The sequence below is a fragment of the Girardinichthys multiradiatus genome, chromosome 6 (assembly GCF_021462225.1).
Source record: "Girardinichthys multiradiatus isolate DD_20200921_A chromosome 6, DD_fGirMul_XY1, whole genome shotgun sequence".
In the NCBI taxonomy this organism is placed as follows: domain Eukaryota; kingdom Metazoa; phylum Chordata; class Actinopteri; order Cyprinodontiformes; family Goodeidae; genus Girardinichthys; species Girardinichthys multiradiatus.
Window position 1 is genome coordinate 43,097,493 of NC_061799.1, and position 142,999 is coordinate 43,240,491.

The 142,999-nt window shown below is 42.6% G+C and overlaps 9 protein-coding genes and 1 long non-coding RNA gene across 21 annotated transcripts in view; 4 read left to right on the forward strand and 6 right to left on the reverse strand.

Moving 5' to 3' along the window:
• LOC124869274 (tripartite motif-containing protein 16-like) overlaps positions 1–1,209 on the reverse strand; it is a 1,717-nt gene extending 508 nt beyond the window's left edge. Inside the window, exon 1 of the mRNA XM_047367040.1 lies at positions 1–1,209. This exon is cut by the window's left edge and continues 508 nt beyond it. Within this exon, the coding sequence (XP_047222996.1) occupies positions 1–1,188 (1,188 nt within the window). The 5' untranslated portion in view covers positions 1,189–1,209.
• Positions 1,210–26,108: 24,899 nt separating this feature from the next.
• On the reverse strand, positions 26,109–28,290 carry LOC124869554 (tripartite motif-containing protein 16-like). The gene has a single exon (XM_047367474.1). The coding sequence runs from the start codon at positions 28,273–28,275 to the stop codon at positions 26,605–26,607; it is 1,671 nt and encodes a 556-aa protein (XP_047223430.1). The 5' UTR covers positions 28,276–28,290; the 3' UTR covers positions 26,109–26,604.
• A 15,242-nt stretch (positions 28,291–43,532) lies between these two features.
• On the forward strand, positions 43,533–45,707 carry LOC124869563. Its single transcript, XR_007038614.1, has 3 exons — positions 43,533–44,192; positions 45,257–45,325; positions 45,570–45,707. It is a non-coding gene; the product is annotated as an uncharacterized LOC124869563 (long non-coding RNA).
• An 8,504-nt stretch (positions 45,708–54,211) lies between these two features.
• LOC124869555 (tripartite motif-containing protein 16-like) lies at positions 54,212–56,386 on the reverse strand. Its single transcript, XM_047367477.1, has one exon. The coding sequence runs from the start codon at positions 56,366–56,368 to the stop codon at positions 54,701–54,703; it is 1,668 nt and encodes a 555-aa protein (XP_047223433.1). The 5' UTR covers positions 56,369–56,386; the 3' UTR covers positions 54,212–54,700.
• Positions 56,387–61,552: 5,166 nt separating this feature from the next.
• On the forward strand, positions 61,553–66,577 carry ift57 (intraflagellar transport 57 homolog (Chlamydomonas)). 3 transcript variants are annotated; one of them, XM_047367492.1, is made up of 11 exons: positions 61,553–61,652; positions 62,569–62,743; positions 63,033–63,151; positions 63,309–63,399; positions 63,633–63,698; positions 63,852–63,974; positions 64,051–64,122; positions 65,686–65,817; positions 65,906–65,968; positions 66,040–66,106; positions 66,197–66,577. In XM_047367492.1, the coding sequence occupies exons 2-11, from the start codon at positions 62,624–62,626 to the stop codon at positions 66,376–66,378; spliced, it is 1,035 nt and encodes a 344-aa protein (XP_047223448.1). In that variant the 5' UTR covers positions 61,553–61,652; positions 62,569–62,623; the 3' UTR covers positions 66,379–66,577. The 3 variants fall into 3 exon arrangements, with proteins under 3 accessions (XP_047223448.1, XP_047223445.1, XP_047223447.1); XM_047367489.1 differs by lacking the exon at positions 61,553–61,652 and adding an exon at positions 61,659–62,065; XM_047367491.1 differs by lacking the exon at positions 61,553–61,652 and adding an exon at positions 61,937–62,075.
• Positions 66,578–67,212: 635 nt separating this feature from the next.
• Positions 67,213–80,663, forward strand: tmem71 (transmembrane protein 71). The gene is made up of 11 exons (XM_047367495.1): positions 67,213–67,414; positions 71,190–71,249; positions 71,564–71,622; positions 74,087–74,132; positions 74,464–74,673; positions 75,732–75,997; positions 76,081–76,272; positions 76,465–76,531; positions 76,632–76,693; positions 77,555–77,604; positions 77,682–80,663. The coding sequence occupies exons 3-11, from the start codon at positions 71,592–71,594 to the stop codon at positions 77,703–77,705; spliced, it is 948 nt and encodes a 315-aa protein (XP_047223451.1). The 5' UTR covers positions 67,213–67,414; positions 71,190–71,249; positions 71,564–71,591; the 3' UTR covers positions 77,706–80,663.
• Positions 80,664–81,942: 1,279 nt separating this feature from the next.
• Positions 81,943–85,045, reverse strand: LOC124869560 (zinc finger protein 184-like). The gene is made up of 4 exons (XM_047367493.1): positions 84,611–85,045; positions 83,575–83,675; positions 83,426–83,504; positions 81,943–83,353 (listed from the first exon to the last, which is right to left on the reverse strand). Exons 1-4 carry the CDS (start codon positions 84,903–84,905, stop codon positions 82,593–82,595), a joined length of 1,236 nt encoding a protein of 411 aa, XP_047223449.1. The 5' UTR covers positions 84,906–85,045; the 3' UTR covers positions 81,943–82,592.
• Positions 85,046–86,340: 1,295 nt separating this feature from the next.
• On the reverse strand, positions 86,341–93,514 carry LOC124869558 (sal-like protein 3). 3 transcript variants are annotated; one of them, XM_047367488.1, is made up of 4 exons: positions 93,417–93,514; positions 91,459–92,226; positions 89,281–89,341; positions 86,341–88,048 (listed from the first exon to the last, which is right to left on the reverse strand). In XM_047367488.1, the coding sequence occupies exons 2-4, from the start codon at positions 91,822–91,824 to the stop codon at positions 87,126–87,128; spliced, it is 1,350 nt and encodes a 449-aa protein (XP_047223444.1). In that variant the 5' UTR covers positions 91,825–92,226; positions 93,417–93,514; the 3' UTR covers positions 86,341–87,125. The 3 variants fall into 3 exon arrangements, with proteins under 3 accessions (XP_047223444.1, XP_047223443.1, XP_047223442.1); XM_047367487.1 differs by having other exon boundaries at positions 91,459–91,960; positions 92,066–93,465; XM_047367486.1 differs by having other exon boundaries at positions 91,459–93,465.
• An 88-nt stretch (positions 93,515–93,602) lies between these two features.
• On the reverse strand, positions 93,603–100,428 carry si:dkey-7l6.3 (zinc finger and SCAN domain-containing protein 21). The gene is made up of 4 exons (XM_047367494.1): positions 100,149–100,428; positions 95,033–95,127; positions 94,700–94,823; positions 93,603–94,590 (listed from the first exon to the last, which is right to left on the reverse strand). The coding sequence occupies exons 1-4, from the start codon at positions 100,426–100,428 to the stop codon at positions 93,890–93,892; spliced, it is 1,200 nt and encodes a 399-aa protein (XP_047223450.1). The 3' UTR covers positions 93,603–93,889.
• The window catches only part of dnaaf11 (dynein axonemal assembly factor 11), a 53,825-nt gene continuing 11,146 nt past the window's right edge, over positions 100,321–142,999 (forward strand). For 3 of the 8 annotated variants that reach the window (XM_047367481.1, XM_047367478.1, XM_047367485.1), the window contains exons 1-9: positions 101,975–102,113; positions 102,719–102,886; positions 104,003–104,080; positions 104,360–104,532; positions 104,768–104,970; positions 105,236–105,418; positions 135,479–135,556; positions 135,913–135,978; positions 137,764–137,833. In XM_047367481.1, the coding sequence (XP_047223437.1) occupies positions 102,047–102,113; positions 102,719–102,886; positions 104,003–104,080; positions 104,360–104,532; positions 104,768–104,970; positions 105,236–105,418; positions 135,479–135,556; positions 135,913–135,978; positions 137,764–137,833 (1,086 nt within the window). In that variant the 5' untranslated portion in view covers positions 101,975–102,046. Of the gene's footprint in view, positions 100,446–100,633; positions 100,671–101,974; positions 102,114–102,718; positions 102,887–104,002; positions 104,081–104,359; positions 104,533–104,767; positions 104,971–105,235; positions 105,419–135,478; positions 135,557–135,912; positions 135,979–137,763; positions 137,834–142,999 lie in introns of those variants that run through there. The other 5 variants (XM_047367480.1, XM_047367482.1, XM_047367479.1 and 2 more) reach the window with 5 other exon arrangements.

Sequence of the window (142,999 nt, forward strand, 5' to 3'; positions counted from 1 at the left end):
TTGTGTGTTTGTTGTGTTTGGATCCAGTGTGATTTCACATGAATATTTTAAGAATCCAGCTCTGCTCTTTGGTTCTGGTTCTGACAGTAAAACCTCCACCTCAGTGAGGGTCAGTGAGATGTTTGTCCATGTGTCTCTCAGGATGTCCTGTAGTTTATCTCTGAGCTCTGACACAGCTGCTGTCACATCCTCAAAGTATCTCAGAGGACGGATATTGATGCTGGATGAGTGTGTAGACTCACTGAGTGCTGACAGTGAGGGGTAGTTGTGGAGAAACTGGTTGTGATCCTCTGTGTTTGAGAGCTGCTTCAGCTCAGCGTCTTTCCTCTTCAGCTCAGTGATCTCCTGCTCCAGCTTCTCCTGAAGCTCTTTGACTCGACTCACTTCAGTTTCCTGCTGGGATCTGATCTGCTGCTTCACATCAGAGCTTCTTTTCTGGATGAGACGGATCAGCTCAGTGAAGATCTTCTCACTGTCCTCCACTGTTTTATCAGCAGAGTGATTGATGGCCTCCACCTCCTGTTGAAGCAGCTTCACATCTTTCTCTCTGTCCTGGATTCTCTGCTGGATTTCTTCTCGTCTCACCTCCAGCTCTCTCTGCCTCTCAGTCCTTTCTGCTGCAGCTGAGACTGTGTCGTGGCCTTTATGTTCATCCACAGAGCAGAGATAACAGATACACTTCTGATCAGTACGACAGAACATCTTCATCACCTCATCATGACGAGAACAGATGTTCTCCTGGAGGTTCTTGGAGGGCTCCACCAGCTTGTGTTTCTTTAATGGAGCCACATCATAATGAGGCTGAAGATGTTTCTCACAGTAAGAGGCCAGACAGAATAAACAGGACTTGATGGCTTTCAGTTTTCTTCCAGTGCAGAAATCACAGGCCACATCTTCAGGTCCAGCATAGCAGTGATCAGCAGGAGCAGCTTGGAGTCCAGTCTTCTTCAGCTGCTCCACTAAAGCTGCTAACATGGTGTTCTTCTCCAGGACAGGCCTCGGTATGAAATTTTTCCTGCACTGAGGACAGCTATGGATTCCTTTCTGATCCTCTTTATCCCAGTGTGTTTTAATACAATTCATACAGTAACTGTGTCCACAGGAGGTAGTCACTGGATCCTTCAGTAGATCCAGACAGATCGAACAGGAGAAGGTTTCTCTGTCCACCTGAACGGCCTGCTGCTCCATTTCTCCTCTTCATCTCAGTGACTGTGTGAGTTTCACTTCCTAAAAACAGAAATACGTTGGAGCTCTGATCTATGAATAACGTCTCAGCGCAGAGAGGCTGCAGGGAATCAGTTTTCACCTTCTGCAGATCTTGTTTCCATCCAACTTCAAGCAGGACTGGACTGGGACCACAAAATGGCCCTGGCATTTTTGGTCAGTAATATGATATGGAGACACATGACATACCGCGATAGACATAAATACAGTAGTCTACATGGAAGAGAGTGAGCATTTTAAAGAGGTCCTACTGTGATGGAAGACTCCATCAGTGGAGCTGCTGATGCACAGACCTATGTGCACTGTCAGGTGGTCAAGCACTCCAGTTAACAGAGTCAAATGCTGCACTTCACGACTGCAACCAGCCTTTCATGGACTACGTCTGAGACATACCTCTATATCACATAACGCTGATCTTTCCCTGTTATATCTTGAGTTGTGTCAAGCTGCATAGAAAACATCCCTGCTTTCTTAATGTCTGCAGATATGTTCTCTTCAATTAATTGATTGATAGCATTGATTACTGCATTCACAGTTGTTTCTGACGGGAGGTTGACAAGAGAGCCACCGCCTTGTTTGCCTGAAACATGGATCTTTTTGCTTTTTAAAGTTGCACTGCTGAGGTGCTCTTTTGAGCACACACGTTTTTTTCCCAACTAGTTCTAAAAATTGCCATGGTCAAGACTGCCAATGTCCAAGGTGTATGCAGCTTCAGTGTGTTCATTCCTGTAGCTTTAGGCTCTCTTTCCTAAGACCATCACAACCTCCACTACAAGTTCCAACACCCAATGTCTCTTCTTAACTCGTCTCATGCTGTCCTGTCAGCTGTCTTCCCTCAAGTTGGTGACCAATGCTTGCTCTGGAACAGTTTAAAAATATGCCTTATCACACTGTGTGCCATGCCTCTCTCATGCTTTGCTGCACATGCCTCCAGGCAATTGCTGTTTTCAATAAATTGCCTGCTAAAATTATTTTACCTTTTGCTCCATTTATTCTTTTAGCATTGTGAAGGTCTACTAAGAACCTTCTTGAAATCCAATAGTGCAAAATGCAATCTCCTGCGATTTTTTAACTGCTCTTAAGATTTTGATCGGGACTGTATATATTACCAGTTGCCTGAATTTGTTAGTTTTAAATCCTGTTATTCGTTGTATTTTATTTTATTTTTTATTTGGAAAACGACTGATCTTTAATTATTTATAAAAACAAAGAGCCTTAATTTATGATGGTGTCGTCAGGTCTTTTGTCTTGGACAGCTAAAAGGCTGACCTATCAACTGATCTTCTCTGGATGTGGACACCAGACAGAGGTGGAGCAACCAGGCAGGCTCTTTCAGTCCCACTTTTGGCTAGCGCTTTTCAAGCATTGTTGTTGTAGTAAGAATTATTTTAAAATAAAATGTTTGTCTCGTTTAAGAAGAGAAGTCAAAATATTTAATAAATATTTATTTCATTTCATCTTTATAAATAATTAAAACTGGTTCCAGAAAGTGTTCCAATATGTTTCACCCTGACTGGAAAACATGAAGATCTGCAGCATTTTAAAGCTGACTCTAAGGCTGGGGGTCACCGATAAACCTTGTTTCTGCTGGTCAGAGAGGTGAGTGAGTACGGTGGGCAGGAGGAAATGTGTAAACTTGAGCAGGTTGTGGAGGTGTTTTTCTGTTATGTTTGAGGGAATGTTTCCGGAAGGAGGTAAGTTATGCCACAGAGACGGGTTGACAAAGGAGGTAGTGGCTGAGTCTCTCTCTGGTTATTCTCCAGACAAAGGCGTGTGGAGTTGGAGGGTGGACAGGCAGAGGAACTTGAGGTAGGTAATCTGGAGAAGTGGTCAGTACTACCTTGGGCTTGCAGGTTCCAAGAAGCTGTAGGAGGCTCTCGATTGGGTTAGCACAGCAAAGTACTTCCAGCCAACCACAAACTTGGACTGGAAACATCAGAAGGGGAATCCAGGTCTGAGTCTTCGGAGTCTTTCTACTTTAAAGAAAGGAGCACAAACCTAGGTAAGAGGCTGACACCTCCTTCTTCTTTAGTTTTTAACGGCAGCTTTCATTTCATCTTTATAAATAATTAAAACTGGTTCCAGAAAGTGTTCCAATATGTTTCACCCTGACTGGAAAACATGAAGATCTGCAGCGTGTTAAAGCTAACTCTAAGGCTGGGGGTCACTGATAAACCTTGTTTCTGCTGGTCAGAGAGGTGAGTGAGTTCGGTGGGCAGGAGGAAATGTGTAAACTTGAGCAGGTTGTGGAGGTGTTTTTCTGTTATGTTTGAAGTAATATTTGCGGGAGGAGGTGAGTTATGCCACAGAGATGGGTTAACAAAGGAGGTAGTTGTGCAGTGGCTGAGTCTCTCTCTGGTTATTCTCCAGACGACGGCATGGGGAGTTGGAGGGTGGACAGGCAGAGGAAATTGAGGTAGGTAATTTGGAGAAGTGGTTAGTACTACCTTGGGCTTGCAGGTTCCAAGAAGCTGTAGGAGGCTCTCAATTGGGTTAGCACAGCGAAGTACTTCCAGCCAACCACAAACCTGGACTGGAAACATCAGAAGGGGAATCCAGGTCTGAGTCTTCGGAGTCTTTCCACTTTAAAGAAAGGAGCACAAACCTAGGTAAGAGGCTGGTCAAGTAAACAAGAGAAACAGAGTTCAGTCTGCTGGTCTGATTACCACTCAGGAGAGTTAATCTGACACCTCCTTCTTTAGTTTTTAACAGCAGCTTGCATCCAAATATGTTGCACTACTGCTATTTCTTGGATTTTACTTTAACCTCATTTTCTTTTCCTTAAATTCTCTTAACTATTCCAATATTTCTTAAACAACGAAAAATCCTTCCTTTCCCTACTTCATTACTTAACTGAGCAACTACATTTTCAAATTTCAGTTCCCCAGTACTACCCAGTTCAACCCTCAATAATCCTCTTTGATTCTCATACCTACTGCATATAATCAAAACATGTTATACCGTGTCTGTGGTATTACACCAATAACAAAAACCAGTAAGATGATTTCCCATCTTACAAAGAGTGCTGTTTAGGAGACAGTGACCAGATCTTATTCTATTTATGACCATCTCTTTCCTCATATTTTTCCTCTGTTTCTTGTAACCTCAACTGTGTTTGTCCCTTTAGTCTCATTATCATAATCATAGCACAGGACAGCTCTGCTGAAAGTCACTAATGATATTCTTATGGCCTCAGATAATGGACTTGTGTCTGTACAGGTTCTGTTAGATCTCAGTGCTGCATTTGATATAGTCGATCATAATATTCTCTTAGAAAGGCTGGAATATGCTATAGGGATCAGGGGAACAGTGCTAGGCTGGTTTAAATCTTATCTGTCTGACAGATTCCAGTTTGTTCATGTAAATGATAAATTATCTTTAAACTCCAGGGTTAATTGTGGAGTACCACGGGGTTCAGTACTTGGGCCAATTCTCTTTACTATATACAGGTGTTGGACAATGAAACTGAAACACCTGGTTTTAGACCACAATAATTTATTAGTATGGTGTAGGGCCTCCTTATGTGGCCAATAGAGCATCAATTCGTCTTGGGAATGACATATCCAAGTCCTGCTCAGTGGTCAGAGGGATTTTAAGCCATTCTTCTTGCAGGATAGTGGCCAGGTCACTACGTGATACTGGTGGAGGAAAATGTTTCCTGACTCGCTCCTCCAAAACACCCCAAAGTGGCTCAATAATATTTAGATCTGGTGACTGTGCAGGCCATGGGAGATGTTCAACTTCACTTTCATGTTCATCAAACCAATCTTTCACCAGTCTTGCTGTGTATATTGGTGCATTGTCATCCTTATACACCTTCAGGATACCACCTTCAGGATACAATGTTTGAACCATTGGATGCTCATGGTCCTCAAGAATGGTTCGGTAGTCCTTGGCAGTGACGCGCCCATCTAGCACAAGTATTGGGCCAAGGGAATGCCATGATATCGCAGCCCAAATCATCACTGATCCACCCCCATGCTTCACTCTGGGCATGCAACAGTCTGGGTGGTACGCTTTTTTGGGGCTTCTCCACACCGTAACTCTCCCGGATGTGAAAAAAACAGTAAAGGTGGACTCATCAGAGAACAATACATGTTTCACATTGTCCACAGCCCAAGATCTGCACTCCTTGCACCATTGAAACCGACGTTTGTCATTGGCAAGAGTGACCAAAGGTTTGGCTATAGCAGCCCAGTCGTGTATATTGACCCTGTGGAGCTCCCGATGGACAGTTCTGGTGGAAACAGGAGAGTTGAGGTGCACATTTAATTCTGCCGTGATTTGGGCAGCCGTGGTTTTATGTTTTTTGGATACAATCCGGGTTAGCACCCGGACATCCCTTTCAGACAGCTTCGTCTTGCGTCCACAGTTAATCCTGTTGGATGTGGTTTTTCCTTCTTGGTGGTATGCTGACATTACCCTGGATACCGTGGCTCTTGATACATCACAAAGACTGGCTGTCTTGGTCACAGATGCGCCACCAAGACGTGCACCAACAATTTGTCCTCTTTTGAACTCTGGTATGTCAATGTCACACATAATGTTGTGTACATTTCAATATTTTGAGCAAAACTGTGCTCTTATCCTGCTAATTGAACCTTCACACTCTGCTCTTACTGGTGCAATGTGCAATCAATGAAGACTGGCTACCAGGCTGGTCCAATTTAGCCATGAAACCTCCCACACTAAAATGACAGGTGTTTCAGTTTCATTGTCCAACCCCTGTACAAGAGTTCAAAGAGGACAAATTGTTGGTGCACGTCTTGCTGACGCATCTGTGACCAAGACAGCAAGTCTTTGTGATGTATCAAGAGCCACAGTATCCAGAGTAATGTCAGCATACAACCAAGAAGGACAAACCACATCCAACAGGATTAACTGTGGACGCAAGAGGAAGCTGTCTAAAGGGATGTTCGGGTGCTAACCCGGATTGTATCCAAAAAACATAAAACCATGGCTGCCCAAATCACGGCAGAATTAAATGTGCACCTCAACTCTCCAGTTTCCACCAGAACTGTCCGTCGGGAGCTCCACACGGTCAATATACACGGCCGGGCTGCTATTGCCAAACCTTTGGTCACTCATGCCAATGCCAAACGTCAGTTTCAATGGTGCAAGGAGCGCAAATCTTGGGCTGTGGACAATGTGAAACGTGTATTGTTCTCTGATGAGTCCACCTTTACTGTTTTCCCCACATCCGGGACAGTTACGGTGTGGAGAAGCCCCAAAGAAGCGTACCACCCAGACTGTTGTATGCCCAGAGTGAAGCATGGGGGTGGATCAGTGATGATTTGGGCTGCCATATCATGGCATTCCCGTGGCCCAATACTTGTGCTACATGGGCACGTCACTGCCAAGGACTACCGAACCATTCTTGAGGACCATGTGCATCCAATGGTTCAAACATTGTATCCTGAAGGCGGTGCCGTGTATCAGGATGACAATGCACCAATACACACAGCAAGACTGGTGAAAGATTGGTTTGATGAACATGAAAGTGAAGTTGAACATCTCCCATGGCCTGCACAGTCACCAGTTCTAAATATTATTGAGCCACTTTGAGGTGTTTTGGAGGAGCGATTCAGGAAACATTTTCCTCCACCAGTATCACGTAGTGACCTGGCCACTATCCTGCAAGAAGAATGGCTTAAAATCCCTCTGACCACTGTGCAGGACTTGTATATGTCATTCCCAAGACAAATTGACGCTGTATTGGCCGCAAAAGGAGACCCTACACCATAATAATAAATTATTGTGGTCTAAAACCAGGTGTTTCAGTTTCATTGTCCAACCCCTGTATGTCACCCATAATGTTGTGTGCATTTCAATATTCTGAGCAAAACTGTGCTCTTACCCTGCTAATTGAACCTTCACACTCTGCTCTTACTGGTGCAATGTGCAATCAATGAAGACTGGCTACCAGGCTGGTCCAGTTTAGCCATGAAACCTCCCACACTAAAATGACAGGTGTTTCAGTTTCATTGTCCAACCCCTGTAGCTCCATCATACATCAGAGATCTGATTGTTCCATACGTTCCTAACAGAGCACTTCATTCTCAGACTGCAGGTTTACCGGTGGTTCCTAGAGTCTCTATAAGTAGAATGGGAGGCAGATCCTTTAGTTATCAGGCTCCTCTCCTGTGAAACCAGCTCCCGGTTTTAGTCCGTGAGGCAGACACCCTGTCTACTTTTAAGGCTAGGCTTAATACTTTCCTTTTTGATAAAGCTTACAGTTAAAGTGGCTTAGTTTATCAGGGAGAGATCCTACCTCCCTCCCTGTTGGTTGGAGTAAGGTGGAGTCAGGTTTAGCCTAAACAGGCTCAGTTATGGTTGAGGTGCAAACACACCCTCCATTTCTGCTACCTGTATGACCCCTTCTCTTTTCCAATGGTTATAATCAGACTGACAGAAAGAGGTATCCCAATCCTTGTGGTTTTTAGTATAACAATGACCATCAGTGGGTCCCTTTGTGGGGTGCCTTGAGACGACATTGTTGTAAATAAGCGACGTTTAACTAAATAATCTGAACTGAAACTATCTGTGTAGTTATGCTGCTATAGGCTTAGGCTGCTGGAGGACATAATGACCACTTTCACCCTCTTCGCTAAATTCTCACACTACTCTCCAATTTTGCATTATTTGCTGTTATTTCAGCTTTTAACCTTGTTCTCTCTTTTTTCTTCCTAGAAGCTACATCTGGCCTGGCTCTGTGTCTACCTGTGACACCTTTCTGGAGAGGGGCATCGTCCAAGCTTCTGCTGGCAACAACTTAATGCTCACCCTCTACCGATGATCCACATAGCCCTGTCTTTTACTGTTTAACCCTTTCTCTCTCCTAGACATGGCGATTGACTGAGCTTTTACTGTAACTAATTATATGTGCTCTCTTTCAGACTCTAACCTTGAAAACTGGCTCAGAGTTTATATGTTCTTTCTTTCTAGGTGAAACGACTAAAGGAGCTACATCCATTAACATTTACTTTTCCTTCCCATAGAAAATACTCCAGGATCAGTGCTTCTTTGTTCTCTTTGTGTCTCTGCTCTGTTCTCTCAAACACCCAGTCGATCGTGGCAGATGGCCGCTCACACTGAGCCTGATTCTGCTGGAGGTTTCTTCCTGTTAAAAGGGAGTTTTTCCTCTCCACTGTCGCTACATGCATGCTCAGTATGAGGGATAGCTGTAAAGTCAACACCAGTGACTGTCCACTGTCTCTACATGCTCATCCAGGAGGAGGGAATGCTGCAAGTCACTGACTGGATGCAATCTGCTGGGTTTCCTTAGATAGAAAAACTTTTTATCCAATTTGAATAAATAACTGAATTTGACTGCACTGTTCAATGGTTAGGACTAATTGGAATGTAAGTAGATGACTTTTGTGAAGTGCCTTGAGACAACATGTGTTGTGAATTGGTGCTATATAAATAAAACTGAATTGAATTAAACGAACATCATTTAGATTATTTCACTCTAACTTAGTCTTCTCTGCCCAATCACTACCTCTAATGTGAACCATGCTGAGGAAAAGGTTAACTGGCGACGAGATAAGGGAAGCAAAGCTGTCCGGTAATCCACATGTGGACTGAAAGGGACTAGTGTTGCAGCTAAACTCAGTAGCTGTAAGGGCTCGGATTTTTAGCTGGCCCGAACAAACTGTACAATAAGGGCACGTTACGGCAACTTCAGTGGGGGTAGTATGGGGTAAGAACGCTGTCAAAAACAATGTGTATGTAAAGATGGAAATGTGTGCATATTAGTCAATAGTTGTGCATAAGTAAAATCCAAAAGAGGTATTGTATATTTTCTCTGTAACAATACAAAATAAAATGTTATAGCTTCAAGAAATTACAAACACAACGTTCAAGTTTACAGTTGTGGTTTATTCTATATGAATACAATATGCTACAACAGTTTATGAATACGATAAATTTTCTTTGAGAATACGAATTTACATCAGCGACTTGGTGTCACGTGATCTCAGGCTGGTTAGTGGAGCACAGAGTTAGTCGATTCGCGTTGTGCATGCGCTGTCACACTCTTCACTGTCAGGAAACGTAGTGCCTGAATGGGAGATAATTCAGTCTAAAAGGAATATTAGGAACAGAGTGGAGATAGGGGGGGAAATCAAGAGCATTATAAATAAAGCATTGTTCTTATTTTTATGAAATACAAAACGAAAACATAGAATATAGTGGGTGGAGTTATACAATGATGTACAGTAGGTGGCAGTATGCACCTCTGAATTTGTTGCGAACCGCCAGCCAGCAGAAGAAGAGAAGAAGAAGAAGCAGCAGCAGCACTAGCGCCAAAAGAACGGACCAAGAAACTACCGTACAAAGCCAGGTAATGTTAAAAAGTTTATATATGTCTTAATGTTGTTAAATATATGCTCTTGGTACATCATCTTGGCGCTAGTACTGCTGCTTCTTCTTCTCTTCTTCTGCTGGCGGTTCGCAACAAATTCAGAGGTGCATATTGCCACCTACTGTACATCATTGTATAACTCCACCCACTATATTCTATGTTTTAGTTTTGTATTTTATAAAAATAAGAACAATGCTTTATTTATAATGCTCTTGATTTCCCCCCCTATCTCCCCTCTGTCCCTAATATTCCTTTTAGACTGAATTACCTCCCATTCTGGCTCTACGTTTACTGGCGGTGAGGAGTGTGACAGCGCATGCGCAATGCGAATCGACTAACTCTGTGCTCCACTAACCAGCCTGAGATCACGTGACACCAAGTCGCTGATGTAAATTTGTATTCTCAAAGAACAGAAATTGTATTCACAAACTGTTGTAGCATATTGTATTCATAAAAAATAAACCACAACTGTAAACTTGAACGTTGTATTTGTAATTTCTTGAAGCTGTAACATTTTATTTTGTATTCTTACAGAGAAAATATACAATACCTCTTTTGGATTTTACTTATGCACAACTATTGACTAATATGCAGACATTTCCATCTTTACATACACATTGTTTTTGACAGCGTTCTTACCCCATAGAGTAGCTCTCGCTACCTGGACATGCACGCAGGAAGGCATGCTATGCTGCAGTCCCATTGCCTTCTTTTCTAGCCCACTGGGGAAATCCGCTTCAATTAGTGCTGCTTGGGGAGGCCTCAGAAGAGAAGTCAATATACGCTTGCCTTATTATACCCTTATTTATGAATGTATGCTGAATACACGAACAGGAAAATCATTACTTAACTTTGTTGTACACGATCGGCGTGATTGTAGTCATTTTTGGATCCAAGGATTCTTTGTAGCAGAAGCTTTACTCGCCCTCGAGTTTCAAGGATTTCAAGCCTACATGTGCTCTGGTCCCTATATTAGCCGCTGTCTGCAGCCGGAATGAGACCAAGCAGAGGGGGAAAGCTAGCTCTTACTCCTCATCTTCTTGGACAGTGTTAGGAATAGGTCAGAGTGATTTTGAAAAGTGCAGAGATTCATGCAGGCCTTCAATGATGTATATTTTAGAGTCCATCTTCATCCATGTTTGGGGTCCCAACAACGGACTATTAACAATACATACATATCAAGTATAAATCAATTATACACATAAAGCACTTAATTAAAAAATAAAAGAAAAACAGTATTACATAAAATATTTTACTGCCTTCAAATTAACAAAATCCTAAATATTCTGACAGTAAAGCAACTGTCAGTAATTTTCTTTATGCAGACAATGAGACAATGGGTCAAGTAAGATGAACAAAGAATAACTCCATCGTACTTAAAAGAAAACTGACAGAGTGATATTTTAAACAATGGTAGATGGAGATTCTTGGCCTGTCTTGTTAATTTATTATGAAGTGAAAATAATTACAATCTGTAAATCCAATATCAAATATCTCACTCTATATACTCAGAAACAGCTGCTAATCTAACGGCACTCCTCTGAAGCAGCAGAATATTATGCAGGTAAAATGGAAATGTCCAAGCACAAACAATAATGCAATATGTTAAATAAGGATTATTCTACGGTGGCCAGGAGGTGCAAACCAACACTGCAAAATCTGAGACACTTTTACAAAGCATGAGACAAAGTCATGTTTCAGAAAACAAATTAGCATTAGCATTTAAGAAACACACCCGAAACACATTAACAAATGACTAAATCAAACTGAAAGAGAATGTACCATCTACGAGGCTGAACCAGAAGTGATAATGGGAGCGCTCATGGTGTTTCAAGATGGAGAGCAATCCAGTGGCGTTTGCCCCGTTTTCTCATCTACCCTTTAAATTTTTTAGATACTGGACTGTTATAGGTGTGGCAGTTGCAGATAGTCAACCATAAAACATATTTCAAGTACGTCGCTGGGCTCAGCGGTTGCATCGGGGTTCTCTGCCTTATACTGAGGTGGGGTTTGCTTTGCTGGGTGGTTCCTGGTGGGTGTTGTGTGCTTGGGGTTGGTGGTCTTCACCGTGCCCCTACCAATGTATGGAAGGATGTGTGGTGTTGCTGTGGTGTTGGCTTGGGGGGAAGCACGGCACGGCACGGCTTGGCTTGGCTATGTTGTTTTTGCTTGGCTGGAATGAATGTTGGTGGTTCTGCGTCCCAGGGGGGAGTGCGGCCTCCTTGCTGTGCATGCTGTGGCTTCAGCCTTCTGGGCTGGCGTCTTGGCCCTTGGGCATGGTGGTGGGCGGGGTGGTGCATCGCGGTGTCTGCTTGACTGCCTGGCTGGTCCTGGGGGTTTCGGTTTGTTTGTCTATGGGGGGTGCATGTGCCAATGCTGGCCCGGAGCTTGCATTTGGGTGGGGCCCCCATTTTGAGTTGTGTGTTTCTTGTTGGCGGCCTCGGTGTTGGTGTGGGATGTGTTTTGTTGCCCCACTTGCCTGGTTGTGGCTGGAGTCCAGTGCCAGGCATCGGGAACTGGACAGTCTGTTGGCTCTGCCCCATGGGTTTGGGGGTGGTTGGGCATGTTGGTCATGTGCCCTCCTTTGTGTGGTGTATTCTGGCTGCGCTGGGCCGGCTGGTCTGCTCTTTTTTCTGTAGTAGGGCCACATTCTTGGTCATTGCTGCGCACGCTTCGGCTGGCTCCTTTTTGTTGGGAGTCGGTGGCTTCTTCGGGTGGGGGACTGGGTGTCGGGCTGGGGATCGGGGTTTGAAGGTTTTTGGTCCCGGTTTTCGGTCGGTTCTCAGGGCCCTGTCCCTGTCCCTAGCCTTTCGCCCTATGGATGTGCCTATCCTTTGTCGGAACTCGGTGAATGGGGTTCGCAGACCCTCTTCTCCACCTGTTTTTCTTTTTAAATGCACACTACAGCAACACACATCAACAACAAATTTGAGCGGGCGGAGGTAGGCTTGGGGTCTTTTCACATCTCCGTTTGCCGTTTGGAGTCGGAGGCCGGGTGAGGGAGTTGGCCTTCTGGTCGGGATCTTGGCGGGGCTAGAAGTTCGGGTGTTGGGGGTTGCTTCCATCTGTGGCTCTTGCCCCTGGCTGGGCGCCGGGCTACGGTTGGCGGTCGGGTGGGCTGGGGCTGCTGGCGCTGGCCGAATGGTTGGGCGGGCTTGGCGGTGTGTTGCTCTGCTGGCTGTTATGTCTGGGGGTCAAGGCGCAAGGCTAGAAGGTTGCGTTTGGTGGCTGCAGCGTGTGGGGTGGGGAGGTTGTGTCCTCTTCTTGGATGTGGGATCACCGGCATTTGGACCAGCTGAGCGGCGGTGGTGGAGCTTTCGTTGAAGTAGCAGCGGTGTGGTGATTCTGTGTGGTTGAGGGGGTGTGGTGGGGGACGCCGGCCCCTATTGCTTGCCGCTGGCCAGGGACCCTTTGCAGGGTCAGTTTGTCCCATGTTGGTGTGGGGTCAGGAGTTCCATTGTGGGCTCGGTGATGTCTGCCCTGTTGTACTTGAGGGCGGGGGCTGGGGTAGCATTGCGCACGGCCCTTGCCTTGCTGCGCGGTGCGCTGTGTGGTGGGGTGTGACGGCGTGGAGCTTGTGCTGTATGGGTGTTGCTTTGTCAGCTTTTCGGGGATGAAGCTCACCTGTGGGGGTGTGCCCAGGTGCTTTGGGAAAGGGATTTGTGGTGTTTGGGTTCAATGGCAGGTTTTTGATACATGTGTCCTGGTTGGGGGTGGCCCTGTCGAGAAATTCATGTTGGTGTTCATAGGGGGTGGGGGGCTCATGGGGTTAGGATCGGAATTCATTGGGGGGTTTGGGACTATTTTATTCTGTAGCAGCTCTGATTGGCGGGCTAGTTTGGACCGTGTAGGCCCCTCCTTTGTACATGGCCCCCTCTCCAGATGAGGATGGTGTTATGATTCTGGCACGTCTGCTCTACCCTGTCTCCCTGGCTGCAATCAACAGATTAGATGCACGTGGTGGCTGCTGCAGTGTAGTGCAATCTGTGGAATGCCAAGCACCTGTGTCTTCCCTGTTATATACTGACTCTGACAAGCAGACGGTGCCAGATTTTTGAAAGCCATCGTGTGAGTAGATATTCAGCGTTCCTTCCTGTCTGATCATTGTTCTTGACCTTGCCTTGCCTTTTTGGATTTATGCCTCTGCCTGCTCCCTGTCGGACTATTTGGATTTTGGTTGTCGACCTTGTTTCCTGCATCTGGTTTATGCCTCTGCCTGCCCCTTGCCTGACGCCTCTTGTTCTCTTCTAGAATTAGAATAAGAGCTATTTAATAGACTAACAATGAAAGAAAAAACAATACATGTAAACTCCACTCTAGGGACGTGGAATGTCACCTCGCTGGGCGGAAAGGAGCCTGAACTTGTGCAGGAGGTCGAGAGATGTCGACTAGAAATAGTCAGGCTTGCCTCCACGCACACCGTGGGCTCTGGAACCAAGCTCCTTGAGAGGGGTTGAACTCTCTTCTAATTTGGAGTGGCTCCCAGGAAGAGGCAGCAGGCTGAGTTGGGTTTGCTTGTTTCTCCCCGGCTCAGCTGCCTCATGTTGGGGTTTACCCGATCTTAATCAGAGTGGTGTTGCATTATTGGATTTCTGTGCTAGTCACAGATTGTCCGTAATGTACACCCTGTTCAAGCATAAGGGTATTTATCAGTGCACTTGGCACCAGGACACCCTAGACAGGAGGTCGATGATCGACTTTGTTGTCATGTCTTTGGACCTCCGGCTGCATGTCTTGGACACTCGGGTGAAGAGAGAGGCTGTGCTGTCTACTGCTCACCAACTGGTGGTAAGTTGGATCCGCTGGAAGAGCAGAAAGCCGGACAGACTTGGCAGGCCCAAGCGTAGAGTGAGGGTCTGCTGGGAACATCTGGCGACGCCCTCGGCCAGGAATGTATTCTAATCCCCCCTCCAGGAGAGCTTTGACCAGATTTCGGGGGAGGTTGGAGACATAGAGTGCAAGTGGACTATGTTCTCCATCTCCATTGTTGATACTGCCACCCGTAACTGTGGCCATAAGGTCTGCGGTGCTTGTCACAGTGGCAATCCCCAAAACCGGTGGTGGACACCAGCAGTAAGGGATGCTGTTAAGCTAAAGGAGTCCTATAGGCTGTGTTTGACTTGTGAGGCGGCTGACAGGTACCGTGAGGCCACCTCAGTGAGCATGCCATGGCCCGGGCTGTGGTAGGAGTTCGATGAGGCCATGGAGGACTACCAGTTGGCCTTGAAGCGATTCTGTCAAACAGTCCAGCACCTCAGGAAGGGAAAGCAGTGCCTCGCCAACACTGTGGGGTGGGGGAGCATGACTGGGGACATTATCGGGCAATGGAAGGAGTACTTCGAGGATCTCCTCAATCCTGCAGTCACGCCTTCCCTGGTGAAAGCAGAGACTACTGGGATTCAGGGTTAGTCTCTTTCATCACCCAGGCTGAAGGCACAGAGGTAGTTGATAAGCTCAACGGTGGCAGGGCTTTGGGGTTGGATGTGGTCCGCCCTGAGAACCTCAAGTCTCTGGATGTTGTGGGGCTGTCATGGTTGACACGCCTCTTCAACATTGCGTGGCAATCGGGGACAATGACTCTGGACTGGCAGACCAGAGTTTGGTCTGCATTGCAAGCACAAAGTCGGACATGCCTGGCAGGGCTGCTTTTTGTCACCAGTCGTGATAATAACTTTTATGGACAGTATTTCTAGGCGCAGCCAAGGGCCGGAGGGGGTCTGGCTTGGGAACCAGTGGATTTCGTCTTCCTGCTGGCCTCCTCTAGCCAGGACCTACAGTGTGTGCTGGGGTGATATACAGCCGAGTGTGAAGCAGCTCCTCCAAGGCCTAGAAGACAGCCAGGACACGCTGGAGGGACTATGTCTCTCTGCCTGCTTGGGAATGCCTTGTGCTCCCCCCGTAGGAGCTGGAGGAGGAGTCTGGGGAGAGGGAAGTCTGGGCGACTCTACTGAGTCTGCTTTCCCCGTGACCCAGTTCTGTATAAAGCGGAAAACGATTAGTAAGAGTACAACTAAGGATTGAAGGAAAAAAAGATCTAGACAACAGTCTGCTAAGCATAATAGTGAAAACATGCAGAATAGCACATCAATAATCCAGAAGAACAAAAACACAATGAAGGCAATGAAAGTGAATGACTATGAATTTCAACAACAGAGAGCAGTGAGGGAACCTTTATAGAAGAGGAGAGACCAGAGACTGTGGAAGTGTGCGGCTTTACTACTGAGCTAAAAGCAGTTAACACAAAACTCAGAGTCTTCTCTCTTCCCAGCCTTCACGGGGGGAACTTTTGTTTCTTACAACGCACAAAACATCTTCATCAAAAATTCCAGAAGTTCCTTACTTTCAGTTCTTACAGGGCATTTTTTTTATACAGATACAAAGCATTGGTGTGTATGTGGTCCTCTTGACCAATCGAATTTACCATCCTAATTTACGTAAAACTTTTGGCATTCACAACATTGATTCTCAATCACAGTTCCAGGAATACAAGACCAGCAAACTTTTGCAGGAAATCAAACTGGTCTACTTGAGAGTTATACCTTAACAATCTCATCACTCTGGTAAACTCCTCATTCCTGAGCTAAACTGGACTGCAGAACTAATGTCAAAGCCACCTGGCAGGATTCAAAATAATCATAATTCTTTCCGGCTCGACTGTTTCCATCCAGCCTACAAGTTCGCTTCTACAATAACAAGTCCATCAGTCTTTCCTCACACCAAGAAATATCCCTTATCTAACTTGTTCCCAGACAGGCCTTGCATGCTGCTCAGAGTGACTTTTCCTTTATGCCCAGAACATACAGAATTTATTTTTACATATGGTAAAAACAATACTAACACTTTTAATCTACCAAACAAAGCTTTAAGCTTCTACACATTTCCCCCTTAGATTTATTCTGTAAATCTCGCTATGGGCGAAAAAGATTTTATATTTTTATAATATATATTATGTGAACATATGTGATGTATTTAAGTGAGTAGAATGAATAAAAATGTCAATAATTATGGAGAGTAGTGAAATTACATTATGTACAAAAATTAAGCAACACTAAATGATTGCTCTTATTTAGGTCTGAAATTTCGGGTTCAACAAATTAATTAAAATCCTATTTAAAGTTCCTATGCACACATTATTTTAACTATGTTAGACTATGATAAACTAAACCTATTCATTAATTAGACCAAATCCGGATACTCTGTAGCTCTTCCCAATAGTCTCCTTCCTGATTATAATAAACATAGTTTATCCACTCAACAATTTGTTAATTGTGACCCAAGGTAAAATAGATTCAAATCCTGCTGTTACTTCATGTTGAGCTTTAAATTTGTCAGGAATTTCTCTTGGTTGGCCTATAAGATTCAAATATACACCTTCATTTAGTCCATAATCACCTAAGCTTCTATGAACCCTCGTTTTATTGTCTTCTATTCCCATCATACTTTTTACTCCTTCATACACCAAAGTTATAGGTAGTTTCATTCTAACGAGTGCACAAAGACCTACCCAGCGAAGGGGTAAGGTATTTACTAACACGTCTTCCCCACACATCCAATAGCTCTCTGCCACCGGGTGTGTTTGGTCTCCTAGGAAGAATAATATTGGAATGGACATGGTAATGTTTTCACAGTCCTGTTCTACAAATTCTGTGTTTTGATACCATATCGGAGTTTGAACAAATATTGGTGTCCTATTTGCATGTGTAAAGATAACACCCAAGTCACATTACATTTTACTGTCGTGTTACCTATATCAATCCCTTTGCTGTCTTCAAAACCTCCATTTGCAAAACACTCGTATTCTGCATCATAGTCTACCTCGTAATTTATTGGAGGACTACTTTGTGTAGTACTGAGGTTAAATTCAGCACACAGTGCTTCAAACCTGTAACCTTTCCACTTATCTAAATATTGGTGCGAATTTCGTGAGCCATACAGCAGTCTGCAACTTATACCGCACATTGGTAATTTGAAGAAGTATACCACGTCTACGCTGGTAGTAAACTCCCCATTTCTGCACCTCTGTTGTTGTACTAGTGAACATTCTTTGGATGTATACTTCTCTGGAATGAAAATTGGAGCTGCCCCAGGGGTAACAGTACAAATTAAACAATCATTTTCCATCAATTCTCTAGCTGTGTACCATGACCAGCTGTACCATGTGTTCTGGATGGCCCTTTGCCAAAGTGCTTTCCCTTTGGCCTCAATCCATGCCATTTAATGTCTTGTAATTTATTAATTGCCCTTGGGGTTGCTTTGTTGTCCCGACACTCCATATAGAATTTATTAAGGCTGCCTTGATGGTCATGACAGCCCTCCTTTTTGGAGCATCCATACTTAATTTGGTTAGGCTTTGGCAAATTTACAGAAAGATTCTGCATAAGTGTGGTTTTACCCGTGATCAGGACATAATCATTTAGATCCGATGCATGTGTTTCGTTTGGAGTGCCAGTCGTTCTTGGTAATGCAGTAACGTTTTCTGATTCTGGTAGCATGAATAATTCTGTAGTATTTACAAGTATAGTGTTTTTAGCATGTTCTATTGTTTTACCATACTTAGTGGTCTCCCCAATCTCACCGAAGTTAATTTATGCGACGTACATAATGCGGTTTTAGTGGGTGCCACTGAGGTATTGTATTGTGTGTAGTGTTTGCTATTGGCTTACTGTTGCAGTGGGTGCAATTAATTTTTGCGTGGTATTTACCATAGGTAGAATTATGTCATCTTGTTTGTCTTCTTCTGTCTCAATCATGGGAGTTTTACTGGTAACTGTAAACAGTGGATAACACTTGTTTTTAATTAATACGCTTTCTTTGTTTGGAACTTTCTAAAGCATAATTGACTTTACTATTCCACCATTCGTAGCTTCTTCTAACCTTAACTCCTATGTTTTATCTATTCTAAGAGGTATCACATCTACTTTTACAGTCCATCCACAGGTTGTTTTTAGGACTTGTACACCAATTCAATTCAGTTTTATTTATATAGCACCAATTCACAACACATGTTGTCTCAGGGCACTTCACAAAAGTCAGGTACATACATTCCAATTAGTCCTAACCATTGAACAGTGCAGTCAGAGTTAGTTATTTATTCAAATTGGATAAAAAGTTTTTATGTCTAAGGAAACCCAGCAGATTGCATCCAGTCAGTGACTTGCAGCATTCACTCCTCCTGGATGAGCATGTAGAGACAGTGGACAGTCATGGGCGTTGACTTTGCAGCCTCCCCTCATACTGAGCATGCATGTAGTGACAGTGGAGAGGAAACACTCCCTTTTAACAAGAAGAAACCTTCAGGAGAACCAGGCTCAGTGTTAGCGGCCATCTGCCATGACCGACTGGGGGTTAGAGAGAACAGAACAGAGACACAAAGAGAACAAAGAAGCACTGATCCAGGAGTACTTTCTATGGGAAGTAAAAGTAAATGTTAATGGATGTAGCTCCTTTAGTCGTTTCACCTAGAAAGAGAACAGATAAACTCTGAGCCAGTTTTCAAGGTTAGAGTATAAAAGAGAGCACATATAATTAGTTACAGTAAAAGCTCAGTCAATCACCATAAATAGGAGAGAGAAAGGGTTAAACACTAAAAGACATGGCCATGTGGATCATTGGTAGAGGGTAAGCATTAAGTTGTTGCCAGCAGAAACTCGGACGATGCCCCTCTCCAGAAAGGTGTCACAGGTAGACACAGAGTCAGGCCAGATGTAGCTTCTAGAAAGAGAAAAGAGAGGGAACAAAGTTAAAAGCTGAAATAACAGCAAATAATGCGAAATTGGAGAGTAGTGTGAGAATGTAGCGAAGAGGGTGAAAGTGGTCATTATGTCCTCCAGCAGCCTAAGCCTATAGCAGCATAACTACACAGATAGTTTTAGTTCAGATTATTTAATTAAATGGCGCCTATCTACAACAATGTCGTCCCAAGGCACCCCACAAAGGGTCCCACTGATGGTCATTGTTATACTAAAAACCACAAGGATTGGGATACCTCTCTCTGTCAGACTGATTATAACCATTGGAAAAGAGAAGGAGTCATACAGGTAGCAGAAATGGAGGGTGTGTTTGCACCTCAACCATAACTGAGCCTGTTTAGGATAAACCTGACTCCCCCTTACTCCAACCAACAGGGAGGGAAGAAGGCTCCCTCCCTGATAAACTAAGCCACTCTAACTATAAGCTTTATCAAAAAGAAAAGTTTTAAGCCTAGTCTTAAAAGTAGACAGGGTGTCCGCCTCATGGACCAAAACCGGGAGCTGGTTCCACAAGAGAGGAGCCTGATAACTAGGATCTTCCTCACATTCTACTTCTAAAGACTCTAGGAACCACCAGTAAACCTGCAGTCTGAGAACAAAGTGCTCAGTTAGGAACATATGGAACAATCAGATCTCTGATGTATGATGGAGCTAGATCATTAAGGGCTTTATAGGTGAGGAGGAGAATTTTAAATTATATTCTGGATTTAACAGGGAGCCAATGAAGGGAAGCTAAAATAGGAGAAATATGATCTCTCTTTTTAATTTTCATCAGAACTCTTGCTGCAGCATTTTGAATCAGCTGAAGGCTTTTAACTGCATTTTGTGGACATCCTGATAGTAAAGAATTACAATAGTCCAGCCTTGAAGTAACAAATGCATGGACTAGTTTTTCAGCATCACTCCTGGACAGGATATTTCTAATTTTGGCAATGTTCCAGAGGTGAAAGAAGGAAATCCTAGAAACCTGTTTAATATAGGATTTAAATGACATGTCCTGGTCAAAGTTAACACCAAGGTTTTTTACTTTATTACCGGAGGTCAATTTAATGCCATCCAGGTTAAGTGATTGACTAAGCAGTTTCTTTTTTAAAGACTCCGGTCCAAAGATGACAACTTCTGTCTTGTCTGAATTTAGAAGCAGAAAATTTAAAGTTATTCAAGTTTTTATATCTTCAAGACATGCTTGTAGTCTATCTAATTGGTTGGGTTCATCAGGATTTATGGATAAGTAAAGCTAAGTATCATCAGCGTAACAGTGAAAATTTATCCCATGCTGCCTGATAATTTGACCTATTGGAAGCATATATATAGTAAAGAGAATTGGCCCAAGTACTGAACCCTGTGGTACTCCACAATTAACCCTGGAGTTTAAAGATGATTTATCATTTACATGAACAAACTGGAATTTGTCAGACAAATAAGATTTAAACCAGCCTAGCGCTGTTCCCCTGATCCCTACAGCATATTCCAGCCTTTTTAAGAGAATATTGTGATCAACTTTATCAAATACAGCACTGAGATCTAACAGAACCAGTACAGACACAAGTCCATTATCTGAGGCCATAAGAATATCATTAGTGACTTTCAGCAGAGCTGTTTCATTGCTATGATGAGCTCTGAAACCTGATTGAAACTCTTCAAACAGGTCATTGCTGTATAAATGCACACACATTTGATTAGCAACTATTTTCTCAAGAATTTTAGATAAGAATGGAAGATTGGATATTGATCTGTATTTTTTCAAGTCATCTCGATCAAGAGAAGGTTTCTTAAGTAAATGTTATGATTCTGGCATGTCTGCTCTACCCTGTCTCCCTGGCTGCAATCAGCTGATGAGATGCACCTGGTGGCTGCTGCAGTGCTGTGCAATCTGTGGCATGCCAAGCACCTGTGTCTTCTCTGATATATACTGACTCTTACAAGCAGACGGTGCCAGATTTTTGAAAACCATTGTATGAGTAGATATCCAGCGTTCCTTCCTGTCTGATCATTGTTCTTGACCTTGCCTTGCCTTTTTGGATTTATGCCTCTGCCTGCTCCCTGTTGGATTATTTGGATTTTGGTTGTCGACCTTGTTTCCTGCATCTGGTTTATGCCTCTGCCTGCCCCTTGCCTGACGCCTCTTGTTCCAATCGTTGACCCTGTTTCTGTCCTTGGATTATTGAGCCAGCCTAGCCCTCAGATTATTCAGCCTGGAGTCACTTCTTACCTGTGTTGTGGAGATCACCGCCTGCCGCCCACTGAGGTTTCCCCTCTGGGTTTCAAGTTCCACTCAAGACAAAAGCAGGTTAGTGACTTTTCACATGCCTGCAAAATCTGGAGAGACTACAAGTCACTAATCCCTCTTTCTGCCTCAGTGATTCCTGGAAGCTGTGAGGAGTGTTACCTGTGTGACGTTTTCCTGTGGCTGAATAAACCTTTTAAACTTTCACTTCTGTGTCTGGCTGAATCTTGGGTCCGCCTTTTTCTGATTCATAGCAGTAAAGGTTTAATTACAGCTACCGTAAAAGCCTGTGGTACATATCCATTTACTAAAGATAGATTCATCATGTCTAAAATGGGGCTGGTAATCAGAGGGAACACTTCCTTAAATAATTTGGTTGGGATTGGGTCTAACATACAAGTTGAAGGTTTAGATGAAGCTAATATTTCTGATAACTCAGGAAGCTTCACAGGATCAAAACAGTCCAAACACATTTCATTGTTGACCATTTCAGGATCTTTGGTCCCAGATCCTTTGTGTTAACTCTTAATCTTACAGTCGTACCGAATGGAAATAAGTTGTATGGCATGGCAGGTAAATTAACCAGGGTTCTTGTTACTTTTCCTAGTAGAGATGGGTACTCATGTCCTAAGAACATGGTTTGGATGTGTGGAAATAGATCATATCTGTATCTGCCTGCTAATTGGTCTGGACTATGTTATCTAGCTCATTTACTACCTACAGTCACAACTTATAATTCAATCAGCCCATTATTAGAGAGGAAGGTTTCACTGTTCTGACCGAGGAGTAGCAAGCTCTTAGAACATGAGTTTGCAAAGTAGAATGGCTTTGGATTATCTGTTAGCTGAGAGGGGTGATGGTTTTGAAGAATTTGAAAACTGTTTCTGTGTCTGGACTTGACGGACTTTCAGTACCCTGGGATTGACTGGGAGACTGCAGGGCTCCAAGAAGGACACTCTGCAGTTGTGTTCCCCGAGGTTGAGTGCCCAAGAATGAGGACACCCTTGCAGAACCTCAGAGAATCGTCAATCCACCAGATCATTCTGGAGAACACGGCCATGACTTGTACATTGAAACTACACATGGTGCCAAAACCGCAACATTTCAACATGAACAAGCTGAACATGTGGACAGTTTCAGTAAGACTTGTTAGTTTCATCAGCGCTGGACTCTGAGCTGCCAATCTTCAGAACATCATCTACAAGGAAATAGTTCATTTCATGTCCTTCTGACTTTGAAAGGTTGCTGATGTTGGTTTCACTTCCACTGAGAGCGGCAGAATATTGTCTTGACAAAACACTAACAGAAATGAGGATTTCATTTCACGGAATTGGGCAGAATTTATTGTGAAACTTTAATGCAATGATTTTTTTTCTAGAATTTTAGCTCATATTGTGTTTCTCCATTAAAATGAAATTTTTCATTTTAATTTTATTTTGTAAGTGAGCAAAGTACCAAAATCTGAAGGGGAAAGAATAATTAGTCCCCCAGTGTGTACTGCTTTCAGAAAGGAATATTTATCTTAACCTCTGTGGAATCCACCACCATATCAAACTGCTTCAGTCATGAAGCTTCTAAACTCAGAATAAGTGGTCAGATGTTGCACTGGAAAAGTGACTGTACAAGAACAGTCTGCATCTGAGTCTGTGAAACCCATTATCAATCCCCTCGCTCCATCACAGTCAGATGGCAGAGACCTGTATCTACTAATGGTTCAATAAATTGAAAGTCAGGAAGCAATCTTCTGACTGGTTGCTTCCTGATTGCTGATACTGTGAAACGTTTGATTTACTTTTCAGATGTGACTTTTGTAAGGATTATGATTATTGATTAATTGATATTCATCAAGAATTATAATTTAAAATCATAATATGAAAAAAAATTATTTCTTAACCAAAAATCATTACTTACCAATAGAAATCAGAGATATCCTCTGGTGTTGTGATTATGGGCTCAAAGCTCTTTAATAATTACAAGTCATTAACCAAAACCACAAACTGTCACTGTTTATTCAACCATTTCACCGAAGGTGGGGGAACTTTGATCTTGTTTTGACAGATAAATCACTTAATCACTAAAACACAAACGCTTCTCTTAATTATATATATGAAGATTTATTGAAGCCAAATAATCCTGAAATACCATTATTCTGGTCCAAAAACCTTCACCTAACTAACAAGCACCGTTCTACACAAAGGGAATAACAATGACTACCTAACAATAATAATAAAATAAAAATATATATATGCATTTAGTGTCTATGAAGATCAAACCAGTAGTTTATGGACAAAATGTGTAATTTGGGTTAAATGGAAAGAAATTCTCCTGTCGTGTTGATGTCTCGATTGCAGCGATCAGCTGATAAAACAGTGGGGCCACGCCCCTTTAGCCACAACCAGCTGATCGCCCCAAATCTTGACAAAGGGTCATAAAACTCTGAGGCGGGAACTCAGAGGAAAATCTCCAGCAATAAAACTGGAACAAAGAGTGGTCGGGCGAGGCCAAGACCACAGCTGCCTTGAATGAAAAACTTTTAAAAGTCCAACTTCTAACTCCTGCCTGATTTGGGATCAGCCGGACAAACATTAACCACGCACAATTCAGCAGCAAATCAAAACACAGCTCAGCATAACATGATTCAATCAGTATTGCATGCAACAAGTTAATACCTTAGATTAACTACTGGTGATCCTACATCACCTTAACTGCCTCATCCTGCCCAGACCTCTAAATGCACCTATTACTTTGAAGTTGATTTCTTCTCTCCACCGGTTGAGGATGGATCAGGTCTGAAGAAAAGGAGGGGAGATGGGGATCACGCGTCAGTGATCGAATTAAAGAAAAAAAAAACAGTAACTTCTCATCCGTCCACGAGGGGAAAATATGAAAAACCTTTAGTCGACTGCATACACAAGGAGGAAACTCTTCTCCTTGGACATAGAACCTCTCTAGGTTTTCACCTGCGCCGGTTGTGGCGTGGTCTTCCATTGGCAAATAAATCCTCTGATCTTCTCGTATCAGACAGATTTCCAGCTTTAAAGCTCTTCCGGGAATGGCCTTGTGGAGTAAAAGTTCGCCTACGAGCTCTTGTCTCACCAGAAATGCGCCTCCCATGCGCTGTCCTGTGACAGGTGGGAAATGGCCCCGAAACTCTGCATCTCAGCTGGTTTATACTCCCAGTGACGTCAGAGCCGCGACGTCTGTTGAGCTGCGTGCGTCAAAATGTGCGACCAAGATGGATGGCTCCAACACTTTACAATGTTGCATAGTAAATACAATTCAAATTCTATTAGCAAATGTTGATATGTTGTGGGGATCAACAATGAAACTGATTTAAAATAAACATTTTAAATTGAGTAATCTCCAAACCTACTCCAACGGTAGCTTTGAAACCTGATGATGTTGATGTAAACCTTGGAACGTGTCGGTCCAAAATATTATCTGAAACATCATTAAAATTCCCACCAGATTCATAATATTTTGCTTTCAGAACGTCAAGTTTTAGGGAGAAATCGTAAAAATCGTTCTTTGTCTGAGTTGTATTATTTGGCCCATAAACAATAACAATAATAAATTGTTAATTATCTAACTTCATAACTAGCTTCATTTGACACTACAGACTCCAGAATATCTCCATCAAATCTGTTTAGCAACATTTCTATACCAGCAGAATAATCTGATCCGTGGGAGAAAATGTCGAATCTCCTCATTGTGATTTCTGAAACCTTTCATCATGTTTGGATGAATGAATCTCTTGCAGGAAAACAACTCCTGCAAAATAAAATGCTGCTTTTCTCTTTGCGTTGCCCCATAGACCTCTTACAGAGAAAATACATTTACTGCCTTAAAACCAAAACTTACCATATTTAACAATTTGCTGATGCCTACAAAACAACTTCACAAATATTAAAGAGAAAAAGAATTAGTACTAATAAACCTGTATCCTTTACTGTAAGTACCATGTCCTTAAATTGCATTTTAAACCTTTTTCATTTAATAACTTTAAACACAGTCACTGTCATCCATCGTTGCAGAGGTGCTACCCTACATCTTAATAAATCACTTTCTTCCCTTCAGTGTGTCCCCAGGTGCAGCAAAGAACCTTATTATCTGTACTCTGATGTTCTCCTGGGGTCTTTCCTTCTTTCCGTACAGCCGTAGGTTTCAGCACCTTCTATAGCACTCAGCCTCATCACTTGATTTTAATCATCTGGTCCGATACCTCATACATCTGCAAGTTAGTTTTTAAACATCTTTCTTCCTCATAAGTATGCTGAGCCATTTATGTATGGATAAAAATCACTAATTGAATTGATATTTGTTTGTATTGACAGGTGAACTGATCAGTTCCTGTAATAAATGCTTTCTTTCTGTAATCTCTCTGCAGCAGTGGTGGAAGCAGAGGATGTTCTTGATGAATGAAGGTGAAACCAAACATCTGATCTGATCCAGCATCACATGAGACACTCTGAAGGAAATGTTTCTGCTCTTTAGACGACAAAACTCACAATTTATTGTTAGAATGAAAAGAAAACTTTCCACATTTCTCTGGAATCAAGTTGTTTTATTGAAGAAATCCAAAGAGACAGAACAGCAGACATATATTTTTCTGATCTAAATCTAAAGGATTCAGAAGAAAACAGCATCAGTTCTAAGTTGATGTTAGTTTCAGTTTTCTTCTTTGGATCACAATAAAGAAACCAGAAGCAAGTTCAGTTCACTTCAATCTCAACTGATTTAAACAAGAACAACATTTGTTCTGCAGAACAGTGGAAGAGAAACCAGAAGATACAAATACATCAATACAAATATGAAACCAGAACCATTAGAGCCCAGAGAAGTTTAGATTTTCATGTGGAGAAATATTTCTGTGTCAAATAAGAATGAAAGAAAACATCAGCAGTGAAATCCTTTCTGGTTCCTGGAACACAGACACAGAGAACTACATTTAAACAAGAACAATGAAGAAGAACAGAACAGCAGAGCAGAGACATCAGAACCATGAACCCTGATCAACAATCAGAAACAAGACAGAACATCTATTTGGGTTTACACAACTCTGCAGAAGATTTCAACCCAACTCCAACTCCAGCATGTAGCGGCTGAGTGAATGTGGTCTGGACTCTGTGGAGGAGAGTCATGGTTTCAGAGACGCTGTAGAAGGACAGAAGACCTGCTCTGTGATCCAGGTACACTCCTACTCTGGAGGAACCAGGACCTGAGATGGAGGTCCAGATGTTGTTGTGAACAAATCTATAACTGTCTTGGGAACATCTTAATGCCCAAGATTTGTCATTACATCCAAATCTACATTCATTCCCACATCCTACTCTGCTGATGTTCTTGTATGCAACTGCTACAGAAATTAGTTCTCCTCTCCACTCCACCTCCCAGTAACAACGTCCAGTCAGACTCTCTCTACTCAGAACCTGAAGGCAATTTGTGAATCTGTCTGGATGTCGAGAATAAGACTGAAGTTGATCCATTCTCTTCACCTTCCTGTTCTCCTCTGATAGTAACAACCATGTGTTTGCTGTGTTTGGATCCAGTGTGATTTCACATGAATATTTTAAGAATCCAGCTCTGCTCTTTGGTTCTGGTTCTGACTGTAAAACCTCCACCTCAGTGAGGGTCAGTGAGATGTTTGTCCATGTGTCTCTCAGGATGTCCTGTAGTTTATCTCTGAGCTCTGACACAGCTGCTGTCACATCCTCAAAGTATCTCAGAGGACGGATATTGATGCTGGATGAGTGTGTAGACTCACTGAGTGCTGACAGTGAGGGGTAGTTGTGGAGAAACTGGTTGTGATCCTCTGTGTTTGAGAGCTGCTTCAGCTCAGCGTCTTTCCTCTTCAGCTCAGTGATCTCCTGCTCCAGCTTCTCCTGAAGCTCTTTGACTCGACTCACTTCAGTTTCCTGCTGGGATCTGATCTGCTGCTTCACATCAGAGCTTCTTTTCTGGATGAGACGGATCAGCTCAGTGAAGATCTTCTCACTGTCCTCCACTGTTTTATCAGCAGAGTGATTGATGGCCTCCACCTCCTGTTGAAGCAGCTTCACATCTTTCTCTCTGTCCTGGATTCTCTGCTGGATTTCTTCTCGTCTCACCTCCAGCTCTCTCTGCCTCTCAGTCCTTTCTGCTTCAGCTGAGACTTTGTCGTGGCCTTTATGTTCCTCCGCAGAGCAGAGACTACAGATACACTTCTGATCAGTACGGCAGAACATCTTCATCACCTCATCATGACGAGAGCAGATGTTCTCCTGGAGGTTCTTGGAGGGCTCCACCAGCTTGTGTTTGTGTAATGGAGCCACATCATAATGAGGCTGAAGGTGTTTCTCACAGTAAGAGGCCAGACAGAATAAACAGGACTTGATGGCTTTCAGTTTTCTTCCAGTGCAGAAATCACAGGCCACATCTTCAGGTCCAGCATAGCAGTGATCAGCAGGAGCAGCTTGGAGTCCAGTCTTCTTCAGCTGCTCCACTAAAGCTGCTAACATGGTGTTCTTCTCCAGGTCAGGCCTCGGTATGAAAGTTTTCCTGCACTGAGGACAGCTGTGGATTCCTTTCTGATCCTCTTGATTCCAGTGTGTTTTAATACAGTTCATACAGTAACTGTGTCCACAGGGAATAGTCACTGGATCCTTCAGTAGATCCAGACAGATCGAACAGGAGTAGGTTTCTAGGTCCACCTGAACTGCCTGCTGCTCCATTTCTCCTCTCAGTCTCAGTGACTGTGTTAGTTTCACTTCCTAAATACAAAAACAGTCTGGAGCTCTGATCTACGAATCACGTCTCAGTGCAGAGAGGCTGCAACCAATCAGTTTTCACCATCGGGCAGATCTTGTTTCCACCCAGCTTCAAGCAGAACTGGACTGGGACCAAACACGGCCCTGGCATTTTTGGTCATGGCCGCCCACCATCATTAGTAATATGATATGTGGAGACACATGACATACCGTAGGATATATGCAGACATTGTGTTGTGTTAAAAATAAAAAATAAAGCACAGTAGCCTACATTAAAGAGAGTAACCATGTTAAAAAGGTCCTACAGTGAGACAAAACATCCATGTTGAATAACAAGCTCCTCAAAGTGTCGCATTAAAGTATGAAAAAACAAAAAGAGAATGAAAGAAAAAGAGAAAGTAGAGCACATCTCCTCAGTTTTAAAGTCCATAAACTGACACCCTGTAGCTCAGAGAACAGACTTTAAAATAATCCTGCCTGTTTATAAATGACTGAATGGCAGATTTGCTGTCAGTGTATCAACCTCTCAGACTACTCAGGTGTTCTTGTTCAGGTCTTCTCTGCATCCCCAGAACCAGAACCACAAATAGAGAAGAATGTATAACTTGATCAAATGTACTTGACTTGATATCGATCTGTTTTATAAAGCCTTTCTTTCCAAAAAACACCAAATTTCAACATCTACTTTGTACATTGAATGTATTGTACGTGTTGGCAATCATCAGCATGCAAATGTTTGGTAGCAAACATTTGGTAGTAAACATACGGAGCATCATATCTAAGACTGAACAAATTGAGCATTTACTAATGGACTCAAATCTGGACTATCTTTGCCTCACAGAAACATGGCTACATCCCACAACTCCGTTATATGTGTTTACCGTTCCTGGATATAAAACATAGTTGTGATAGAAGGGGGGGGGTTGATATATGTGAAAGAGAATATCCAAAGTAATGAAATTGACATAAAAAACGATGTATTAGAATGTGTAGGAGCTAAAATTACACTTTCTCATGAAATGTCATTTGTTGTAATTGCCATCTATCGCCCCCCAAATGCCCCAAATACATTTTATTCAGAGTTATTTAAAATGCTTAAAATGTTTGAAGGAAAAGAGGTCTTACTTATGGGCGATTTTAACGTAAATTGGCTTTACAAAATGTGCAGAAAAATCTTGATGACATTATGAAATCACTACAAATGAGACAAATAATAAATAAACCATCAAGAATAACAAAAACTACTCAAACACTTATAGACCTTGTCTTTACAAACAAACCAGAAAGAATAGGGAAAACATATCATTTAGTAACAGGATTATCTGACCATAATTTCACACTAATTGCAAGAAAGTTAAATAAAAATAGATTTAGAGACCAAAATCAACCAAAAAAGAACCAAATTTATCTCAAAGAAGGATTTATCTCTATTGGAAAATTACATACAGCAAATTAACCAGAATAAAATAACAGAAAATCAATCATATGAACAACCCTGCAATGATCTAATATCAGTTTCAAGAAATATTGTATTAAAGTATTAAAAGACAAAATAATTCAAACGTATAAAACAGAGTTTACCATGGTTTAATGCTAAACTCTGGGAATTAATGAAGAAAAGAGATGCCTCACTAAATAAGTTTATCAAAACAAAAACAACCCAACATGGGCTGGCGGAGGAGGCCTCGCACAGAGGGCAAAATGCAGCACCAACGTCCAAAAAACTGACCCAATTGGGGACAAACCAGAGTCCAACACCAAAAAACAAACCAATGGGCAGAAACTAAAATCCAGGTCAAACAAAACAAGCCACAGGGGCTGATCACAATTTCCCTCCGGACCAGGTCCAGGACGCCAGCGAACGTGCAGGCTATCAGGAGGCCAGGGGCGAACGTGCAGGCATCTAGGAGGCCGGCGGCGAAGATGCCGGCGTCTAGGAGGCCGGCGGCGAGGCCAGAACAACCCACGAAGCGAGGGGTCCGCACATCTGCAACGTGGCCAGGAAAACCCACGAAGCGAGGTCCTTGGTGGTCTGCGGTGTGGCGAGAACCGCGGCGGAGACTTGGATCCAGGCAGGGCCCACAGAGGCTTGGACCTAGGCAGGGCCCGGAGAGGCTTGGGCCTGGCGTCCGGCTTGGACCCAGACAGAAGATCCGGATGTCGGCCAAGCAGGGTGGATGGCCCTCCAGGAACTGGGTCAGGGAGATGGCCTCGGAGGAACCCTGGAGTGTCTGGCTGAGGTGTGCCTGGCCTGGAGTCTGGCTGTAGTCTGTCAGGCTTGGAGTCTGGCTGTGGTGTGTCAGGCTTGGAGGCCTGGCCAGGCTGAGGTGTGTCATGCATAAGTTCAGTCAGCACCCCCTGAGAAAACCGAGAAGGTGCTCGGGACCTGGAAATGGAGGCAGCCTGCCCACGGGCTCCTCCGGAATCAGGCGAGGAAGTGGAGGCAGCCCGCCCAAGGGTTCCTCCGGAACATGGCGTGATGGTGGAGGCAGCCCGACCACGGGCTCACGGGCTCCAAGTACTCCTCCAAGTATGGCAACCCGGCGGCAGCCGGGTGTGGCCCTGTAGACCCAGCGGCGGCCGGTTGTGGCCCTGTAGACCCGGCGGCGGCAGGCTGTGGCTCTGTAGACCTGGCGGCAGCCTCGAGGAGGGGAGCGAACAGTCCTCTGGTGGAGAGTGGCACTGGGGCATCGAGCCAACCCCTTCCGAGGAACTCTGCCTCCACAATGAGGTGCACAAAGTCCAAGTCCTCAGGAAAGACCCTCAGGTACCCTGCAAAGTCCATCACCCGCAGCTTCATGAGCTCCTCCCGTGGAATCTCCGGTCCGGACTGGACCCACGCTGGAGAAAGCTGTCGCGAGGATGCCGTGGCAGGTGGACCCTCAGTGGAAGCATAGGAGCGCCCACCCAAACCTTCCCAGAGGCGGCTGCCCTTGTCGTCCTGGGCTCTTGCCCAGCCGGAAACTCTGCTGCGGCTGGAGGAGGCGGGGATGATTCGGCTGGAGCCGCTGCAAGCGTGAATGGCTCAGCAGGTGTTGCTGAGGACGAGGAGAGCTCGCCCGGAGTCGCTCCGGCCGAGAGCTGAGGCGAAGCTGCTGTGGGCGTGACGAGCTCCGCCAGGGCTGCTGCTGCTGGGGTGGAGCGCTTGCAGCGAGGGCAACATTGCTTGGAGGAGGAGTGTACTGGAGAGGTGCGGTTCTGACCCGGCTCGAAATCCAAAGCTGCCCAGTCAGTCTCACCGAAACACTCCTCCATCTCCTCCAACAACAAGGGCGAGGGAGAAAGTTCCACCTCCTTACCATACAAGGCCCGTAGGGTCTCCTCCTGTTGCTGCACCCACTTGTTCAGCTCTTCCACTTTGTGCGCTTGGTCCGTTTGGCTGGTTCCTGCTGTCATGGTGGGGTTTTGGGGTGGACCAAAGCACAGGCAAGAGCTTGGCAGCAGCATTACGAAATAATCATGAGCTTTATTCAAACGTAATAAACGTAACAAAAACACTGCAGGTACTGACCAGAGTCGAGATCCAAAACTTACAAAAGACACTACAGGAACACATGGCATGGATGAGGGTAGTGTCTAGAGTAGTGAACGAAGAAACCAGCAAAGGACAATGAAACAAAACCAACTAATATACAGGGCGAGAACAAAGGCAGGTAATAAAGGAACTAAGAACAGGTGTGACGAGGAGGCAGGAATGCATAGGGAAGAGGTGAAAACAATACATAGATTAAAACATGACGAAGGGACTAATAAACAATACCGAAACGAAGCTATAAACAAATAACCAAATGAAGCATGAGAGTAAAGAATAAACATGAACCGAAAAACTAGAGGGAACATAAGAAACACATAACCTAAGAACGAAAAATGAACCCATACAGCAAACCTAACACCACACAGCCTGAACTGACAGGAAGGGAAGCAGAGAACATGAGGACTAAGATGTAAACAAACAAAATGTAAACAATAAGTAAACACAACCTAACCAGAGGGACTGGAGAAATAAGATAAACAGAGTACAAATAATAATAATCATAATAATAATAATAGTAATAATGACAAAGAGAAAACCATACAAAGTCAAAACTAAGAAAGCAACCATAACCAAAGGAGCAATGAACGAGGAGGGTGACAACACTAGGGGGGAAATAAACAATCAGGAGTGAGAGGGAGTAACCAAATTTTAGGTTTATCTGAGGATCCCTTACCATTGAAGCATCACATATGTATTTAAATTCCATGATTTTTTCCCATATTCTGTATTGTGTGATTAGCTGGTCGCAGGTATGCAAAACAGTTTTAAAGCCTCTTGAATCAACCTTCAAACGTGCAATAAAAATTCATGACAAGAAATGTAGACAGTATCACAACTGTCATATTCTTTCAAAATAATTTTTTTTTAAATTTTAATAACCTTATTATGCATGCAAACATTTGCTTACTTTTTAAAATTCTTCATGGTATTACTGCTCCTCCTCTAAGAAGGTATGTCACACTGAGCTCAGAAAAAGCAACTAGAGTAACAAGGGCAACCTCTAGAGGAGAGTGCACCATCTGTTCTTCCTGAGACACAACCCTCCAGGATGTGTTTTAACCATTAAACTTCTGATAATGGCTTTACAACTTCCTTCTCTAACACAGATGTTCTGAGGAGTGAGGTAACCTAAAGGTCAAACACTTTGGAACATTTAATAAAAGAATTTCCATTACAACTTCTTTCTTCTGATTACAAGATAATCACAACTAAAGGAAAATTCTTCAAAACCATCACCCCTCTCAGCTAACAGATAATCCAAAGCCATTCTAGTTTGCAAACTCATCGTTCTAAGAGCTTGCTGCTCCTCGGTCAGAACAGTGAAACCTTCCTCTCTAATAATGGGCTGATTGAATCATAAGTCATGACTGTAGGTAGTAAATGAGCTAGATAACATAGTCCAGATACAGATATGATCTATTTCCACACATCCAAACCATGTTCTTAGGACATGAGTACCCATCTCTACTAGGAAAAGTAACAAGAACCCTGGTTAATTTACCTGCCATGCCATACAACTTATTTCCATTCGGTACGACTGTCAGATTAAGAGTTAACACAAAGGATCTGGGACCAAAGATCCTGAAATGGTCAACAATGAAATGTGTTTGGACTGTTTTGATCCTGTGAAGCTTCCTGAGTTATCAGAAATATTAGCTTCATCTAAACCTTCAACTTGTATGTTAGACCCAATCCCAACCAAATTATTTAAGGAAGTGTTCCCTCTGATTACCAGCCCCATTTTAGACATGATTAATCTATCTTTAGTAAATGGATATGTACTACAGGCTTTTACGGTAGCTGTAATTAAACCTTTACTGCTATGAATCAGAAAAAGGCGGACCCAAGATTTAGCCAGACACAAAAGTGAAAGTTTAAAAGATTTATTCAGCCACAGGAAAACGTCACACAGGTAACACTCCTCACAGCTTCCAGGAATCACTGAGGCAGAAAGAGGGATTAGTGACTTGTAGTCTCTCCAGATTTTGCAGGAATGTGAAAAGTCACTAACCTGCTTTTGTCTTGAGTGGAACTTGAAACCCAGAGGGGAAACCTCAGTGGGCGGCAGGCAGTGATCTCCACAACACAGGTAAGAAGTGACTCCAGGCTGAATAATCTGAGGGCTAGGCTGGCTCAATAATCCAAGGACAGAAACAGGGTCAACGATCGGAACAAGAGGCGTCAGGCAAGGGGCAGGCAGAGGCATAAACCAGATGCAGGAAACAAGGTCGACAACCAAAATCCAAATAATCCAACAGGGAGCAGGCAGAGGCATAAATCCAAAAAGGCAAGGCAAGGTCAAGAACAATGATCAGACAGGAAGGAACGCTGGATATCTACTCATACAATGGTTTTCAAAAATCTGGCACCGTCTGCTTGTAAGAGTCAGTATATATCAGGGCAGACACAGGTGTATGGCATGCCACAGATTGCACAGCACTGCAGCAGCCACCAGGTGCATCTCATCAGCTGATTGCAGCCAGGGAGACAGGGTAGAGCAGACATGCCAGAATCATAACATTTACTTAAGAAACCTTCTCTTGATTGAGATGACTTGAAAAAATACAGACCTATATCCAATCTTCCATTCTTATCTAGAATTCTTGAGAAAATAGTTGCTAATCAAATGTGTGAACATTTACACAGCAATGACTTGTTTGAAGAGTTTCAGTCAGGTTTCAGAGCTCATCATAGCAATGAAACAGCTCTGCTGAAAGTCACTAATGATATTCTTATGGCCTCAGATAATGGACTTGTGTCTGTACTGTTTCTGTTAGATCTCAGTGCTGTATTTGATAAGGTTGATCACAATATTCTCTTAAAAAGGCTGCTCCTCGGTCAGAACAGTGAAACCTTCCTCTCTAATAATGGGCTGATTGAATTATAAGTTGTGACTGTAGGTAGTAAGTGAGCTAGATAACATACTCCAGACCAATTAGCAGGCAGATACAGATATGATCTATTTCCACACATCCAAACCATGTTCTTAGGACATAAGTACCCATCTCTACTAGGAAAAGTAACAAGAACCCTGGTTAATTTACCTGCCATGCCATACAACTTACTTCAATCCGGTAAGGCTGTCAGATTAAGAGTTAACACAAAGGGATCTGGGACCAAAGATCCTGAAATGGTATAAGCAGCAGTTCCAATAGGATATGACTCAAATTTATGTCTGTCGATTAAAGCACATGAAACAGATATAATAGTTTTGCAACCTTCTGTCTTCCCAAGGAAATAAGGTATGTTTTCCTCCTGTGCGATACAAATATCTGGATCTCTTATTGATTCCTATTACCCCCAAATCTATAAAGAATTACTGTAGTAGCACATATTAAATTAGGCTCACTAGAAAATCTACTAACATTTCTGCTTTAACTTACAATATAATTCCTCACCCAAGGAAAAATAACCTCCACCAGCTGGTTATGTTGCCTATCTGGAAAGACAGTAGCTGGAATAGAAACAGAATCAATAGGAACAGGTACCAACAATGGTTGATCATTAGTAACACGTAGAATCAAACAACAAACACAAAAAAGTGATGAATCTCTCTTCGAATCAGCTGATTAGTATTATTGGCGTAATTAATCAGATTAGCCACAAATTATCTTTGCTATCTTTCCCCAAATGAATACAAGAGTAATAAAATACTTGCAATACCAATCATTAGCATCAGAACAGACCATCTTCCATATAGCTGCATCGTGACCTTGTAGTGGAATGTCCTTTCTTTTGGTACTGAAAGCAAAGTTATTTTTTTTTTTTTTTCAAAGAAAACAAATCATAAACAAAACTCAAAAATCCTGCTGCCTCTCCTGAGTGGCTTCAAGCTGCCCTGTTACCAAGCTGGTACAGGTGGGCAGTCGTAGGAAGCTCCTCTAGAAATATGTTTAGAAACAGGAACTCTACCCTGCTGGAAGTTAGGCTTCCATAGTCCAACTAAACAACGGTGGAAATGAACACATTTCAAATTTGTAATAATACCATAATGATAAATATCAAGCAATAAACATGAATGTTAGATAAAGCATCCGAGATTTCCTCCTCAGAGTCAGTTTCGCTGTCAAATGGGAGAAAAGAATTTGGCTGACCCTTGCTGTCCAGGCAAAGGAGCTCCTAGTAGCCACCAAATATTAAGAAATTAAGGAGAATAAGCATCATGGCGCATGTTTGACTGTCTCTCTGTTGCAGACGTCACCAGTCCATCATCCAGAGAAAGGTTATGTGCAAATGTGTAGAGGTCTTCCCTGTATGTTTCCTATGTGTCTCTCACTGTGGTGTGTGTGCAGTGAGGCAAATGACCTTATGATTTCTAACTTTCAGGCAATGCGATGGCCTTAAGTAGATTCTGAAATAACATTGCACTGCCCAAGGGATTATTGTGCCCTTGTAAGAACAGTGTTCTTCAACCTCCTCTTCAATCACTCGCCAGTGATCAGCTTACAGTTCTTTGTCTTGTGGTGGTCTGCTGTCCTCACACCTTTCAGGCCGCTGATGATCCAGTTGGAAGATGACTTGTGTCCTGGAAGCCAGATGAAGCTGGAGGAGCTGGAGATTTCCTGCAGTGTGATGCATGTAACCAGGCAACACGCTCTGCTACCTTGACAGCGGTGTGGATGACTAGAAGGATCCGAAATGCGCAGAGATGCGACCCTCTCATCCACTGGGGTAAACCCCAACATGAGACGGCTGAGCTGGGGGGCAATAAGCAAACCCACACCAGCCCGCCGCCTCTCCCCGCGGGGCATACCAGAGTAGAAGAGAGTCCAGCCTCTCTCAAGGAGATGGGTTCCAGAGCCCACGCTGTGCGTGGAGGCGAGCCCGACTATTTCTAGTCGATATCTCTCGACCTCCCGCACCAGCTCAGGCTCCTTCCCCCCCAGCGAGGTGACATTCCACGTCCCTAGAGCCAGCCTAAGCATCCGAGGATCGGGCCACCGAGGTCTCCACCTTCGTCCGCCGCCCAATCCTCTTTGCACCGGTCCCTAACGGTTCCCCCTGCAGGTGGTGGGCCCACTGGGGGATGGTCTCGCGTCTCTCATTCGGGCTTGGCCCGGCCGGATCCTGCGAGGAGCAACCCGGCCACCAGGCGCTCTCCGACGAGTCCCGACCCCAGGCCTGGCTCCAGGGTGGGACCCCGGCTCTGCCGTACCGGGCGACATCACGTGCCTCGATTCTGTAGTCATCATGAGGGAGTTTCGAACCGCTCTTTGTCTGACCCATCACCTAGAGCCTGTTTGCCATGGGAGACCCTACCAGGGGCATTTAAGCCCCAGACAACATAGCCTCTAGGATCATTCGAGCACTCAAACCCCTCCACCATGTTAAGGTGGCGGTTCAAGGAGGGGTATATATATATATATATTCCTCTGTAGGGTTGTCGGGCACTCCCTTAGAGATGGGGTGAGGAGGGGCTTGGAGCAGAGCCGCTGCTCCTCCACATCAAGAGGAGCCAGTGCAGGTGGCACGGATGTACTGGATGCCATAATATAAGGAAAACATGGGGAGACAGAAGAGAATGGTGTTATCTAATAATTAAAAACAATTGTTTTATTAATGGATATATCAAATTGCCCATTCTCCATTGGAGAGTAAAAAAGAGGTTTGGGTAAAACTAGAAATAATGCTCCAGGGAAAGATTAAATATGCTATATTATGTTAAAACATTTAAGTGAGAAAATGTAAAAGGTGGCAGTGATGTTCTTAGAAAGTCCACCATCATCTCTGAGGCCTTGAGTGGGTTAAGTAAAAACGAGAGAGCAAAGCTCTGAAGCTGCCATCAGCGGCCATCTTTTTGTTTTTTGTTTTTTAAGAAAAGAAATGCAACAGATATTTGTCGAACGTTTGATGATCAATTTGATAGTAGGTATAGATGACACAGAAAATCCTTGAAAGGCAATTAACTGTATGTCGTGCTGTTAGTAATGTTACTGTTGCACTTAAACTGCCCATCATGTTGATCACAAACATTCAGTGAAGTCAGATTGTCCTTAGCAGAGTGGTACTTGTCCTTGCCTGTTTTGTGGGACACTGAGGTTTGATCCCTGTCAAATACTGTAGTGTACTTCTGTTTTATGTTATTATCATCAGACACAAATAGTTTAGGTTTAGTTAAACTTTAATTTAAAACTGAGCTTTTATACAGAAACCGCCAGCACCCGGCGAAACCCCCCACCACTACTGTCTGATGGTAGATCTTTGTGACTGGGAAATTTATAAGAGCCTTTCAATCTGAAAAACTGTTGGAATCCTTGCTGTACAGTTTTGTGGTGTTCCCCAGTCACAGACCCACAGACTAATAAAAGAATGTCACAGAACTGTAGGTATCAGTGAAAGCTTAAACTGAGTCGATATCACATTTGGAGACTTCAAGCATTATCTAGTCATATATTTCTGGGTTTCCAGGCATCATTGGCAGCATACATGACAGTTACATTCACTGCTCCTTCACTAAATAAAGGAGATTATTTTTAGTTTGTGTTATGTCATTAAGGGCTTTATATGTGAGGAGGAGAATTTAAAATTCTATTCTGGATTTAACAGGGAGCCAATGAAGAGAAGCTAAAATAGGAGAAATATGATCTCTCTTTTTAATTTTCATCAGAACTCTTGCTGCAGCATTTTGAATCAGCTGAAGGCTTTTAACTGCATTTTGTGGACATCCAGATAGTAAAGAATTACAATAGTCCAGCCTTGAAGTAACAAATGCATGGACTCGTTTTTCAGCGTCACTTCTGGACAGGATATTTCTAATTTTGGCAATGTTCCAGAGATGAAAGAAGGAAATCCTAGAAACCTGTTTAATAAGGGATTTAAATGACATGTCCTGGTCAAAAATAACACCAAGGTTTTTTACTTTATTATCGGAGGTCAATTTAATGCCATCCAGGTTAAGTGATTGACTAAGCAGTTTCTTTTTTAAAGACTCCAGTCCAAAGATGACAACTTCTGTCTTGTCTGAATTTAGAAGCAGAAAATTAAAAGTCATCCAAGTTTTTATATCTTCAAGACATGCTTGTAGTCTATCTAACTGGTTGGGCTCATCATCATTTATGGATAAGTAAAGCTGAGTATCATCAGCGTAACAGTGAACATTTCTCTTTTGCTGCCTGATAATTTGACCTATTGGAAGCATATATATAGTAAAGAGAATTGGCCCAAGTACTGAACCCTGTGGTACTCCACAATTAACCCTGGAGTTTAAAGATGATTTATCATTTACATGAACAAACTGGAATCTGTCAGACAGATAAGATTTTAACCAGCCTAGCGCTGTTCCCCTGATCCCTACAGCATATTCCAGCCTTTTTAAGAGAATATTATGATCGACTGGATCAAATGCAGCACTGAGATCTAACAGAACCAGAACAGACACAAGTCCATTATCTGAGGCCATAAGAATATCATTAGTGACTTTCAGCAGAGCTGTTTTAGTGCTATGATGAGCTCTGAAGCCTGACTGAAACTCTTCAAACAGGTCATTGCTGTATAAATGCTCACACATTTGATTAGCAACTATTTGCTCAATAATTTTAGATAAGAATGGAAGATTGGATATAGGTCTGTAATTTATCAAATCATCTCGATCAAGAGAAGATTTCTTAAGGAAAGATTTAATTACAGCTACATTAAAAGCCTGTGGTACATATCCATTTACTAAAAATAGATTAATCATATCTAAAATGGGGCTGGTAATCAGAGGGAACACTTCCTTAAATAATTTTGTTGGGATTGGGTCTAGCATACAAGTTGAAGGTTTAGATATTGAGTTATCAATATTTCTGATAACTCAGGAAGCTCCACAGGATCAAAACAGTCCAAACACAAATCAGGTTCCACAGTTGTTTCCAATGTTGTCTCACTTGCTGAGGATGAAGTAATCACCAACACTCAATGCCATACGTCAGCACAAGGTCCAGAGAATGAAGACAAAGGCGGGTGGGTTTGTTAATGTTTTGAGTAAAGCCAATTGAGTGTAAGATAGCATTAAACGCTAAATTTAGGCTAGCACTTTCAGTGTCAACATGAATGTTAAAATCCCCCACTATAATAACTTTATCTGTATTTAACACTAAATCAGATAAAAGGTCTGAAAACTGATCTACAGAAGCTGCAGAGAGGAGTGTTAAACTACGACCCTGCTTCCTGGTCTGAACTCTGGTTTGTCAGAGTTTTGGAGAACGAATAAATTCGGACAGATCCCTAGAAAAAAGAGCTGTTCCATCCAAGTGGGATGGTTGCCGTCTCTCCGGATCAGACCAGGTTTTCCCCAAAATGTTCGTCAATTGTCAATGTAGCCCACATCGTTTTCTGGAGACCACCTAGACAGCCAGCGGCTGAATGACAGCATGCGGCAAAACATGTCGTCACTGTTCAGATTGGGGAGGGGACCAAAGAAAATTACATTGTTTTGGCAAACTTACACACCGAAGCAACACTAACTTTGGTGACATCCGATTCACGTAACCGGATGCCATTACCACCAGCGTGAATAACTATCTTACTTATTTACGCTTATCCTTAGCCAGCCGTTTCAGGTAGGATTTGATGTAGGATGTGAAAGTGACAATGAATTTTTTATTTTGTTGCAATTTCTGATAGGCTTTTTATTCCGTCATTTCTGCATGCCAGCACATAGAATATGGATCGTTCTAGTAATGGTTCAGAGAAAAATAACAAAAGGTCACAGCATATGTCATTTAATTTCCTTTATTTAACCAGATAAAAAACACCAAATAAAACTAAACTATAGTTAACATGAATAACAGTTATTTTTTAAAAAGTGTATGGGCCAACCATGAATCATTTTCTGTAGGCTAGCTGAGATGTGAGTGCCTTCTGCTGGTGGAGAAAATTACTGCAGACACAACTTGAATATCAAAACTGCATGTTGTTCTTCACTTGTTTCAGACAAAAGTATTATGGATTTTGTTTGCTTTAATGGACTTTAAAGACACCAAAATGAATAATGAGATGAGTATAGAAGTTGCCAAAAATACATCAAATTTCTTCGCAGCTCAGCTGATCTGTGATGAATTAGTGTGGTCTGCAGTTCTACTTCTCTTATTGGGTTGCTAGAGTTTAAATTAAGTGGATGAGAAAAGTATGGGGAGGGTCCTGCAGAATACAACAAAATGTTGTTTTAGACAGAGTGATAGATGTCATAAAGCGGTGAATAAAACGGTGTTTATTCAGGTCATTGAACATGTCACTGCTAAAAAGTGACGTTCAATGGCCCAAAAGTTCGGTTTTTCACAGTTTTTAGAATGTCTTAAAAGGCGTAAAAGAAACACACGTGGGCTTGCCATAGACTTTTGCTTCTGTTGTATGCCCTCTGTGCTCATGCTTTGGCCTGCGTATGTAAATTAACTGTATCTTTCTTTCAGAATGCAATCAGAATAAGCTTATTTCACCAACTATGTGCACAGAAACAAAGAATTTGAGTTTGGTTCTGGCTTTGCTCTCAAAAAATACTTTTAAAATTATGTAAAATAGTAAAAAGTGCACTCTCACAGCCATCAAACCAAAGACAAATGGCAGCTGTGTTGCTGGGCCGACCATGGGGCATGAAAGAGAAACCTTTGAGTCTCTTGAAGATGTGTTGTAAGAAACATTTCTCATTCAAACTATAGATAGTTTATTAGATTATAATGTAAATCTGTTTAGAATGTAACTGTATATTGTAGATTACCTGAAGTGTATATTTACCTAAAACAACTAACATAAGAACATGAAGTGTAATTGTACAGTACTTTAAACATTTTCTTGTTATTTATAATCACGTTTAAATCTTCTTTGAATTAATTAGATTTTAAAGTTTCCAGGTCATTGTATCATTTGTATTCACATTCAGGTAGCATTACTAGTGTGCCTTGTCTGTAAAAATTGTAAATATTGCTTAACTCTGCTTAAAATGTCTCTTAAATTGATATCTGTCTGGTCATGATCACCTTTTTTACAGAACACATTAATTTGCACAACAATGCTACCATCTAGTGGTTCTTTCTAGTTAGCTGCTATAGTTCTCTTTAGTTTGTTTTCCATAAAGACAACAGACTATGAAGATGATCTCATCAAGGTAATGCTGGTAGGAATCTTCTCGTCTTAGAAGACGTGAGTAAACCACTTCCATCCTCCTGACGTTGCCCTTGTTCTTGAGGAGAACATTCTGATTGGTCACCTATGTCATCTACCCAACACTTTTATGACCCTGATGGACTGATGTAGGTGCTGAACATCAACTATCCAAACGATCTAAAATACACTTTTGAAGTAATCCAGCATCTTCTCTTGGGAATCAGAATTGACTCATTCTCTGCTAGGGTCCATTGCCTGAAAAATACACTTTTGAAGTGAAGCGACTGTGTTTGACTTTATATGATCCAAACACTGCTACGATTTAGTCTATTGAAGAAAACAGGAAGAGTTAAAGTGAAGGCATAAATGTCAGCAGGGCAAGATGTTGTACAGTTTAGGAATAGTATTGTAACAGTTGTTTCTTGGGGTTTGCCACAAGGCATTATTGAAGGATCTGTTCCCTGACAACATTGAACTCTGATGCCCTGTTTATAGCGGATTGTCTGTTCGCATCAGCTGCAGTGTTATGGACTTGCTAAAAAACTACGATCAAACTAGTTTACTCAGGCATTCTCGTTACTAAACTGCACATGTTTAAATGTCAATGGAAAGTGTATTTGTGGTTCTTCAACCTTTTTAAAACAGATTTTAAACAGACCTTTAAAAATGTTTGACAGATTTTAAAGAGACCTTAACAGATTTTGTCTTTTAGAAAAACTTAAGAACAAAGTTGATTTTGCTTTTCATTTGTTAAAAGAGTTAATATAATTATATTTGTCTTCTTTCTTGTTAGGTTTGTCGATTTCTCTCAAATGAAGTATATTTAAAAGATGAATTTTCAAAAGGTAGAAAAGAATTTTGTTTCTGTTTTTAGTGTAAAATTGTGAAATTATGTTTTTGCAGGAATTCTGAAAATTTTCCAGACTTTACTTCCAGAAAAGTAGTTCGTAAAATATTGTTTCTTATGTAGACTCACTATTGTAACATCATTTGTAATAAAAGAATGAACATTTTTAAGTTGTAAAAAATTCATACACAGCAAAAAATAAACATTTTAGAATTGACTTTATTAACTTAGAAATATCTCCATTTCGACCCAACCAGCTGAGATATTATAAAAATTTAAATTTAATGTTAAGTCAACCTAATGTAACAATGTAAAAACTTTATAAAATAAGGGGCAACGATTTCTTCATTTCTCTTAACTGATCCTTTTTAGTTTAATATAATGGCTAAAAACAGTTAATTCAACTTAAAGTTGTAGCAATAGCTTTAAGTTTTATGAACTTGACAGTTACAGTTGATATAACTAAACTAAGTCAAAGCAACAAGTAAACTAGACTGAGTTGGTTTAGTCAGCAAATAATGTTTTACAGTGCAGACACTGTCCAACAGACATGACAACCAGAACATTTTCTCCACCCTAATAGTTCTGAACAGGCAGAGCATCCAGAGATGAATAACATGTGTAATAACAGGAGATATCAACTGTTAATTAAAGACATTTATCAGTTTTTGAATGAAAAAGTGACTTAATGTAAAGTTGAATAGCTGTAAAATATTTCTGCATTTTAAACACCCTGATTTCTTTTGTATAGGAATTACTTCTGGCGCAACTAATGAGACGTCTTCAGTCAGGAATAAATGAAGGAATAGGTCAACAGCATTTAGATTTAGATTATGTCCATTATGTTATGAATCAGGAGGTTTTCATTCTCACATCTGCATCAACTGTGCTTCCTATACCCATGGATGCTGTGAAGCATCTTTAAAGCCGTCAAGAAACAATCAGTGTTGCTGTTTCTCAAGAGGGACCCTGAGCTGTAATGACAAACGTTAGCAGTAGAAGAGGACAACCTAAACTACAAGTCTCTGAGGACCTGCTAACTCATCTTAGTGATAAGTTTCTACCGGTGTCATGTGCTGCTCATCTCCTGAGGGTCAGTGCATCTTCCATCTTTCGACGCATGAGAGAACTTGGGTTGTCAACAAGATCTTCCTGCAGCACCTTGTCTGACAGAACTGGACAGTGATGTGTTGTCAGTAAAAGACAGATGACCCAATGCAGGATCCAGAATGGTGAAAGGTTGCTTTCAAGCAGAAGGACACAGAGTTGAATGGGAATGTACTAAGGAATCAATGCACAGAGTTGAGGCTGCTGGAGCTTTGGGGAGATTGATGCATCTTGGTTGCATCATCAGAAGGACATACTGTGTACAACACCCTCTGTCTTTAGTACATGTGGACACAACCATAGGCTAATAAGGTAAATCAAATTCCTGAAGGTAAATGTTATAAGTTCCAATGGTCCCTTGAATGTGGGCTTCACTTTCCTCATCTTTTGATTAAACTGAAACTGTAACACTTTTTTATAGGTACAACATTATCATATTTGGAGGAATAGATGGGTTCTCCAGAAAGATGAGACATTGTTCCTTACTGAGAATAATGAAATAATAATTTTGTACAAAAATTGCAGATATTTTCAATTTGTGTTTGCAGATCAGGTACCTGGAACCAGCAACAAATAACAGATCAACCACTGCTCTTACTGTGTATTTGAAAAGCAGTGGAGAAGAAATGTATTTATATAGATAAACTAAACTGATTAGTGAAATACAGATTAGCTCGTTATTCCTTTTTAAACAGAAACAATTTGATCATGAGAAGAACTGTAATACATTAAGGGAAGAGATAGGAGAGCCAGGTGGAGCTTCAGGGTGTGAGGTAAGGTTTAAAAATCAGATTATTGATTATAAAATATCCAGAAAGGAGAACAGCTGAGGACTGATGTCAGCTTGATGTTTTAAAAATACATTTTCAATAATTATTTCCACAGTACTATAAGGGTTTGGTTCTGATTAGGTTATAAGCTGCACTAGAACACCACTAGTGTTCTGCACATTTCTATGGTGAAATGCTGCTCCATAGTGACCAATAAGTGGATTTAACCTGTTTAGTTTTAAAAGGGGCCACCTTTATGCTCAGGAGCTGCACCTTAGACGTTCATCTCTGAAGCCATTTTGTATATTTGGGGGCAGCAATGCAGCACGAAGTAGACAGGAGAAGGAGAGGATGGTACAGGGCTTGAAATGAGCTCTTAAAATAAATGAATGAAAACTTTTCCTGTCAGGGATAGGTTATGCTGTAAACAGAGTTGACATTGTATGAGCCTATTTACATCTGCAAATCAGCTGTTAAACATAATTCTGTATGATAAAAACCTTAACAGATACTTTTTTAGCTTTTGTGAGTCAGATGTTGATACTGTACATTACTATATGTAATGTAGTCTGTTGTAAATGTTTTCTTTCTGAAATCTCTCTGCAGCAGTGGTGGAAGCAGAGGATGTTCTTGAGTGGGGTTTCGAATCATATAATGTGATAAGATGTCAGACAGGTATTTGACATGAAAAATCTTGCTTTCAGTTTTCACTGATCATTGCACATTCAAGCTTTGCAGAAAGGGATCTATAATTGCAGTTTGTGTCTTGCTCTACATGAGCGCTAATGTTATACAAATGGAATGAGTACACATATACTGACTTCACTTTAGTAATTTACTGTTAGTTAAATGCTGTGCAGCCAGCCAAGGGTCCTTGGTTTGAGATGATGGGTCAAATATTGTAAACCCTTTTTTTCAGCTTACCCACTGTTGACTCTCAAAGTAGAGGCAAACTAAATACTTCAAACACGTCAGAAGATCCACCGTATAGTTACAGTGAAGTCAGGACAAAGAAACCCCCTCCACTGTTAGAAAAGAGGAGGACGGCACAGTATTTACTCAGGTAGAATAAATTCACAACTAGGAACAGCAGTAGACATTGTCTAATCCATGAATTATCAGTTGTGTTTTAGCATTTTAATTAGGATGCCTAATGTTATAATGTTGTATCTAACCTCTAGACTGGAGGTCTGAATCAGATGTTGACAAAGCTGCAGAGCTGTATGAGTCCAAGTACCATGTGAACATGAAAAAAGCCATACTTGCTTAAACTTGCAAGATTCAGTGGAAGACCAAGATCTTTATTCTTCTTCTACAAGTCTCCGAAGACTGAGTGGTGTAGCCCACTCAGCTGCAAATTAGGTCAGAGTGAGAATTAAAAAGTAATAATTTTCCATAACATCGACCTTCATTCCACAGGAGAAGCGGCTGTTGGCATCAACAGATTTTTCCTCTTAAAGCAATGAACCTCCTGCAGTTTGGATTTCACATGAATTTTGGTATGATGCAGCTGAACTGTAACTTTTGGTTTGGAAAAGCAATGATGGCCTATTTAAAAATGGTGCATACTTGTTCTTTTTAATTCTGAAACCATGATTCAATCTGTACAGGGAGCACCAACATCTCAAAACTATTTGAGGGAAAGGCAGATCATTTAACTTTGTCAACTCCACAGTTTCTTCTTGACAGTGACACATTCCTAGTGGCAGGTAGGAGAGCTACATTGTTGTTAGAACTGATAAATGTTCCTGTTTTTATGGTCTTTTATCTTGAAATGGCATTTCTCCTTTTAAAGACACACTTAAGTTAGATGTGCTTTACTCCATCACAGTAACAGTAGAAATAATATTTTAATTAATTTCCATTACAAATGACACTTTACAATCACATATTGGTGACATACTGCATAAAACTCAAATACAGAAGGATTTCTATATCATCAGAAAAATTCCTTAAAAATGTAAAAAGACTTCAAATGGAATAAAAAAGGTGTGCCTCATCTATCCAGTGTAGTAGAACAATTTCAGACAGATTTGGTGTCAGTGGGTCACATGACCTGGAAGCTATTGAAGAAAAATGCTAATTTCTGACCCAAAGAATTCCTAAAAAATATAAAAAGGCTTAAAATGGAATAGAAAAGGGTGTGCCTCATCTATCCAGTGCTGTAGAACAATTTCAGACAGATTTTGTGTCAGTGGGTCACATGACCTGGAAGCTATTGAAGAAAAACGGTGGATTTCTCAACAATCTTTCCGATACGTACACCCCAGGTAAGTTTTTTGTCAAATCAAATCCCTAAATATTTGAGGGACTCCACTACTTCGAATTGTTCATCATACATCTTAAGATTTATTTCTATTGGCTTTTATTTTATACAGCCACAGAGAACCTGAACCCCCATTTTAAGATTCATGTCTCTACCTCCATTATTGCCTCTTGCATTATTAACTATAAATTCACAATTCCTTTTCATACAACTCCATCATCTGCAAACAATCCTATTAACATCCTATTAACCATTTTTTATTTCAGCACAATGACGCAGTTTGTCTAATAGAATCACAATACTTCCTCCAATATTTCCTTTTAGCACACTTTACCACCTTCCTCACTATTCCCCTTTTTTTTATAACGAATTAAATTTTGAAGATTATGAGTTGATTCAAGAACTCTAAATGCTGGATTGACGCATTTCACTGCCTTGGTGCAGTCTTTTGTCCACCAAGGAACTAGGTTTTTCTTATGACTGCTATTGTTTTTAGGAATTGACTCACTTGCAGCTACCAGAATATTATTACTTAAATCTGTGGCAAATTCATGAATACTTTGTTCTGTTACTACTTCTTAATCTTTCTTTCAGCTAAAAAAACAAACTTAATCCAGTCAGCTCATTTAAATTTCCCCCTTGTTACCATCATCTTTTGTTCTTTATTTCTACCAAGCCTTTTATTTACAAAAATTGATCACTGTCAATGTAACTTTCTTTATAAACTCTCCATCCTATCTTACCTGCCAATTGCTGAGATATAATTGTGAGATAAAGTGCTGATTCTGATCGCTATGCTGTATTCAACCTCATGTCTGTCCCATCATTAAGACACACCAACTTATTTTCATCTAATATCTCCTCTAAAATATTGCCATATGCATCATTTCTTTGACCCCACAAAGTGCTGTATGCATTAAAATCCCCACACCAGGTAATGATTCTAACTTTTCTTTTTCTAGTCTCCTACCTGGATAATAGAAATTTATCAGCCCAACACCTTCTCTACCCATCCACACCTCAATGACCACCACCTCAAGTTCATTATCTGTTGTTAGCTGCTTATAATTTATTCCTTGCCTAACCAAGGGTGCCCAGCCTCCCCCATTACTATCATTTCTATCTTTCTATAAAGTTGTATCCTTTTATTATGAAGTCTAAATGAGGTTTAAACCGTGTTTCCTGGATGCACATGATATCACGTTTTTCTTCCAAACCTTCTAAATATCCTTTAAACTCTTGGCTATTTGCTACGAAACTTCTACAATTGCTCTGAAGCACTAGCATTACATGAGATTGTTGGAGGTTTGCTCAGAGGAACCCTCCTGACCGAGGTCTGCATGGATGTTTTCCCAAGAAATTTTTTGCATATTCAAATTTATTTCTGCTGCATTGACAACTAATTTAATCTTTTCAGTTTTACTCCTAACTTGGTCTGAACAGTTTATAACATTGGCAGAAAACAACAATAGCTTGTCAACAGGAACTCCATGACTACATGATGCATTTGGCCAGAAGGTGGCGCCACTGCACCTGCTACAGAAGACCTTTCCTGTAGGGAAATTACTGCTTACTTTTTTAAACTTTACTGCTTCAGCATAGGAAATTTTCTGCCCTGTTCTTATCTGTTGGATGCTTACGGCTTTTTTCCTCTCTGTACATCCTCCATATGCAGCCGTATCATCCCCTTTACAATTACAGCACTTTTTTGCAGCATTCGTACCACATTGACCATTGGCATGCTCTCCACCACATCTCCCACACCTGTTTGGATTACAGACATTGGTAGTGTGACCGTAGCGTTAAAACTTGTAGCATCAGGTGGGACGAGGAACACGCTCTCGTACATTAAAGCTCAAATATCCTATCATAACTTTATTGTAAGGACTTCTTCATTAAATGTCAACAGATACGCTGTCAACTTTTACTCCATCATCCAACCCAGCAGCCACAAAAAGGACGTGACAGCAAGTCAGTATGACATATAAAAATACAGTTAAATTTAGGCAAGGTCCAGTTATAAGCTATTGTTATATTTAATCTTTACCAACTGAATTACACAACATTCACTGGCTATATTTAACATGTGCGATTAATGATGTGTAAGAGGTTAAAGGTTGTGTAACTCCCTCGAAGCATCGGCAGACAAGTGGATTCCTTATACGAGTTTATTGACAGCTTTCAGTCCATCTTCAAGCATCAAGTCCACCGTGAAAACTAAATATAACAAATACAAATGAAACTGACAGAAACTGCATGGATGGCACAAAATTAAGGTTACAGAGGTCAATATAACAGAAAATGAATGAAATACCTCACTGGCTGCATGCTCCGAAAGAACAAACGCTGTAGGTCTCAATGTTTGCAGTTAATTGAACACCACCTTGTCACCAAATGCTCTTCCATGCCAAGATCAAATACAGCTCTTATAACTTCCTGGATGTAAGAGACCTTCAGAATAAAATTCCAACAAATTTGAATGTGCTGACAACAAAATTACACAAAAATTATTAATGGAAATCAAATTTATTAACCAATGGAGGCCTGGATTTGGAGTCACACACAAAATTATAGTGGAAAAACACACTAGAGGCTGATCCAACTTTGATGTAATGTCCTTAAAACAAGTCAAAATGAGGCTCAGTATTGTGTGTGGTCTCCACGTGCCTGAATGACCTCCCTACAACGCCTGGGCATGCTCCTGATGAGACGGTGGATGGTCTCCTGAGGGATCTCCTCCCAGACTTGGACTAAAGCATCCACCAACTCCTGGACAGTCTGTGGAGCAACGTGACGTTGGTGGATGCAGCGAGACATGATGTCCCAGATGTGCTCAATCAGATTCAGGTCTGGGGAACGGGCGGGCCAGTCCATAGCTTCAATGTCTTCATCTTGCAGGAACTGCTGACACACTCCAGCCACATGAGGTCTAGCATTGTCCTGCATTAGGAGGAACCCAGGGCCAACCGTACCAGCATATGGTCTCACAAGGGGTCTGAGGATCTCATCTCGGTACCTAATGGCAGTCAGACTACCTCTGGCGAGCACATGGAGGGCCATGCTGCCCTCCAAAGAAATGCTACCCCACACCATTACTGACCCACTGCCAAACCGGTCCTGCTGAAGGATGTTGCAGGCAGCAGATCGCTCTCCACGGTGTCTCCAGACTCTGTCACGTCTGTCACATGTGCTCAGTGTGAACCTGCTTTCATCTGTGAAGACCACAGGGCGCCAGTGGCGAATTTGCCAATCCTGATGTTCTCTGGCAAATGACAAGCATCCTGCACGGTGTTGGGCTGTGAGCACAACCCCCATTTGTGGACCTCGGGCCCTCATACCATCCTCATGGAGTCAGTTTCTAACCGTTTGTGCAGACACATGCACATTTGTAGCCTGCTGGAGGTCATTAGTAATCTGCTTAAATTCAGCGGGTAGTCTCGTCTGATCTGAGGTTGTAGTCGAATGAGGGGGAAAAACACCCCATGCCCGGAGGCGAGGGTAGTTCTTTTTTTGCAAGGCTCTGGCAGTGCTCCTCCTGTTCCTCCTTGCACAAAGGTGGAGGTAGCGGTCCTGCTGCTGGGTTGTTGCCCTCCTATGGCCTCCTCCACGTCTCCTGGTGTACTGGCCTTTCTCCTGGTAGAGCCTCCAGGTTCTGGACACTACGCTGACAGACACAGCAAACATTCTTGCCACAGCTCGCATTGATGTGCCATCCTGGATGAGCTGCACTACCTGAGCCACTCGTGTGGGTTGTAGAGTCCGTCTCATGCTACCACGAGTGTGAAAGCACCACCAACATTCAAAGGTGACCAAAACATCAGCCAGAAAGCATCGGTACTGAGAAGTGGTCTGTGGTCCCCACCTGCAGCTGTCTCACAACAACTGATAGGAGTGAGACAGCTGGAAATGATGGAGTTCTCCTCCAGAACAGATTTGCTCCACTACAGAATGAAAACCAGGAAAATGATACATCTTCTGAGAACAATAAAAGGTTTGAGAACAACCTTCAGTCTAAACAGTTTTCTCCTAAGCTGCCAGAGAAAAAGCGCCCCACCAGACCAAGAACCCTAATAGTGGGCAACACAGCTGTGGATGGGATTAAAAACTTCTGCAACAAGAAAAACACAAAAGTTCTGATTGGTACCAGTAACGTGGTCTCTGATATCTCAGAGAATATTCTTACAATCACAGAAAAGCGCCCGTCTCTAGAAAACCTTATTATACACTGTGGAGCCATGGATGACGTGGCTAAGAAAAAATCAGAAGGACTGAAGGAGGATTTCACTCGTCTTCTGAATATTGTTGGAGGTCTCAATATCAAGGTGTTACTCAGCGGACCCTTTGCACCGATTTTCTGTGGAGATGAGATTTTTTCCAGACTTCTGATGATTAATAAGTGGTTGAAAAAAACATGTGCCACCACACCTGTGAATCGACAACTTCAATATTTTTTGGGAAAAAAGACAACTCTTCAAGCAAGATGGTTTCAGTTTGAACAAGCCAGGAGTCAGACGTCTCACATCTAATCTCTTCTATTCAGTAAATAATCCGCCAGCAGCTACGACTTTCAGCAGAGAACATGGAGTATCAACAACAATGATAACGCTGCCTCTAACAGCTCCAGCAGAAACAATCAGCCAGTTGGCTGAGAAAGAGAGGTCATCACAAAAGGTCTCCCTGTCGAAATCCACAGGAGAGGTGGACCCCCCCCATTAAACTCCCATCCCCCCAGACCCAGACTAACACCCCCACCCCAGACCCCGACCCAGACCGCACAGAACTCTCCCATCTCCACACTGAGCCCGCTTTTTGCTTTACTGGATTCTGATAACATGAAAGGAGCTCTTAAAAGCAGGACCCAAATGGTTCCGAGGCCCCGCTACTAAACCAACATCTTCCAAATGCCGCAGACCTCCACCAACTCCTAATCTATCTCCTCCTAATCAGGACCTTCAAATCACTTCTCTGTGATACAGTCTGGGCCCCAGTGGTAACTCTATCAGAAATGAACATGTCCAGGAAAAACTTGGGCCCCTAATAGGAGATTGTTGTAAAATCTCTGTGCTTATATGTGACAGAAAGAACGAAGCTAAAAGGATAAGAGACAGAAATAAACAGTCAGTCAGTCAGTAATTTTCTACCGCTTATTCCATAGTGGGTCGCGGGGGAGCTGGTGCCTATCTCCAGCAGTCTATGGGCGAGAGGCAGGGTACACCCTGGACAGATCGCCAGTCCATCGCAGGGCAACACACAAACAACCACACACACACTCATTCACCTAAGGTCAATTTATAGTGACCAATTAACCTAACAGGCATGTCTTTGGACTGTGGGAGGAAGCCGGAATACCCGGTGAGAACCCACGCATGCACGGGGAGAACTTGCAAACTCCATGCAGAAAGACCCCAGGCTGGGAATTGAACCCAGGACCTTCTTGCTGCAAGGCAACAGTGCTACCAACTGCGCCACCGTGCAGCCCAGAAATAAACAATCAAACAAAAACCATAAACTGTCAGGTACAACCAGACACAGAGTTAATATCAGCAACTAAGTCATATAAACTGGCTTTATTGAACATTAGATCTCTGTCAGGAAAATCATTTTTAATCAATGACTTCATTACTGACCACGATCTTGATGTTATGTTTTTAACAGAAACATGGTTACATGAATTTAATTAAGCTCCCATTCTGATAGAGGCGACGCCTCCAAACTACAATTTTCTTTGTGAGAGCAGACAGCAAAGAAAAGGTGGAGGGGCCACTTTGTTTAAAGATTTATTAGAGTGTAAAAAAGTATTTCTGGGCATATCTGACTCTTTTGAATATTTGGCTCTCCGGGTAAAGAGCCCGGTCCGAACCATGTTCTTGAATATTTACAGGCCTCCTAAGTCCAAAACAAACTTTTTCAGTGACTTTAATGAGCTTTTATCTGTGATATGTGTTGATTATGACTGTTTAATTATTGTGGGAGACTTCAACATTCACATGGACAATCCTGAAGACAGAAGTCCAATAGATCTATGTGACACTCTTAGAAATGTTGGTTTGACTCAACATGTTAAACAGCAAACACACAAACAGGGACATATTTTGGACTTGATCATCACTAAGGGTCTAAACATTTCCAAGGTGTCTGTAACTGATGTTGCTCTATCTGACCACTTTTCTATTATTTTTGAAAGCATCATCTGCAATGACTCAGTTTGCCAAAGAGACATGATAAGAAAACACATCTTTAAGGACGGTGCTGCTGAAACATTTAACCAGATTTACTCTTCTACCTCCACTTTGCCCTGTAACACTGTAGATGAGCTGGTAGATAACTTTCATTCTAAAATCTCAGACATCATTGATTCAATTGCTCCAATTAAAGTGAAAGTCGTTTCTGGGAAGAAAATGTCTCCATGGAGAAGTGCTCCACCAGTCAGAAGGGAAAAACAGGAGTGTTGAAAAGCTGAACGCAGGTGGAGAAAGACTGGACTCCAGGTTCACTATATTATCTATAAAGAGAGACTATACAGATATAACCTACAACTGAAAAATGCTTATGCTCTACTAATCTGGAATAAACTCCCAGAAAACTGTAAAAGCGCTGAAACCCTAAATTGCTTTAAATCAAGATAAAAAACTTATTTGTTCAGAATGGCCTTTGACTGAGCCATCTAAACATTATTGGTTACGTTTTCAGTCCAATTTTCCTTTCATTTTCTTATCCATCATTCTATTCTCTTTATTTTATTTTTTTTTAATTACCTCTGTTGTTTGATTTTCTTTATCATTGTAGTGTTTTTCCTTGTGTACAGCGCCTTGAGGGCCTTGTTGGTGAGAAGTGCTATATAAATAAATTTGACTTGACTTGACTTGCAGAACCACTCCTTTATTGAGTGTCTTGCTAATCGCCAAAGATGTCCTGCTGTTGTCTATTCCATTTGCACAACAGGATGTGAAATTGATTGTCAATCAGTGTTTCTTCCTAAGTGGACAGTTTGATTTCACAGAAATTTGATTTACTTGGAGTTATATTGTGTTGTTTAAGTGCTCCCTTTATTTTTTGGGGCAGTGAATTATACATGCATTAATACAGGTGAACTGATCAGTTCCTGTAATAAATGCTTTCTTTCTGTAATCTCTCTGCAGCAGTGGTGGAAGCAGAGGATGTTCTTGATGAATGAAGGTGAAACCAAACATCTGATCTGATCCAGCATCACATGAGACACTCTGAAGGAAATGTTTCTGCTCTTTAGACGACAAAACTCACAATTTATTGTTAGAATGAAAAGAAAACTTTCCACATTTCTCTGGAATCAAGTTGTTTTATTGAAGAAATCCAAAGAGACAGAACAGCAGACATATATTTTTCTGATCTAAATCTAAAGGATTCAGAAGAAAACAGCATCAGTTCTAAGTTGATGTTAGTTTCAGTTTTCTTCTTTGGATCACAATAAAGAAACCAGAAGCAAGTTCAGTTCACTTCAATCTCAACTGATTTAAACAAGAACAACATTTGTTCTGCAGAACAGTGGAAGAGAAACCAGAAGATCCAAATACATCAATACAAATATGAAACCAGAACCATTAGAGCCCAGAGAAGTTTAGATTTTCATGTGGAGAAATATTTCTGTGTCAAATAAGAATGAAAGAAAACATCAGCAGTGAAATCCTTTCTGGTTCCTGGAACACAGACACAGAGAACTACATTTAAACAAGAACAATGAAGAAGAACAGAACAGCAGAGCAGAGACATCAGAACCATGAACCCTGATCAGAAACAAGACAGAACATCTATTTGGGTTTATACAACTCTGCAGAACCTCCAATGACCCAAACCCAAAATCCAGCATATAGCGGCTGAGTGAATGTGGTCTGGACTCTGTGGAGGAGAGTCATGGTTTCAGAGACGCTGTAGAAGGACAGAAGACCTGCTCTGTGATCCAGGTACACTCCTACTCTGGAGGAACCAGGACCTGAGATGGAGGTCCAGATGTTGTTGTGAACAAATCTATAACTGTCTTGGGAACAATTTAATGCCCAAGATTTGTCATTACATCCAAATCTACATTCATTTCCACTTCCTGTTCTGCTGATGTTCTTGTATGCAACTGCTACAGAAATTAGTTCTCCTCTCCACTCCACCTCCCAGTAACAACGTCCAGTCAGACTCTCTCTACTCAGAACCTGAAGGCAATTTGTGAATCTTTCTGGATGTCGAGAATAAGACTGATGTTGATCCATTCTTGTCACCTTCCTGTTCTCCTCTGATAGTAACAGTCGTCTGTTTGCTGTGTTTGGATCCAGTGTGATTTCACATGAATATTTTAAGAATCCAGCTCTGCTCTTTGGTTCTGGTTCTGACAGTAAAACCTCCACCTCAGTGAGGGTCAGTGAGATGTTTGTCCATGTGTCTCTCAGGATGTCCTGTAGTTTATCTCTGAGCTCTGACACAGCTGCTGTCACATCCTCAAAGTATCTCAGAGGACGGATATTGATGCTGGATGAGTGTGTAGACTCACTGAGTGCTGACAGTGAGGGGTAGTTGTGGAGAAACTGGTTGTGATCTTCTGTGTTTGAGAGCTGCTTCAGCTCAGCATCTTTCCTCTTCAGCTCAGTGATCTCCTGCTCCAGCTTCTCCTGAAGCTCTTTGACTCGACTCACTTCAGTTTCCTGCTGGGATCTGATCTGCTGCTTCACATCAGAGCTTCTTTTCTGGATGAGACGGATCAGCTCAGTGAAGATCTTCTCACTGTCCTCCACTGTTTTATCAGCAGAGTGATTGATGGCCTCCACCTCCTGTTGAAGCAGCTTCACATCTTTCTCTCTGTCCTGGATTCTCTGCTGGATTTCTTCTCGTCTCACCTCCAGCTCTCTCTGCCTCTCAGTCCTTTCTGCTGCAGCTGAGACTGTGTCGTGACCTTTATGTTCATCCACAGAGCAGAGATAACAGATACACTTCTGATCAGTACGGCAGAACATCTTCATCACCTCATCATGACGAGAGCAGATGTTCTCCTGGAGGTTCTTGGAGGGCTCCACCAGCTTGTGTTTCTGTAATGGAGCCACATCATAATGAGGCTGAAGATGTTTCTCACAGTAAGAGGCCAGACAGAATAAACAGGACTTGATGGCTTTCAGTTTTCTTCCAGTACAGAAATCACAGGCCACATCTTCAGGTCCAGCATAGCAGTGATCAGCAGGAGAAGGTTGGAGTCCAGTCTTCTTCAGCTGCTCCACTAAAGCTGCTAACATGGTGTTTTTCTGGAGGACAGGCCTCGGTATGAAAGTTTTCCTGCACTGAGGACAGCTGTGGATTCCTTTCTGATCCTCTTCATCCCAGTGTGTTTTAATACAGTTCATACAGTAACTGTGTCCACAGGGAATAGTCACTGGATCCTTCAGTAGATCCAGACAGATCGAACAGGAGAAGGTTTCTGGGTCCAGCTGATTCTGCTCCATTTCTCCTCTCAGTCTCAGTGACTATGTGAACTCCACTTACTGAAAACAAACTTTCAGCTCTGATCTACCAATCAAGTCTAACTGCAGAGAGGTTGCAGCCAATCAGCTTTCACCTTCAGCAGGTGTTGGTTCCACCCTGCTGCAAGCTGTTTTGTTTTTTTTGTTTTTTTTTTTCAAAATCTTTATTAGAATAATCTTTATACTAGAACATACAAAGACAATCACATAACAGGAACATCCTATAAAAACGATGCACTCGAGGTTTTGGTCATAATTACCTTACATTTATGAATATAAAATTTGGCCAACAACAAAATAAGATTACATAAAAAGAAATGGTCAAACAGTTGTTTCTTATAATTTGTGCTGACTAAGAATAGGAACAGGGACATTTTTCCCTAAAAAATCTTTTTTTTTTACCTCATGTGCTTTTATTGTGAAAGCGCAGCGCAGCGTGATGTCACTGGCTCCAACAAGGGCAACACCAAATCATACTCCTCTATTTATCAACATGTATGGCATTATATTAGACATTATGTCCAATAATGTCTCATCAGGAGAATGATGGTACATAGAGTAGTGAGGAAGTTGAAGCAATGAAAGGTGGAGAGCCTGAGGAAGCTCAGGTGAGGTCTTAAACTGATTAGTGGTTAAAAAAATAAAATTAGAGCCAGGAGGAGCTGCAGGGTGTAGGGTTTAAAGTTTAAAAATCTCATTATTGATAGAATAGATCCAGAAAGAAGAACAGGTGAGGACTGATGTCGGGTTGATTTTTTTAAGATAATTTTTTTGTCATTATTTTATTATTCCCACATTACTATAAAGGTTTGGGTTAGAATATGAGAATATAAATATGATCAGCTGCACTAGAACACCCCACAAATGTTCTGCACATTTTTTGTGGTGAAGTGCTGCTCCATAGTGACCAAGTGGTAGATTTTTTTCCCCCCATTTATTTTAAAAATGTGCCACCTTTATGTTCAGGAGTTGCATCTTAGACATGCATCTCTGAAGCCATTTTGTATGTTTAAGAGCAGCAGATGGTTCAGGGCTGGAGGTGAGGTCTTAAAATAATCAGTGAACACTTTAATGTCAGGGTTGGGGTTGCTATTAGCAGATTTGACAGACTGACAGAGTATGAGCCTAAACATATCTGCAAATCAGTTGTTAAAAATCTTTATGTACAAGAAAAGCCTCAGATGCCATATATTAGGCTACCATATTTCATAAATATTTTCCAAAATAAAACGGCAGATACTTGCCCTAGACGTCTGGGCACCATTTAGTAAAAACTCAAAGTAAGTTCTGGAGTAAGAAAGCCAGGTTACCCTGAATCAAGTTACCCCTGCAACTTACTCCCTGAACCAACCCTGCTCGGTTGCAGGGCTTATTGAACTAACCCTGGGTCTGTCCTACGTTTTTGCTGAGACCTGGAACAAGGAAAGTGTCAGAAATGGCGTGATCTTGTCTGGAGGAGCCTGGAGATGTTGGAATGCAACTACTCTGCAGAGATCAAACCGAGATTATCTCAATATTTATCTCAATAACAACCGCATTTCGTTTTATTCCAATGGCAGCTTTTTGTATAACATAACTGACACAGAAAATCTTTCAAAGCAACTGTCATACTGGCAAGAATGTTAATGTTGCGCTTGACCATGATGTCAATCACAAACATTCATTTAAGTCAGGTTGTCTTCTTTAGCAGAGTGGCCCATGTTGGCTACCTTTCACTCAGGATACTGCAGTTCGATCCCTAACAGACATTTTAGTTTAGTTCTGTTTTTTGATGTTATCATCAGGTACAAATAGCTTAGGTTTAGTTTTAATACATTTTAAAACAGAGGTTTTAGTCAGGAGCTGCCCCATCACCACCGTCTGATGGTAGATCTTTGTGACTGGGACATTTACAAGTAGCTTTCTATCTGAAAAAACTGTTGGCACACCTGCTGTGCAGTTTTGTGGTGTTCCTCACTCACAGACCCTCAGACTAATAATAGAGGAATGTCACAGAACTGCAGGTGTCAGTGAAAGCAATAATTTAATATCACGTTTTGATAATCAAGCATTATCTATTCATATATTTCTGGGTTTTCGCATCATTGGCTGCATACATGACAGTAACATTCACTGCTCCTTCACTAAAGAAAGGAGATTTTGTTTTATTTTCTTTATGTTTTATATTATATTCCACAGTTTGCACATTGATGCTGTCAATGTTACCTGACTACGCTGCACCTCTAATTTAATTAATCTGAGTATGTCTTGTTGATGACCACACAGTATGTTCAAAAATAAGGGTAATTTATTCTGGTTTTATTCTCCTTTACTATACAGCCTGAATGTTTTTCCTGACTGGTTCTTACAGCTTTTAATCTGTTATCTTCTTCTATGGTTCAGTGATGTAGGTACCTGGATCTTTCATTGCCTTTTGCTTTGTTGCTGACTCACCTGAATTTCCCCAAAATAAATAATTGTCTATTCTATTCTGTTCTGTATTAAATAAACTTAATCAAGATACATGTAGTTGACATAGCAGCTAATTGTAGTTTGTGAAGATCATACGTGATGCAGCCACATAATCAGCTGTCTGTCTGTCTGTCTGTCTGTCTGTCTATCTATCTATCTATCTATCTATCTATCTATCTATGATAGAATCTTGTTTTCTACCTCATTTATCTAAATATTATTATCCATTGTGTTGTAGCCATAAAACTTAATGGTTATGAAATGAATGCTATAAACATGAAGACCTTCACAAATATAATGACCATTCCTGTTGTTTTCTGTGTGTATCATTAGAAACAGTATTGGTCCCCTGAAAAAAAAACAAAAATCAGTTTTACATTGCTTGGTGAACAAAAATAGAGCTTTGTGTTTCAGATTATCTCTTAAACCCCTGGCGTTAAGTGAAACAACAGAATAAGACATAAAACGAACTGAAAGTGTCAGCTAGAAAGCTTTGACAGTGAGAACTGTGGTAAGTGATGCAAGAACAGCTTCATGATGAGAATTACGAGTGCACAGGTGGCTTATATAAAGCCAAAGAGGGTCCTGGGCACAGATGTCATCACTAACAGTGTATAGAGTAACAGTAAAAGACTCTCTTCATTATTCCACCTTAATCTGGAAGAGGAAGCCGCTGTTGTTATATTTTTATCTCAGAATAAGGAAAAGGTGGCAATCATGATTGGACTGCAATGGCTTGAAAAGGTCAGCACACAAGGAAGTAAAAGGAAATAAACACACCGATGAGCAAAAGGAAATAATACAAATCCCACTTGGAATAGATTAAGGTTTGAATTATTGCAGAAAAGGTTGAATGGAGTGCAAAAAGGAAGAGCATTTTATAAAATACAAGAAAAACCAAATAAGAAACACACATGACTGAATAGTGCAATGTTTATAAAAAGGAACAACTGTTTCATCCGTTGAGTATTAGAGAAGTAGATTTGAAAGAGAAAAGAGAAAGCAGTAAGGGAGTGGACTTTGATGGGGTTTCAAGAACAAGCCGGTAGGCAGAACCTGTAAAAACACCAGGAAATCTCTGTTTGTCATATACAGGTCCTTCTCAAAATATTAGCATATTGTGATAAAGTTCATTATTTTCCATAATGTCATGATGAAAATTTAACATTCATATATTTTAGATTCATTGCACACTAACTGAAATATTTCAGGTCTTTTATTGTCTTAATACGGATGATTTTGGCATACAGCTCATGAAAACCCAAAATTCCTATCTCACAAAATTAGCATATTTCATCTGACCAATAAAAGAAAAGTGTTTTTAATACAAAAAACGTCAACCTTCAAATAATCATGTACAGTTATGCACTCAATACTTGGTCGGGAATCCTTTTGCAGAAATGACTGCTTCAATGCGGCGTGGCATGGAGGCAATCAGCCTGTGGCACTGCTGAGGTCTTATGGAGGCCCAGGATGCTTCGATAGCGGCCTTTAGCTCATCCAGAGTGTTGGGTCTTGAGTCTCTCAACATTCTCTTCACAATATCCCACAGATTCTCTATGGGGTTCAGGTCAGGAGAGTTGGCAGGCCAATTGAGCACAGTGATACCATGGTCAGTAAACCATTTACCAGTGGTTTTGGCACTGTGAGCAGGTGCCAGGTCGTGCTGAAAAAGGAAATCTTCATCTCCATAAAGCTTTTCAGCAGATGGAAGCATGAAGTGCTCCAAAATCTCCTGATAGCTAGCTGCATTGACCCTGCCCTTGATAAAACACAGTGGACCAACACCAGCAGCTGACACGGCACCCCAGACCATCACTGACTGTGGGTACTTGACACTGGACTTCTGGCATTTTGGCATTTCCTTCTCCCCAGTCTTCCTCCAGACTCTGGCACCTTGATTTCCGAATGACATGCAGAATTTGCTTTCATCTGAAAAAAGTACTTTGGACCACTGAGCAACAGTCCAGTGCTGCTTCTCTGTAGCCCAGGTCTGGGGAATGCGGCACCTGTAGCCCATTTCCTGCACACGCCTGTGCACGGTGGCTCTGGATGTTTCTACTCCAGACTCAGTCCACTGCTTCCGCAGGTCCCCCAAGGTCTGGAATCGGCCCTTCTCCACAATCTTCCTCAGGGTCCGGTCACCTCTTCTCGTTGTGCAGCGTTTTCTGCCACACTTTTTCCTTCCCACAGACTTCCCACTGAGGTGCCTTGATACAGCACTCTGAGAACAGCCTATTCGTTCAGAAATTTCTTTCTGTGTCTTACCCTCTTACTTGAGGGTGTCAATAGTGGCCTTCTGGACAGCAGTCAGGTCGGCAGTCTTACCCATGATTGGGGTTTTGAGTGATGAACCAGGCTGGGAGTTTTAAAGGCCTCAGGAATCTTTTGCAGGTGTTTAGAGTTAACTCGTTGATTCAGATGATTAGGTTCATAGCTCGTTTAGAGACCCTTTTAATGATATGCTAATTTTGTGAGATAGGAATTTAGGGTTTTCATGAGCTGTATGCCAAAATCCTCCGTATAAAGACAATAAAAGACCTGAAATATTTCAGTTAGTGTGCAATGAATCTAAAATATATTAATGTTAAATTTTCATTATGACATTATGGAAAATAATTAACTTTATCACAATATGCTAATATTTTGAGAAGGACCTGTAACTGAACGAATTTAGTCAAAGATAATCGAGTGTTGTTGCACACTCAGTGCAGTAGGTGGCGGTGTGCATCTTGTTTGCAATCCGCCAGTAAACCGAGACGAGAAGAAGAAGACGACGAAGAAGACGGTGTAGCTTCACCGTTTGGTCAAATTGGTAACTTTAAACGGCAATAAGAGTTTATTATTATGAGGTCGTTTGTACCATTTAGACTTTAAAGCGCGAATCTCTTTTATATATATTTAAAGTTAGACTTAAAGATTATGCTAGCAGCTATCGTTAGCCACACAGCGTCTGTTAGCCCTTAGTTGCCCTGGCAACGGACAGGACGAGCATCAACGAGGCCGCGAACCGACTTCCCGCCGTCATTTAGCTGTTTTTAGTCATTGTTATTTTTTAACGGAAGTCTCCTGAATGGCCGCGGAGGGGAGACGCGGGGAGGAAGAGGACCATGGGCCCGGAGCGGCTCACCGCGGGTTCGTGGTGATGGAGAACCTTCTGGAGAAGCTGAAGCTGCTGAACTACGAGGAGGAAGTTCTGGTGAAACACAACATGAAGAGCCTGGCCAGGTACCGATAGGTCGGCAACAGCTAATGGAGACACACTATAAAAACTGTTTTTTTTTTTTTTTTTTTTATTCCAGAAATAAATTAGCAGAATTAAGCTACAGATGTAGGAAAACCTGGAGAACATCATTTGTTTTAACTGCTTAATACCAGTACGGGTTTTTTTTTTTTTTCAACGGTTCCGAGCCCGTCCCGATAGCATTCAGTACAAGAACTGTCCCATGATTCACCTCTGACTCCTTCCAGGTTTCCTCCAAAGGCTGGGAAAATCAGGAATGTGATTTAAGCCTTTCTTTCATTTCTGTGGATGTACTCTGGACATTTCACAATTTCCATTGTTATGCTTGAGTAGTCCAGCTCTGACGGACCTGAACTAAGCCAGACTGAGCTGAATCCATTCCAGATGAATACTGCTTCCGTTTTCTTTAGCTTAATAAAAACATCAGACCAGCCTCAGATTAAAATGTTTGATTAATCATTCTGCTCTTTTCCATCTCTCCTGCCAGACATTACTTTGTCTCCAGTCCGTACCTGGCATCCAACCCGGGCGAGCAGTTTTACATGTTCACCATCATCGCTGCCTGGCTCATCAACACGGCAGGAAGGCCTTTCGTAGAGCCTCAGGAGTACGACGAGCCCAACGCCACCGTGTCCAACATCCTGGCAGAACTCAGGGCTTTCGTAGGTCCATGCATGACACAGAACATCGCAGAACCTTGTCACAGCAGAGCAGATTCTAAGTGATTGGAGTTTATGTTTGTTTTTAACTGAAATATAAATCACCCGCCTTAGTTTTTATGCCTATTTGTGTTCCTGCTTTATTTAATATAATAGATCTTAAAAATGTCACAATTTTTTAAGGAAAACTTAAATAGATAAATAACTTGGTAAATGAATAAATTAAATAAATACAGATATTGAAATATAATAAAGAATTAGATTTAGGAATATTTCTGACTGTCTCTGTCAGGGTGTGAAGGTGGACTTTCCACCCTCCAAACTGAAGTCAGGCTCAGGCGAGTACGTCTGCTTCGTGTTGGATCATCTGGCTGAGGAGGCGTTGAAGAACAGAGGCTTCATCTTCAGAAGGTGCTACCACATCTCTTCTCTCCTTCGTGCCAAGATCCAGAAAAAGATCCTCGTAGCACAAAATCTGGACACTTCTACCTGTTCTACCCGGCAGGATGTTACTGGCTGGTGTCGGTAGGAGAGAGGTTTTTCATCCCTTCTGTTTTCTCTGTCTCAGACCAAACTATCCTGCAGAAAACCCGGAGGAAGAGTCTGTGATCGACGATGATGCCGAGCTCACGCTCAGCAAAGTAGAAGAAGAGATGGTTGTAGGTGTCTCCGTTTTATTAAACTGTTCTGATGAATCAAGGCCAAAACATGAAGGAATAGAACCTAACCAGAACCTCTTCTATATAAAGCCAGTACTGCAACACACACTTGCAGAGTTGCATTTATCGTTGCAGTTTTACAGTCTGATACAGCTGCTGTTAGAAGATTCTCAAGTAAACGGACCTGGATGGTGATCAGATGTGTTGATGGTTGTGTTTTTCTGTGACCTCAGGAAGAAGCTGACGATGAGGAGAACGTGATGGACCTGGAGGCTCTGAAGTTACGAAGTGCTCACACTGTGAGATCAGATGGCAATAAATTCCCGATTCTCCATTAAAATGTTAAATAATTTGAAGGTTTGGTTCGAGCTGATCAGAGAGAGTCGGACAAGTTTATTTCCAGTCAGAAACCCACCTTCCTTCACACTGAAACAGATTCTGGGTTCTGGCAGGAAGCAGAACCAACCTCCAAACCCGACGAGATTCTGGAGTCTACAGTGGACGCTGCAGAGTGGAGGCTGGAGGTGGAGAGAGTCCTGCCGCAGCTCAAAGTCACCATCAGAACCGACAACAAGGTAAGAGCTCAACTGAACTGCAGAACATTCTTCTGTGTTGATGTTTGCTCTAACTCTGCTCTGCTGGTTCCTCCAGGACTGGAGGGTCCATCTGGACCAGATGCATCAACACAGAGACGGGATCAAGTCTTCCCTCAAAGAGACCAAGGTGAGTTCACCTGAACACGGCCGTTATTACAGCAGGAATGATTCAGTCAGTTGATTCTGCGCAACCCAACCGGGTCACACTCATTCAGCTGCAGGATCACTCTCTGTTGTTCTGATTTGGACCGTGGGTTTATCTTTCACTCGTTTTCCATTCGGTACCAGATGATTTTCACTGAGTAACTCGATCCTCTGAACCATTCAGGATTAAAAAGGCTTCCTGAACTTCAGGGAGGAACCAGTGCTGTTTACCTGTAAGAGGAGCTTATCAATGACCCGGTTTCAGTTTGGACCTTTGTTCATTTCAAATGTCTTTCAAACTATTTTCCGCTTTTCTGTTTTAAAAGCTAAATTATCTGTTGAAAAGCAAATGATTACATCACTCCTCCGACCTTCATCCTTCTGCAGCAAATTCATCTGGAGGAACATGTTTCCTGACGTTTTCACAAAACTCTCTTGACCTGTTTGGTTTAAAAGAGATGAAGGTCACAGCTGCCTGTTTGCAGTGTGTGAAAAATATCTCCCAGTCTGGAAAGTCCCTCAAACTTCTTTCATATCTCCAACATCAACTTCATGTTTATTTTCCTTTCTTCTTCTTCTGAAGCAAACCGTTTTTATATATAGAAGGACAAAATCCAATTTATATATAAAACACATTTTAAAACAACGATAGCTGCCCAAAGTGCAAAATGACATCACACACATAAATAAGCCTGAGTTCAGTCCGGTTTAAACGGTCCAGCGAATAAAAATGTTTTTAAAATGTCCAGAAGTTTTAGACGACCCAGTTTGCTGGAGCAGTTTAACTCACAAATCCCTGCTCACCTTTGACCTCTGTGTTTTCACCTCAACCTGGGGTCGAGAAGCAGCTGTTAAGCGGACCTCAGTCATGGAGTCATAGTGAGTGTGTAGATAAAGGTAATGAGGTACCAGCCCAGTTAAAGATTTAGAAACAACCCAGAAATCTTAACGTGGATTCTGAAGCAGCCAGGAAGACACGGCTTATTAGTAGGCACCTCTCAGTCTTCCTGTTTTGGTCATCATCTGGAGGTTCTCTGCTCCTTCAAACACATCTGAAGAACCAAAACATCCAGATCATGCAGCTGGATCACAAACATTGCTCCATTACTTTGGTATCTTGATGTTTACAAAGGTTTGCAAAAACCCCAAAGTTTCCCCCATGAACTATGACAGGATTTTAGTGCAAGAAGAAAATAAATTCATCTCTCTGTTGGAGCTTCTCAACTCAGCCAGATGTACAGCAGGAAGTGGGTCAAAGTTGGACTTGGCTGATACTGGCTGAACCGGTATCTTTAAACCTTTTCCTGTTTGTTCTCCGTTTACAGTTCATGGTTGGGTTTTTCGTTCTGGAGATTTTACCCCAGAACGTTCATCTGAATGTTTGAAAGAAGTTACTTTCATCTCCACGTGTAAAACTTCTACATGAAGACGTGATCATTTGGTCCACTTCCACCACTTCTCCGACTGCTGTAGGACTTACCGTTTTTTAGCTTGGACGTCCTTTTTATGACATTCCACCAAGTCTATGTCCTCTTTGTCTCTGCAGAGCTACTTGGACAGGCTTCAGGAAGACATCGGGAAGACTCTGGAGAAGGTGGGCAGCAGAGAGAAGTACATCAACAACCAGCTGGAGCATCTGATCCAGGAGTACCGCAGTGCTCAGGCCAAACTCAGCGAGGTGAACCAAGATCACGCCTCCAACAAAAACCAGAAACATTCCATTTTATTATCTGTTGGAATACCGTTATGAACGTGTCCTCCTTTAGGCCACGGAGCGCTACAAGGAGGCAAGTGGAGGAGTGACGGAGAGAACCAGAGTCCTGGCTGAGGTCAGTGAACACATCACCATCACTTCAGCAGCTTCAGGAAACATTGACATCACTTCATCTATCTGTTTCAGATCAGCGAGGAGCTGGAGAAGGTGAAGCAGGAGATGGAGGACAAAGGCAGCAGCATGTCTGACGGAGGTGAAGCAGAAAGAAACTGTTAGAGGAGTCCTTGTTTTTCCCACCAACGTGTCTGACCTCCTTCTTCTCTGCGTTTCCTCTCCTCTCCAGCTCCGGTGGTGAAAATCAGACAGAGCCTCACCAAGCTGAAGCAGGAGATCGTTCAGATGGACGTGAGGATAGGCGTAGTGGAGCACACGCTGCTGCAGGCCAAACTCAAAGAGAAGTCCAACATGACGCGCGAGATGCACGCCACCAACATCCCCGAGCCTGCTGCCGGGCCCTTCGCTTAGCACCGCTGACAAGACGGGCCCCAGGGCCCAAAGAGAGGTTCTGTTCTTCCAAATGGAACTGGACGTTTTTCAGTCCTTAAAACCAAGTAGATAATCCATCAAAAATGTATTTTGTAGTATAAATACAACTATTTATTGATTCTTTTATATAATTGGTATTTTTGTTGTTTAAATAAACTGCAATTTTTTTTCTAAACTACTGAATTCTGTTGACATGTTATTATGCTAAATGTCCACTAGAGGTCACTACTGCTGCATCCAAATTTCCACCAGGAAAGCAGAAAGTTTCCACAATATTCCAGCTGGAATTTTCTGGGAAGTCTCCAAGTTCGACCGAAACTCCTCAAGACCAAATGTTTGTGCCAGAAGATGCTGAAACCCCAAAAATTAAAAGTCCTTGTCACTAAAGTATGCTGAGCAACTGAAACACGCAGTAGTTTTAAAAAAGACATTGACTTTATTTATTGCAACACATCAAGTAAATCAACTGAATAACATGTTTTAAATAAGTCCAAACATTTAATAGTTTAATTTATAATGTTTTACAGCCAAGGCCCTGACAAGGACATGGTCCTTCTCATCCATTGCATGATATCACCTGTTTCCTCTACAAGTCTGAGACCTGGACGTTTATCTTACATAACTTCAAGAAAATAAAGATTTTCCAAACACTTTCTATGCGACTGATTCACCAACAAGAACATCTCAAACTTCTGCACCACCAGTCTCCAATTTATCTCCAAACCAGCATTTTCTTTTCACGGTTTCAGTAAACATGGCGGCGCTCCTCTGTGCTTTTATTGTGAAGTGTCTTGCCGGAAGTTGTATTTGTTTCTGTCTAGACAGCATCTGCTGCTTCCGGTGAGGCGAGGCTGTCTGACCGTTAGACTTCTGTTGGGCTCAATAAAAGCGAAAAAAGGTTAAACATCATAAAAAGCAAAGGAACCGAGGAAGGAAACGAGGAGAAGGAGTTTTAACAGGAGAGAGAAGATTTATTTTAAACTTCCGGTGAGGAACTGAGCAGAAAAACAAGCCGGTGAGTTCCGTTATTTTCTCTTTGTCTCGGTTTCTGCCGCAAATTCAGCTTGAAAATTCAGAAAACATTAAAAAAAGCATGTTGTTATGTACTCTTTAATTTTTAATCTAACAGAAAAATTCTATATTAACTTTCAGTAGTTCAAGAATTATATATTTTCACAATTATTGGTTAAAATCAACCTCTTCCTTTATTTCCATTAAACCAAATTACAGATGTTTTTCGTAATCTTTCCTTTTTTTTACTTTTATTTGGAGTAATAAAGTTTAATTTGCAGAACAAACAGTGAAAGGCTTTCCACTCAGACTTTATCGTGGAAATACTGTCAGCTGCTGCTAAAAATAGCATCAAACCATAATATTTACACTGGCTGGGATGTAGAATGGATATAAATTATTATTAGGGCTGATGCAATGAAATGTAATAATGTCATTAGTGTGAAAATCTGAATAAAGCATCTAGAATTCAGTAGGAAGGTCTGAAATAATTAAACAAAGTGGAAAAAAATCATGGAAAACTAGCAGGAAACCCGTCCGTTATCAGCCTTGGTCACCTCAAAACTTCAGAGTTCGGCCCGTTAATGGACTCTGGTTCTGACGGATCAGCTGGTGGAAGCTGGAGTGGTTCGGTCCATCTTTGTGTTTCCTGGTACGCGTTTTCCTCCAACATCAGCAGCTCCAACAGACTGCTGCTGCTGCTGCAAGGCATGCTGGGAAGTTCCGGATGGGAAGAGTCCAATGGGAAACGGACGGGAGGAACAGAATTCAGAAAGGTTTAAACAGGGTGGAAATCTGCAGAAGATAAAAGTCTCTTCAGGTTTAGATTGAATGTGTATCAAATCTGCATGTTTGATCAAATAAAACCAAATCTGCATAAAGAATCCGGACTTTAATCCTGACTGTTCTGCAGCTTTGACTCGGTTCTGTTCGGTTTCTATTTCCTGAGCCTGCAGGAGCTTTCAAATGATCGTTTCCCATGTCGCTTAGACGCCAGCTTTACATTTAACCTGCGGTTTCTGAGTCATTTAAGCAGTTTGGGAAAACCTGGAAAGGTTTGGAATCAGATTGTAATGTTTCCTAAAAGCTGAATATGTGAACAATACAGATATGCTTCTGAAAGAAAATGACTCCACAGTTTTTCAGTTTTAATTTAAAGTAGAACAATAAACTCAATGATCTTTAAAAATGAAGTAAAACTTGGCTTCATCTGACGGAGATTTCTCTGGCTGTAGAACATCTGATCTTCAGCTTGAACCCTTTTATTTATCTCATCTTTTTCCCTTCTGTCTGCAGTTTTGAGGTTCTTATTATAATTACTTGTAGTCGTTGCTGTTAATAGATTTTAAACCTCAGAGGTGGTGTTTCTATGTCAATAAAGGTCTAAATTAAAGATGATAATGTCCCACTTTAACACATTTCATAATTAGTAGCTCCTAGGCATTAAAAGTCGGTTCAGTTCATCCGGACCGAGCTCTGCTGTTAATGTCCAGGTAAATCATGAATGTGTTGGCTTAAACCTTCCTGCGCTCCAACAGAACCTCTCCAGGACTGTCTCTGGTCCTCAGCGTGTCTCAGGCTCGGTTCTTGGGTTCCATCTGAAGACCCTGATGCTTGTCCTGGTTGGTCCCTGCTGCCTAAAGCTCTGCCCCTGTTCTGCAGCACATCTGTTCCGCTTTAGTTATTAGATTATAGGTTGTTAAAGGCCTGTTTACATCCGTCATTGATCCGGTTTCACACATTTAGATCTGAAGTCTAAAGGGCTTCTGGGAAACGTAAACCTGGATCATGGAAACTATTTTTTATAGTAAATATTTCACATTTTAAATGGACTGAACGCAGCCGTTTCTTGCTGTGTGTTTGCTGTAATCCGGACCTCGTTGTTCTGGTTTTGCTGCCATTTTTCATCTTAACATCTGGATGATGTCATAATATTAGCTTTAAAAAGCTTCTCAAACCAGTTTGCTTCATTAAAACAGCTTCTCTAATGTGACATCATGGCTTCTACCAACTTACTGTCCATGTTGGGTTGAATCTTTCTGTGGTTCTGGTCGGGCTTGGCAGAACGGATCAAAAGCATTAAAAACCGAGACTTTATAAAGATGCTGAAGCTGGCGTCTGATTTGAGGCTGCAAACCTAAAGTCCTCTTACAATGGAAACCGGGCTTTTTGTAGAATTTCTAACTTCATGGTAAACAGAACCACATGGATCCAGTCAATTTTGCTCTAAAGCAGATTTTGTTGAACCCAAATCTGGCTTTAGTTTGTGAACCTTGGCTAATTTCAGTTCTTATTGCTCAGAATCCTTTTTTTTAATTGAGCCCAAGAGAACTTGCTGGATTCTTTTAACAAACAGAACCTGCAAACCCGTTTAAAGCTTTGGATCTACAATGACTTACACATTCCATGAAAAACATCTGATCGCTTTAACTGTTTAATGCTTAGTTTATTGTTGAGCAGCTAAAAACATCACAGTAGAATCTTTTTGTGATTTGAGCTTTTAAAACATTTTGGGCCGCGTGATGAAAAGTTTGGACACCCTGGATTCAAAGTCTTTCAAGCCACATTTTATAATTAGTTCATCGTTTATTTTCTCAGTGAAAACATAAGAAACTTCAGTTTGAATGCATTTTGTTGTTGAAGTTAGCCTGCGATTTTCAGCAGTGAGTTAAAGGACCATTTCACTATTTTCTGAGGCATCTGGACTCCGTTTGAACATCTGCAGGTAAATGTTGAAACCAGTTAGATGATACTGGACTGAACTGTCTAATAAATCCGCCTCAGACTGAGTCCTGCTTGAAAAAACTGCAGGTACTGAGAGAAATCAGACCTAAAATGATTACAGCTTCTTCACATCGTTTCTTAAACATTTAATCTATGAATAAAACATAAACAGGCATTAAAAAACTAAAATAAAACGATTCAAATCCAGCCTGGTTTGGTTCTCCTGAACCCGATGCATCGTTTCTGCTCTAAAATAAAGATGAAATGGTGCTGACCCACTTTCATTTTTATTATACGTGTTAGTTTTTATCTACAGGGCCGTTAGTGGTGCTGGCAGCAGAGCCAGAACTACAGAACCACACAGCAGAACCACACGGTGGTACAGAGAGGAAACCGCTGCCGGTGAAAGGATGTAAATAAAGTTTCACGTCTTCTTCAGCAAACCTCTGAACACCTTTAACTTCTGCCTGTTTCTCTAGTCTTTTATTATGTTGCTCACATTTTTGTCTTATTGATGTAATTCTGTTAGTTTAAGAGAGAAATTATCCACTGGGAGAAATCTGGCACATTTATTGGATCTAACCTTGTAAATGAAATCATTTAAACAGTACATAAACGAAGACATTTATTAAATGTAAAAGATTTCAACTTCAAACGTTTCTACTTCCATATCTTATTTACATTCTTTATAGAAATATGCATCAAAAATCTGAAGATTGTAATTTCATGGATAATTAATATTTCCATGTGAAGGTTAACAATAAGCAGCCAGTTCAGATCTTTCTGAATCTTTCAAAGTTCAGAAAGATCAGAACGTTAACATTTAACCCACTTAACTTCTGCAGGAGGTTAAAATGGACAGAAATGATTAAAATATGAAACCAAATAAACTGGATTGAACAAACTTCAAAAGATTTTAGGATGAGTCGGAGAAACCCGACAGAGAAACGGGTCTCGGTCGGGTTTCTGAGTTCCTCCTCGGCTGATAAACGGTTAACAGGAAACATGAGCTCAGAGTCACGGATCTCTTCTGTCTTTCTGCTTGTTTTTTTCAGGCTGCAGGATGTGAGAAAACGGCAGCATTTAAACCCGTCCTTCTGAGCCTGAAGCTGAAGGTAAAAATAAACCCGATGCAGTCTTTAAAAAGGTCCTGCGTCGTGTTAGGAGGAGATTCTGTTAATCCCTGATTAGATCTGCACAGATTAACTCTTCTAAGAGTTCAGGTTCTGCTGGCAGCAGCTTCACATGCAGCAACAACTTACTGCTGATCTGGGCTTTCCCAACAACTTCTTTCCTGGTTATACGCAGAACCTGATCCTGTGAGGTTTATCAGTCAGACTTTCAGAACCTCCACCAAGCTGCTGTGTTTTGTGTCTGACTAGTTCTGGTCTCTCACCGCTGGGCGTCGGGTTTCTGGTGTCTTTCACAGATCGACAGACGAGACGCCGCAGACAATCATGGCCCTGTTCTTCTCTGGAGCCGTAACAAGTACGTCCCCCACAGAGTCCACGCTGACCCGACAAAAAGAGACGGGTCCCAACGGGCCGAGGAGAGGACCTGTTAGGTGTTCACATGAAATCCCAGATGCTGTCTTCTTCAGCTCAGATTTAGCTTCAGGCACGAGTGGATTGAGCTTTTTCAACAGAATATATCTGCCTCTGTGGCTGTGAAAAAGCCCCAATTCATGATGCTGCCACCACCGTGCTTTATAGGGAGCTTTTATTTGTGGTTAATTGACAGAAAATCACAGAATTAGTGATTAAATATGGAAGGAAATAAAACATCTAAACAACATTTTAGGCAGCTGTATTTATGTGGATTTAATATGAAACATAAACTTCCCTGCTGCAGGATGTTTCCTGTTCCCAGCGGGATGTTTCCTGTTCCCAGCAGGATGCTTCCTGTTCCCAGCAGGATGTTTCCTGTTCCCAGCTGGATGCTTCCTGTTCCCAGCAGGATGTTTCCTGTTCCCAGCAGGATGTTTCCTGTTCCCAGCAGGATGTTTCCTGTTCCCAGCAGGATGCTTCCTGTTCCCAGCAGGATGCTTCCTGTTCCCAGCAGGATGTTTCCTGTTCCCAGCAGGATGCTTCCTGTTCCCAGCAGGATGTTTCCTGTTCCCAGCAGGATGTTTCCTGTTCCCAGCAGGATGCTTCCTGTTCCCAGCAGGATGCTTCCTGTTCCCAGCAGGATGTTTCCTGTTCCCAGCAGGATGTTTTCTGTTCCCAGCAGGATGCTTCCTGTTCCCAGCAGGATGTACGTTTCCTGTTCCCAGCAGGATGTTTCCTGTTCCCAGCAGGATGTTTCCTTTTCCCAGCAGGATGCTTCTTGTTCCCAGCAGGATGTTTCCTGTTCCCAGCAGGATGTTTCCTGTTCCCAGCAGGATGTACGTTTCCTGTTCCCAGCAGGATGTTTCCTGTTCCCAGCAGGATGTTTCCTGTTCCCAGCAGGATGTACGTTTCCTGTTCCCAGCAGGATGCTTCCTGTTCCCAGCAGGATGCTTCCTGTTCCCAGCAGGATGCTTCCTGTTCCCAGCAGGATGCTTCCTGTTCCCAGCAGGATGTTTCCTGTTCCCAGCAGGATGTTTCCTGTTCCCAGCAGGATGCTTCCTGTTCCCAGCAGGATGTTTCCTGTTCCCAGCAGGATGTACGTTTCCTGTTCCCAGCAGGATGTACGTTTCCTGTTCCCAGCAGGATGTACGTTTCCTGTTCCCAGCAGGATGTTTCCTTTTCCCAGCAGGATGCTTCCTGTTCCCAGCAGGATGTTTCCTGTTCCCAGCAGGATGTTTCCTGTTCCCAGCAGGATGTACGTTTCCTGTTCCCAGCAGGATGTTTCCTTTTCCCAGCAGGATGCTTCCTGTTCCCAGCAGGATGTTTCCTGTTCCCAGCAGGATGTTTCCTGTTCCCAGCAGGATGTATGTTTCCTGTTCCCAGCAGGATGTTTCCTGTTCCCAGCAGGATGCTTCCTGTTCCCAGCAGGATGTTTCCTGTTCCCAGCAGGATGTACGTTTCCTGTTCCCAGCAGGATGTTTCCTGTTCCCAGCAGGATGTACGTTTCCTGTTCCCGGCAGGATGTTTCCTGTTCCCAGCAGGATGTTTCCTGTTCCCAGCAGGATGCTTCCTGTTCCCAGCAGAATGCTTCCTGTTCCCAGCAGGATGTTTCCTGTTCCCAGAAGGATGCTTCCTGTTCCCAGCAGGATGCTTCCTGTTCCCAGCAGGATGTTTCCTGTTCCCAGCAGGATGTTTCCTGTTCCCAGCAGGATGTTTCCTGTTCCCAGCAGGATGTTTCCTGTTCCCAGCAGGATGTTTCCTGTTCCCAGCAGGATGTTTCCTGTTCCCAGCAGGATGTTTCCTGTTCCCAGCAGGGATGCTCTAAAGTGGCCTATCGGAGGAACAGGACCCATGAATCCCAGTTAACGAAGCTCCTTAACTTGCTGCTGTGGTTGTAACGACATTAACTCGTGTTTTAGTTTTATTCCCAACAACATGCTTGATGAGAACATTGAGCTGATGGTTTGATTCTGCTGGTAGATTCTTCCTGGTCTAAAGGAATGTTTTTCTTCCCACCGACACCAAGTGCTTGATCAGAGGAAATTATTAGGAATTGACTCTAAATTAAAGGTAAATATAAGATTAAAAGATTTTTTGTCTCTGTGTTAAAATGTTGAGTGTCCCTGAAGGTAAATTTGGACTGAAACATCAGAACATTTTCTCTGGAAGCATCTCCAAGGCTCCAAAGGAGCTCCAAAAACCTAAAATTGAACCGTTTGTACTTTAATCTTTACCTCGTCGACAGAAGTCCCCACGATGTGATCGGCTTCTCCTTAATGAGACTGAAAACGTGGGTTCCAGCTCGGCCCTTATCGTCAGCTCCACTCAGAACTGGAATGTTCTGCTGATTAAAGCCCGTCTTTATTTAGAAACCTGAAAGTAACTGAACATCTTCTGTCCCTCAGGTTCCCCAATCAAACGAAGGCTTCGTGGGAATCACTCCTGTCAGAGGTACCTGCATGAGGAGATCAAACTTGTTCTCCAGATTATCTCGACTTGCTTTGATTTAGACCTGAACACAGAAATGTCTTCATGTCAGCATCAGACCAGCTTTTAGGGTCCAGAAGGAAACATTTCAGAGAAGAAAATGTTTCAAAGTCACAAACAGCTGCTTTTACATTTTATTACTTCAGTTTATCAAAGGGTCACATCAAGACCTCAGAGAATGACAGAAAATCCAGGAATTATTTTCCAACATCAGCTTTAAAGACGTTTTTTCTGCTTAAACTTCACAATATTTTCTTATTTGAGTCTGTTTCTGAACGTCTTCTCCGTCCTGCAGCCTGGACGTCTCCCTCCTCTCTCCAGACTCCTCGTACGTCTGTTACTCCTCGGCGGACGCGGGGACTCCCTGCTGCTGCCGCCGCTCCCCACGCCTCCTGACCAACGGCTACTACGACGTCACTGAGGACAGCTTCTGCTTGGACCAGGACGGCAACGTGTCCCTGACGGGCTGCAGGACCAACGTGTCCTACAAGGAGAACCTGGTCAGGTGAGATGAAACCTGCTGGGTTACTGGGACAGGTGGGGATTTTCCTTCCTCGGGGTTGAACAACATCTGCAGCTCATTTCCACACACCTCGTTCCAGGGCTGAGGTCATCCCCTGCAGCCAATCAGAGCCCGTCGCTCAGCACATGTCAGGCAGGTTCCAGAAAGCTGTAAATTCTTCATCAGTGACCTCAGCTGCTTTCAGGCGCCCTGCGGGGATGTCAGTGATCGCTGTTGCTAGGAGACCCTTTGTGTTATGGGATGTTTGAACATAAACATGTGACAGTTTCTGGGTGCTGGACCCAGAGTGACAAACAAAGCTTTAAATCTAATAAAAAACACGTTCAGCTGTTCCTGCAGAACCTGGTGTCTCTGCAGCTGCAGAAAATTCAACATATTTGGTTGTTTTTAAAGCCTCAGAGGCAGTTAGTGCCCCCTTGTGGTTGGTTTCCACAGTATCCTGCTAATCTGATGCATTTTCATAGTTGTTTCTTGGCTGTCTTTTCATTTAAAACCTTTTGTTTTGAGCAGTGTTTTGCTTTATTTTTTTCTTTATTGTTGTGGACCTATCTGGACCTCCAGGACGTCTCTTATTACTTTAAAAGTGTTCTGATGTCACTCTGACCCATATGTGGCAAAGCTATGAGCATTTTGCAGCAGTATATGTGAGATTACTGCTAACCTGACGACCATTTATGTTTAATCTGTGATCATTTTGCGTCGATATAAAGGTGATTTGTGTCACCAGGTTAGTTTAGGGTCAGTTTTTACCCATTTCATCCTGTTTGTATTTTCTCCTCACTACTGTGGACTTCACTGCCAACCTGTGGATATTTTTGGTCCCCTTAAGTTATTTTTAATATGTTTAATATGTTTGTTGAACTTTGCATGAAGACCTTCCTTTTCTTTTCTTTCTTGGCTGCTTCGCGTCCTTTTCTGCTGTTTCTCTCCTTTTTGTTCTGCTTTTAAAGTTGATTACGGTAACCTGATAATGAGACCTGCTGAACCCAGATGGAGATTAAAAACCTGAACCATGACGTCATCATCACTTCGTTCCTCAGGGTCTTCAGACGCAGACGGAGAACTCGCAGGTCTTTGGTTTCTCTGCTGAGCGACGTCACAGAGAGCTGCCACTCATGGCTGGACCAGAAAGTCTTCAGAGGGATGTTGGGAACCAGACGCAGAGAGAACCTGGACCTGATTGAGGACCAGGACCTGGACTGGGCCCAGATCAGCAAGGAGGGACCGTCTCCTTCTCCTCTGGACGAGTCTCTGTGGTTGGGACTGAACAGCACCGAGCTGGACGACAGCCGGAGCTTCACATACGGTGAGTCTAGACAACGCTCAGATTTAGTGTTTTCATCATCAACATATGATCAACAAGTCACATGACTGTTCTTCCTTGTCCAGATCCCACTGAAGCTCCGCCTCCTCCAGACAAAGAAGCTCCTCCTCTTCCAAAGCTCCTGATCCAGGAGGAGATCTGCTCGGAGATCTGTCAGTCCAAGGAGCGCTTCACCCAATCACTGGGCGGCCTCTCTGAAGTCCCGCCCCCTCCTGCTTTCTACAGCTGCTGCTGCCAGACGTCACCTGAGCCCACAGGTGAGCTGGATCACCTGTGGGCTCTTCACATTATGACAGGAAACCGGACAAGAACTTCCTTTTTCCATTTCCTTCACAGAGATCATGTGACCCACAGCGTCACAGCGCTCTAGACCCAAATGTTCTGGTTCTGTCTCACTGTGAGACGCTGAGATGTTTGAATATAAAAAGCTTTATTTGATTTTATTTCAGGGCTAACAATGAAGACTCTCCTGATCATCATCTTCACCATCTTCATCCTCAGTGCCCTCTACTCAGGGTGAGATTTTAAAGCTTGTTTTATTACGACGTTTCATGAAGTAACTTCAGACCTGAAGAGGAACCAAGATGTTGAGAGCGAACGTGTTTCCTTCCTGCAGGTGTTTATGGTGGAGCGCAGCTGTGACGTCCGCCATGTTTCTGACCATCTCAGCAGTGATGTGTGAGTATGTCTACGTTCTGGTCTGGATGAGGTCCACCAGAACAAACTGCATGGAAGGAAATGGGTTTATTGTTCAGACCGGATCCCTCAGATTTTCCGACCCTAAGGCGTGATGATTTCTTACTGCCCATAAAAAACAGGTTTAAAAACATAACTAAAGAAAAATAACATCATGTGAATATAAATAAAACTAATCTATAAGTTTAAATAAATTAATCTGTTTAAATAAAGTAAAATTAAATATTTAATCTGATTAACTGAAAAACAACCAAAATAAAAAATGACACAAACATTTAAACAAATAATGGCTGTAAATAAACAGCCAGTAAAACTAGAAATAAATAAATCACAAATTAATGGATTTAAATAAAATACAGAAAATTCCATAAAAAAATTAAACCATTTAAAAAAAAAATGTATTAATAAAAGAGAACCCAAATAAAAAAAGATTCAAATAATTAACTAAACAGCAATTAAATATAAACATAAGAAATAAATATTAAATATATATAGACATGAATAATCAAAATAAATACATTTTAATAATATAAACATTCAAATATTAGATAAATGTAGTAAGAAAAAAAAGAGGAAAAACAAAATAAAAGTTAATAAATATCTACAAAATAATTAGAATTTATATTTATATTTACTTGGTTTCCAATAAAATATTAGTTTTTGAAAAGAAAACTAAAACTAAAGAAAACAGTGAGAAAACATTCATTTTATGATATTTCTTGAATATAAAGTAAAATAATAAGGAATAAAAGGAATCAAATAAATCAGCCATAAAATAAAAGCCTTAATAAAACAATAAAAAAGCTTTTTTTAAATGTTTGCTGTTTTGTTTCCGTCTTTCAGTCGTAACAAAGTCGGGACCCATGGGGGAGTGGAGGAGAGCGAAGACGGAGGTGAGTCTCAAGATAAACTCCTTAAATCTTCTGGAACCTCCAGAGATAAAAACCAAACCTTCCTGCTTCTGTTTCAGGACATCACATCCAGAAACGAGTAGAACACGACCAGATGTTTCCCGTCCAGAGAGGAACATCTGACGGCACTCTGGAGAAACATGTTCTTTACTATTTCACTCAGTGTTTGCATGCAAGTTGGAGGTGGAACATCTTCTGAGCTCTGGAGGCATTTTAAAGCTAAGCGAGGTTCATTTTTATAGAAAAAGCCTAAAATGCATCAATCAGAAACAAGACATGGATGAAACGTCCTCGGACTCAGAAAGGTTTCAGTAATCAGGTTTTCTACCAGCATCATGTTTGGATTTTTCCTCAGGAGAAAAACTCTGTTGGTTTTAAGCTGCTGAAGGAGCTCAGAATCACGTCCGGTTAGTTTAGCAGCGTAGGAACAAATGTCCAGAAGCCGAAGCCCATCTGGACGAGTTGATAAATGAGGCTGTTCTGGGGAGTCCAAAGTGACCAAACACCAGACCTTTAAGGTCCAGAAATCAAGTTCAGGTTTGAAGGGAAAAATGTTTTTTTAATTTTTAACAATCACCTGGAATCCTGCAGGAGATAAAAACCATGATTATGAGATGAGAGGAGAGGATGTGGTACCGTCAGGTTGGGATTAATTGGTACCATTGATGTATTCCAAGGTTAAAGCTGCTCTTGTCTGATTTTACATTCTGTGGTAAAACCTTAAATCTCTTGTGCCTTTCCATCAGCCTGCAGCATCTGAAAGCTAATTATTAATCAGTTCTAGTTAAAAATGTTGCAGAAACAATAAACCGACCTGCTCTAAAATTCAGGGATTAAACTTAGTACAGAATAATTGATTTGAATTATTTACCCTGTTTCATTCAGAGGTTTTTATTTCCTGAAGGTTCTTAACAAAGTTTTATTTGCAAGGATTTTCTCCCTGAACAGACCCCAGAAATGCTTTTAATGATCTAATTCTGTGTACATAAATAAACTAATCACAACTTCAGGGGAGTTATATGAGAGCAATAAGCATTTTGTTTTTAATTTAATATACATGTAAATGCAGGGAACTGTCAAAACCTAAAATCCTGCAAAATATAAAAAGACCTGCTTCAAAATTCAGTAGTAAAAATGATTTCAAAACATAAATTTCAAAGGAATTCAGTTCTTTTAGAAATGACTTTTAATTCTGAGCAGATCAGGTCCTTGCTGCTTTTATTTTGAAAGGATTCACCTCTGCGTTTGGAGCCCAGTAGTGCTTTTAATTTTCTAATCCGCCGCTTTTGTGCTAAAAAATGTATAAATATACAAATAAATAAACACATTTTACCACTTGAGGGGCTGGAAGTGTTTAATGGATTAAAATTAAGGAATAACAAGTTAAAAGCACAGGATGCTGTATAAATATTTGCTCCAAACATTCAACTGTAAAATATGGTCAAAATTGGTGCAAAATGTAATTTTAAGGAAAATAGATTTATTTAAACTTTGACAAATATTTGATATTATTTGTAAAGGTTCCACTTTTTCCACAGGCTTTTAATTTGAAAAGTGTGTTTCTAAGTATAGATGGGTTGTTTTTATCCTGTATACACAGGATTATTAAACTAACTGTTTATCATAGCTTTAGTTGTTAAAAAATATGTCATCAAAAATGAATTACAAAGTGTTGAACTGATGAAGATGCAGTGAAGTGAGAAAGACTTCATGGCTGCAGAAACAATAAAGCAACCTGCTCCAAAATTCAGCTGTAAAAAATGAGAAAAATAATTTAATTCATGTATATTTAAATCCTTTTCACAAGCTTTTATTTTGAAAGGGATTTTAGTCTGAGTGGGGGCCCTGAAGTGCTTTTTGTTTTTTAATTCACACAACAACAAAAAAAATGTCACCACTTCAGGCAACTTCAGAGGCTCCATGTTAACAGAATCATACAAAATATAACACTATATTTATTTAATAATCGCCTTTCTGAGGAGAGGAAATGTAGCACAAAGCCTGAACCAATTCATGTAAAACAACTACATGTACTGTAAAACTTTATAATACTTGTTTTTTACACAAATCCAATCATGTTTGGATTTCTGATCCCACTGAGGATTAAAAGCAGGCAGAGATGAGCGGCAGGTCAGCTCAGGTCAGACCCTCAGCACAAACCCTTCCTGCAGGAAACATCAGGAAAATCACGGTGCGTTTAGGGCTCGGAAAACTCAGACCCTCTGAAATCAGCATCATTCTTCCTGGAGAGGGGACAGAAAAGTTTTCATCAAAGTGCCACATTTTTTTTATCCGAATATCAAATGAGGAAAAACCTCTGAGCTTATTTTTGATAGAGAGCTCTGCTTGACTTTGTTCTGAAAGCTGTGCTTACTAACTGTTGTATATTACTGATTAAATCATTCTGTGTAATGTTAAATATGTTGTAGTTTCAACTAACCAAGAGTTTCAACTCGGGTGTTTTTGTTAGAAATTGGAAATTCGTCTCTTTCAGACCAAACCTTTGCTGCCCTCTGGTGGCCAGTACCAGTCCCTGCAGTTTAAGAAGGTAAATTTAAAACTTCAAATCAAATTGAAGTAAAATCTCTGAAAGTTTTTTTTTTTTTTCACTTTTAAAGACTTAGATCTGTGTAAAGCACTTAACCTTATATTCCTCATGTTCTACTGTTTTTATGTGGACTGAATGCACTTGGACACTTGGCTCTGCTTGTGATACCACTTGGTTTTGTTGATGCAGTCTGACAGCTGGGCAGGAGGAGGAATTCAATCTAAGGTGAAACTAAAGAAAAACTTACTTTAAATTAAATTCATGTAAATCTGGAATAATCTGCCTTAAAAAATGACTTTTAGAGAAATTGTTTCTGTGGCATTTATGAATTTTGACCGCCTGGTGGCGCTGTGCTTTAAGATTAAATTTCTTGTCACCTACCTGTTGTCAGACTGCTTTTTATTATTAAGCTATTAAACTACAGTAAAGACAATCTGTTCTGTATTTTCTTCCTCATGTATGGCAATAAAAAAGGTCCAGTTTTTGTCTCAGACCTTCTTCTCAGGCAATCCTTTAACTCCATGACCCTTAAACTGGGCCCTGAAGGCAATCTGTCAGACAAGACCAGGTTTGGACCCTGCAGGCTTCTGTCCTTCAGAAATGGATCTAAGGTAAATAGTCTGGTGGTCCATTCAGGCAGAGACCCGAAGGAGACAGATCCTTCGCAAAAATCAGTTTTGGTACCGGTGTTGCCTGGACTACCAACTGTTTTAATCTGGTTGAAGGTTCTTTAAAACAAGTATTTATGGCTCTTATTATAAAAATAAATTAATTATTTGATTATAACACATAAACACACCCAGCTTCAAATGGGTCATCCACACCTGAAGAGAACCAGACACCATCAGGAACCTCTCAGGTCTTCAGCTGATGTTCTTTTCTTTAATTAGAATCAAAACTCAGGCACCAACCATGACAGCTATGAGTCCAGCTGAGGATGAAGAGCAAAGCACCAGGTGTGAGGAAGATTAAACCTCCAACATGGATGGTGCTGCTTTGTGTCCTCCAGAATCACAGTGCATGTAAACGTGATACTTCACGAGACGTTAAAGTGTCCCTTTATTTTCCTTCCAAGCAGCCAGACGTTCCTGTAATCTGTTACAGTGGTCCTCATCAACGGTTCTCCAAGCGTTCTGAAGGTCTTTCCGAGTTTTCCTTTAGCTGCGTTTTCGCTCAATCGGACCAGGTTGAACCCTGTGAGTTGTGGGTTCTATAATCACAGAGTCTGCTGTGGACCGGCCTGTCTGATATGAAAGGACAACGTTTGTGGTTTACTGAGGTACTATGATGTAAAATGGGTTCAAGGAGCAGGATGATCTGGGAGGATCTTAATGAATTGGACAGTTTTAGCATTTATCAGAAATCAGAAAAGCTTTATTGCCAAGTACGTTTTTGGACATACAAGGAATTTGTTTTGGCGTAGTCGGTGCAATACAATACAAATTAAACAATATGAACATATCTACAATATAATATAAATATATGTGCACAGTTTTAAGTGAAGTTGGTCCTGCCTGCTACTTCCAGACGTGTCCCTGTTCTTATAGCCCTTCGTCAGGGTTCTATCAGGTTCTGCAGAGGCCTTTCGAGGACCTTATTATTTGAATCCTGCAGGGAAGTGTTTGAACCATCGATCTTCTTTAAATGTTGTACAAGGACTTTACTTTCTGTCAGAAGGCCTGGAGAACTGCTGCTTAAATCCCTGTAGGACTATAGGAAGAACCACAGTTAGTGTTTTTCCACCATAGGAACTGAAACCGGTTCGGTTTGCGTGCCTTAAAACTTTGGTGTTTTATTGAGAACCAAGGATGCGTCATCGCCAGCGTGGGAGGAGCCTGGTAGCGAGCCAGCAGAACTCAATGAGCTGCTGTTCCTTCTAATACAGAAACAGCATCCATGAATTACAGTTAATACGGAACATGAGACACGGACTCGCAGCAAGAACAATGGTACGTACAATGTTTGCATATGTTCAGCAGAAACCAGTAGATATACAATGCATGTTTAGTGTGTTTTTACAAACATTATGTTTATACGGGACGTTCATCCTCTCCGCCGCTGTACTCGCTGCTTCTATTGTTTGACCCACCAACAGTGACGTTACGGTTCGCGCAGAAGAACCAAGTATTCTGCGTGGCCCGAGCTGGACCAGAGTTCGTGCTCTGGAACCTCTTCGTTGGTGGAGCCGCGGGTCACGGGTTTGAAATCACGTTCAGGAACCGGAACGGCTTCTGAACCGCGTTGGTGGAAAAGGGGTAACAGAAGAATGAGGGCTGGTTTAAAACTTCTGCACAGTCTCCAAACTGCTGAGGAAAGCAGCATCAGCTGAAGTTAGTTAGTTTCTGTCTGATCCACAGGTCCTCTCCTGCTCAAGCTTCCGTGCAGCTTTGTGAACACGTTGCCAGGGTAACGCAGCAGCCAATCATTTCTCTCCAGTGTGCGTGGCCACGTGTCTCCTTAGATGTCCTCCAGACGTGAAGGTTTTCCCGCAGAACGAGCACCGGAACTGGTTGCAGTCCATGTGCACGCTCATGTGGACCTTCAGCGAGCCGGACTGAGCGAAGCGTTTCCCGCAGTGCACACAGCCGTAGCGTTTCTCGCCGGTGTGAACGCTCTGATGTCGTTTCAGGTTGCTGGAGTCGGAGAAGCGTTTCCCGCAGAGGGAGCAGACGTATGGCTTCTCGCCCGTGTGGACCCTCATATGGGTCTTCAGGTTTTTCAAGCAGGCCAGAGTTTTCCCGCAGAAGTTACAGATGAACGTCCTCTCTCTGGAGTCGTCTCTGCCGACCCGGCTCTGTAACCGCCACCCATCCCTCCTGATGATGGAGCTCTGTCCCCCTGCAGCTTGTCTTTGTGGCGCCCCCTGCTGCTGGTGCCTCTCTGCTGCAGTCAGACAGCTGCTCCCTGAATCAGCTGGAACATTCCTGCTGGGAATAAAACCGGAGGAGCTGCCCTGTTCTGTTGCTGGAGGATTGTGGGAAGTGTGCTGCAGCACCAGGGAGTCGTAACTGCTGGTTTCTGGCCTCTGATTGGTGTTCAGGGCGCGTTGGGTGGAGGTGGAGCTCACTTCCCCGCTCGTCCACGAGACGCAGCCATCCTCTCTGTTGTCTGCAGCTTCCTGTTTGATCAGCGAGGACGAAGCTTCTGTCTCAGCTTGTTCCTCAGAGAGACCACAGAACCCCTCTGGAGACAATAAGAAAACCGTCAGGTTCTGCGTGTTCAGGACACAGACAGTTGAATGGGTAAAAGTCTTACTATGGGGCTCAGACGGAGACCAGGACTCGTCTTCATCATCCTCCACTTTGATCCCTGCGGTCGTCTCAGCTTCAGCACCCTGAAAACAACGCGGAGTTAAAAACGGTAGAACATGCAGCTAGAACTGCGATGCTGCAGCTGCTGCTCACCTTCTGTGCCGCAGCTTCCTGTCCTGATTCTGACGGGGGACGGGTCTCTCTGCACAGAGACGTCTGCTGACTGGACGTCAAGGACAGCTGGGCCCCAGCTTCTGTAAAAACCAGAATATTTAAGCTGTCGGGTCAGCAGACCGTTTCTGCACAGCTCTGCTAAGGTACTAAAGGATCAGATCAGGTCTGGACTTTGACTAGGCCATTGCAACACCTTGATTCTTTCTTTTCCAGCCACTCAGTTGTAGATTAGCTGCTGTGATTGGGATGATTGATGATGACCTGGAGCTGTTCATAGTTTTTGTGAAATGAGACATTAGGAAAGTATCATAACCTGAGTTGAGTTCAACATGTTTTCTACTTTTCTCCTTGCTCTTTATTTTCTGATTTATAACTTCCTTCAAGTTGCAGCATATTTACTGTTCAGTATCAACAACAGTTTAAGAAATAGGTCAGAATCCTTGGAAGCGGTTCAAGTTGTGTCATTTGGTGATTGTGAGCCGTCTGAAAACTCGACTTTATCGGTTTTCTATAAATTTGACTTTGTGAATTCTTATACTTACTAACTTAAGAGTTTCTGATCAATTTCTTTTATATTTATATTTACATTTTGTTGTTTAATTTATAAATAAAATAAGTTATTTAAGCTCAGCTTTCAATAAATTTGGATTTCTAATATTCAGCTTTCAGTAGTTTTAAAGTTTTGGCAGAATTTCAAATAAAAGTGGAATTCTGATGGCGTGCTTTCAATTAATTTAACGTTTTAATGTTTAATATAAATGTGGTCTGAGACTGAAGTTAGTATCTGATTCACACCAAACTAATGGGTTTTTCTGCTGAATTTAACTGATTGGCTGAAATACTCTGAATGATCAAACCTGGACAGAATTATTGTGCACCAGTGACGGATCCAGTGTGTTTGTTGATAAAGGTTTCACATTCAACAGACTGTTTATTAGTGTAGGATAATTCTGTCCAGGTATTTTAATAGTTGAACAACAGCAGACCTGATTTAACCTGAAGAAATAATGGTTACCTGTCGACGCCGCGTTCCTCCGCGCCTGGTTGACGCGCGGGCGGCCGCTCGCATACAGCAGCGCGGCGCCGCTGCCGCTTGCGGCGGCTCTGAGCGCGGCGGACCGAGCCGCTCGGAGCTCCTGGAGCCGCAGTTTCCTGCGCAGAACCTCGTTTTCTTTGCGGCTCTGGGAGATCTCGAGCTGCAGCACCGCGTAGCCGCTGTCCACCAGCTCGCAGATCTCCGCCACCGCCGTGTTGGCCAGAACCTCCATGATGGAGGCGAGCTGGGAGTGAAATGTGGCGACCGCAGACATTTTCCTGCTGATCCAACTGAATCAGAACCGCTGAAAGACAGCCAGAATAACCAGAACCCCAGGATAACCTCTGCTAACCCGATTGAGGCCTCCACACCAACCAGGAACTGAACCACTCCCGAGTGCGCATGCGTGAAGTCAGGTGTTTTTCCAGGGATAGAAAATCTGCGTCACTAACAGAAAAGTCGCTCTAAATAAAGTTAATTATGCAGAAAATAACGAGTAGGAGTTTAATAGTTTAAGAAAACATCATTTTAGAACTTTTAGAGAAAAATATTCAATTGTTTACAGATATTTAAGCCATAAACAATATTTTTTGTACCAATTTGTTTTTTTATGATTTACATTCATATCCTCTTGCAATCAGAACGGCGTTTTGCCTTACTATATTTTACATTTATTAAAATGAGTAAATATATGTGTGTAATTTATATCACACACACACAGCTATATATTTATATACATATATGTATGTGCATCAATTACAAAAACATAAGGACTTTTTTTAAATATTCATTTATTCTTTAATAGTTTTTTTTCTTTATTCATAAATTAAATAAATAAAACGTATATATATATATATATATATATTGGGAACACTGTGGAGAGGTAGTGATGGACCAAAGAAAAACTTTGCAGGACTTTCAGAAGTCGTGGGGAACTATTGATCAGAACCACTGAATCCATCTGACTGGTGAAAAATGTTGACCCACTAAAACAGTAAAACAACCAGTGATGGTTTAAAATAGGCGTTTTTTGCTCTCTGTAGGTTTGTTCTGCCATTTTGCTTTTGTTTGCGCTCTTTTTCTCCATCTTATTCTTTCCAGCTGCTTCTTAAATTGTCCTTGTTCCAGTAAGTTTGGGTTAATAACCCAGGAGTGGTTTTTTTTTTCTGCTTAACCCTCTTAGGTTTTGAGTTTTTCTTCTTTCTGCCGTGTTCAGATGAGATGAAGCCACCAGACCGCTCAGCTACAAGGCTGATAGAGTCCTTGTGGTTCTTTTAAGCCTGACAACATCAGGAGGAGACGGAAGCAGAGGTCCCACACCTGCTGCACAGACAGAGTTGGCAACGGACGAACTGAGGTACTGGACCATGAGAAGGTGAAACTGAAGGAGCAGTTTTTTTTAGTAAGGTGGATGAAATTATGGACGGTTCCAAATACAGGAACCAGAACATCTGTGGAGTCACCTGGAGAGAGGATTTTAGATAAAAATCTGATTCTTCAAATCTTTCGGGTTGTTCCAGGATGAGTAAAAAAGCTGCTTCAATAAATTATTAGTTTCAAGGAGTGAACACTTCTGCATCTTTACTTACTTTATTTTGGTAAATTATCCACACCAAACAAAGGAGAAAGAAATATATAACCTCATCTTTGTGTATATAATATGTCAGTATTTAAATTTGAATGAAAATAAATAAAAACAACAGCCAGAATGTTTCTATAGATGTGTTTTAGTATTTCAGGACCAAATCACTGGAAACATGTTTTATTCCAGTGGACTGCAGGGACACCATGCATCTCATCTCATTTAATTCAATTCATTTCATTTCAATTCAATTCTAAAAAACTTTATTCATCCCAAAGGGAAATTAAATGCTGTAGCTGATTTGATGCAGGTTCCTTCAAAGAGCCGTTGTAGATGCTGATGGCTGTGGGCAGGAAGGATCTCCTGTAGTGCTCCGTCTTACAGCAGATCCGAAGAAGCCTCTGACTGAAGATGCTCTGTTGTTGTACCACAGTCTCATGAAGAGGATGCTCAGGGTTCTCCTGAATGTTCTTCATTTCATTTCCATCAGAAGGATGATGAACTAGTTAGAACCATCTCTTTAAAACTTCTGCAACTATAGAATAAAATGGCAATAAAAGTTCCAGACGCAGCTGCTGTTCACTGATCACACATTTTCTCTTCAGGACCAGGCCTAAACACCTCTAATGTCTCAGGTAGCTTCATGAATTAAACAGCTATTTGTCATTTTCTCACATTTTTGTGTGACATGGATTATTTGAATTAGTTCATTTCCATTTCATTCAAATAGTAAAAACTGTAATATTTTTTAATTATTTATGAAACCGTTACACATCTTCATGAAACCCGAAATTCATGTTTAAAAGTCGGATTTCGCACAAAAATGCAGAAGGCAAAACATCTACAGTTTGTAATATTGTGTTGAAGAACAGTAAAAGCGTTGAAATAAATTCTGGAGTGACCCGTATGGGCTCAGTTATTCGGGTGGCACTTCTTCATGTGCAGCTTGAGGCTGTACTTGACGATGAAGCTCCTGGAGCAGAGCGTGCAGCCGTACGGACGCTCGCCCGTGTGCACGTTCAGGTGTGACCTCAGGTGAGCCGACTGGGTGAACTTTTTGCCACACTGGTCGCAGGCGAAAGGCCTCTCGCCGGTGTGGATCCGTGTGTGGACCTCCAGGTTCTGGGCCGTGGCGTACGTCTTGCTGCAGATGGAGCAGACGAAGCGCTTCCTCTGAGGGTCGTCGTCCGGATCCCCCATGGAGAGCTGGGACTGGCCCGACGGGTCACCGTACAGACCGAAGTTCAGCACGTTGGCGCCGTTTTCATAGTCGTAGGTGGAGCTCCTGCTGTCCGTGGAGGTGGAGCCAGAGATGCTGACCAGCTTCAGCCCAAATGTGTTGCTGTCCATGCTCTCATTTTGACAGAACTGAGCGAAACTCATGGAGCCTTTGGGCTGTTTGGTCCAACCCGGGTCTAGGTTCAGGTCCAGGTCGGCCCTGTTCGACGGGGACTGGGCCTCCATCAGAGCACTGCTACTGAAAAACACTTGCCTGCTGGGGCCTGGAGGAACCAGGGAGCAATCCTGAACCAGTTGGACATCTGGGTCCATCTGACCTGGGTAGGAACAAACTGGGTCACCGACCTTCATCTGGACGTCGTCCAGGAGCTGAGCCGAGCAGCTCGGTTCGCTGCGAGGGGAGTCCAGACTGTAGACGGGCACGTTCTTCTGCGACCCTGCAGCCAGTTTGGATGTTTTCAGCGCCAGCTGCTCAGAGGACGATGTCTCGGCATCTTCATACACCCGACTGCGGCGCCGCCTCCTCCGGACGATCGGAGTCGAGGGAACACCTTCGCTGATGGCTGCCGCTGCTCCTTCATGTTTCTTCCTGTCTCCTGAACACAGATACAATCTACAGAGTTTTATGGATCATCTGGAAAGAGTTTAAACAAGATTTCCAGCTGGATTTATTCACTGAGGGAAACTTTCCAACACAGGAACCTTTCCCAGAAACCCGAGTCCTTCTTTTGGACTGAGCTCGAAGCCAACCTGAAGGTTCAGGCTAGTCCTCCTCTCATCACTGGCAACTTTCCCACTAGATCGGGAGTATTTTCCCCCTGGATGTTCTATTTTACCCTGGTCTGGTTCAACACAAGGCTATGAGTTATATCTGCTGAAGCTGAGCAGGTCCTCCAACAACAGGAATGTTGACCCAAGTGCTCCTCAGTCACTGAGTGGGTTGGAGAAGCTCCTGCACCTTATAACCTACATAGAGTCGACTCAAACCTCCTGGTAAAAGCTGGAACTGTAAAAAACGGAACTAATTTCAACACCACAGATTTCTATCCTGTCTCGGTTTTAGAGTGAGAGGAAAGGATGGAGAGATCCGGTCGGGAATAACAACCCGATGTTCTGCAGACACAACTTGTGAAGCTGCAGTGTACCTTGTTCTTCTAAGTTTCAATTCAGTTAATGATACACAATCCTGTTGGATTGTGGGTGTTTTCATTTATGTCTTAGACATAAAACCTGGCCGTACGGCACCAAGGGACCAAGCCACCAAGGCCTTGAAGCAAGAAGGTCCTAGGTTTGATTCCCGGCCTAGGCTCTTTCTACGTGGAGTTTTCATGTTCTGCCTGTGCATGTGTCGGTTCTCCCCAGGTACTCCTGCTTTCTCCCACAGCCCAAAACATGACTGTAATGTTAATTGGTGTCTCGAAATTCCCCTTAGGTATGAGTGTTTGCACAGCTGTTTGTCCTGCGTGTCTCTGGGATGGACTGGGATGGACTGGGATGGACTGGGGACCTGTCCAGAGTGAATCCCACACCTGGAAACAATACGACCCAGCTCCTCCCTACCAGTGCATTTCTACCCTGGAAATCTGGTTCCTGCAGTGGAACAACGGGGACAAAAGAACGGTTCCTGGTTCCTTGAAGAGGTTCCTGCAGTTGGAATAATAAAAACAGCCAAGCCTCCGAACCTCCATCAGTACTTTACTGTGACTACTGCTCACAGACCTGGAGGTTTTTATACTTCATTTGGTTTACAGTCACAAGCAAACAGCAGCACAGCTGTCATTTACAAGCAGTCAGAACAAAATCATAGCTTTAAAAGCTCACAGCTCACCATCCTCTATGCTGTCGTAACCGTCTGAGTCTTCATCTTTAATCAGGACCACATCTGGAACCTGGAGACGTCACAAAATTCATCATTTTACCGTCTGATAAAGGATAAGGTTTTAAAATAAGCGCACTTACATCAGTTCATACATCCAGTTTACTCACTTATAGGTCCAAGGACTAAGTCTTGCTTTGACATATTTAGCACTTTCAAAGCTAATTTCGGCTTCACTATTTAGCTGTGTGTATTTTTCGCTCTTTGCTGCTTATATTTTTACTCGACTGTCATATTTAGCTTTTTTTATTGTTATACTTAGCTTTCTTTTTACTTAACCAGGACCTAAGTCCAATTTTCATACCATAAACATGTGAATGAGAGCTGGTATGACGATAAACGATCCTTGAATCCTTGTATAGAGAACAAGTCAGTCTCTCCTCAAAGACCTTCGTTTTTTTTTATCACTTCATACATTAAAGATTGGTTTTGGTTTCCCCAGATTAGGAGCCAATTAACTTCAGAAAGCTGCTTTCTGCCGGTAGCATCGACCCAGAGAGGAAATAATCATCTGTATCAAACCAACATGTCAGCATGAGCAGATCCACAGCAGAGATAAGAAGAAAATTAACTTCAAGTCTGGAGATAATTTGCTTTAAAACCCAAACATTCCCTTCAAAGCCATCTGAGAATGCTTTGGTTCATTAAGGAACTGATGATTAAACTTCCTCAAGGTCAAATCTATATTATTGTTTTTTCCATCTGCAACCTTCCTGCTGTTTATTGCCCTGGGAAAACATTCCTTGAGTTCTTTAATTGAAATGGAGAATGTACAACTTTCAACTAAGGTGCGTTCTTCAGGTCTCTTTCATTTCCCTTTTAAATAAAAAGGCCAGAATATTTTCTCAAAATGTTTTCAACATTTGAGGGCCCAATTTCTTATTTTTACTGTCTTTTTGTAAACAAAAAGCCAGGATGGATCGGCTAACTTTGTTGCTATAGAAGAGGGTTCCACAGAACCATGATGCCGCCAGTGCAGAGCCTCCTCAATGTTGGCAGCTGGGTGGTCTGACTACAAGACTAAATCGCCCCTGTCCCAGAAAACCTCACAGCTAAAGTGATAAGGAACCGGATCAAAGATCAGAACACTGCCATGTTGGACCTGTGCTGAGGAAAATCCCCAGGTCTGAACCCCACCAAGAACCTGTGGTCAGTTCACACAAAGTAGGTGGAGAAACTGAAGATAAACTGATTAAATGCTACGTTCACACCGCAGGTCTTGATGCTCAATTCAGATTGTTTTGCTGAATGACATTTGTTTTGCGAGGTCGTTTAAACTACTAATTAAATGCGGCCGCCGTCCGACTCAGTCTGAACGGTTCACGACCTCAAAGCGACCCGCAGACACAGGAGGATGTAGACGTCACACGGAAGCAAACCGACGTCTGTGTGCCGTTTTTTTAATTGTTAGTAGAAAGTGTCCTGGGTTTTCTCCAGCTGCTGTATGGAGCACAAAGTACCTCAGTGCTGCCCCTCCCTCACTTGCTGCTGCGCACTGACGGCCAGCTGGCGGAAAGAAGGCAGCTACACTGTGGTCTTGTTAACAATAGAAACCAATGTGACTTTTTGGAAATATTTCAGAATGTCTCAGTCGTGGCTTAGGAGCTAAAGGAGCATCATCCATTACACTGTTTTAAAACTGCAGTAACAAGGTATAAAACAATAGGTACTTTTACTTTAAAACTGCTACTAAATTCAATAGCTGTGAAGGTTAAGCTTATTTGAAACATTCTGACTGTAATACGCATTATATTATGTTAGCTCGGCATAACTTACTTTCCTGCTTCAAATAAATGCAAATAGATTTTTATCTGTTAAATTTCTGAGGTAATACCATAACAGCACAAACGGGTGATAATTTGATTCTGGGTTATTATTCCCCGGGAGTCCCACACCAGCCCACGCAAACAAGCGACGGATAGAAGCAAAACACGTAGAGTCAAATATGGACAGGAGGTCAGGGGTGGCTCCTTGGGCCCCCAAATAAAGTTCTGCTCAAGGCCTCAGACACCTTAGAACCGGCCCTGGGAACCAGCTCCAGAACAAACCCACTCCTTCAGTTCCAGTTGATCTGCTACTAATAAATTAACGGGTTCCTCTGCTAATGAATCAGTCGGTCAGAGCGGTTACCTCCTCCCGCTCCACCCCAGCGGCTCCTCCGGATCCAGAAGCAGCTTCTCCCCGCTCTCTGTCCCGCTGTCTATGAGATGTTTCCAGCCGGACAGTAGCCTCTGTTGTCCCGGTTTCTTCCTGTGGAGCCGCCGCCTGGATCTCTCCGCCGTCGCTGCTGCTGCCGCCCCGGACCACGATGGACTCGATGAGGTGCAGCTTCTTCCTCAGGTCCTGGTTCTCCTTGTGGCTCCGGCTGATCTCCAGCTGGAGCACCGAGTAGCCCTCCTCCACCAGCTCGCAGATCTCCACCAGCGCCGCCTTGGTCAGCGCCTCCAGGATGACGGACAGCTGCTCCTGGAGCCCTTTGCTGCCCAGAACCGACATCCTGAAGCTCCAACAGAACCGGGACCAAACAGAAGCAGCTCCTAACCGAACACACGAACCAAAGTCGACCTCAGAAACCCTCCGAGATGACCGAGAGAACCACACGGCGAGTTTGGACTACAAAAGAAGTCTGAGACTACAAAGAAGAGACGCACGGTATTTTTCCTTAGCAGTTGCGTCACTTCCGGATAAAGTTTCTATTTCAAAGTAAAAGGAGTTAATCAAATATAAAAATCCTTACCACCTGGGCGACGGTAGGGATTCGTAACCGGTGGGTCTCAGTCGTTGTGTCCTTGGGCAAGGCATTACACCCGTCTTGCCTGCTGCTGGTGGTCAGAAGGCCAGGTGGCGCCGATTGTATGGCAGCCTCACTTCTGTCAGCCTGTCCCAGGGCAGCTGTGGCTAGAAGGTAGCTCACCACTGTCAGTGTGTGAATGTGGATGACTGATTGTAGAAGTGCTGTGGGGTCTCTGGGGACTTGATAATTTATCGTTTATAAAAACTAAACAAATGAGCTTCAAATTAGCAAACTTTTAACACAGCACAGTTAATAAATTAATGAGTTATTGAATTAATTAAACTAATTAGGATGCCCCGTAATCTAAGGTTTAAAGGTTAAACAAGGAATAAGACCATTCATTTAAAGCACAATGGCCCCAACGGGGTCAACATTTTCTGGAGCCATTTTTAAACTTCATAACAGCTGCAAACTGAATACTGAAAACTTCCTGAACTAAAACTCCCAAGTCTCACCACAGATTCTCAGTTGGATTTAGGTCAGAACTTTGACTGGGCCATGCATATGCTTTGATTTACTGTGGTGAACAACAGACAGACTGGGGTCTCCACAGAAGGCTTTTAGATCTCTGGGGAGGGTTCCAATCCGTTAGGTCTCCAAGCTTCTGCCTTTCAACGTTCTCCTCCTCACTGGATAAATCAGAGTATAAACCGTCCATTTATGTCTTTGCCATCACTGCTCTTCCTTTTGATGAAGAATTTATTTGAAATGTTGCTTTATCAAGGAGGAAGGATTTCCTTGCAACTGCAATGGATTTTAAAAGAAATGTATTTGATTTTTTTTTGCTCATCCTCCAGTCAGCATTATACATACACCCTCAATATAACACTTTTATCAGTCATCATCCTGGCTAGATATTTACCAGCTCTCCTTAAAGTACCGGTAGAGCTTCCTGCCAGTGACTGCTGTTCATTTGAGTTGACGCTAAGGAAATTTCAAGTTCTCCAATATTCCAGCTACTTTGTGAACAGCATAATGCAGCCACCACCGTGCTTGACACCTTGAATCCTCCAAACATACTCTTTGTCATCATGGCTCAATCTTTTAAAATCACACTAGTGATCCAGCAGTGCCCAGTTAAGGACATGTCTGGGCCTCTATGGGTCCGGGGTGTATGTATAAATTTGAGCTAAAAATGTATACATTTAAACTTGTGCGCCTATGTCTTATTTCAAACCCTGGGGGAAAAACCTGTTTTATTTAATTAATCAAAAGCATAAAATTAATGACATTCGTGCCTGAGATGGTGGATGAAAATATCTGAGCAGAGCTGCATTATGACACAAATACTGACCTTTTCTGTTCTGCTGATGGTGGGAAGCTGCCGTTCATCACAGTTTCTACCTGGTGACAGAAAATCCTTACTTTTGATTGGCTGGTTTCTTGTAGAAATTCCACTAACTGTGGGAATATGGATTTATTTTGAACTCAGTTTCTGTTTCTTGTTTAGATTAACAGAAAAAACAAAGTTTCTCAAAGATTTCATGTCAGAAACTTTAATTTTTTAATATTCCTCATACTGACTGACACTATTTTTCAGCACCACACATGCAATCTTAAAGATAAAAGTATGATACTACTGGAATGTCCTTCTATTTGGAAGTTAAATAAAAGAGAATAAAAAGGCAGTGAGAAGAAGTCCACTGAAACGTCTTTAAAACCAATAAATAACAGATTAAAACCATCAGTTTTTTGAAGTCCTGGTCCGCCACTCACAGTTACACTGGTCTGTTTGTCCTAGCAGGTCCCAACTCAGTTCTGTCAGAATCAAAGCGGAACCACGTGGTGTTTCTGCTGGTGGATCCTCAGGTTCTGCTTGGCTGCGAACTTTTTCCCGCAGTGCTCGCAGGAGAACGGCCGCTCCCCTGTGTGCACGCTCTGGTGCGTCTTCAGGTGACCCGACTGCGTGAAGCGCTTCCCACACTGAGCGCAGCTGTACGGCCGCTCACCCGTGTGGACCCGCACGTGCGTCTCCAGGCTCCGCGAGGACGTGAAACATTTGCCGCAGTAGCTGCAGGCGAAGCGCTGGTCTCTGCAGAACCTGCCGAGCTCCAGAGGGTCCAGTCTGGATCCGCTGAGCGCCAGTAGCACGGAGCGGTGGGAGACTGGCACCATGCTGGGTAGGCCCTGGTTGTTCCAGGAGGAGCCTGGATCTAGCTCTACATCACAGGGGAGCGACCCAATCAGGGCGGAGCCTCGCTTTAGCTCTGAGATTCCAGGAAGAGACGGTGGACTTCCTCTTGATCCCAGGAGGAACGTGTTCCTCATCTCTGCTGCAGACGGAGCGCCGCTGTCTGACTCCGAGGCAAAATCAAACTCTGCAGAGCTGCTTTCAGCTGCCCCCGAAGGGCCCGGAGACTCCTGCGCACTGCAGGAGCTGTTCTGATCCCAGGAACGAACGTCGGAGATCTTCCTCCCAGACGGCGCCTCCTCATGGAGGCCTGGTTCTGAGGGCAGGGCTTCCGTTCCTGAACATGGATCAGTGGGAAAAGTTTCAGAAAATGAAACTGAAATATTTAAAGGAATCAAAAATGATTTTTCTCTAAAATTTCCCTCAGGATATTCCTTCCATCTTACCGTCCTCTTTCAGAAGCAGCTGGTCAGCTCTGAGGACATCTTTCTCCTCCTCTCTGTCCTCTTTGATCACAACAACATCCTGATCCGTTTGGATCGGCTCCTCTGCAGCAGCGGTCGGAGAATCCTGTCAGAGACAAACAAAACATGCCGGTTTTCACTAGATTCATTTATTACTGCACAGGATCACAGTTCAGAACATTTCAGAGGAAAACGGTGAATTCGGGTCCAACTAGAAACAAGCACAGGAGGTCTACAGCGGAGGTGCAGGATGTTGGTGTGATCCATAGTTTGGAGATGAAGCATGCGGAGTTAAAGTGAAGGTAGATGTCCCACCTCTGCAGTCGACTCCAACACAGGAACTGATCCATGTCCTCTGAAGTTTGAGGTCTTTGTCTGTTTAAAGGACAGTTCAGCTTCTGAAGCAAAGTCTGGGTGGAAAAACACGAAATACAGTCAAAATTAGTGCTACTAGTGTGGGGTCAGGATAAAATCCATAAAAAGGTCTGTTAGGGTTTGAAAACTTTTGTATAGTTTATCACTCATGTCTGGACAAAGTGCTTTTCCCTCCTACATGCCACAGAAAGGGAGATGGGGGAGAGGAGTGAGTTATGCTACTATCAGCAACATCTGAGGGCTGCTTGTACCAGTCCCCACTCCCTCTCTGTTTAAAAGCAAAACACATGCACCCAAACCCTTCTGACCCCCCCAAGTAGAACCGAGACTCGTTTCTTCTTCCCTCTGAGTTGACTAATTAATACCTAACAAGGTCCATAAAACTTGCAGGGTGTACAGTGAGACGCAAAAGTCCCAGTTCTGTTTTTATTTTATTTTCTGTCCAAGCAGACAGAAGAACCCATATTCATAAAGGTTCTCTTGGCTTTTTGAAGGACTTTGACCAGATCCTAATCCTATCGGTCTAATCAAGGCTTAGAAAACCCTTATCAGTAGCGAATGGTAAAGGTTCTATCATGATTTGTAGCTAAATATCTACTTGTGCTGTTGGGAATCCCAAAAGTTTATAATGTTAATAAACAACATATGTTCCCCCAACACTGTGCTGGAGGATTGACACTGAAGAATAAATGTTGTCAAACTAAAAAAAAAAAAACGACTTTTCTGCTTTGTTATAAATATTGTATTTGTACAACTTGCAGTTACCTTTTCCAGATCACAGCTTCCCAGCAGAATGTATGAAACTTTCAGAAGAACTTTGCTGTTTTTTGTTTCCTCATCTTCAACGCTGACAGATTTGGAAAATTTAGAATCACAACCATCATACTACCATCACTATATTGGCTTTTTAACATTGTGATAAAACATCAATGTATTATAGTTTCCGGTTTCATTAATACTAATTCCACTTCCACCTCTCTGCCTGTTCAGACGCTTTTCTCCTAAGCTCCCTGCTTGCTTGCATTATTTTACTCCTAACTTTTTATCTCTTAGCCAAAATTACGGAAATATTGGACTAAAACTACTTCTAACCAGCGACTCCCAAGAATTATTATTATTTATTTTTTCTAAAGGATTTTGATGTTTTTATAATCGAACTCGAAAGCAGGACAAGTTGACTCCAGCTAATCACCACAAAATGCCTCTCTTCACCACAGAGGACTTCGACAAACTTTTACAGAAATTATCTGTTTTGGAGATGAAAATTCATTGACTAGAAGTGAATGTGGAGGTGAATATGAGGTACAACGATGATTCAACTCTGCCTGTGATCCCAAACAGTGACAGCCAGCTCAACAACTCAACCGGCAATCAGAACACTGAGAATAAACCTACCAACAGACCCCCCTGGCATGTTTTAGACGCATGCCCAAAAAATCAAGGTGGACGACTCACTGGAAGATCTCAGCAATTAAATAAATCAGAATGGCCAGAATTACAGAGAAATGTCCCCGTTTCCCCTGGGAAAAGGAGACTTCGACAGCGAGCTGCTGTCACAACAACTGATAGGAGTGAGACAGCTGGAAATGATGGAGTTCTCCTCCAGAACAGATTTGCTCCACTACAGAATGAAAACCAGGAAAATGATACATCTTCTGAGAAGAATAAAAGGTTTGAGAACAACCTTCAGTCTAAACAGTTTTCTCCTAAGCTGCCAGAGAAAAAGCGCCCCACCAGACCAAGAACCCTAATAGTGGGCAACACAGCTGTGGATGGGATTAAAAACTTCTGCAACAAGAAAAACACAAAAGTTCTGATTGGTACCAGTAACGTGGTGTCTGATATCTCAGAGAATATTCTTACAATCACAGAAAAGCGCCCGTCTCTAGAAAACCTTATTATACACTGTGGAGCCATGGATGACGTGGCTAAGAAAAAATCAGAAGGACTGAAGGAGGATTTCACTCGTCTTCTGAATATTGTTGGAGGTCTCAATATCAAGGTGTTTCTCAGCGGACCCTTTGCACCGATTTTCTGTGGAGATGAGATTTTTTCCAGACTTCTGTTGATTAATAAATGGTTGAAAAAAACATGTGCCACCACACCTGTGAACTTCATCAACAACTTTAATATTTTATGGGAAAAAAGACTCAAGCAAGATGGTTTCAGTTTAAACAAGCTGGGAGTCAGACGTCTCACATCTAATCTCTTCTATTCAGTAAATAATCCGCCAGCAGCTACGACTTTCAGCAGAGAACATGGAGTATCAACAACAATGATAACGCTGCCTCTAACAGCTCCAGCAGAAACAATCAGCCAGTTGGCTGAGAAAGAGAGGTCATCACAAAAGGTCAACCCCGTCGAAATCCACTGGAGAGGTGCTTTAGTTGCACAATGATCACCTGCACTGTTATACTGCTCTACATTTACTCTCACTCACTTAAAACTGTGCACATATATTTATATTATATTGTAGATATGTTTATACTGTTTAATTTGTATTTTATTGCACCAACTACGCCAAAACAAATTCCTTGTATGTCCAAAAACGTACTTGGCAATAAAGCTTTTCAGATTCTGAATATTTACAGGTCTAAGTCCAAAACAAACTTTATCAGTGTTTTTAATGAGCTTTTATCTGTGATATGTGTTGATTATGACTGTTTAATTATTGTGGGAGACTTCAACATTCACATGGTCAATCCTGAAGACAGAAGTCCAATAGATCTATGTGACACTCTTAGAAATGTTGGTTTGACTCAACATGTTAAACAGCAAACACACAAACAGGGACATATTTTGGACTTGATCATCACTAAGGGTCTAAACATTTCCAAGGTGTCTGTAACTGATGTTGCTCTATCTGACCACTTTTCTGTTATTTTTGAAAGCATCATCTGTAATGACTCAGTTTGCCAAAGAGACATGATAAGAAACCGCATCTTTAAGGACGGTGCTGCTGAAACCTTTAACCAGATTTACTCTTCTACCTCCACTTTGCCCTGTAACACTGTAGATGAGCTGGTAGATAACTTTCATTCTAAAATCTCGGACATCATTGATTCAATTGCTCCAATTAAAATGTAAGTTGTTTCTGGGAAGAAAATGTCTCCATGGAGAAGTGCTCCACCAGTCAGAAGTGGAAGAAAGGAGTGTTGAAAAGCTGAACGCAGGTGGAGAAAGACTGGACTCCAGGTTCACTATATGATCTATAAAGAGAGACTATACAGATATGACCTACAACTAAAAAATGCAAGAGAATCTTTCTTTTCTGAGATCATCAGCAAAAACATTAACAATGCTCGTGTATTATTTGCCACGGTCGACAGGTTATCAAACCCTCCTGTAACTGTAGCATCTGAACTCCACTCTACCAGGGCCTGCAATGAATTAGCTAAATTCTTTACTGAAAAAACCCAAAAGATCAGAGAGGCAGTCAGAACATCCATATCAACTCCAGTACTGTTGGGACCCAGCCATGGATTTCAACATTAAACTCCAGTACAGACTTTCCTGGAACTTCCAAAATAAATTGCATTAACCTACTTCCGGCATAACTTAGGAATTGGGGATAACAACGGACCCATGATGCCACTGGCTGTATAAAAGCACCCCCTTTCCAATGGCCCGATCTCTCCACGCCGGTGATCATTATGTCTCTTTGCTGGCAAACAGACATAAGCTCTTCAACTGGATCCAAGGGTGTCATAAGATCATGCGATCATATGCACAAGATAAACAGAAATGAGTCTGTGTATCTGGTGATTTTCATTTATGAATGGGGTAATCGAGGTACAAGCATTGCTTGACTGTTCTCTCTGAGATCTGCAGAAGCGAACTGTTTCCAGAGTTCCCAGCACAACGCCGAGTGCAGCTGTTCCCCATGGAGGACAACGGAGGCCACATCACCGTGGTAAAGTGTAGTTTGGTGGGCCCGACTGACTTCAAACTTCGCCACCTTGGACAACGTTCCTCACCACAGTTCATGAGGTTAAGTGTTTGGGCAGAATAATATAGAAGTAACTTAGATTGAAATGACTCGGACCTGAACCTTCAGAGGAACATAAAGACAGTAATAAGGTCGGCCTTCTATCACCTAAAGAACATCTCCAGGATTAAAGGACTAATGTCTCAGCAGGACCTTGAAAAACTACTTCATGCGTTCATCTTTAGTAGAATTGATTACTGCAACGGTGTCTTCACAGGTCAGCCTAAAAAGTGGATCAGACAGCTGCAGTTGATCCAGAACGCTGCTGCCCGCGTCCTCACTAGAACTAAGAAAGTGGAGCACATCGGCCCGGTTCTAAAGTTCCTACACTGACTCCCTGTAGCTCAGAGAAATAGACTTTAAAATACTTCTGTTAGTCTATAAATCACTGAATGGCTTAGCACCAAAATACATTACAGACTTGTTGTCAGTGGATCAACCAGCCAGACCTCTCAGGTCTTCTGGCTCAAATCTACTCTGCAGAACCAGAACTAAACATGGAGAAGCAGCTTTTAGTTCTTATCCTCCACTAATCTGGAATAAACTCCCAGAAAACTGGAAAAGAGCAGAAACCCTAAATTGCTTTAAATCAAGATTAAAAACTTATTTGTTTAGAGCGGCCTTTGACTGGGCCATCTAAACATTAGTTAAGTTTTCAGTCCAATTTTCCTTTCGTTTTCTTATCCATCATTCTATTCTCTTTATTTTTTTTAATTTTTTTTTTAAATTACCTCAGTTGTTTGATTTTCTGTATCACTGTAATGATTTTCCTTATGTTCAGCGCCTTGAGTGCCTTGTTGCTGAAAAGCGCTGTATAAATAAACTTGACTTGAACTTGATTAATTTGCCGAAACAAAACGCGAATAAAACGGAACACATCCTGTTGAGAAGTCCTTCATATCTTGTTCCTGGTGGTGCCGAAGTCGGTTTATCACAGTTTTCTGGTGGAGTTTGGTGTGAACATTAAGATCTAGTAGGTTACTGATTCCATTATTCATAATCACTCTCTCTCGCGTGACACACATGATAAAAAAAAATCCTGACCCAGTTCGGTTCGTCAGAACTCACCGGCTGTTGCATCCTCCATTCCCGCTACTCCCTCTTCATCCCTCGGCCCGCTGCAGTCCAACGTCCCGCCGTCCCTCCGGCGGCTGCCTCGGGCGATAATGGACTCGATAAGCTCCAGCTTTCTCCGCAGCGCCTCGTTCTCCTTGTGGCTGCGGGAGATCTCCAGCTGCAGGACGGCGTAGCCGTCATCCACCAGCCCACAGATCTCCGCCACCGCTGCACGGGTCAGCGCCTCCATGATGGACGTCAGCTGGGATTGGAACCCCTTCAAACTGGTCATTCTGATGAAAAAAGAAGGTGAAATCTTAGCAACAGCAACACCGTTAGGCCGGGAGGGTAAGATCCAACGACCTCGAGCTTTCTGCGGTCTCTAAACTGTTGTTGAAGCCGAACAGCAGCTCATCTGCCCGGAGAGAACGGCCGGATGCTGCGGCTGTTGTTTGGACTTCTCCTCCTCTAGGTGCGCTGGATTTTCAAAATAAAACTCCGGGCTCGATGGAATGCTGTTTTCAAGAACACACTGTAAATACGGGCTTCCACTGTGTGTGTTGCATTTGGCCACTTAAACCTGACATGAATTTAAATATTCAGTAAATAATATACGATCGACGAATATCTAGGAATGAAGTGAGTTTGGGTGTCCTCACAAAACCTTATCTCAGAGAAAACTATTTTAAAAACAACCCTACAGGAAGGATTACATCTAGAACAGGGATTCCCAAATATTTCAGCCTGTGAACCCCAAAATAACAGTGCCAGAGACTGGCGACTCCCTAAAAATACATTATTATTTTATGCTAGATTTATTTATAAATCTAGAGTTTCATAAATTAATGGTATATTTAATTATTTATAATGTATTAAATAAATGGTACAATTACATTGTTTAATAGGACATTTAATGGTACATTTATTTATTTCATGGTACATTTATTTCATGATATATTTATTAATTTAATTGTGTCCCTTTTGGCCCTACATAAACCTCAGGATGACATCACAATGATTCTGAAAATCATTTCATGACACCCTTACTTGATGTCTCATGACCCCCTGGGAGGTACCGACCCCCACTTTGGGAACCCATGATCTAGAACATATAATCATAATCTCACATCTCCAACTCAGCAGTTAAATATGGTGTAGTGGTGAAGCCTTAAAACTTTCCATTTGATATATTCCACATCTTGGTTCAAGATCGTTCTGTTTTTACTCCCACCTGATACAAAAAGTTGAAGATGTGTGACAGATTTTCTGATGTTTATGAGAAAATTGAAGTTTGATAAGTAATTTAAAACTGTTATCCAGTGTATTGTGGACCAAAACTTGCAAAACCAATAATAAATTCAGGAATAAGTAAAAAACAGAACCATTATAAAGTCAAGCAAATCCATAGGCCGTTAAAATTTATTGCTAATTAATATTTGTTTATTAACATTAATCACTGCATTCATTCATTAATGTTAAAATATAATCTTTATTTCTTAAGGAAAACTACAATAAAAAGTAAAGGATACACTAAAAAGTTTCTTTACTGGTCTCTCATAGTATACATTTTTGTTGGTAAAAGGATGCTCCTGTTCAAAAATATAATAAAACAAGCACCATCGGTTAAAACAATAATTAAATGTAAAAGTTCGTACATTGCATGAAATTAGGATAATAAAAAAAAACAAATTTTAACCGTTAATGATGGAAACAGAAGTATGAATTAATGTCTGATTTTTTGATCAGTTATTGAATAAACCAATTATAGTTGCATTTATAATACACTTATAACGCTCTTCTTTAATTTCTCTTTTAATTCTTAATTTAGGTGGGTTTGGACTTGTTTAGTGAAAGGTTCTGGTTCAGAAAAGAAAACAAACCTTTGAAACGGTTGGAATGTCCTACAGACCATGAATGTAGCAAAAAATCGGTTTCCGTGGCAACGCCTCACAACGACTGAGACGAAGATGGTTTACAGTAAGTTTAGGGGGAAATACCGAAGAAAAATGAAGACATTAACACTTAACCACCGTTAACTCGTTGGTGTTTTAACATTAGGGTTTATTTATCTTCGTATAATGTCTGTAGATTGTTTTATTACTTTAATAACAGTTTGTTTCCTTTTTCTGAATTCATGGCTAAACAAATTCTAGCTAGCTACGTTAGTATAGCTGCTCATTGTAGCTGTTTTTCGTTAGTCTTTAAATCGGTAGAAATGTTTGATTAAATTAAATAAAATATGTAAAATTATTACAGAAAGTTTACAGTAATGTTATTTTGAAAAAAAAAAACATCCTTTGTAGAAATATGAGTAAAACATATTTCTAAATATCAGGAAAACTGTTATTCTTAATTTAATCAGGTTGGTTATTAAGAACATATTTTTATTTACATTAACGACCTGGCGGGAAGGGAAAGACATAATAATATTCTAATAATTGAAAATAGTTTCATGGTGAATAAATTAATTCTGTTATAGTATCACATTAAGTCTATCAGGTTTTAACAGACCAAGTTAAGTTCAAAAATGGCCCAAAATGTCCTTTGGCTCCACTTGAACTTCTGTGTTTTTTCCCATGCAGTCACAGAGGAGCTGATCCGTCGACGGGCCGAACACAATGACTGTGAGATCTTCTCCCTGGAGGAGGTTTCTCTGCACCAGCAGGACATAGAGAGGATCGAACACATCGACAGGTGGTGCAGGGAGCTGAAGATCCTCTATCTACAGAACAACCTCATCCCCAGAATTGGTATCATTCAGTTTATATGTAACACATCTGGATATCGGATCTGCAAATAAAACAGTCAGAAGTTTACGTACACTCATATGGGCCATTATATTGTATTAATTTGAGGCTTTAAATTGTTTATTTGAACCATTCTTTTTCCAGGGTGGAGTAATTATGCAACATAGAAATTAACCACAGAGCTCTGACTAATATTTGGCTAAATGTCTCAAGTTGCACCTTGACCACATGTTTTTTGTAGTCATTAACTAGCTCCTAGGGTTGAGGATGGGGTTGAGTAATTAGAGAAGTTTCATGTCAGCTTGTTTTGTCTGTTAGAAAACCAGTTTTGATGTGTGTTTGAGATCATTCTCCTGTTGGAGCAACTGACTCTGTCCAAGTTTCAACCATCTAACAGTCGATTTAAAGTGAAGTGAAGGTAAAGCTTAAAAATCACACAGGATGATGCTGCCACCACTATACATGACTGCTGATGTATTGTCCTTAGGTTTGAATCTCTCACCTTGACTCCTACTTCTTGTCATTGTGGCCAAATGGCTATGCCTTTGTCTGGTATGTGCCATAAAACTTTGCTCCTGAGGAAATTTGGCTTCTCCTTGTTGGCTACTACAAATTTTACTTCAGCATGAAGCTGTTGATTGAGAGCAGGAGCGTCTTTCCTGGAGAACAACCAGTTTAAGTCAAGCTACCAATTCCGCCAAGAGGAGTGGTCAAGTACTTAGTCAGAAATATGCCAGAAACGTGTTGATGGATCCAAAAGCGCGTGTTCAAGATTAAACTTACTAAGGGATCTTTAAAAAAAAAAAATAGTAAGGGTGTGTAAGTACTTTTGGTTACAAAAAAATCCAATTTTGTGCACCCAGTACTTGATTTCAGATGTATGTTTTCATCATTCCTCCCTTGAAAAAGAACCATTCAAACAAATAATTGAAATCCCTAAATTAAAGACATGCATGGCGATGTTGAATTTATCTAAACCAGAACTGTATTTATCAGAAATGATTGAAAGTGACTGATTTTGAAATATTACAGCAGTTATAGAGAAATATTTAGAAAGAAAAATCTCCAGGATTGAGTTCCTGAGGCGTTTTTATAATTCCATCCTGTTTGATGTTGTAGAGAATCTAGGCCGTCTGAAGAAGCTGGAGTATCTGAATCTGGCCTTGAACAACATTGAAGTCATTGAAAACCTTGAAGGTCAGTGCACAAAGCAGAAATTGGAGGATTGTTCTGTGCTTTAGAACCCGGTAAATGTTATTGAAAAAACGAATACGTAGCGTATTGGTAATGATTTAGTGTTTCCAGCTTTGTTTAGGAACCAGCAGCTGCAGACAAGACAACCTCCTGGAAAAATCCAGATTTAACCTTGTGATCATGTTGTTGTCCTCCTGAGCTTCTGGTGTTTCCTTCTCTGTTCCAGTTTTCCCAGTTTTAGACTTGTGAACCTGATGCACTGCGTTTGTTTCATGCCTTCAGGCTGCGAGAGCCTCCAGAAGTTGGATCTGACGGTGAACTTCGTCGGGCTCCTGAGCAGCGTGGAGTCCCTGAAACACAACATCCACCTGAGAGAGCTCTTCCTGGTGGGGAATCCCTGCACAGAGTTCCAGGGCTACAGACAGTATGTTGTGGCTGCGCTGCCTCAGTTAAAGGTTACCTCACCCAGCTTCCCAAATTTCATCAGTAAAATGGTTTGTTATGGTTTTTGAATCATCGTTGCTGTCTGTAACAGTTGAAGTACCTTTCAGGGTAGGAATCTCGATCATTAGGAAATAATAACAGCCCAAATTAACGTGTTAGTATTCAGAACTCCATTCAAAGGTTAAACACCCAAAGGAGTTTGGTCCTTGGTTCCTGGTGTGAAATTATCCTTTCTGTCTGTGTCAGCAGTGGCTGGACGGGACGGAGATCAGCCGATCGGAGCGAATTCGAGCCTCACAGGGTCTGGAGCAGGCGAGGAGACGAGTCAGAGAGCAGGAGAATGAATACCTGAGGAGGAGAGAGGAGCAAAAAGAGGAGGCTGCACGAGGAAAGAAAGAAAAGAAAACAGGCTTCGACGGCCGCTGGTACACTGACATCAACAACACAGAGTGAGTTCAGATTGCAGAATTTACTACAAGGTTTTCTAGAAGTTTTCATTTGTTGATTTGATCGCCTGAAGTTTTTTTAATCAGAAGGAAGAAGTTTGATAATTGGAAGCCTTAAAAAAGTCCCTGATATTTCCCCTTAAATGCAGATCCAGGCATCTGCTGTGTGCAAGCTGACACTGAAGTTAAAAACTAGGCTGGAGGTGTTTAGACTTTACCAGATGGCCTTAAAGCTCTCAGCCTGAAGTCTCTGAGTGTTCCTCCACAGTTCACAAGACAAGGAGAACCAGGAGTTGAAGGAGAACTTGAGGAGCCCAGAGAAGGAGGAGCAGGCGGAGGAGGAGGAGCAGGAGCAGGAGCGAGAGTTCTGGCACACGCCGTGTTCTTTCACCCCCGAGTCTCGTCTGGAGGCTCATCGCCACTTGGAAGAGAAGAGGAAGGCAAACAAGAAGTAAGTGTTTCTGTGTCTTGTATCAGTTTCATCTTTTGTCACAACTAAATTCCTGCAAACTCTTTGACTCTATTTCCCTTGTTGTGTTTGTGTCAAATGTTCGATTTAACACAGAAAACATGCGGCCTGGTTCCATCTTTTAAATCTGACCTTGACCTGCAGGTTTCTAGAAATTATTTAACATTGCTTTTATTTTCTCAGAGAAAAATCCAAAGATCTTAACTTTATTACTTCAGAAAAAATATATGGGAACTAAAGAATATGCTCCTTGAAGAAAGTACTAGCAGAGAATTATTATTATTATTATTATTATTATTATTTTATGGAGCAGTTTTCCTAGACATTCAGATGGGGTTTTGTTGACTGAGAACATCCTTAATAATTTCCCTGTTTTATATATTATTGTGGTTCTGATTGTTGTGATTATGAATGTGAAAATATTATTTAATATTTAATATTAATATTTTAATATTTTATCAAATAATATTTGGGTCTGTTAAGGGTTGTCCTGTGAATACCAGCCCAGTAAGGCGATGGTATTAGGACAGAATATAAAGGTGTGAGACGAGCTCTGACATTATTGAACAGCATAAACTCTGCACATATATGGAATGAATTCACACAATTTCTTAAAATACAAGAATTTATTAACAAAAATAAGTCAACTCAAAGTCAAACATATTTCAATCAACAAACTCTTTACTTTGCTAAAACAATCCAACTAAACTATCAAGCAGAATTAAAGAATAACGAAGACTAATGGACTATGTACAATATAAACAAGTTGATTAAAGATGATTGATAATTATGACCAAAAGATTGATGTAACATTACCATGCAATGTTTATGTTTGAGAACCAAGGATTATCTTGAAGAATCTGGAAATGAAGTTAAGTTAGTCTTGGAACCAACTTAGAAAATAATCAGCAACCTTTAGACAACCATTCACAATGCAAGATCAGATAAAATATTATTTTGATAAAATAATGTTTTAAAGAATGATTTGCTGAATAAAACCAAACTTCTGGATGACTAATTCTCAACGGTGTCTCATTAACTGCCTTTATTTATTGAAAAAACGTTTAGATAATTTCAATCTAAATCTTTCTCTATTATTTTGCCCAAACACCAAACCTCGTATGAACATGTTGAGGAGTCGTCCGGGCGACGACAAAGTTTGAAGAAACGTCCACAGTCAACAAACGTTTAGCTTCCAGCTAACCTCCGTAGCTGTGGATGAAAGATGACTCGTTGTGTCCGCCAACCAACTGCACATTACCGTAACCACGGTGATGCCGCTCCTGTTGTCGTCCTTTCAGACTCGGCTTGTAGAGACAGCGTCTCTGCAGGAGATTCTCTGGAACAGTTTGCTTCTGCAGGCCTCAGAGAGAAAGTAAGCAATGCTTATACCTTAATTTCCCCTCATTATGAATGAAATCACCGGGTACACAAACAGTGATTCATTCGTACTTAACTTTGCATATGATCGCGTGATCTTATGACACCCTTGGATCCAGTTTGAAGGGTTTACGTGTGCCAGCAAAGAGACATCAGCGCGCTGTCTCACCTGCCAGCCTCGCACAGAGTCCAATTCAATTCAATTCAAAAATACTTTATTAATCCGAAAGGGAAATTAAATGTTGTTATAGCTCATATTATGAAGGTTTCCTCAAAGAGACGTTGTAGATGCTGATGGCTGTGGGCAGGAAGGATCTCCTGTAGCTCTCCGTCTTACAGCAGATATGAAGAAGCCTCTGACTGAAGACACTCTGTTGTTGTAGGACAGTCTCATGAAGAGGATGCTCAGGGTTCTCCATAATGTTCTTCATTTTATGAAGAATCCTTCTTTCCACAATGATCCCCAGAGGTTCCAGAGGAGTCCTCAGAACAGAGCCAGCCTTTTTTATCAGCTTGTTGAGTTTTTTTAAGTCCCTGGCTCTGATGCTGCTTCCCCAGCAGATGATGGTAGAAGAGATCACACTTTCCAAAACAGACTTATAGAAGATATGCAGCATCTTGCTGCAAACACCAAAGGACCTAAGCTTCCTCAAGAAGTACAGTCTGTTCTGTCCCTTCTTGTAGATGGCTTCACAGTTGCATCTCCACTCTAGTCTGTGTTCCAGGTGAACACCGAGGTATTTATACTCCACCACCACCTCCACTTCTTCTCCCATGATAGAAATAGTTTTTGACTTATTCCTGTTTCTCTTAAAATCTACAATCATCTCCTTTGTTTTAGTCACGTTCAAAATGAGATGATTGTTTCCACACCATGCCACAAAGCGGTCCACCACCTTCCTGTACTCAGCTTCTTGTCCATCTCTGATCCACCAACGACTGCAGAATCATCCGAGTATTTCTGCAGATGACAGGAGTCTGTCTTGTAATGGAAGTCTGAGGTGTACAGAATGAAAAGGAATGGTGAGAGTACAGTCCCCTGTGGTGCTCCTGTGCTGCTGACTACTAGATGGTAGAGAAAGGACCATTGGAAAGGTGGGGGTTTTATACGGCCAGTGGCATCATGGGAAGTCCGCTGCCAACCCCCCATGTTGTAATCCATGGCTGTGGGGTCCCAACATGACCTAATCCACCGAACACAAGATAAATAAACATCTTTAATTCAATTCAATTCAAAGATACTTTATTGATCCCCGAGGGGAAATTAGAATTCCAGTACAACCATCCAAACATACATCATGACACAAGACAAGGGAGACGGGTCACCGAGGCTTTGCTGCCCACTCACAGGCGCTGCCCTTGCTAGATGAGAAAAGAGGCCACATTAGGAAAGTAGGGGAAAAAAAATCATATTTCACACTTTATCCTTAGCAGGATACAGTTTGAGATTGCAAAAAACCTCAGAACAAAGAAGCAACAAGTTGACAAAACAACATCATGCCGGGAACGGTGAAGGTGGTGTGAGGAGGTGCATATGTTTATCTTGAGCATGTGTGTGTGTGTAAGTGAGTCCATGAAGCACTGTCACAGAGGCCATTGTCCTTGATGGTACGTTGGAATGTTCATCAACCGGACACAAAGTTCTGAGCAGGTCCACAAGTGTCCTCAGGGAAGGGAGGGGGCAGAGCGTCATGGTTACATAACTTCCAGGAGAAGTTGAAGACAGCCAGCCATCAAGGCCGTGCAGGGGAGCCAGATTCATAAAAACAATAATTATTTGGGTCAGGCTGACTCTTAATTTTCTGTCAGCCTTGAGAGTCTCGCTGGTGCTTCTCAAAGGCGAATCCAAACAGCCAAATTCCTGGTCTTTCGCCAGATCCGAGCAAACAACTTTCTTCAAGATTTATCCCATTTCACCCCTGAGTCCAGGAACCGCAACCTGCCTGCGATCCTGTGTAAGGATCACATCCAGTCTGCAATTCAGCTCACGTAACATCTCAGTCTGAGTGCTGATCGCCCTGAAGATCCCATCATACATGCCAGGCAGCCTTACAATGGCCAGAACAGCTGCTGACATTCTCCAAATTTCTCGATATGCCAGGTAACCGCTGACTCCAAAAAGCAGAAATCCTGATATCAAACTTCCAATTATATACACATCTTCCACATCCTCGACTGACATTATCGACAAACACACAATCCTCCACTTCTGCCAGGAGTCCATCGTGGATCCGGAGAAAAATGTCCCGTCCGGACAAGTGGGCTCTCCCGATCCCTGTCTTCTCGTCGAGAAAATTTGATCAATTGCATTGAGAGACCAGCTGACCAAATCCATATCTTGGAAGAATTTGGAAGATATGCAAAAAGAGGCTCCAAAAAAATACAGAGAGACAGCCAGATAAAAAAAAACAGAATTCATTCATTTATTGATTTATAAAGCACTTTAAAACAAGGAGACCACAGCATTAAACAATGAATGAAACAACCAAACGGATCACAAACTTTTCTTAACAAACGTTTTCAGTTTGATTTTAAAAAGGCCCGGTTTGGTGACAGCACCAAGGTCCAATGGAAGCTGGTTCCAGAGTAGAGGCTGACATTTTTTCGGGAATCCCACGGGTCACGGGTGGGACAGGAGACAGCATTAGTAAAGATCACATGATTGGGACGGTACAGGATATAAAATAAAAGGGAGCAGACGGGAGCGGGAGCTAACCAATAGGAGGGAGAATAAACTAGGATCAATTGTCTTTGGAAATGTAAAACTGAGACTTTGTTATAAACTTTAAGAAAAAAAAAACTTGGATCGACGCCGCCATTGTGTAGTTTTTTTCCAAGAAGCCTATACTATAATGTGAGTCAAACGAACTATATGACCCACAAGCCAACAGTGCTTCTGATCGATGTTTTCCACCTGCGTTCAGAACGGAGGGAGCAAACGCAGGTGGAGAACTGGATTTGTAACGTAAAGTCAGAAATAAGGACTTATCTATTAAACTCATAGAGCTGACAGGAAAGTCGCAAATATTACCAAACAAGTATTGCGTGGGAACGTAAAAAGTATTCCGTGGGAATAAATTATTAATAATAATACTAATAATAATTAATGACAGAAAAAGATAAAAAGAAGTGAACCACTTCCATGCTGTGTAATGGATACCGACACAGTGGTCCAGTTGGGACAACAGAACCGAATGATCCACTGTGTCAAAGGCTGCTGGGAGGTCCAACAAAACCAGAACCACAGGGGACCTCTGATCAACAGACATTTAGCATTATGAACTTTTAATGAAGGGGTCTCTGTACTATGTCTTGATCTAAAGCCAGACGGAACATTTTCATATCGCCAATGCTTTTTAAAAAGGTTGAATAAAAAGATTTTTTTCTAAAACCTTGGAAAGAAAAGATAAATTAGAAATTAGTTTAAAATTAGAATGGAGGGACGGGGCCTTGTTTAGAACCAGTTGGCAGAGTTCCTGAGTCACAAGTTAATACAAGTCAGGAAAGCAGGACCAACAGTAATAAAACTGTTGGTTTCATCAGTTTAGATTGAAGACTGGATCTCACATGCTGCACAATCAAAAAGGAAAAGACACTGGATCAAACTGTTCATATATTCAAGCAAATTTTTTATTTGATGTTTAAATATGTATATTATTGGAAAACTAGGTAATAAGTAGGTGCCAATATCAGAAAATGTCTCAGCATCAGTAGTGATGAGGTGTATAAAAACCAGACTGCAGTTTAGGATCTTGGTCACAAGATGTCTCTATAACACCAGCTTGTATCTTCACCTGAGCCGAAACCCTTACATGAACAGATCAGGTGCTGGTATCTGCAGCCAGTAACACAAGGAGACATGACACTTACAGGCCAGCATGCTAGTGTTACGGTGCCATCCATCAGTTTTTATACATGCTGAATCCTTGCAGGGCACCTACAGGGGTATGTATCACTCGCAGTCATTGAGCAAGGGGAAACTCTTGGAAATGTCAGGACATTTTTGCTGGAAGGTATCACAGATAATAACTGCTCCAGCCTGCAGCTCCTGTTGTACGCCCCAATTTCTAATTAGTTCAGGACCTATAACATGTGAAGACCAGACAGCTGCAACAGTTAAACCAAAGTTCAACTGATAGAACGCTCCAAGAACTCAACAACCAAAAAGAACTAAAGATGCAGAAAGCTACAAACCTTCAATGCTAGTAGCAAAAAGATCTGGGACACCACCCTGAACCTAAAATCCCAAACTACACTAGTACGGATGATATTTCTTCTGTTTTTGCTTTGTTTCACATTAAAATGTATGAGATTATCAATTAAGTTTTAATATCAGACAAAGATAACCTGAGTAATTTAAAAAATCATCTCCCAAACCTAATCAACTGCAATCATGCAATCTTGGCAATAAGTCAAGAATAGAATGGAATATATCTTTATTAGTGCAATGAAATTAATTGCATTTTAACTTGACAAAAATAATTAAAAATTGTAATGGTGCAAAACATTCATGCCCATAAAGGATATTATAACTTCTGTTAAGCTGGAAAGTATTAGCATTTGATGCTGAGCTGTCAGGTTTTCAAAGCTGATTTTTAATTCTTTTAGTCATCGCTTGAAGGCTTCTTCTCTTGTTTGACGGCATCAGATGGAACAGTTCTGATGCAAGCAGTGGGAACAGGTTTGATGGTCAACAGGACTGATGACAGCGGTGGGAACAGGTTTGATGACAGCGGTGGGAACAGGTTTGATGACAGCAGTGGGAACAGGTTTGATGGTCAACAGGACTGATGACAGCAGTGGGAACAGGTTTGATGACAGCGGTGGGAACGGGTTTGAGGACAGCAGTAGGAACAGGTTTGATGGTCAACAGGACTGATGACAGCGGTGGGAACAGGTTTGATGACAGCGGTGGGAACAGGTTTGATGGTCAACAGGACTGATGACAGCGGTGGGAACAGGTTTGATGGTCAACAGGACTGATGATAGCAGTGGGAACAGGTTTGATGACAGCGGTGGGAACAGGTTTGATGGTCAACAGGACTGATGACAGCAGTGGGAACAGGTTTGATGGTCAACAGGACTGATGACAGCAGTGGGAACAGGTTTGATGGTCAACAGGACTGATGATAGCAGTGGGAACAGGTTTGATGACAGCAGTGGGAACAGGTTTGATGACAGCGGTGGGAACAGGTTTGATGACAGCGGTGGGAAAAGGTTTGATGACAGCAGTGGGAACAGGTTTGATGGTCAACAGGACTGATGACAGCAGTGGGAACAGGTTTGATGACAGCGGTGGGAACAGGTTTGATGACAGCAGTGGGAACAGGTTTGATGACAGCGGTGGGAACAGGTTTGATGACAGCAGTGGGAACAGGTTTGATTGTCAACAGGACTGATGACAGCGGTGGGAACAGGTTTGATGACAGCGGTGGGAACAGGTTTGATGACAGCAGTGGGAACAGGTTTGATGGTCAACAGGACTGATGACAGCGGTGGGAACAGGTTTGATGGTCAACAGGACTGATGACAGCAGTGGGAACAGGTTGATGGTCAACAGGACTGATGATAGCAGTGGGAACAGGTTTGATGACAGCGGTGGGAACAGGTTTGATGGTCAACAGGACTGATGACTGCAGTGGGAACAGGTTTGATGGTCAACAGGACTGATGACAGCAGTGGGAACAGGTTTGATGGTCAACAGGACTGATGATAGCAGTGGGAACAGGTTTGATGACAGCAGTGGGAACAGGTTTGATGGTCAACAGGACTGATGACTGCAGTGGGAACAGGTTTGATGGTCAACAGGACTGATGACAGCAGTGGGAACAGGTTTGATGGTCAACAGGACTGATGATAGCAGTGGGAACAGGTTTGATGACAGCGGTGGGAACAGGTTTGATGGTCAACAGGACTGATGACAGCAGTGGGAACAGGTTTGATGGTCAACAGGACTGATGACAGCAGTGGGAACAGGTTTGATGGTCAACAGGACTGATGATAGCAGTGGGAACAGGTTTGATGACAGCAGTGGGAACAGGTTTGATGACAGCGGTGGGAACAGGTTTGATGACAGCGGTGGGAAAAGGTTTGATGACAGCAGTGGGAACAGGTTTGATGGTCAACAGGACTGATGACAGCAGTGGGAACAGGTTTGATGACAGCAGTGGGAACAGGTTTGATGGTCAACAGGACTGATGACAGCAGTGGGAACAGGTTTGATGACAGCAGTGGGAACAGGTTTGATGACAGCAGTGGGAACAGGTTTGATGGTCAACAGGACTGATGACAGCGGTGGGAACAGGTTTGATGACAGCAGTGGGAACAGGTTTGATGGTCAACAGGACTGATGACAGCAGTGGGAACAGGTTTGATGGTCAACAGGACTGATGATAGCAGTGGGAACAGGTTTGATGACAGCGGTGGGAACAGGATTGATGGTCAACAGGACTGATGACAGCAGTGGGAACAGGTTTGATGGTCAACAGGACTGATGATAGCAGTGGGAACAGGTTTGATGACAGTGGTGGGAACAGGTTTGATGACAGCAGTGGGAACATGTTTGATGACAGCAGTGGGAACAGGTTTGATGACAGCAGTGGGAACAGGTTTGATGACAGCAGTGGGAACAGGTTTGATGACAGCAGTGGGAACAGGTTTGATGGTCAACAGGACTGATGATAGCAGTGGGAACAGGTTTGATGACAGCGGTGGGAACAGGTTTGATGACAGCAGTGGGAACAGGTTTGATGACAGCAGTGGGAACAGGTTTGATGACAGCAGTGGGAACAGGTTTGATGACAGCAGTGGGAACAGGTCTGATGGTCAACAGGACTGATGACAGCAGTGGGAACAGGTTTGATGACAGCGGTGGGAGCAGGTTTGATGACAGCAGTGGGAACAGGTTTGATGGTCAACAGGTTTGATGACAGCAGTGGGAACAGGTTTGATGACAGCGGTGGGAACAGGTTTGATGACAGCAGTGGGAACAGGTCTGATGGTCAACAGGACTGATGACAGCAGTGGGAACAGGTTTGATGACAGCAGTGGGAACAGGTTTGATGACAGCAGTGGGAACAGGTTTGATGACAGCAGTGGGAACAGGTTTGATGACAGCAGTGGGAACAGGTTTGATGGTCAACAGGACTGATGATAGCAGTGGGAACAGGTTTGATGACAGCGGTGGGAACAGGTTTGATGACAGCAGTGGGAACAGGTTTGATGACAGCAGTGGGAACAGGTTTGATGACAGCAGTGGGAACAGGTTTGATGACAGCAGTGGGAACAGATTTGATGCTCAACAGGACTGATGACAGCAGTGGGAACAGGTTTGATGACAGCAGTGGGAACAGGTTTGATGACAGCAGTGGGAACAGGTTTGATGACAGCAGTGGGAACAGGTTTGATGACAGCGGTGGGAAAAGGTTTGATGACAGCGGTGGGAACAGGTTTGATGGTCAACAGGACTGATGACAGCAGTGGGAACAGGTTTGATGACAGCAGTGGGAACAGGTTTGATGGTCAACAGGACTGATGACAGCAGTGGGAACAGGTTTGATGACAGCAGTGGGAACAGGTTTGATGACAGCAGTGGGAACAGGTTTGATGACAGCAGTGGGAACAGGTTTGATGACAGCGAGGGAACAGCTTTGATGACAGCGGTGGGAAAAGGTTTGATGGTCAACAGGACTGATGACAGCGGTGGGAACAGGTTTGATGACAGCAGTGGGAACAGGTTTGATGGTCAACAGGACTGATGACAGCAGTGGGAACAGGTTTGATGGTCAACAGGACTGATGATAGCAGTGGGAACAGGTTTGATGACAGCGGTGGGAACAGGTTTGATGGTCAACAGGACTGATGATAGCAGTGGGAACAGGTTTGATGACAGTGGTGGGAACAGGTTTGATGACAGCAGTGGGAACAGGTTTGATGACAGCAGTGGGAACAGGTTTGATGACAGCAGTGGGAACAGGTTTGATGACAGCAGTGGGAACAGGTTTGATGACAGCAGTGGGAACAGGTTTGATGACAGCAGTGGGAACAGGTTTGATGGTCAACAGGACTGATGATAGCAGTGGGAACAGGTTTGATGACAGCGGTGGGAACAGGTTTGATGACAGCAGTGGGAACAGGTTTGATGACAGCAGTGGGAACAGGTTTGATGACAGCAGTGGGAACAGGTCTGATGGTCAACAGGACTGATGACAGCAGTGGGAACAGGTTTGATGACAGCGGTGGGAGCAGGTTTGATGACAGCAGTGGGAACAGGTTTGATGGTCAACAGGTTTGATGACAGCAGTGGGAGCAGGTTTGATGACAGCGGTGGGAACAGGTTTGATGACAGCAGTGGGAACAGGTCTGATGGTCAACAGGACTGATGACAGCAGTGGGAACAGGTTTGATGACAGCAGTGGGAACAGGTTTGATGACAGCAGTGGGAACAGGTTTGATGACAGCAGTGGGAACAGGTTTGATGACAGCAGTGGGAACAGGTTTGATGACAGCAGTGGGAACAGGTTTGATGGTCAACAGGACTGATGATAGCAGTGGGAACAGGTTTGATGACAGCGGTGGGAACAGGTTTGATGACAGCAGTGGGAACAGGTTTGATGACAGCAGTGGGAACAGGTTTGATGACAGCGGTGGGAACAGGTTTGATGACAGCAGTGGGAACAGGTTTGATGACAGCAGTGGGAACAGGTTTGATGGTCAACAGGACTGATGACAGCGGTGGGAACAGGTTTGATGACAGCAGTGGGAACAGGTTTGATGGTCAACAGGAGTGATGACAGCGGTGGGAACAGGTTTGATGACAGCGGTGGGAACAGGTTTGATGACAGCAGTGGGAACAGGTTTGATGGTCAACAGGACTGATGACAGCGGTGGGAACAGGTTTGATGGTCAACAGGAGTGATGACAGCGGTGGGAACAGGTTTGATGACAGCGGTGGGAACAAGTTTGATGACAGCAGTGGGAACAGGTTTGATGGTCAACAGGACTGATGACAGCGGTGGGAACAGGTTTGATGGTCAACAGGCCTGATGACAGCGGTGGGAACAGGTTTGATGACAGCGGTGGGAACAGGTTTGATGACAGCAGTGGGAACAGGTTTGATGACAGCAGTGGGAACAGGTTTGATGACAGCGGTGGGAACAGGTTTGATGACAGCAGTGGGAACAGGTTTGATGGTCAACAGGACTGATGACAGCGGTGGGAACAGGTTTGATGACAGCGGTGGGAACGGGTTTGATGATAGCAGTGGGAACAGGTTTGATGGTCAACAGGACTGATGACAGCGGTGGGAACAGGTTTGATGACAGCGGTGGGAACAGGTTTGATGACAGCGGTGGGAACAGGTTTGATGACAGCAGTGGGAACAGGTTTGATGGTCAACAGGACTGATGACAGCGGTGGGAACAGGTTTGATGGTCAACAGGACTGATGACAGCAGTGGGAACAGGTTGATGGTCAACAGGACTGATGATAGCAGTGGGAACAGGTTTGATGACAGCGGTGGGAACAGGTTTGATGGTCAACAGGACTGATGACTGCAGTGGGAACAGGTTTGATGGTCAACAGGACTGATGATAGCACTGGGAACAGGTTTGATGACAGCAGTGGGAACAGGTTTGATGACAGCAGTGGGAACAGGTTTGATGACAGCGGTGGGAAAAGGCTTGATGACAGCAGTGGGAACAGGTTTGATGGTCAACAGGACTGATGACAGCAGTGGGAACAGGTTTGATGACAGCAGTGGGAACAGGTTTGATGGTCAACAGGACTGATAACAGCGGTGGGAACAGGTTTGATGACAGCGGTGGGAACAGGTTTGATGACAGCGGTGGGAACAGGTTTGATGACAGCAGTGGGAACAGGTTTGATGACAGCGGTGGGAACAGCTTTGATGACAGCGGTGGGAAAAGGTTTGATGACAGCAGTGGGAACAGGTTTGATGGTCAACAGGACTGATGACAGCGGTGGGAACAGGTTTGATGACAGCAGTGGGAACAGGTTTGATGGTCAACAGGACTGATGACAGCAGTGGGAACAGGTTTGATGGTCAACAGGACTGATGATAGCAGTGGGAACAGGTTTGATGACAGCGGTGGGAACAGGTTTGATGGTCAACAGGACTGATGACAGCAGTGGGAACAGGTTTGATGGTCAACAGGACTGATGATAGCAGTGGGAACAGGTTTGATGACAGTGGTGGGAACAGGTTTGATGACAGCAGTGGGAACAGGTTTGATGACAGCAGTGGGAACAGGTTTGATGACAGCAGTGGGAACAGGTTTGATGACAGCAGTGGGAACAGGTTTGATGACAGCAGTGGGAACAGGTTTGATGACAGCAGTGGGAACAGGTTTGATGGTCAACAGGACTGATGATAGCAGTGGGAACAGGTTTGATGACAGCGGTGGGAACAGGTTTCATGACAGCAGTGGGAACAGGTTTGATGACAGCAGTGGGAACAGGTTTGATGACAGCAGTGGGAACAGGTTTGATGACAGCAGTGGGAACAGGTTTGATGACAGCAGTGGGAACAGGTCTGATGGTCAACAGGACTGATGACAGCAGTGGGAACAGGTTTGATGACAGCAGTGGGAACAGGTTTGATGACAGCAGTGGGAACAGTTTTGATGACAGCAGTGGGAACAGGTTTGATGACAGCAGTGGGAACAGGTTTGATGACAGCAGTGGGAACAGGTTTGATGACAGCAGTGGGAACAGGTTTGATGGTCAACAGGACTGATGATAGCAGTGGGAACAGGTTTGATGACAGCGGTGGGAACAGGTTTGATGACAGCAGTGGGAACAGGTTTGATGACAGCAGTGGGAACAGGTTTGATGACAGCGGTGGGAACAGGTTTGATGACAGCAGTGGGAACAGGTTTGATGACAGCAGTGGGAACAGGTTTGATGACAGCAGTGGGAACAGGTTTGATGACAGCAGTGGGAACAAGTCTGATGGTCAACAGGACTGATGACAGCAGTGGGAACAGGTTTGATGACAGCGGTGGGAACGGGTTTGATGACAGCAGTGGGAACAGGTCTGATGGTCAACAGGACTGATGACAGCAGTGGGAACAGGTTTGATGGTCAACAGGTTTGATGACAGCAGTGGGAACAGGTTTGATGGTCAACAGGTTTGATGACAGCAGTGGGAACAGGTTTGATGACAGCGGTGGGAACAGGTTTGATGACAGCAGTGGGAACAGGTCTGATGGTCAACAGGACTGATGACAGCAGTGGGAACAGGTTTGATGGTCAACAGGACTGATGACAGCAGTGGGAACAGGTCTGATGACAGCGGTGGGAACAGGTTTGATGACAGCAGTGGGAACAGGTTTGATGACAGCAGTGGGAACAGGTCTGATGGTCAACAGGACTGATGACAGCAGTGGGAACAGGTTTGATGACAGCAGTGGGAACAGGTTTGATGACAGCAGTGGGAACAGTTTTGATGACAGCAGTGGGAACAGGTTTGATGACAGCAGTGGGAACAGGTTTGATGACAGCAGTGGGAACAGGTTTGATGACAGCAGTGGGAACAGGTTTGATGGTCAACAGGACTGATGATAGCAGTGGGAACAGGTTTGATGACAGCGGTGGGAACAGGTTTGATGACAGCAGTGGGAACAGGTTTGATGACAGCAGTGGGAACAGGTTTGATGACAGCGGTGGGAACAGGTTTGATGACAGCAGTGGGAACAGGTTTGATGACAGCAGTGGGAACAGGTCTGATGACAGCAGTGGGAACAGGTTTGATGACAGCAGTGGGAACAAGTCTGATGGTCAACAGGACTGATGACAGCAGTGGGAACAGGTTTGATGACAGCGGTGGGAACGGGTTTGATGACAGCAGTGGGAACAGGTCTGATGGTCAACAGAACTGATGACAGCAGTGGGAACAGGTTTGATGGTCAACAGGTTTGATGACAGCAGTGGGAACAGGTTTGATGGTCAACAGGTTTGATGACAGCAGTGGGAACAGGTTTGATGACAGCGGTGGGAACAGGTTTGATGACAGCAGTGGGAACAGGTTTGATGACAGCAGTGGGAACAGGTTTGATGACAGCAGTGGGAACAGGTTTGATGACAGCAGTGGGAACAAGTCTGATGGTCAACAGGACTGATGACAGCAGTGGGAACAGGTTTGATGACAGCGGTGGGAACGGGTTTGATGACAGCAGTGGGAACAGGTCTGATGGTCAACAGGACTGATGACAGCAGTGGGAACAGGTTTGATGGTCAACAGGTTTGATGACAGCAGTGGGAACAGGTTTGATGGTCAACAGGTTTGATGACAGCAGTGGGAACAGGTTTGATGACAGCGGTGGGAACAGGTTTGATGACAGCAGTGGGAACAGGTCTGATGGTCAACAGGACTGATGACAGCAGTGGGAACAGGTTTGATGGTCAACAGGACTGATGACAGCAGTGGGAACAGGTCTGATGACAGCGGTGGGAACAGGTTTGATGACAGCAGTGGGAACAGGTTTGATGACAGCAGTGGGAACAGGTCTGATGGTCAACAGGACTGATGACAGCAGTGGGAACAGGTTTGATGACAGCAGTGGGAACAGGTTTGATGACAGCAGTGGGAACAGTTTTGATGACAGCAGTGGGAACAGGTTTGATGACAGCAGTGGGAACAGGTTTGATGACAGCAGTGGGAACAGGTTTGATGACAGCAGTGGGAACAGGTTTGATGGTCAACAGGACTGATGATAGCAGTGGGAACAGGTTTGATGACAGCGGTGGGAACAGGTTTGATGACAGCAGTGGGAACAGGTTTGATGACAGCAGTGGGAACAGGTTTGATGACAGCGGTGGGAACAGGTTTGATGACAGCAGTGGGAACAGGTTTGATGACAGCAGTAGGAACAGGTCTGATGACAGCAGTGGGAACAGGTTTGATGACAGCAGTGGGAACAAGTCTGATGGTCAACAGGACTGATGACAGCAGTGGGAACAGGTTTGATGACAGCGGTGGGAACGGGTTTGATGACAGCAGTGGGAACAGGTCTGATGGTCAACAGAACTGATGACAGCAGTGGGAACAGGTTTGATGGTCAACAGGTTTGATGACAGCAGTGGGAACAGGTTTGATGGTCAACAGGTTTGATGACAGCAGTGGGAACAGGTTTGATGACAGCGGTGGGAACAGGTTTGATGACAGCAGTGGGAACATGTCTGATGGTCAACAGGACTGATGACAGCAGTGGGAACAGGTTTGATGGTCAACAGGACTGATGACAGCAGTGGGAACAGGTCTGATGACAGCGGTGGGAACAGGTTTGATGACAGCAGTGGGAACAGGTTTGATGACAGCGGTGGGAACAGGTTTGATGACAGCAGTGGGAACAGGTCTGATGGTCAACAGGACTGATGACAGCAGTGGGAACAGGTTTGATGACAGCGGTGGGAACAGGTTTGATGACAGCAGTGGGAACAGGTTTGATGACAGCGGTGGGAACAGGTTTGATGACAGCAGTGGGAACAGGTCTGATGGTCAACAGGACTGATGACAGCAGTGGGAACAGGTCTGATGACAGCAGTGGGAACAGGTCTGATGGTCAACAGGACTGATGACAGCAGTGGGAACAGGTCTGATGGTCAACAGGACTGATGACAGCAGTGGGAACAGGTTTGATGGTCAACAGGTTTGATGACAGCAGTGGGAACAGGTTTGATGGTCAACAGGTTTGATGACAGCAGTGGGAACAGGTTTGATGACAGCGGTGGGAACAGGTTTGATGACAGCAGTGGGAACAGGTCTGATGGTCAACAGGACTGATGACAGCAGTGGGAACAGGTTTGATGGTCAACAGGACTGATGACAGCAGTGGGAACAGGTCTGATGACAGCGGTGGGAACAGGTTTGATGACAGCAGTGGGAACAGGTTTGATGACAGCAGTGGGAACAGGTCTGATGGTCAACAGGACTGATGACAGCAGTGGGAACAGGTTTGATGACAGCAGTGGGAACAGGTTTGATGACAGCAGTGGGAACAGTTTTGATGACAGCAGTGGGAACAGGTTTGATGACAGCAGTGGGAACAGGTTTGATGACAGCAGTGGGAACAGGTTTGATGACAGCAGTGGGAACAGGTTTGATGGTCAACAGGACTGATGATAGCAGTGGGAACAGGTTTGATGACAGCGGTGGGAACAGGTTTGATGACAGCAGTGGGAACAGGTTTGATGACAGCAGTGGGAACAGGTTTGATGACAGCGGTGGGAACAGGTTTGATGACAGCAGTGGGAACAGGTTTGATGACAGCAGTGGGAACAGGTCTGATGACAGCAGTGGGAACAGGTTTGATGACAGCAGTGGGAACAAGTCTGATGGTCAACAGGACTGATGACAGCAGTGGGAACAGGTTTGATGACAGCGGTGGGAACGGGTTTGATGACAGCAGTGGGAACAGGTCTGATGGTCAACAGAACTGATGACAGCAGTGGGAACAGGTTTGATGGTCAACAGGTTTGATGACAGCAGTGGGAACAGGTTTGATGGTCAACAGGTTTGATGACAGCAGTGGGAACAGGTTTGATGACAGCGGTGGGAACAGGTTTGATGACAGCAGTGGGAACATGTCTGATGGTCAACAGGACTGATGACAGCAGTGGGAACAGGTTTGATGGTCAACAGGACTGATGACAGCAGTGGGAACAGGTCTGATGACAGCGGTGGGAACAGGTTTGATGACAGCAGTGGGAACAGGTTTGATGACAGCGGTGGGAACAGGTTTGATGACAGCAGTGGGAACAGGTCTGATGGTCAACAGGACTGATGACAGCAGTGGGAACAGGTTTGATGACAGCGGTGGGAACAGGTTTGATGACAGCAGTGGGAACAGGTTTGATGACAGCGGTGGGAACAGGTTTGATGACAGCAGTGGGAACAGGTCTGATGGTCAACAGGACTGATGACAGCAGTGGGAACAGGTCTGATGACAGCAGTGGGAACAGGTCTGATGGTCAACAGGACTGATGACAGCAGTGGGAACAGGTCTGATGGTCAACAGGACTGATGACAGCAGTGGGAACAGGACATGAACAGGGTGCAGGCTGTCAGTTGCCATGTTTTAGCCTTCCAGAGGCAGGCATCACTGTCCAGCAATGTAGTCCACTCTATGCAGTGTTGATTCAGCCACACTGGAAGGTTTTCCAGCATCACCGACCTGTTAAAGGTTTTACCACCACATTAATTAGAGTCAAGTTTGAACTTTGAATCCAAAACCTTCACTTTGTTTACTTTCAGAGGTGAACTCATTGGTAAAATCTGGATTATTGTCCTGCAGCATAAACCTATTTCAACTGATTTGAAGGTTATGAACTGATGGACAGACATTCTCCTTCAAGATTCTCTGTTAGAGAGCATAGTCACTCAGGTCCTTAAGCAGCATTGCAGCCCCACACCATCACACTACCACCACCATGTTTGACAGTTAGTTTGATGTGTGTTAGTTTCACACCAGATGAAACGGGATGATCACCTTCTAAAACTTTCCACTTTTCTCTCATCAGTCCTCAGAATTTCTTGGTGATCATCCCAATGTTTTTTTGGCAAATGTGAGACGGACTTTGTGTTAATTTTGGTTTTCATCTCGGAACTCTTATTGAGGCCATGTTTGAAGACTGATCTTAACTGAAGTATGTGAGGCCTGCAGTGCTTTAAATGTTCTTCTTAGTCCTCTTCTGACCTTCTGGATTAGTTGTTGATGCCTTCTTGTATAGTAGCTCTCACTGTGGTTCTCTGGTTTCATCAAAGTCTTAGAAATGACTCTGTAACCCTTTACAGACTGATTGATGTGAGTGACTTTGCTATATATACAAAGCTTTCATTTCACTAGCCGCACCCGGGTCAGATTTGTGTCTGACCTGTTGGAAGAAATCAATTAAAAAAGAACCTGTCTGACAACATGAAGTAGGCTAAAAGATCTTTAAAGGACAACTCATCATGTCCTGATCTAAACAAACTCAAGAACAGGTTAGAAACAAAGTCGCCAACATCCATCAGTCTGGAAGGTGTTTTAGTTTTCACAAATATTCCATAAAAACTCTACAAAAATCTCTCCTTCATAAGTTTAATATTTTTGTGCAGGTTTAAAGTCTTCCTCAGAACAAACAATAGAGCTATAATATAAGTTATTGCAACATGCTAAAGATGCTGCAGGTTTAATGTTTGTTTTAATGTTTAATGACCTCTGACCTTCTGAACATCATTTACTCAGAATGTTTTTCATGAAGTTGCAGAAAATAAATGTGTGAAATGTGAAAATGTGAAGAGATGACAGACATAATCTGACGTCAGCAGAACAGATTAAAAGAAGTGTCGGCTGTTTGGGTCAGTCCAGGTTAATGAGGAGCGTAATGAACGAATTGTTCTGTAACTGTTCCTGTGCTGTTGGAACGAGGAGAGACAAGTAGGGTCAGCTGGAAGAGAGGATTTAGCTTTAACTGAAGGAGCTGTGAGTCATAAAGGCTTTAATAATCCTGAATGGACACTTAATGCCACAGAACTGGACTCTGAGTTCTGTTACAGCTTGCTGGGACCTAGACAGGATGTTTGCTTTGATTTAGTACAGAACTGCTGGATTTAAAGATAAATTAAAAGTTGAGACAGGGCTGTGTTTGAAGGTAAGCTAGAGTATAGAAAGTTCATAATTAACGGAGAATGAGTTCTTAATGTGTAAAAATTATGAGTTCTTACTCTGTGGCGTCTTGAGGAAAACCAACCAAAGAGCAACAGATGCCCAACTTCAGGACAGCTTTGCAAAAGAAGACGTTTGGACTGTAGATGTGGTTGATAAAAGCCAAGAACCTCCGGAGAACAAAATGAGGTTCAATTTTCACATAAATCCATAATCTACTCTCTGTGTTTGGTCTGAAGTATGGGTGCACCGATCGATCAGCCCAATTTCCTTAATTTTGGGAGATCGGTGATCAGCCAATACTTACATGTGAAACCAATCTTGTCCCCTGATCTAATCTACTTGTTTAACCTATTGTGCAAGTTTTGTTTCTTTTTAAAATGTGAGAAATGACAGACTAAAGGAACTGCTATGCTCTAAATGTTTCATTTATATTTGAGAGGACTGCCTCATGTGCAGTTAAAACAAGTTTGTATTGTTTTACAGGTATTTTTCAATGTTTTTGAATAAAATAAGACTGGAACTTTGAAGGTGTATTGTGACCTTATAACACCTGACTGTGTCAGCTATCAGCCAAAATTGGAATAGGCAAGTCAGGCTTTTTAAAGATCAGTGATTGGCCAGAAAACTGCAATTGGTGCAGCCCTAGTCTGAAAGTTACACTCCTGTCTGACAAACTTCAGCTATGGTGCGCATCCAACCTGAGTGCTTTCAGGGCAGATTAGATGCTGATGGGTTTGTGGTTCTGAGGCTGAAGATGCTGTCAGCTGCTGCTGATGTTTCAGAAATGTCCCGACAATTTCTGCAGCTCTGATGACTCCTCATCACCACAGGCAGCAGTCTGTCTTTTTACACACCAAACAGTCTGAGGAACCAGTTCTACAGTTCCTGTACAAACTGAAGTCTTTGACTCACTGAATGTGACCCGAGACTGTGGTCTAAACGGACCGACTGGATCTTGTTAATCCATCCGTCCGTCCATCCATCTGTTGGGACCACAGCCATGGGTTTTCAACACTAAAACTCCGGTACATACTTTCCTGGAACCTTTCAAAATAAAGTGCATTAACCTTCTTCCAGCACAGCCAGGAAAGGGGGTAACTGCGGACTTCCTGTGGCGCCAATACCCAAATAAAAGCCCCACCTTTCCACAAGTCTTTCTCTTCCATACGGCCTCCCAGAGGGACCGGTCAGGAGGGAACAAAGCGCGCTGAATGTCTTTTGCTGGTAAAAAGACATAAATTCAACTGGATCCAAGGACCGATCATATGCAAAAGTTAAGTAGAATGAAATACTGTCTGTGTATCCGGTATTTTCATTCATGAACGGGAAAATTAAGGTGTAAGAGTTGCTTACATTTTCTCTTCGAGGCCCCACAGAAGCAAACGGTGTTCCGAGAGAAGCCGGTGGAGAAGCTGTTTCGACAAGCCGAGTCTGGAGGAAAGACGACGGCCGCAACCGTGTTTACGGTAACGAACAGCTGGTCACCTTCTGATCGGGAGAAACTGAGGAAGTTAGCGGGAAGCTAACTCTTTGTTCACGACGGATATCTTCTTCAAACGTCGCCCTTGGACAACATTCCCTCAACAGGTTCAGAGGTTGGGTTTTGGGCAGATTAACAGATTGGTTTAGGATGAAATGATCTAAACGTTTTCACGTTATGAAGTTTGTTTTGTGAAACTCGGCTATCTTGGTGCTAGCATGCTACCTGTAGCACCCAGGCCGGTTCGTGTTCTTTGTATGTTTTGAAGCTAAGATAAACTTTATTTAAAGGGTGGTTTTAACCAAAACATTGCTCATAACGCGCCGTCAGCGCTTATGCATTTTAACCCTGGTATTTTAAAGGTATGTGTTGATTCTGGCGCTAAGCTATCCTCTAGCTTAGCACTTTAGCTAGCTTCTTTGTTAGCCCAACGGCCAGCCGGTAAGAACACGTGTGCTAGCATTAAGGCTAGTCAACAGAAAGGTTGTTAGTTTTCAAGCTAGTGAATAATAGTCCCTGAACATCATTTGCTAGAGTTGACAAATAAGTAAACACCATTAAGCCCCATTTCTCCAGAAAGATTTGGCTCTTTTCCAAAATACTCAATAATATTTCTTCAAATATTATTTTAATAAATAAAGGCAGTTAATTAGACACCGTTGAGAATTAATCACCCAGGAGGTTGGTTTTAATCAGCAGATCATTATTTAAAACATTATTTTATTAAAATAATATTTTATCTGATCTTGCATTGTGAATGGTTGTCTAAAGGTTGCTGATTATTTTCTAAGTTAGTTCCAAAACTAACTTAACTTCACTTCCAGATTCTTCAAGATAATCCTTGGTTCTCAAACATAAACATTGCATGGTAATGTTGCATCACTCTTTTTGGTCATGATTTCTAATCATCTTTAATCAACTTGTTTATATTGTACATAGTCCATTAGTCTTCATTATTCTTTAATTCTGCTTGGTAGTTTAGTTGGATTGTTTTAGCAAAGTAAAGAGTTTGTTGATTGAAATATGTTTGACTTTGAGTTGACTTATTTTTGTTAATAAATTCTTGTATTTTAAGAAATTGTGTGAATTCATTCCATGTGTGTGCAGAGTTTATGCTGTTCGATAATGTCAGAGCTCATCTCACACCTTTCTACAGGTCCTTCTCAAAATATTAGCATATTGTGATAAAGTTAATTATTTTCCATAATGTAATGATGAAAATTTAACATTCATATATTTTAGATTCATTGCACACTAACTGAAATATTTCAGGTCTTTTATTGTCTTAATACGGATGATTTTGGCATACAGCTCATGAAAACCCAAAATTCCTATCTCACAAAATTAGCATATCATTAAAAGGGTCTCTAAACGAGCTATGAACCTAATCATCTGAATCAACGAGTTAACTCTAAACACCTGCAAAAGATTCCTGAGGCCTTTAAAACTCCCAGCCTGGTTCATCACTCAAAACCCCAATCATGGGTAAGACTGCCGACCTGACTGCTGTCCAGAAGGCCACTATTGACACCCTCAAGCAAGAGGGTAAGACACAGAAAGAAATTTCTGAACGAATAGGCTGTTCCCAGAGTGCTGTATCAAGGCACCTCAGTGGGAAGTCTGTGGGAAGGAAAAAGTGTGGCAGAAAACGCTGCACAACGAGAAGAGGTGACCGGACCCTGAGGAAGATTGTGGAGAAGGGCCGATTCCAGACCTTGGGGGACCTGCGGAAGCAGTGGACTGAGTCTGGAGTAGAAACATCCAGAGCCACTGTGCACAGGTGTGTGCAGGAAATGGGCTACAGGTGCCGCATTCCCCAGGTCAAGCCACTTTTGAACCAGAAACAGCGGCAGAAGCGCCTGACCTGGGCTACAGAGAAGCAGCACTGGACTGTTGCTCAGTGGTCCAAAGTACTTTTTTCGGATGAAAGCAAATTCTGCATGTCATTCAGAAATCAAGGTGCCAGAGTCTGGAGGAAGACTGGGGAGAAGGAAATGCCAAAATGCCAGAAGTCCAGTGTCAAGTACCCACAGTTAGTGATGGTCTGGGGTGCCGTGTCAGCTGCTGGTGTTGGTCCACTGTGTTTTATCAAGGGCAGGGTCAATGCAGCTAGCTATCAGAAGATTTTGGAGCACTTCATGCTTCCATCTGCTGAAAAGCTTTATGGAGATGAAGATTTCATTTTTCAGCACGACCTGGCACCTGCTCACAGTGCCAAAACCACTGGTAAATGGTTTACTGACCATGGTATCACTGTGCTCAATTGGCCTGCCAACTCTCCTGACCTGAACCCCATAGAGAATCTGTGGGATATTGTGAAGAGAACGTTGAGAGACTCAAGACCCAACACTCTGGATGAGCTAAAGGCCGCTATCGAACCATCCTGGGCCTCCATAAGACCTCAGCAGTGCCACAGGCTGATTGCCTCCATGCCACGCCGCATTGAAGCAGTCATTTCTGCAAAAGGATTCCTGACCAAGTATTGAGTGCATAACTGTACATGATTATTTGAAGGTTGACGTTTTTTGTATTAAAAACACTTTTCTTTTATTGGTCGGATGAAATATGCTAATTTTGTGAGATAGGAATTTTGGGTTTTCATGAGCTGTATGCCAAAATCATCCGTATTAAGACAATAAAAGACCTGAAATATTTCAGTTAGTGTGCAATGAATCTAAAATATATGAATGTTAAATTTTCATCATGACATTATGGAAAATAATGAACTTTATCACAATATGCTAATATTTTGAGAAGGGCCTGTATTTTGTCCTAATACCATCGCCGTAATGTGGCTGGTATTCACAGGACAATCCTTAACAGACCGGAATATTTGGTAAAATATTAATAAGAAAATATTAATATTTTATATTAAATAATATTCTCAGATTCATATTTACAACACATCCATCCAGTGTTCACAGTGAGACTTAAGATTCTGCTCCTGGGTCATCTCTGGAGTGTTTTTTAATGATGCACCAGATGTTTTCTTTGGCAGGCAGACCAGTTACCCCCTGGACTCCCCCACTGCCAAGTTTCTGTTATTAGTGCAGGACGCAGCACTGAAGATGACATTTCACATGTTCAAGCTCATTAAAAATGACATGTGGTTTCTGTCCTCTTCCATAAACCCCTTTTCCACCAATGCGGTTCGGAGTATATTCCGATTCCTAAACGCGAATTCGAACCGTGGATGCATGTTTCCACCAACAAAAAGATGTACCAAAGCGTGGACTCTGGTTCAGCTCGGGCCCTGCAGAATACTTGGTTCATCTGTGCAAACGGTAACATCGCGGTTGGCGAAGAGGAAGATCGTATCGTATAAACATTATTTATGTTTGTAAACATGCATTGCATGTCTACTGGTTTCTGTTACCCTCTTGAATGCTGAACATATGCAAATGAAAACATCGTACACCATTGGTCTTGCACTGATTCGCCGTCTCCTTTTTCATAGTAACTAGTTTTTGGTTGCTCTGTTTTTGCCCTAAAAGGAACAGCAGCTCTGAGCTCCACTGTGTCGATACCAAGGTCTCCCCCACTGGTGATGATGACTCATGCTTGGTTCACAAAACTGGTGGAACTGGGTGTCGGTGCTCAACAAAGCACCAAAGTTCGAAGGCATGTGAACCAAACCAATTCAAGAGTTCTTCTGGTGGAAAAACACTGAATGATATGTCGACAATTCATAAAAAAGTATAGAACTGATAAAATACAGTAAACCATGTTAAAGTATCAGTATTTTAATATTATGGATGTATTTCCCTACCGTTTAGACACTGAACAAACAACCACACTGCTTACATTGCTTCTCTGCTTCAGTTAAACACCCCACAATCCTGTGCTGCATCACTGTAACCTTCGTCTTTAAACTCTATAAAAATATTGTATATTTCATACATTAACCTGGGATTAATAGGTTGTGTTTGTGCTTTAAACAAGGCTCATCCGTTTTGTCAGGCCGACTGTAAATGCATGTCAGTGTATCTGAGTGTTTGTAACCCAATGAAAAAACCCCACTGAACCATTATCAGACACATCACCCTCTGATTTCCAGTTTCTCTGTGATGTTACATCATTTGGATTATCATTGAAGGGGCACCATAATAACAACAACAGTAGAACAAGTCCAACTAACCCTCACCAGCACACCTGTACAGCTGATTGACTGTTAGAAGTCGGAGTCCGACTCCCGTCTCCCCAGTTAAAGGGTGCATTCGTCCTTTTTATGAGGGTCCGTCTGGGCGCCTTGTGGAGTGTCAGTTTTACTTTCACTGTGTGTGTTCTATAATTTGAGTGTCATGAAGGCGAGAGTGTAGCTATGATTAAAGGCCACACAAATAAACCTGATGAGGAAAACCTCTACAGACTGACAATAAATCCAGTAATCCTTCAGAAACTCGCACTAAGAACTCAAGGTCAGACCAGAGTTAATCTTTGTTCAAGGCCTCTCTGACTCCAGCATCCACAGGGAACAAACCATTCCAACTGGATAAAGGATTCAGTTTTCCTGTTAGTCAGTCTGCAGGAATAAAAAGACTCGGTTCTCATGTTTCTCTTTGTTTGTCATTCAAAATAAAACTAAATCAACTCCATGAGGACGACTTCATCAAGGCCAGCAGGGACTAATAGAACGGGTGACAAGAACTTTACTCTCAGGAAGTTGCTGATCAGGTCAGGGGAGTTTAAGTTCCCAGTCATAATGTCCCTCATCTGTCCTTGAGGCATTTAGTGGGGGGAGTGCTGATGGAAGAGGAGGTACAGGGGTTACTTTGAAGGACTTTAAAGTCCCAGTATAACCACATTGTTGTGATTATGAATATGAATATATTATGTAATATAAGTACTTTAATATTTTATTAAATAATATTTGGGTCTGTTAAGGGTTGTCGTGTGAATACCAGCCCGATAAGGCAGTGGTATTAGGACACGACCATGTGCAGAGGCTATAGTCCTTGATGCGGCTGTCCTGGGTTTGAGTTCTGGACCCGGTGACCTTTGCCAAATCTCTCCCCCTCTCTTTGCCCTCTTTCCTGTCAACCTACTGTTGCAAAAATTAAAAATAAAGGCCTCTAGTGCTGAAAAAAAAAAAAACAATCACAATGCAAGATCTGAAAACATTTAAAAAAAATGATTTGCTAAATAAAATCAACCTTCTGGATGACCAATTCGCAACGATGTTTAATTAGCTGCCTTTATTTATTGAAATAATATTTATGGAAACATTATTAAGGAAATATTAAAATATTTAAGGAAATATTATTTTGAATGAGAACCAAATCTTTCTGGATAAATAGGTCGTAATGGTGTTTATTTAGTTATCAAGTGTAGTAAAATAATATTTAGGGAAATATTATTTCCTAGATTGAAAACTCACAACCTCTTTGGGTAAATGATCTTCCGCTGACTCAAAGTAGGCAAGCACGTGTTCTTAGCTGTTAGCGGTTGGGGCTAAGAAAAGAAACGTATGGCTGGTTACCAGAATCAAACACATACCTTTAAAATACCAATAATAAAAGAGTCAAAATGCATAAGTGTGGACGTTGCATTATGGCCGATCTTCTTTGTTTAAAAATCACCCTTTGGAGAGTAACTTTGTGAAGAAGGATCTCTGGGTTCTCCAATCAATCCATCCATCCATCCATCACCCATCCATCATTCATCCATCCATCCATTCTCTATACCCGTCACCAGTCCCTCACAGGGCAACAACACAGAGACATAAAAGGACAGAAAACCATAAATATGATTTAACTCCAGTTAACTTTTGGTTCATGCTTTTTGGATGGTGGGAGGAAACTGCACTACTTATATAGAACCAACATGGAGAGCACATAGACTACACAAAGATAGGCCCTGATTAAAGATCATTCTCTTCTTCATGTGAGGCAACAGTGCCAACAAATGCTCCATAAATGGATAATCTATGAAGAAAATATGACATAAAACATTTCATTTTGTCAGTGATTGTCTTTAGGGCACAGATTTAGCTCAGATGATCAGAATGATCAATTCTGTATGTTTGCATGAAAAAGATCTTCTGGCCTGAACACAAAGAACAAGCTAGCGGGTCAGGACTGTTGGATGTTATAATGTAGACTTTCTACCAAGACACTGAACAGTAGCTCATCCTGGCCTGGCTATACTAATGGACTGAGCTTAGATGTACAGACCACTGCATGTTACATTCATCTATCTGGACTCACACACAGATCAGGAGACCACGTGGGCTTCCTGCCTAGAGACACTTCATCATATGGTTGGGGGAAGCTGTAATGAATTGTGTGTGTTAATACACCCAATAACCGAACCAAACTTATCCTCTTGCAGCTACAGCATACTTGAGCTTGGACTACAAAATCACAGCGAGAAATAAATATTACGGAAATGTGAATTGATCAGCCAGACGTCCATGACCTTTTTTAGCTGTTCTGGAGCAACTACTGTGACGTAACAGTTAAAAAAACACAACAGGTGATAGAGAAAACTGAACGGACTGAAAAATACAACCCAAACATAATATAAAGATATCTCCATAACAACGGGAGAGACTTAATTCAATTTCTCTGCAATCATACAGACTCCAAGTACACAACAAAATGTATGTAAAGGCAAAAAAAGTGGATTTTGCATGATATGTCCCCTTTAAAAAAAGAACCTGAGCATGGCTAAAGCAGTGCTAGGCTAAAAGTAGCTCCTGTTTCTTTGACACTTTCTTTCCAGTTATTAAAATCTTCACTTCAGATTTAGGGCTGCACGGTAGCGCAGTTGGTAGCACTGTTGCCTTGCAGCAAGAAGGTCCTGGGTTTGATTCCCGAGCAGGGGTATTTCTGCATGGAGTTTGCATGTTCTCCCCGTGCATGCGTGGGTTCTCACCAGGTACTCCGGCTTCCTCCCACAGTCCAAAGACATGTCTGTTAGGTTAATTGGTCTCTCTAAATTGCCCTTAAGTGTATGAATGAGTGTGTGCGTGGTTGTTTGTGTGGTGCCCTGTGATGGACTGGCGACCTGTCCAGGGTGTACCCCGCCTCTCGCCCATAGACTGCTGGAGATAGGAACCAGCTCCCCTACGACCCACTATGGAATAAGTGGTAGAAAATGACTGACTGACTGATTTAAGATTTGATGAAAACAGAGGCAGAACAATAGACACCTGTTGTGTTTTCTGGCACAAAGGTTCTAGTGGGCTTACATAAGGTGGGCCTCTACATTTTCGTTTTTGATAATCTCTGGATGTCCACTCATATACATCACAATCAGCGCTTTTAGAGATCTTTTCTTTGCAATCGTTTTCAAAGAATCTTTGTGTTGTTACTGGGCCTGTTAGTGTGGACAGAGCCTCCTGCTGACTCCAGGACGCTGCGCTGACTCATGGCTTTCAGCTTCTCTGACACCTTCAGCAGCAGAACAGCTGAGCTTTGGGTGATGAATGCTGTGAAGAGGTTCCACTGGGCTGCTGCTCTCACCGCTGCTTCATCTGCTGCCCACAAGGAAGCTACTCCCATCAAACCTGGAGGAGTTTCAGTGCCCGTTTTCTGGCTGTGCACAGATTCTTTCTGACAGATTAGTCCGTTTTGTTCTGCTGCTGGATTGCTGAAAATGATTCCTTCAGTTTAACTCCTGGGTTAGAGTTGACCTACACTCCTACAAGCAAAAACTAAAAAATTCTCAGTAAAACTACCTCCACACTGATAAAAAGGGGAGTTGGAGCTATGTGTTCTAAAATCGTCTTACCCTGCACGTCTCTCAGAGTGCAACAACCCGCTGAATGCATTCATGATGTCACAGGAATGTCAGGAAAGATGAATTTCCTGCTCCTGTTGTGGTTTCCATGATAAGGTCGACCAGGAGAACTTTCTATGCTTAATGTTTGTAGAGCTGAGACTGAAAACACAAAGATGCTTTTAGGTCAAAGAAACTGACAGCCTGATTAATGGCTGCAGCTAATTGAGCTCCATGGAGGAGATGGAGGTGGAGATTAGCATGAAAGATATCTCTGAGGTATCATCTTATCTATTCTTGGGGTACATGAAGGAGAAAGTCTGGTCACCTACTTGAAAGCATGTTGGATTAACAGCGATTCTAAACGATTCCCTGGATTGAGCTAGAGTTAGCTTTGTTGGAGCAAAATATCACATCAACAACAATCTTAGTGAATCAGTTGTTTCTCCCCATCAATCTGGGAAAGGTCAAAAGGTCATTTCATCAGAACTGTATAGACAGATCTTCAAATCTTTTCAGGAGTGGACATCTCAGCAGATTTACTCCACAGTCAGATCATTGTAAGGGAACTATTACTGATAAAATCCAAACTAACCCTTAAAATCTGCTGGCCAGGTGGTCATCACTACATCACACCCTCCAGCCACGAACCCAGTCATTACTGGGTCTACATCACTTCAGTTCAGGCGTAAAGACACCTGGTTGACTTCAGGTCCTTTCAGAGAAAACACAGAGATGTTAAAAGTGTTTTGTGAAGACTAGAGAGGTTTCCATCTCTGATGAACCCGTCTGTGTCAAAGTGTCCTAAAGTCAAATGTGAGGCCATCTGTCCAAGAGATCAAGCTTGGACCAGTTTGATCACACTTTTAAAAGAATGCTGATGTTAATGCCGGGCAACACCTCCTGTCGTCCCGCACTGCCGGCTTCATTTCTGAAAGCTTACAGCTGTGCAGGATGTCAAGTTGCTATTTGTAAATCACCAAAGTTTCTGTGGGTCTTTGTGGGTTTCTGATGGAAATGTTTTGTGAAAGAGGCTGATGCGGTATATCCAAGCCACCTGGGTTCCCACTGTCTTGAGCATTAAAAGCTGTACTGTGTGCCTCCATAACATAAAACCAAGCTGATGTGTTGACAAGGCTTGAGTGGACTTCTTTCCAGGATGAATACAGACTTCTCTGCAGACCGAGTTCCACATGGTTAACTGAAAACTGTCTGAAGAGATCATCCTCACTTCCTGACTCCATTCAAGCCAGCAGAGAGCTGTCACTTCTGATGTCTGCATGACTCAGCTGGTTGAGACTCCTCTTCACACCCCTCTGAAGAAGACATGTTACAGAGCCACAATGTCACCTTGTCAGCAGCATGTGGCAAAGAGGACAAAGCTGCTGCATGGACAGAAAGGCAAAGACGAGGATGCTCTTTTTGTTTGGATTCAATCTAAAATTGTTTTGCAGCTTTAATAATTAACTCAAAGCAATCGAAACACAAAAATGAAAATAATGATGTACAACTAATTCAATGAAAAAATGTTTTACACTAGTTAATGTCATGTTTAATGTGCCTCCAAAGTCGTGGTGCTAAGCTGTAAAGCATGTTCCACCTGCATTCCTGTTACTAAGTTAAAACCTGCAGGATTTGGTTAAAGTCCTGGTTTCCCCTTATTTGCCATTCAACTTGACAAGGATGCATTGTACTGTATTTTTGCACATTTATGCACCATCAAAAGGCATTGAACGTTAGCCCAACTGCACAAACACATTATTAATAGGAAAATACAGTATCACAGACTTCCAGATATTGCATCCAAGCAATCATTTGTGTGATTTGCACTTATTGAAATTGTGATTCGACTGGTCAAATACTGAAGAGATATGAAGAAAAAAAAAAAAAATGATATAATAAAAAAGAGAGTTTTATAAACATAATTCAAGGTTCCAGTATAACCTGCTCTGACAGAAACCTCCGGGTTCAGCAGAGTGAAGGCTCATCATGCACAGAGCAGAGGTCGGGACAGCTGACCCTCCACAGAGCGCTAAACACTCACCTGCCTCAAACACAGACAGGGCCATCTGCTGCACGGCAGGTTTATTAGATGGACTGAGGTGGGGAGCGTGTTTCACGGCAGCTTCATGCAGCTTACAGAGAGCTGTGTAGCAGAATGTAATGGCAGTAAACCTTTAACTTCCAGATGTCCTGCTTCAGTTTCTATAATGTTCAAAGCTGAAATGTAGATGTAATTATAGAAATGTAGTAAGGGAAACTAGTTTTAAACCTCTGTTGATTTTATAAATCTGCTTTCTTAACTGACTGCAGTGAGTCTTTGACCCCCAGGAGAACATGACCTGAACTTGGTGGAGCAACCTTTGGTCACATCTCAGGAGAGATTCTGTCCATAACTTAAAGCTGGAGCTCCCTCCACATTATTCCGGTTGGACTGAGGTCTGGAGATGGGCTTGGTGCCTCTTGGCCTTGTTGTTTTTTAGGGAGGTCACTACATGACCCATCTTCAGTGTTCTGGATGATGGAAGAATGTTGTCATTATAGTCCTGTTCACTGGCCACTGAAAGACATCCTATACCCTTAGCAGTAAAATAGCCTCAACCCATAATGCTTCCACCTCCATGCTTGACTGTTGGGATGTTTTTTTTCCAGACGTGTTCTGGGTTTCATGGCCTAAATACGGTGGCTTTTTCCATCACTCCTAAGACTCCATCATTATGGAGCTTGTTCCTCTTCCGTCTCTTTGTTCAGGTGAAACAGTTTGTCCTGATGTGTCCTGTTTCCCTGCAGGGAGACGGAGAATAAGACCAAGGCCACAAGGACTCTGATCACTGCTGATGGACGAGTGATGAATGTCAACGAGCCCAGGTAAGAGGAACAACTCTTTATCGTATTTCCTCAGGGTATCTTTGTCTGATGTTAGGATTAGTATGATGATCTGAAATCTGTGAGGAGGTCAGTAGTTTTTAACAAAGACTAAAGTAAATAAGCTGAAGTTTACTTCATGTATTACATGAGTAACAGTCAGTATTTTATATTAAGTCTCTTTCTATGTCACTGTGGTTCTGGTGTTTTATATAGGACCCGTTATGATCCATATTTCTGTGAAATTCTGGTCATTTCTGTTCTGATAGATTGCAGATAAAAGCTAAACTGACCCTATATTTGACCTGAATCCAACAGTCAGGTTTGTTTCTGATGTGTGTGCTGTTTGTGTTCTTTAGGCTGGCCTTTTCTCTGACTGAGGATGAAGAAAACAACGCTGTTATGTTGGACCTGGCGGTTTATAGGTGAGACCTGTGAGCAGCTTCATTCATCAGAGTCATGCAGAATTTAAGCAGGTTTTTAATCCTTTTTTTCATTTATACTGAGCGTAAAAATATATATATATAAAAGCATAAGATAGACACACAGCAGACCACACAATTGGAAGCAACTCCTACTTTCTCTCCTTTCTTAAAAACCAGTATGAGTTTATGAATTCTGGGATGTATTTACTGCATGATCAGCCTTTGCTCTCTTTGACATGCACCATATGTGCACAGTGTGGACCTTCAGCTATACGTTGATGTGACCAGACCATTGCTGGATAAATGTTACCAAAGAAAAGGAGGGCTTGGTTTAATGGTTTAATGGTTGAGAAGATTTAAGAGGAGTCACAACTTCAGTAGAAAATTGAACAAAACACACACACCAGGCTGCTGGTAAAGCCAGACTGGGCTGAAGACACAAAAAGCAAAATCAACAGAGGAGAAACTCTAAACCTGATAGTTACAGTAATTATGTCTCTGATTATATGCCATGTTTTCTGGCTGCTCTGTATTAAATGAAGCTCTGGTCTGATTTATTTGATCTTTTTTCCAAACTTTTGGCCCGTCCTGTAAATAAGGATCATATTTATGAACACGAGTACCAAATGGCATTCCATGTTTGTATTCCATTTGTATGCAAACTGTCAAATCTTGGTGACATAAAATCACGGATGGCCTTCATTTTTATTTTATTTTAATGAATGTAAAACCTAAGTGATTTTATTCAGTCCCAAATGTACCACCTCTGTCACGCCCCCAGCTAGTCCAACACACAGCAGCACGAATTTTAACAAGGACAAAGAAATGAGAGCACACCACTCCTGTTTCTTTCAGGATCACTTTTAAAGTTATGTGTTTTTAAGCCTTTTAATGACCTTGCACCAGAATATTTGTCCAACCTGCAGCACCCCTACACCCAGTCTCGTTCCCTCTGGTCAGCTCACCAGATGTTCCTAAATCACAGAGGAAACTGAGAGGTGATGGAGCCTTTTCTGTTGTGGCCCCAAAGATCTGGAACAAGCTGGCTCTTCAGTTGAGATTTGAACTGTTCACTGTTCTTTGGTCTTTTACTCAATGTGAGTCTGACATTAATTGTACTATATATTTAACTTTCATCGTGTCATATTAGGGCTGCATGGTGGCACAGTTGATACCACTGCTGCCTTGCAGCAAGAAGGTCCTGGATTCAAATCCCAGCCTAAGGTCCCTCTGCATGGACTTTGCATGTTCTCCCTGAGCATGCATGGGTTCTTTCCGGGTACTCCAGCTTCCTCCAACATTCCAAAATCATGACTGTTAGGATAATAGGTCTCTCTAAATTGCCCTTCGGTTTGAGTGTGGGCATGGTTGTTAGTCCTGGGTGTTTCTCTGTTGCCCTGTGATGCACTGACGACTTTTCCAGGGTGTTTCTTGACTAATGACTGCTGGAGATAGGCACCAGTCCCCCTGTGACCCTACATGGAAAAGTGGGTGAAGACAATGAATGGATGGATGGATGTGCTATCTTAGTTTTTTGATATTTAGTTTTTTAAGTGCTACATAAATAAACAGGGTAGGATAGGATAGGGTATGTAAACAGATAAAAACAGTGAAAGCTTTTACCTCCAGCTGTTGAATATTCAGAGTATGTCCTCCAGAGTGTTTGTTTTTCTTTTGTAGCTGTTTCTGTAATTAATGAGATTAAATTTCACTGAGAGCCTCAGTTTGAAAACGTGATGTTTCTTCACTTCAGTGTAAACTGACCTGAACCTTGTCCTCCATCAGACACATGGACACCTCCCTGATGGATGTGGACGTTCAGCCGACGTACGCAAGAGTCAGCGTCAAAGGAAAGGTACGCTGCTGGTTAGGGTTATCCATCCATCCATCATCCATCCATCATCCATCCATCCATCATCCATCCATCCATCATCCATCCATCATCCATCCATCCATCATCCATCCATCCATCATCCATCCATCCATCATCCATCCATCCATCACCCATCCATCCATCATCCATCCATCCATCATTCATCCATCCATCATTCATCCATCCATCATTCATTCATCCATCCATCATCCATCCATCATTCATTCATCCATCCATCACCCATCCATCCATCATCCATCCATCCATCATTCATCCATCCATCATTCATCCATCCATCATTCATTCATCCATCCATCATCCATCCATCATTCATTCATCCATCCACCCATCATTCATACATCCATCCATCCATGATTCATCCATCATCCATCCATCATCCATCCATCCATCATCCATCCATCCATCATTCATCCATCCATCATTCATCCATCCATCCATCCATCCATCATTCATCCATCCATCATCCATCCATCATTCATTCATCCATCCATCACCCATCCATCCATCATCCATCCATCCATCATTCATCCATCCATCATTCATCCATCCATCATTCATTCATCCATCCATCATCCATCCATCATTCATTCATCCATCCACCCATCATTCATACATCCATCCATCCATGATTCATCCATCATCCATCCATCATCCATCCATCCATCATCCATCCATCCATCATTCATCCATCCATCATTCATCCATCCATCCATCATTCATCCATCCATCCACCCATCATTCATACATCCATCCATCCATGATTCATCCATCCATCCATCATTCATCCATCATCCATCCATCCATCCATCACCCATCCATCATTCATCCATCATTCATCCATCCATCCACCCATCATTCATACATCCATCCATCCATGATTCATCCATCCATCCATCATTCATCCATCATCCATCCATCCATCCATCACCCATCCATCATTCATCCATCCATCCATCCATCACCCATCCATCATTCATCCATCCATCCATCATCCATCCATCCATCATTCATACATCCATCCATCATTCATCCATCATCCATCCATCATCCATCCATCCATCCATCACCCATCCATCATTCATCCATCCATCCATCCATCCATCACCCATCCATCATCCATCCATCCATCCATCCATCACCCATCCATCATCCATCCATCATTCATCCATCATCCATCCATCCATCCATCCATCACCCATCCATCATTCATCCATCCATCCATCCATCCATCACCCATCCATCCATCCATCATCCATCCATCCATCATTCATCCATCCATCCATCATTCATCCATCCATCCATCACCCATCCATCCATCACCCATCCATCATCCATCCATCCATCCATCATTCATCCATCCATCCATCATCCATCCATCCATCCATCATCCATCCATCCATCCATCCATCCATCCATCACCCATCCATCCATCCATCATCCATCCATCCATCCATCATCCATCATTCATCCATCCATCCATCACCCATCCATCCATCACCCATCCATCCATCACCCATCCATCATCCATCCATCCATCCATCATCCATCCATCCATCCATCACCCATCCATCATTCATCCATCCATCCATCACCCATCCATCATTCATCCATCCATCCATCCATCCATCCATCCATCCATCATTCATCCATCCATCCATCCATCACCCATCCATCATTCATCCATCCATCCATCATCCATCCATCCATCCATCCATCATTCATCCATCCATCCATCAATCACCCATCCATCATCCATCCATCCATCCATCATTCATCCATCCATCCATCACCCATCCATCCATCACCCATCCATCCATCACCCATCCATCATTCATCCATCCATCATTCATCCATCCATCCATCCATCCATCACCCATCCATCATTCATCCATCCATCCATCCATCACCCATCCATCATTCATCCATCATTCATTCATCCATCCATCACCCATCCATCCATCATCCATCCATCCATCATTCATCCATCCATCATTCATCCATCCATCATTCATTCATCCATCCATCATCCATCCATCATCCATCCATCCATCATTCATCCATCCATCCATCACCCATCCATCCATCCATCACCCATCCATCATCCATCCATCATCCATCATTCATCCATCCATCCATCACCCATCCATCCATCCATCCATCCATCATCCATCCATCCATCCATCCATCACCCATCCATCATTCATCCATCCATCCATCCATCACCCATCCATCATTCATCCATCCATCCATCCATCCATCCATCACCCATCCATCATTCATCCATCCATCCATCCATCACCCATCCATCCATCCATCCATCCATCATTCATCCATCCATCATCCATCCATCCATCACCCATCCATCCATCCATCATCCATCATTCATCCATCCATCCATCACCCATCCATCCATCCATCATCCATCCATCCATCCATCATTCATTCATCACCCATCCATCATTCATCCATCCATCATCCATCCATCCATCCATCATTCATCCATCACCCATCCATCATCCATCCATCCATCATTCATCCATCCATCCATCCATCACCCATCCATCACCCATCCATCATCCATCCATCCATCCATCCATCCATCATTCATCCATCCATCATTCATCCATCCATCCATCCATCACCCATCCATCATTCATCCATCCATCCATCCATCACCCATCCATCATTCATCCATCCATCCACCCATCATCCATCCATCCATCACCCATCCATCCATCCATCCATCCATCATTCATCCATCCATCCATCACCCATCCATCCATCCATCACCCATCCATCATTCATCCATCCATCATCCATCCATCCATCATTCATCCATCCATCCATCACCCATCCATCCATCCATCACCCATCCATCATCCATCCATCCATCCATCCATCATCCATCCATCCATCACCCATCCATCATTCATCCATCCATCCATCACCCATCCATCCATCACCCATCCATCATTCATCCATCCATCCATCCATCTATCACCCATCCATCATTCATCAATCCATCCATCCATCCATCACCCATCCATCATTCATCCATCCATCCATCCATCCATCACCCATCCATCATTCATCAATCCATCCATCCATCCATCACCCATCCATCATTCATCCATCCATCCATCACACATCCATCATCCAATCATCCATCCATCATTCATCCATCCATCATCCATCCATCATTCATCCATCCATCACCCATCCATCCATCCATCCATCATTCATCCATCCATCATCCATCATCCATCCTTCCATCCATCACCCATCCATCATTCATCCATCCATCCATCCATCCATCACCCATCCATCATTCATCAATCCATCCATCCATCCATCACCCATCCATCATTCATCCATCCATCCATCACACATCCATCATCCAATCATCCATCCATCATTCATCCATCCATCATCCATCCATCATTCATCCATCCATCACCCATCCATCCATCCATCCATCATTCATCCATCCATCATCCATCACCCATCCATTCATCCATCCATCACCCATCCATTCATCCATCCATCACCCATCCATCATCCATCCATCATTCATCCATCATCCATCCATCATTCATCCATCCATCACCCATCCATCATTCATCCATCCATCCATCCATCACACATCCATCATCCATTCATCCATCCATCATCCATCCATCATTCATCCATCCATCATCCATCCATCATTCATCCATCCATCCATCACCCATCCATCACCCATCCATCATTCATCCATCCATCCATCCATCCATCTATCACCCATCCATCATTCATCCATCCATCACCCATCCATCATTCATCCATCCATCACCCATCCATCATCCATCCATCCATCCATCCATTACCCATCCATCATTCATCCATCCATCCATCCATCCATCACCCATCCATCATTCATTCATCCATCCATCCAACCATCCATCCATCACCCATCCATCATCCATTCATCCATCCATCATTCATCCATCCATCCATCACCCATCCATCATCCATCCATCCATCCATCATTCATCCATCCATCCAACCATCCATCACCCATCCATCACCCATCCATCATCCATCCATCCATCCATCATTCATCCATCCATCCATCCATCCATCACCCATCCATCATTCATTCATCCATCCATCCAACCATCCATCCATCACCCACCCATCATCCATTCATCCATCCATCATTCATCCATCCATCCATCACCCATCCATCATCCATCCATCCATCCATCATTCATCCATCCATCCAACCATCCATCACCCATCCATCATTCATCCATCCATCCATCACCCATCCATCATTCATCCATCCATCCATCACCCATCCATCATCCATCCATCCATCCATCCATCCATCCATCATCCATCCATCCATCCAAGTGTCTGAAAAGGCCCTGGAATTCTAGACATTTATTTCCAGAAAAGTATTAAATTTCAACATTATCAATGTGCAGGAATAGTTTCTGTAGCTTCTGAACATGGTTGGTACCAGACTTGTTCTGGACATTCAGGGCTGCAGCCCAGGATGTTTCCTAGTAGTCCTGGAAGATATTTAAAATACTTTCTTCATACACTCTTTATTCAACGCCGACGCTGAGTCCCTCAGACACCATGAGAATCCTAAATCACAAAGTTTACTTTAGAAAACAAGCAGATTTGATATTAAGGCTTCTGTATTTCATACAGTTTCCTCTTCTAAAAACTTGACCTTAATCTGGGTCTAACATTTCTAACAGTAAGACTTAAACCTGTGATTAACTTGATCTCTCAGGTTTGATGTTTTTTTGTCTTTCAGGATGTAATAAATAATTATGTAGCTTTTACAATAGTTTAAATACAGAAACACATTACAAATTTAGGACACTCATGCAAAAATATTTTAATTGCATGGTAAAAAAACAGTTTAATTTCAAACTCTCGGTAAAATCCCTCAGAATATCTGAAAAAAATAATCTGCTGTTTCTGTGTTTTTAAGCCGCAGCTTCCTACTGTAATAACTGATCAAGAGTGTGGATGTGGCTGCTGGGAGGATGATGCTTGTTGCTGAAGAACATCTGCAGGGAGTTTATTGCTGACAGAAACACTGATTCTTTTCAGAACTTTACTGTTACT

What these genes read in the sequence shown, in the direction of transcription:
- LOC124869555 (XM_047367477.1), bottom strand. Translation starts at nt 56,368, where the DNA reads ATGGAGCAGAATCAGCTGGACCCAGAAACCTTCTCCTGTTCGATCTGT.
- tmem71 (XM_047367495.1), top strand. Translation starts at nt 71,592, where the DNA reads ATGGCCCTGTTCTTCTCTGGAGCCGTAACAA. An exon ending in CTTCTCTGGAGCCGTAACAA is followed by an intron (nt 71,623 to 74,086) that starts GTACGTCCCCCA and finishes TCTGTCCCTCAG; the next exon opens with GTTCCCCAATCAAACGAAGG. An exon ending in GGGAATCACTCCTGTCAGAG is followed by an intron (nt 74,133 to 74,463) that starts GTACCTGCATGA and finishes TCCGTCCTGCAG; the next exon opens with CCTGGACGTCTCCCTCCTCT.
- LOC124869558 (XM_047367488.1), bottom strand. Translation starts at nt 91,824, where the DNA reads ATGTCGGTTCTGGGCAGCAAAGGGCTCCAGGAGCAGCTGTCCGTCATC. An exon ending in CTGGGGTGGAGCGGGAGGAG is followed by an intron (nt 89,342 to 91,458) that starts GTAACCGCTCTG and finishes TGACGTCTCCAG; the next exon opens with GTTCCAGATGTGGTCCTGAT. An exon ending in TTACGACAGCATAGAGGATG is followed by an intron (nt 88,049 to 89,280) that starts GTGAGCTGTGAG and finishes ATCTGTGTTCAG; the next exon opens with GAGACAGGAAGAAACATGAA.
- ift57 (XM_047367489.1), top strand. Translation starts at nt 61,911, where the DNA reads ATGGCCGCGGAGGGGAGACGCGGGGAGGAAGAGGACCATGGGCCCGGA. An exon ending in AGAGGCTTCATCTTCAGAAG is followed by an intron (nt 63,152 to 63,308) that starts GTGCTACCACAT and finishes TCTCTGTCTCAG; the next exon opens with ACCAAACTATCCTGCAGAAA. An exon ending in GAACCAGAGTCCTGGCTGAG is followed by an intron (nt 65,969 to 66,039) that starts GTCAGTGAACAC and finishes TATCTGTTTCAG; the next exon opens with ATCAGCGAGGAGCTGGAGAA.
- LOC124869560 (XM_047367493.1), bottom strand. Translation starts at nt 84,905, where the DNA reads ATGTCTGCGGTCGCCACATTTCACTCCCAGCTCGCCTCCATCATGGAG. An exon ending in GAGGAACGCGGCGTCGACAG is followed by an intron (nt 83,676 to 84,610) that starts GTAACCATTATT and finishes TGGTTTTTACAG; the next exon opens with AAGCTGGGGCCCAGCTGTCC. An exon ending in AGGAAGCTGCGGCACAGAAG is followed by an intron (nt 83,505 to 83,574) that starts GTGAGCAGCAGC and finishes CGTTGTTTTCAG; the next exon opens with GGTGCTGAAGCTGAGACGAC.
- si:dkey-7l6.3 (XM_047367494.1), bottom strand. Translation starts at nt 100,428, where the DNA reads ATGACCAGTTTGAAGGGGTTCCAATCCCAGCTGACGTCCATCATGGAG. An exon ending in AATGGAGGATGCAACAGCCG is followed by an intron (nt 95,128 to 100,148) that starts GTGAGTTCTGAC and finishes TTTTCCACCCAG; the next exon opens with ACTTTGCTTCAGAAGCTGAA. An exon ending in TGTTGGAGTCGACTGCAGAG is followed by an intron (nt 94,824 to 95,032) that starts GTGGGACATCTA and finishes TGTCTCTGACAG; the next exon opens with GATTCTCCGACCGCTGCTGC.
- LOC124869554 (XM_047367474.1), bottom strand. Translation starts at nt 28,275, where the DNA reads ATGGAGCAGCAGGCAGTTCAGGTGGACCTAGAAACCTACTCCTGTTCG.